The 144179-nt window shown below is 46.4% G+C and overlaps 8 protein-coding genes and 3 pseudogenes across 8 annotated transcripts; 4 read left to right on the top strand and 7 right to left on the bottom strand.

Moving 5' to 3' along the window:
- Window positions 1-53574: 53574 nt before the first annotated feature.
- On the bottom strand, window positions 53575-54991 carry LOC125554815 (aspartic proteinase CDR1-like). Its single transcript, XM_087516626.1, has one exon. It carries the CDS (start codon window positions 54989-54991, stop codon window positions 53624-53626), a length of 1368 nt encoding a protein of 455 aa, XP_087372752.1. The 3' UTR covers window positions 53575-53623.
- Window positions 54992-62948: 7957 nt separating this feature from the next.
- On the top strand, window positions 62949-64544 carry LOC125547943 (uncharacterized). Its single transcript, XM_048711673.2, has 2 exons — window positions 62949-64007; window positions 64115-64544. Exons 1-2 carry the CDS (start codon window positions 62949-62951, stop codon window positions 64193-64195), a joined length of 1140 nt encoding a protein of 379 aa, XP_048567630.2. The 3' UTR covers window positions 64196-64544.
- A 478-nt stretch (window positions 64545-65022) lies between these two features.
- LOC125552174 (alpha/beta-Hydrolases superfamily protein) lies at window positions 65023-68322 on the bottom strand. Its single transcript, XM_048715655.2, has 5 exons — window positions 68113-68322; window positions 67538-67680; window positions 67240-67369; window positions 65896-66087; window positions 65023-65463 (listed from the first exon to the last, which is right to left on the bottom strand). Exons 1-5 carry the CDS (start codon window positions 68260-68262, stop codon window positions 65251-65253), a joined length of 828 nt encoding a protein of 275 aa, XP_048571612.2. The 5' UTR covers window positions 68263-68322; the 3' UTR covers window positions 65023-65250.
- Window positions 68323-70143: 1821 nt separating this feature from the next.
- LOC147978551 (L-type lectin-domain containing receptor kinase S.4 pseudogene) lies at window positions 70144-70632 on the bottom strand (annotated as a pseudogene).
- Window positions 70633-80042: 9410 nt separating this feature from the next.
- Window positions 80043-80670, bottom strand: LOC147978550 (uncharacterized; annotated as a pseudogene).
- A 1266-nt stretch (window positions 80671-81936) lies between these two features.
- LOC147978549 (uncharacterized) lies at window positions 81937-83500 on the bottom strand. Its single transcript, XM_087516625.1, has 3 exons — window positions 83279-83500; window positions 83020-83166; window positions 81937-82360 (listed from the first exon to the last, which is right to left on the bottom strand). The coding sequence occupies exons 1-3, from the start codon at window positions 83360-83362 to the stop codon at window positions 82076-82078; spliced, it is 516 nt and encodes a 171-aa protein (XP_087372751.1). The 5' UTR covers window positions 83363-83500; the 3' UTR covers window positions 81937-82075.
- A 265-nt stretch (window positions 83501-83765) lies between these two features.
- On the bottom strand, window positions 83766-85215 carry LOC125553777 (lecithin-cholesterol acyltransferase-like 1). Its single transcript, XM_048717484.2, has 2 exons — window positions 84831-85215; window positions 83766-84750 (listed from the first exon to the last, which is right to left on the bottom strand). The coding sequence occupies exons 1-2, from the start codon at window positions 85202-85204 to the stop codon at window positions 83874-83876; spliced, it is 1251 nt and encodes a 416-aa protein (XP_048573441.2). The 5' UTR covers window positions 85205-85215; the 3' UTR covers window positions 83766-83873.
- Window positions 85216-125667: 40452 nt separating this feature from the next.
- On the bottom strand, window positions 125668-127255 carry LOC125553476 (lecithin-cholesterol acyltransferase-like 1). Its single transcript, XM_048717253.2, has 2 exons — window positions 126724-127255; window positions 125668-126640 (listed from the first exon to the last, which is right to left on the bottom strand). The coding sequence occupies exons 1-2, from the start codon at window positions 127089-127091 to the stop codon at window positions 125764-125766; spliced, it is 1245 nt and encodes a 414-aa protein (XP_048573210.2). The 5' UTR covers window positions 127092-127255; the 3' UTR covers window positions 125668-125763.
- A 4233-nt stretch (window positions 127256-131488) lies between these two features.
- LOC147978548 (pentatricopeptide repeat-containing protein At2g33680-like) lies at window positions 131489-133729 on the top strand (annotated as a pseudogene).
- Window positions 133730-136777: 3048 nt separating this feature from the next.
- On the top strand, window positions 136778-139468 carry LOC125542862 (putative staphylococcal-like nuclease CAN1). The gene is made up of 5 exons (XM_048706088.2): window positions 136778-137271; window positions 137836-138327; window positions 138434-138593; window positions 138862-138930; window positions 139080-139468. Exons 1-5 carry the CDS (start codon window positions 136814-136816, stop codon window positions 139179-139181), a joined length of 1281 nt encoding a protein of 426 aa, XP_048562045.1. The 5' UTR covers window positions 136778-136813; the 3' UTR covers window positions 139182-139468.
- Window positions 139469-141527: 2059 nt separating this feature from the next.
- LOC147978547 (uncharacterized) lies at window positions 141528-142382 on the top strand. The gene has a single exon (XM_087546369.1). It carries the CDS (start codon window positions 141528-141530, stop codon window positions 142170-142172), a length of 645 nt encoding a protein of 214 aa, XP_087402495.1. The 3' UTR covers window positions 142173-142382.
- Window positions 142383-144179: the final 1797 nt, after the last annotated feature.

Here is a 144179-nt window from a genome sequence, read left to right as displayed (position 1 = left end):
TCTTTGGGTGTTAGTCACATGGGGATGTGACCTTGAGTGTTAATCACATATCGATGTGAACTGGATTATTGACTCTAGTGCAAGTGGGAGACTGTTGGAAATATGCCCTAGAGGCAATAATAAATTGGTTATTATTATATTTCCTTGTTCATGATAATCGGTTATTATCCATGCTAGAATTGTATTGATAGGAAACTCAGATACATGTGTTGATACATAGACAACACCATGTCCCTAGTAAGCCTCTAGTTGACTAGCTCATTGATCAATAGATGGTTACGGTTTCCTGACCATGGACATTGGATGTCATTGATAACGGGATCATATCCTTAGGAGAATGATGTGATGGACAAGACCCAATCCTAAGCCTAGCACAAGATCATGTAGTTCGTATGCTAAAGCTTTTCTAATGTCAAGTATCATTTCCTTAGACCATGAGATTGTGCAACTCCCGGATACCGTAGGAGTGCTTTGGGTGTGCCAAACGTCACAACATAACTGGATGGCTATAAAGGTACACTACAGGTATCTCCAAAAGTGTCTGTTGGGTTGGCACGAATCGAGACTGGGATTTGTCACTCCGTGTAAACGGAGAGGTATCTCTGGGCCCACTCGGTAGGGCATCATCATAATGTGCACAATGTGATCAAGGAGTTGATCACGGGATGATGTGTTACGGAACGAGTAAAAGAGACTTGCCGGTAACGAGATTGAACCAGGTATCGAGATACCGACGATCGAATCTCGGGCAAGTATCGTACCACTAGACAAAGGGAATTGTATACGGGATTGATTAAGTCCTTGACATCGTGGTTCATCCGATGAGATCATCGTGGAGCATGTGGGAGCCAACATGGGTATCCAGATCCCGCTGTTGGTTATTGACCGGAGAGTTGTCTCGGCCATGTCTGCATGACTCCCGAACCCGTAGGGTCTACACACTTAAGGTTTGATGACGCTAGGGTTATAGGGAAAGTATGTACGTGGTTACCGAATGTTGTTCGGAGTCCCGGATGAGATCCCGGACGTCACGAGGAGTTCCGGAATGGTCCGGAGGTAAAGATTTATATATGGGAAGTCATCATACGGTCACCGGAATAATTCGGGGGTTACCGGTATTGTACCGGGACCACCGGATGGGTTCCGGGGGTCCATTGGGAGGGTCCACCTGCCCCGGAGGGCCCTATGGGCTGTATGTGGAAAGGGACCAGCCCCTTAGTGGGCTGGGCGCCTCCCCCCTAGGGCCCATGCGCCTAGGGTTTGGGGGAACCCTAAAGGGGGGCGCCCCCCTTGCCTTGGGGGGCAAGGCAACCCCCCTTGGCCGCCGCCCCTCCTCAGATTGGATCTGAGGGGGCCGGGCCCCCTTTCCCTTGCCCCTATATATATATGTGGGGGGTGGGAGGGCAGCCGCACCCAAGTCATGGCGCAGCCCTCCCCTCTCCCAAGTTCTCCTCTTCTCCCGCGGTGCTTGGCGAAGCCCTGCAGGATTGCCACGCTCCTCCTTCACCACCATGCCGTCGTGCTGCTGCTGGATGGAGTCTTCCCCAACCTCTCCTTCTCCCCTTTGCTGGATCAAGGCGTAGGAGACGTCACCGGGCTATACGTGTGTTGAACACGGAGGTGCCGTCCGTTCGCCACTAGGATCATCGGTGATTTGGATCACGACGAGTACGACTCCATCAACCCCGTTCACTTGAATGCTTCCGCTTAGCGATCTACAAGGGTATGTAGATGCACTCTCCTTCCCCTCGTTGCTAGATTACTCCATAGATTGATCTTGGTGATGCGTAGAAAATTTTGAATTTCTGCTACGTTCCCCAACAAAGAGCCTAAGCTTGGGGATGCCCATGGCACCCCCAAGATAATCTAAGGACACCTAAAAGACAAAGCTTGGGGATGCCCCGGAAGGCATCCCCTCTTTCGTCTACTTCTATCGGTAACTTTACTTGAAGCTATATTTTTATTCGCCACATGATATGTGTTTTGCTTGGAGCGTCTTGTATGATTTGAGTCTTTACCTTTTAGTTTACCACAATCATCCTTACTGTACACACCTTTTGAGAGAACCATACATGATTTGGAATTTGTTAGAAGACTCTATGTGCTTCGCTTATATCTTTTGAGTTATATAGTTTTGCTCTAGTACTTCACTTATATCTTTTAGAGCACGGTGGTGGATTTGTTTTATAGAAACTATTGATCTCTCATGCTTCACTTAGATTATTTTGAGAGTCTTAAATAGCATGGTAATTTACTTAAAATCCTAATATGCTAGGTATTTAAGATTAGTAAAATTTTCTTATGAGTGTTTTGAATACTAAGAGAAGTTTGATGCTTGATGATTGTTTTGAGATATGGAGGTAATAATATCAAAGATATGGAGGTAATAACACCGGGAGTAGGACTCCCCCCTCTTGCCTTGTTGGAGAAGGAAAGGGGAAGGGGGAAAGAGGAAAGGGGGGCGCCGCCCCCCCCTTCCTTGTCCTATTTGGACTAGGGGGGAGGGGGCGCGCGGCCTGCCCTGGCCGGCCCTCCTCTTCTCCCTTAGGGCCCATGTAGGCCCATTAACCCCCGGGGGGGGGGGGGGTTCTAGTAACCCCCCGGTACTCTGGTAAAATCCCGATTTCACCCGGAACGTTTCCGATATCCAAATATAGGATTCCAATATATCAATATTTATGTATCGACCATTTCTAGACTCCTCGTCATGTCCGTGATCACATCGGGGACTCCGAACAACCTTCGGTACATCAAAACACAAAAACCCTAATTACGATTGTCACCGAACTTTAAGCGTGCGGACCCTACGGGTTCGAGAACTATGTAGACATGACCGAGACACGTCTCCGGTCAATAACCAATAGCGGAACCTGGATGCTCATATTGGTTCCTACATATTCTACGAAGATCTTTATCGGTCAAACCGCATAACAACATACGTTGTTCCCTTTGTCATCGGTATGTTACTTGCCGAGATTCGATCGTTGGTATTCCAATACCTAGTTCAATCTCGTTACCGGCAAGTCTCTCTACTCGTTCTGTAATACATCATTCCTCAACTAACTCATTAGTTGCAATGCTTGCAAGGCTTAAGTGATGTGCATTACCGAGAGGGCCCAGAGATACCTCTCCGACAATCGGAGTGACAAATCCTAATCTCGAAATACGCCAACCCAACAAGTACCTTTGGAGACACCTGTAGAGCACCTTTATAATCACCCAGTTACGTTGTGACGTTTGGTAGCACACAAAGTGTTCCTCCGGTAAACGGGAGTTGCATAATCTCATAGTCATAGGAACATGTATAAGTTATGAAGAAAGCAATAGCAACAAACTAAACGATCAAGTGCTAAGCTCACGGAATGGGTCAAGTCAATCACATCATTCTCCTAATGATGTGATCCCATTAATCAAATGACAACTCATGTCTATGGCTAGGAAACATAACCATCTTTGATGAACGAGCTAGTCAAGTAGAGACATACTAGTGACACTCTGTTTGTCTATGTATTCACACATGTATTATGTTTCCGGTTAATACAATTCTAGCATGAATAATAAACATTTATCATGATATAAGGAAATAAATAATAACTTTATTATTGCCTCTAGGGCATATTTCCTTCAGTCTCCCACTTGCACTAGAGTCAATAATCTAGATTACACAGTAATGATTCTAACTCCCATGGAGCCTTGGTGCTGATCATGTTTTGCTCGTGGAAGAGGCTTAGTCAGCAGGTCTGCAACATTCAGATCCGTATGTATCTTGCAAATTTCTATGTCTCCCACTTGGACTAAATCCCGAATGGAATTGAAGCTCTCTTGATGTGCTTGGTTCTCTTGTGAAATCTAGATTCCTTCGCCAATGCAATTGCACCAGTATTGTCACAAAAGATTTTCATTGGACCCGATGCACTAGGTATGACACCTAGATCGGATATGAACTCCTTCATCCAGACTCCTTCATTTGCTGCTTCCGAAGCAGCTATGTACTCCGCTTCACATGTAGATCCCGCCACGACACTTTGTTTAGAACTGCACCAACTGACAGCTCCACCGTTCAATATAAACACGTATCCGGTTTGCGATTTAGAATCGTCCGGATCAGTGTCAAAGCTTGCATCTACGTAACCATTTACGATGAGCTCTTTGTCACCTCCATATACGAGAAACATATCCTTAGTCCTTTTCAGGTACTTCAGGAGTTCTTGATCGCTGTCCAGTGATCCACTCCTGGATTACTTTGGTACCTCCCTGCTAGACTTATAGCAAGGCACACATCAGGTCTGGTACACAGCATTGCATACATGATAGAGCCTATGGCTGAAGCATAGGGAACATCTTTCATTTTCTCTCTATCTTCTACGGTGGTCGGACATTGAGTCTTACTCAACTTCACACCTTGTAACATAGGCAAGAACCCTTTCTTTGCTTGATCCATTTTGAACTTCTTCAAAACTTTGTCAAGGTATGTGCTTTGTGAAAGTCCAATTAAGCGTCTTGATCTATCTCTATAGATCTTAATGCCCAATATGTAAGCAGCTTCACCAAGGTCTTTCATTGAAAAACTCTTATTCAAGTATCCCTTTATGCTATCCAGAAATTCTATATCATTTCCAATCAGTAATATGTCATCCACATATAATATCAGAAATGCTACAGAGCCCCCACTCACTTTCTTGTAAATACAGGCTTCTCCAAAAGTCTGTACAAAACCAAATGCTTTGATCACACTATCAAAGCGTTTATTCCAACTCCGAGAGGCTTGCACCAGTCCATAAATGGATCGCTGGAGCTTTCACACTTTGTTAGCTCCCTTTGGATCGACAAAACCTTCCGGTTGCATCATATACAACTCTTCTTCCAGAAATCCATTCAGGAATGCAGTTTTGACATCCATCTGCCAAATTTTATAATCATAAAATGCGACAATTGCTAACATAATTCGGACAGACTTAAGAATCGCTACGGGTGAGAAGGTCTCATCGTAGTCAATCCCTTGAACTTGTCGAAAACCTTTCGCAACAAGTCGAGCTTTGTAGACAATAACATTATCGTCAGCGTCAGTCTTCTTCTTGAAGATCCATTTATTCTCAATTGCTTGCCGATCAACGGGCAAGTCAACCAAAGTCCACACTTTGTTCTCATACATGGATCCCATCTCAGATTTCATGGCTTCTAGCCATTTTGCGGAATCTGGGCTCACCATCGCTTCTTCATAGTTCGTAGGTTCATCATGATCTAGTAGCATGACTTCCAGAACAGGATTACCGTACCACTCTGGTGTGGATCTTACTCTGGTTGATCTACGAGGTTCGGTAGTAACCTGATCTGAAGTTTCATGATCATTATCATTAGCTTCCTCACTAATTGGTATAGGTGTCACAGAAACCGGTTTCTGTGATGTACTACTTTCCAATAAAGGAGCAGGTACAATTACCTCATCAAGTTCTACTTTCCTCCCACTCACTTCTTTCGAGAGAAACTCCTTCTCTAGAAAGGATCCATTCTTAGCAACGAATGTCTTGCCTTCGGATCTGTGATAGAAGGTGTACCCAACAGTCTCCTTTGGGTATCCTATGAAGACACATTTCTTCAATTTGGGTTCGAGCTTATCAGGTTGAAGCTTTTTCACATAAGCATCGCAGCCCCAAACTTTCAGAAACGACAACTTTGGTTTCTTGCCAAACCACAGTTCATAAGGCGTCGTCTCAACAGATTTCGATGGTGCCCTATTTAACGTGAATGCAGCCGTCTCTAAAGCATAACCCCAAAACGATAGCGGTAAATTAGTAAGAGACATCATAGATCGCACCATATCTAATAAAGTATGATTACGACGTTCGGACACACCATTACGCTGTGGTGTTCCGGGTGGCGTGAGTTGCGAAACTATTCCGCATTGTTTCAAATGTAGACCAAACTTGTAACTCAAATATTCTCCTCCACGATCAGATCATAGAAACTTTATTTTCTTGTTACGATGATTTTCAACTTCACTCTGAAATTCTTTGAACTTTTCAAATGTTTTAGACTTATGTTTCATTAAGTAGATATACCCATATCTGCTTAAATCATCTGTGAAGGTGAGAAAATAATGATATCCGCCACGAGCCTCAACATTCATCGGACCACATACATCTGTATGTATGATTTCCAACAAATCTGTTGCTCTCTCCATAGTACCGGAGAACGGCATTTTAGTCATCTTGCCCATGAGGCACGGTTCGCAAGTACCAAGTGATTCATAATCAAGTGATTCCAAAAGTCCATCAGTATGGAGTTTCTTCATGCGCTTTATTCTGATATGACCTAAACGGCAGTGCCACAAATAAGTTGCACTATCATTATCAACTCTGCATCTTTTGGCTTCAACATTATGAATATGTGTATCACTACTATCGAGATTCATCAAAAATAGACCACTCTTCAAGGGTGCATGACCATAAAAGATATTACTCATATAAATAGAACAACCATCATTCTCTGATTTAAATGAATATCCGTCTCGCATCAAACAAGATCCAGATATAATGTTCATGCTCAACGCTAGCACCAAATAACAATTATTTAGGTCTAATACTAATCCCGAAGGTAGATGTAGAGGTGGCGTGCCGACTGCGATCACATCGACTTTGGAACCATTTCCCACGCGCATCGTCACCTCGTCCTTCGCCAGTGTTCGCTTAATCCGTAGTCCCTGTTTCGAGTTGCAAATATTAGCAACAGAACCAGTATCAAATACCCAGGTGCTACTGCGAGCTCTAGTAAGGTACACATCAATAACATGTATATCACATATACCTTTGTTCACCTTGCCATCCTTCTTATCCGCCAAATACTTGGGGCAGTTCCGCTTCTAGTGTCCAGTCTGCTTGCAGTAGAAGCACTCAGTTTCATGCTTAGGTCCAGATTTGGGTTTCTTCTCCTGAGCAGCAACTTGCTTGCTATTCTTCTTGAAGTTCCCCTTCTTCTTCCCTTTGCCCTTTTTCTTGAAACTGGCGGTCTTGTTGACCATCAACACTTGATGTTCCTTCTTGATTTCTATCTCCGCAGCCTTTAGCATTGCGAAGAGCTCGGGAATTGTCTTATCCATCCCTTGCATGTTATAGTTCATCACGAAGCTCTTGTAGCTTGGTGGCAGTGATTGAAGAACTCTGTCAATGACACTATCAACAGGAAGATTAACTCCCAGTTGAGTCAAGTGATTATGATACCCAGACATTTTGAGTATATGTTCACTGACAGAACTATTCTCCTCCATCTTGCAGCTATAGAACTTATTGGAGACTTCATATCTCTCAATCCGGGCATTTGCTTGAAATATTAACTTCAACTCCTGGAACATCTCATATGCTCTATGACGTTCAAAACGTCATTGAAGTCCCGATTCTAAGCCGTAAAGCATGGCACACTAAACTATCGAGTAGTCATCAGCTTTGCTCTGCCAGACGTTCATAACATCTGGTGTTGCTTCAGCAGCAGGCCTGGCACCCAGTGGTGCTTCCAGGACGTAATTCTTCTGTGCAGCAATGAGGATAATCCTCAAGTTACGGACCGAGTCCGTGTAATTGCTACCATCATCTTTCAACTTTTCTTTCTCAAGGAACGCATTAAAATTCAACGGAACAACAGCACGGGCCATCTATCTACAATCAAACATAGACAAGCAAGATACTATCAGGTACTAAGTTCATGATAAATTTAAGTTCAATTAATCATATTACTTAAGAACTCCCACTTAGAAAGACATCCCTCTAATCTTCTAAGTGATCACGTGATCCAAATCAACTAAACCATAACCGATCATCACGTGAAATGGAGTAGCTTTCAATGGTGAACATCAATATGTTGATCATATCTACTATATGATTCACGCTCGACCTTTCGGTCTCAGTGTTCCGAGGCCATATCTGCGTATGCTAGGCTCGTCAAGTTTAACCTGAGTATTCTGTGTGTGCAAAACTGGCTTGCACCCGTTGTAGATGGACGTAGAGCTTATCACACCCGATCATCACGTGGTGTCTGGGCACGATGAACTTTGGCAACGGTGCATACTCGGAGAGAACACTTTTATCTTGAAATTTAGTGAGAGATCATCTTATAGTGCTACCGTCAATCAAAGCAAGATAAGATGCATAAAAGATAAACATCACATGCAATCAATATAAGTGATATGATATGGCCATCATCATCTTGTACTTGTGATCTCCATCTCCGAAGTACCGTCATGATCACCATCATCACTAGTGCGACACCTTGATCTCTATCGTAGCATCGTTGTTGTCTCGCCAATCTTTATGCTTCCACGACTATCGCTACCGCTTAGTGATAAAGTAAAGCATTACAGCGCGATTGCATTGCATACAATAAAGCGACAACCATATGGCTCCTGCCAGTTGCCGATAACTCGATTACAAAACATGATCATCTCATACAATAAAATTTAGCATCATGTCTTGACCATATCACATCACAACATGCCCTGCAAAAACAAGTTAGACGTCCTGTACTTTGTTGCAAGTTTTACATGGCTGCTACGGGATTAGCAAGAACCATTCTTACCTACGCATCAAAACCACAACGATAGTTTGTCAAGTTGGTGTTGTTTTAACCTTCGCAAGGACCGGGCGTAGCCACACTCGATTCAACTAAAAGTTGGAGAAACTGACACCCGCCAGCCACCTGTGTGCAAAGCACGTCGGTAGAACCAGTCTCGCGTAAGCGTACGCGTAATGTCGGTCCGGGCCACTTCATCCAACAATACCGCTGAACCAACGTATGACATGTTGGTAAGCAGTATGACTTATATCGCCCACAACTCACTTGTGTTCTACTCGTGCATATAACATCAACGCATAAAACCTGGCTCAGATGCCACTGTTAGGGAACGTAGTAATTTCAAAAAAATTCCTACGCACACGCTAGATCATGGTGATGCATTGCAACGAGAGGGGAGAGTGTTGTCTACGTACCCTTGTAGACCGGCAACGGAAGCATTGACACGACGTAGAGGAAGTAGTCGTACGTCTTCCCGATCCGACCGATCCAAGTACCGAACGTACGACACCTCCGAGTTCTGCACACGTTCAACTCGATGACGTCCCTCGAGCTCCGATCCAGCCGAGTGTTGAGGGAGAGTTTTGTCAGCACGACGGCGTGATGATGGTGATGATGTTCTACCGACGCAGGGCTTCGCCTAAGCATCGCTACGGTATGACCGAGGTGGAATATGGTGGAAGGGGGCACCGCACACGGCTAAGGAACGATCACGAAGATCAACTTGTGTTTCATGGGGTGCCCCCTGCCCCCGTATATAAAGGAGGGAGGGGGGAGGTGCGGCCGGCCCCTAGGGGTGCGCCTGGAGGAGTCCTACTCCCACCGGGAGTAGGACTCCCCCCTCTTGCCTTGTTGGAGAAGGAAAGGGGAAGGGGGAAAGAGGAAAGGGGGCGCCGCCCCCCCTTCCTTGTCCTATTCGGACTAGGGGGGAGGGGGCGCGTGGCCTGCCCTGGCCGGCCCTCCTCTTCTCCCTTAGGGCCCATGTAGGCCCATTAACCCCCAGGGGGGGGGGGGTTCCGGTAACCCCACGGTACTCCGGTAAAATCCTGATTTCACCCGGAACGTTTCCGATATCCAAATATAGGCTTCCAATATATCAATCTTTATGTCTCGACCATTTCGAGAATCCTCGTCATGTCCGTGATCACATCCGGGACTCCGAACAACCTTCGGTACATCAAAACACAAAAACCCTAATTACGATCGTCACCGAACTTTAAGCGTGCGGACCCTACGGGTTCGAGAACTATGTAGACATGACCGAGACACGTCTCCGGTCAATAACCAATAGCGGAACCTGGATGCTCATATTGGTTCCTACATATTCTACGAAGATCTTTATCGGTCAAACCGCATAACAACATACGTTGTTCCCTTTGTCATCCGTATGTTACTTGCCCGAGATTCGATCGTCGGTATTCCAATACCTAGTTCAATCTCGTTACGAGCAAGTCTCTTTACTCGTTACGTAATACATCATTCCGCAACTAAGTCATTAGTTGCAATGCTTGCAAGGCTTAAGTGATGTGCATTACCGAGAGGGCCCAGAGATACCTCTTCGACAATCGGAGTGACAAATCCTAATCTCGAAATACGCCAACCCAACAAGTACCTTCGGAGACACCTGTAGAGCACCTTTATAATCACCTAGTTACGTTGTGACGTTTGGTAGCACACAAAGTGTTCCTCCGGTAAACGGGAGTTGCATAATCTCATAGTCATAGGAACATGTATAAGTTCTGAAGAAAGCAATAGCAACAAACTAAACGATCAAGTGCTAAGCTAACGGAATGGGTCAAGTCAATCACATCATTCTCCTAATGATGTGATCCCGTTAATCAAATGACAATTCATGTCTATGGCTAGGAAACATAACCATCTTTGATGAACGAGCTAGTCAAGTAGAGGCATACTAGTGACACTCTGTTTGTCTATGTATTCACACATGTATTATGTTTCCGGTTAATACAATTCTAGCATGAATAATAAACATTTATCATGATATAAGGAAATAAATAATAACTTCATTATTGCCTCTAGGGCATATTTCCTTCAGTCATCGGGGTTGTGCATGATGAGAGCATTCTTGTGTGACGAAAATGGAGCATGACTAAACTATATGATTTTGTAGGGATGAACTTTCTTTGGCCCCCTGTTGCTCCACCCACGTACTCCTTCCTCGTATATATACCTACGTACCCCCAAACGATCAGATACGGAGCCAAAACCCTAATTCCACCGCCGCAACTTTCTGTATCCATGAGATCCCATCTTGGGGCCTGTTCCGGAGCTCCGCCGGAGGGGGCATCGATCACGGAGGGCTTCTACATCAACACCATAGCCCCTCCGATGAAGTGCCAGTAGTTCACCTCAGACCTATGGGTCCATAGTTAGTAGCTAGATGGCTTCTTCTCTCTTTTTGGATCTCAATACAATGTTCTCCCCCCCTCTTGTGGAGATCTATTCGATGTAATCTTCTTTTTGCGGTGTGTTTGTTGAGACCGATGAATTGTGGGTTTATGATCAAGTCTATCCATGAACAATGTTTGAATCTTCTCTGAATTCTTGTATGTATGATTGGTTATCTTTGCAAGTCTCTTCGAATTATCAGTTTGGTTTGGCCTACTAGATGGATCTTTCTTGCAATGGAGAAGTGCTTAGCTTTGGGTTCAATCTTGTGGTGTCCTTTCCCAGTGACAGTAGGGGCAGCAAGGCACGTATTGTATTGTTGCCATCGAGGATAACAAGATGGGGTTTTCATCATATTTCATGAGTTTATCCCTCTACATCATGTCATCTTGCTTAAGGCGTTACTCTATTTTCATTAACTTAATACTCTAGATGCATGCTAGATAGCGGTCGATGAGTGGAGTAATAGTAGTAGATGTAGGCAGGAGTCAGTCTACTTGTCTCGGACGTGATGCCTATATACATGATCATACCTAGATATTCTCATAACTATGCTCAATTCTGTCAATTGCTCAACAGTAATTTGTTCACCCATCGTAGAATACTTATGCTCTCGAGAGAAGCCACTAGTGAAACCTATGGCCCCCGGGTCTATCTTCATCATATTAATCTCCCAATACTTAGTTATTTCCTTTGCTTTTTTACTTTGCTTTTATTTTACTTTGCATCTTTATCACAAAAATACCGAAAATATTATCTTATCATATCTATCAGATCTCACTCTCGTAAGTGGTCGTGTAGGGATTGACAACCCCTTATCGCGTCGGTTGCGAGGATTTATTTGTTTTGTGCAGGTGCGAGGGACTCGCACGTAGCCTCCTACTGGATTGATACCTTAGTTCTCAAAAACTGAGGGAAATACTTACGCTACTTTGCTGCATCATCCCTTCCTCTTCGGGGAAAACCAACACAGTGCTCAAGAGGTAGCAAGGTGCACCGACGAGAGTGCACATCTATGAAGGGGGCACATGGATTGCCTTTTGTTCCTCATACCTAAGGTTCACGATTTCGTCAGTTTAGGCACCGACCCTGTGGGAAAACATTGTGTCGTCGCATGGACCCTCACGCCTCCTCCTCCTAACAGGACACGACAATGACGACTGCCTTCTTAGACTCTATGGTTTTGATGACCACTGATCGCGAGACGGATGACGTGCCCGCCTTGAGCCCCAACAGCTTGCGCCTCCCTCGGGCGACGACGACGAAGAATGGGGACATGGAGGCGATTTGGGTGGAGATAGATGAACGATGAGGACAGGGGGCTAGGGATTTTGGGGAAAAAATATTCACATCATCATGTATCGCACAAAGTTTTTGCAAGAAAATAATGCGGGCAAGTGGCCCATGCGTCCTCGATTCATTCTTGAAAATGACAAAGTTAATTTTAAGGACATGTCTAATGACCGCAGATGAATTTCACTCTACCACTGGCGTGCTAGACACATACATGGTCGTTCGCAGCAGCAAACTGCATGTTGGCTTCGAAAGTTCACTGATGAGATAGTTAGCATAGTCAATTCTGAATGTAATCATCTTGCTTGATTAATGAAAGTTCCTTTCCTGCAAAAAGAAAACAACATGCCACGTAGGCAGAATATGGGGCCAGAGCGTATGAGGTGATCGTCGACGTTCATTGATGTGACTTTTGTGACCGTATATCGGGTATTTGTAAGCCTAGTTACCAATGTGAAATTTGAGAACCATTCTAATGACCGCGTATGAATTCATCTTCATCATCCTCGTTCATCTATCAGATGGAGTTCAGCTCACACCGACCGACCTGCTTTCTACGTTTGGCATGCGGGGCCTGAGTAGTTGGCGGCCCTGTCGGGCCGCGCGCAGCAAGGGAGAGGGGGGCGATCTGGGCGTGGCCGACCAGCATTTCCCGACGAAGCGTGGCAAATTTTCGTGTTTTGATCCTTCTCTGAAACCTATTCAAAATTTGATCCTAGTTTGAAAAAATTCGAGATCTGACCCTTTTGCTATCGCCAGAGTCCATGGCGGTAGGGTCTAACAGGCTACCTCCAGGGACTTTGCCGGTAGGAAACATCGCTACCGCCAACCGGGCTGGCGGTAGCCTGCACAACCCTACCGCCAAGATACTTGGCGGTAGGCACGAGCACGCACTATGTTCAATACTTAGGAGGTTTTTGGCTGTAGAGCATGCAACCTTACCGCCAGGGACCTTGGCGGCAGGCTGTTATACCCTACCGCCATGGTCCCTGGCGGTAGCAAAAGGGTCAGATCTCGAAAAAATTTCAAACTAGGGTCAAATCTCGAATAGGTTTCAGAAAAGGGTCAAAACACGAAATTTAGCCACAAAGCGTGGGCACCATGAAGGGCCGCGCTGAACCGATGGAGCGTGGGAGGCGACGTGGCTGCGGGGACACCACCGTACGTTGGGCCTGTAAAGGTAACAATGCGATGAACAGTAATGATCGCTGTTGATTGATATCGATGATGTACATATTTATATCTTTAGAAGTGACACGTCGCACAGGCGCGTCGTTATACAAGAGATGGGATCGACGGGCGTGTCCGTTACAATAGGACGTGACCCATCGGGAGAGAAAACCGCATGTCGGTTTGCTAACAAAGATTTCCATTAATTAAACTAATTAATTAATCCTAACACTCTCCCTAATCTCTGCTTCAATTATTCTTGTAAACATCATCATCAACATCTTGGTCATCATCGTCATGATCAGTCTCCTCCAAAAACCCTGTAGGAAAAATATGAAGAGGTATATACAATATGCCATCAAAAACTCCTTTCAAAAACCCAATGGGAAAATAAGAAGAAACTGACATATCACAATGCCTGCATTACTATTGCCTCATTAAAAAACCTTCCATAAAAAACCATTTAGGAAAAACTTATAAAGGAAAAGAGGGCAATATCAAAGATCCGAGGATCACAAACAGATTATCATTCAGAGAGACACTCCCCCTGAACTTTGCAAGCCCCGAAGTCGTTTCATACCAATTCCATTGATGTAGTTCTCAAATAAAGAACTTGGTAATGACTTTGTAAACAAATCGGCAAGATTGTCACATGACTTCGTTTGCAAAATATTTATCTCCCCAGTTTCCTGTAACTCATGGAGATAAAATAATTTAGGTGGATATTATTTTTTATATAACCTGTCTGCATCTGTGTAATACATGCAACATTATCTTCATAGATAATAGTGGGTGATTCCAATGATCCAATCCCACTTGAACTTTCAATAAAGTTAATCATTCTGCGAAGCCATGCACATTCACATGATGCTTCAAACAAAGCAATAATTTCAGAATAATTCATGGACGTAGCCACCAAAGTTTGTTTTGTCGACTTCCAAGAAAAGGTCGTACCTCTACTCAAGAAGACAAAACCAGTCTGTGATCTGGCATTATGGGGATCATATAGGTATCCAGCATCACAATATCCCACCATGGTCTTATCTTGATTTTTCCGATAATAAACCATGATCTTTGGTGCCCTGAAGATATCTGAAAATGTTCTTCACACCAACCCAATGCCTCTTTGTTGGTGATGCACTGAATCTAGCCAATAAATTTACTGCAAATGATATATCGGGCCTGGTGCAGTTTGCTAGATACATTAGTGCTTCAATAGCACTGAGGTAAGCAAACTTAGGTCCTAATACCTCTTCATCATCACCCTTAGGTATAAATGGGTCTTTATATCTATCAAGAGATCTAACAACCATTGGTGTTTCCGATGGATATGCTTTATCCATATTAAATTTCGCAAGAATATTTTGGATATAAGCAGACTGATGAACAAGTATTCCTGAAGGAAGATGTTCAAGTTGTAAGCCCAAACATAATTTAGTCTTACCCAGATCTTTCAAATCAAACTTCGTCTTAAGATGATTACTTGCCTCATGTATTTCATGTGTAGTCCCAATGATATTCAGATCATCCACATACACAAAAATAATGCAAAATCCATTCTTAGATTTCTTAATAAACACACATGGGCAATCATTGTTGTTTGAGTAACCATTCCGAAGAAGGAATATACTCAGTCGGTTATAGCACATTCTTCCCGACTGCTTCAAGCCATACAATGACTTCTAAAGCTTTACGCGATACATGTTGCGATTAGCCTTTGGATTCGGAAGCTTCATTCCCTCGGGAACTTTCATATAAATATCCGAATCCAGTGACCCATATAAATATGCAGTCACAACATCCATTAGTTGGATAGACAAATTCATTTTCACTATCAGTGATATTAAATATCAGAACGTTGTTCCACTCATAACAGGAGAATATGTTTCATCATAATCGATGCCGGGTCTCTGCGTGAACCCCTGTGCTACAAGCCTCGCCTTATATCTCACCACCTCGTTGTTCTCATTCCTCTTACGAACGAAAACCCATTTTTCTCCCACGGGGAACACATGCCGAGGAGTGGGTATTACTACAATAAATACCTCTCTTTTTATGAGCGAGCGCAATTCATCCTCAATTGCTGCCTTCCATTTGGACCAGTCGGAGCGCTTCATGCACTCTGCCATGGACTTAGGTTCTCGATCCAAATCAAGGCCTTCTGCAATTCTAGAGGCGAAATAAATGTCGACAACTGTAGTCTTTCTATTGTATGATTCTCCTGAATCAATATAATTAATGGATATCTCATCAATACCTTTTGATCCTTCGTGATTTCCCTCAACAATTGGATCAAGGTATTCCGATGTCCCAACACCAAAATTGTGTGCACACTCATGCTGGGTTCTGGATGTCCAACATCCTTCAGGTGTCCTTCAACCCTAGGTTGAATATCAACATTTTGTTGACCTGCATTTACTATTTCACTGCACCACAATACTACATTCCCTACAGTCAGGTTGGTCGGGAATACAAGTTCCACCGATAGACAGTCGGTCAGGAAAGACTATTGCCGACCGATAGCGTCTGTTGGGGAAAGTCCAGACGGGAAAGCCCTTTCCCGACCGACATAGTTTTCCCGACCGACTGCTTGTCGGCTTCCTCATTCCCCTTTGACGCTTCTGCAAAGCCTTGTCCTTTATGTCCAGATTCCTCCCCCTCTTGGGTGGTTGAGTAGATCTATGGGTCACATCTACTCTCTCTGGTACATTCATAGCGGGAACATTTGATTTTGTGACACCTTTATAATTGATACGTCTCCGTCGTATCTACTTTTCCAAACACTTTTGCCCTTGTTTTGGACTCTAACTTGTATGATTTGAATGGAACTAACCTGGACTGACGCTGTTTTCAGCAGAATTGCCATGGTGTTGTTTTATGTGCAGAAAACAAATATTCTCGGAATGACCTGAAACTCCACGGAACATCTTAGAAAAAACAATAAAAAATCCTCACCAAAGATGAAGACCATGGGGCCCACACCCTTCTCACGAGGGTGGGGGGCGCGCCCCCTACCTCGTGGGCCCCCTGGAAACCCTCCGACGCCAACTCCAACTCTATATATTTGCTTTCGGAGAGAAAAAAATCAGAGAGAAGAAATCATCGCGTTTTACGATACGAAGCCGCCGCCAAGCCCTAAAACCTCTCGGGAGGGCTGATCTGGAGTCCGTTCGGGGCTCCGGAGAGGGGGATTCGTCGCCGTCGTCATCATCAACCATCCTCCATCACCAATTTCATGATGCTCACTGCCGTGCGTGAGTAATTCCATCGTAGGCTTGCTGGACGGTGATGGGTTGGATGAGATTTATCATGTAATCGAGTTAGTTTTGTTAGGGTTTGATCCCTAGTATCCATTATGTTCTGAGATTGATGTTGCTATGACTTTGCTATGCTTAATGCTTGTCACTAGGGCCCGAGTGCCATGATTTCAGATCTGAACCTATTATGTTTTCATGAATATATGTGAGTTCTTGATCCTATCTTGCAAGTCTATGGTCACCTACTATGTGTTATGATCCGGCAACCCCGAAGTGACAATAATCGGGACCACTCCCGGTGATGACCATAGTTTGAGGAGTTCATGTATTCACTATGTGCTAATGCTTTGTTCCGGTTCTCTATTAAAAGGAGGCCTTAATATCCCTTAGTTTCCAATAGGACCCCGCTGCCACGGGAGGGTAGGACAAAAGATGTCATGCAATTTCTTTTCCATAAGCACGTATGACTATATACGGAATACATGCCTACATTACATTGATGAATTGGAGCTAGTTCTGTGTCACCCTATGTTATGACTGTTACATGATGAACCGCATCCGGCATAATTATCCATCACTGATCTGGTGCCTACGAGTTTTCCATATACTGGTTTACGCTTATTTACTTTCCCGCTGCTACTGTTACAATCACTACAAAATACCAAAAACACTACTTTTGCTGTCTTTACTTTTGTTGCCGCTACCACCACTATCATATTACTTTGATACTAAACACTTTGCTGCAGATACTAAGTTTCCAGGTGTGGTTGAATTGACAACTCAGCTGCTAATACTTGAGAATATTCTTTGGCTCCCCTTGTGTCGAATCAATAAATTTGGGTTGAATACTCTACCCTCGAAAGCTGTTGCGATCCCCTATACTTGTGGGTTATCAATAATCAGTAAATGCATCTGGCAGATTATTTGCAATATATTGCAAATTTATAATCTCCCGAATCTCCATTTCAGACTCATTCGTACGTGGATCTAAGGATTGGATGCCTTTCACATCCCAATCTATTTCTCGGCATTCTTTGTGGTTATTCTCTCCCCTTAATGCCAGAAAATTGTCCTCATCAAGAAGGCAATCAGCGTACCGGGCTGTAAACAAATCCCCTGTCAGGGGTTCCAGGTACTTAATGATTGACGGAGAATTGTACCCCACATAGATCCCCATTCGTCTATGAGGGCCCATTGATGTACGCTACGGTGGTGAGATCGGTACATATACCGCGCAACCGAATTGCCGCAGATGGGAAATACTTGGCTGGTTTCCACGTACTAACTGCAACGGGGAGACCGTATGATATGCAATTGGTCGAATTTGTATCAATTCTGCAGCATGTTGATACGTCCATTTTGCATCATGCTTTTATATCGATATTTATTACATTATGGGCTGTTATTACATATTATGTCACAATACTTATGCCTATTCTCTCTTATTTTACAAGGTTTACATGAAGAGGGGGAATGCCGGCAGCTGGAATTCTGGGCTGGAAAAGGAGCAAATATTAGAGACCTATTCTGCACATCTCCAAAAGTCCTGAAACTTCACGGGAGCATGTTTTAGAATATATAAAAAATATTGAGCGCAAGAAGTACCAGAGGGGGGCCACCCACCAGCCACGAGGGTGGGGGGGGCGCGCCCTACCCCCTAGGCACGCCCCCTGCCTCGTGGGCCCCTTAGTGGCCCTCCGATGCCCATCTTCTTCTATATGAGGTCTTTCATCCGAGAAAAAAATCACAAGCAAGCTCACGGGACGAAACTCCGCTGCCACGAGGCGGAACCTTGGCGGAACCAATCTAGGGCTCCGGTAGAGCTGTTCTGCCGGGGAAACTTCCCTCCGAGAGGGGGAAATCATCGCCATCGTCATCACCAACAATCCTCTCATCGGAAGGGGGTCAATCTCCATCAACATCTTCACCAGCACCATCTCATCTCGAACCCTAGTTCATCTCTTGTATCCAATCTTTGTATCCAAACCTTAGATTGGTACCTGTGGGTTGCTAGTAGTGTTGATTACTCCTTGTAGTTGATGCTAGTTGGTTTATAGGGTGGAAGATCATATGTTCAGATCCATTATGCATATTAATACCCCTCTGATTATGAACATGAATATGCTTTGTGAGTAGTCACGTTTGTTCCTGAGGACATGGGAGAAGTCTTGCTATTAGTAGTCATGTGAATTTGGTATTCATTCGATATTTTGATGAGATGTATGTTGTCATCCCTCTAGTGGTGTCATGTGAACGTCGACTACATGACACTTCACCATTGTTTGGGCCTATAGGGAGGCAGTGGGAAGTAATAAGTAGATGATGGGTTGCTAGAGTGATAGAAGCTTAAACCCTAGTTTATGTGTTGCTTCATAAGGGGCTGATTTAGATCCATATGTTTCATGCTATGGTTAGGTTTACCTTAATACTTCTGTTGTAGTTGCGGATGCTCGCAATGGGGGTTAATCATAAGTGGGATGCTTGTCCAAGTAAGGATAGCACTGTTGGAAATATGCCCTAGAGGCAATAATAAAATGATTATTATTATATTTCCTTGTTCATGATAATTGTCTATTGTTCATGCTATAATTGTGTTATCCGGAAATCATAATGCATGTGTGAATACATAGACCATAACATGTCCCTAGTAAGCCTCTAGTTAACTAGCTCGTTGATCAATAGATAGTCACGGTTTCCTGACTATGGACATTGGATGTCATTGATAATGGGATCACATCATTAGGAGAATGATGTGATGGACAAGACCCAATCCTAAGCATAGCACAACATCGTGTAGTTCGTTTGCTAGAGCTTTTCCAGTGTCAAGTATCATTTCCTTAGACCATGAGATCGTGTAACTCCCGGATGCCATAGGAGTGCTTTGGGTGTACCAAACGTCACAACGTAACTGGGTGACTATAAAGGTATACTACAGGTATCCCCGAAAGTATCAGTTGGGTTGACACGGATCGAGACTGGAATTTGTCACTCCGTATGATGGAGAGGTATCTCTGGGCCCACTCGGTAATGCATCATCATAATGAGCTCAATGTGACCAAGTGTTTGGTCACGGGATCATGCATTATGGTACGAGTAAAGTGACTTGCCGGTAACGAGATTGAACGAGGTATTGGGATATCGACGATCGAATCTCGGGCAAGTAACGTACCGATTGACAAAGGGAATTGTATACGGGATTGATTAAATCCTCAACATCGTGGTTCATCCGATGAGATCATCGTGGAACATGTGGGATCCAACATGGGTATCCAGATCCCGCTGTTGGTTATTGACCAGAGAGTCGTCTCGGTCATGTCTACGTGTCTCCCGAACCCGTAGGGTCTACACACTTAAGGTTCGGTGATGCTAGGGTTGTAGAGATATTAGTATGCGGTAACCCGAAAGTTGTTCGGAGTCCCGGATGAGATCCCGGACATCACGAGGAGTTCCGGAATGGTCCGGAGGTGAAGATTTATATATAGGAAGTCCATTTTCGGCCATCGGGAAAGTTTTGGGGGTAATCGGTATTGTACCGGGACCACTGGAAGGGTCCCAGGGGTCCACCGGGTGGGGCCACCTATCCCGGAGGGCCCGATGGGCTGAAGTGGGAGGGGATCCAGCCCCTGGTGGGCTGGTGCGCCCCCCATGGCCCTCCCCCTGCACCTAAGGATGGAAATCCTAGGGGTGGGGGCGCCCCACTTGGCTTGGGGGGCAAGTCCCCCCCTTGGCCGCCCCCCTTGGAGATTCCATCTCCTAGGGCCGCCCCCCTAGGGGCCATATATATAGTGGGGGAGGGAGGGCAGCCGCACCAAGTCTCTGGCGCCTCCCTCTCCCCACGTAACACCTCTCTCTCTCTCGTTGGAGCTTGGCGAAGCTCTGCCGAGATCACCGTTGCTTCCACCACCACGCCGTCGTGCTGCTGGATCTCCATCAACCTCTCCTTCCCCTTGTTGGATCAAGAAGGAAGATACGTCTTCCCAACCGTACGTGTGTTGAACGCGGAGGTGCCGTCCGTTCGGCGCTAGGTCATCTGTGATTTGGATCACGACGAGTACGACTCCATCAACCCCGTTCTCTTGAACACTTCCGCTCGCGATCTACAAGGGCATGTAGATGCACTCCCCTCCCCCTCATTGCTAGATGACTCCATAGATTGATCTTTGTGATGCGTAGAAAAATTTAAAATTCTGCTACGTTCCCCAACAGTGGCATCATGAGCTAGGTCTATGCGTAGTTTCTATGCACGAGTAGAATACAAGTTGTTGTGGGCGTTGATTTTGTCAATTTACTTGCCGTTAATAGTCTTATCTTGATTCGGCGGCATCATGGGATGAAGCGGACCGGACCGACCTTACACGTACGCTTATGTGAGACTGGTTCCACCGACTGACATGCACTAGTTGCATAAGGTGGCTAGCGGTTGTCTGTCTCTCCCACTTTAGTCGGACCGGATTCGATGAAAAGGGTCCTTATGAAGGGTAAATAGAAATTGGCATATCACATTGTGGTTTTGGCGTAGATAAGAAACGTTCTTGCTAGAAACCTATAGCAGCCACGTAAAAACTTGCAACAACAATTAGAAGACGTCTAACTTGTTTTTGCAGCATGTGCCATGTGATGTGATATGGACAAAAGGATGTGATGAATGATATATGTGATGTATGAGATCGATCATGTTCTTGTAATAGGAATCACGACTTGCATGTCGATGAGTATGACAACCAGCAGGAGCCATAGGAGTTGTCTTAATTTATTTATGACCTGCGTGTCAACATAAACGTCATGTAATTACTTTACTTTATTGCTAAACCGTTAGCCATAGTAGTAGAAGTAATAGATGACAAGATAACTTCGTGAAGACACGATGATGGAGATCATGATGATGGAGATCATGGTGTCATGCCGGTGACGATGATGATCATGGCGCCCCGAAGATGGAGATCAAAAGGAGCAAATGATATTGGCCATATCATGTCACTATTTGATTGCATGTGATGTTTATCATGTTTTTGCTTCTTATTTGCTTAGAACGACGGTAGTAAATAAGATGATCCCTCACAATAATTTCAAGAAAGTGTTCCCCCTAACTGTGCACCGTTGCTAAGGTCTGTTGTTCCGAAGCACCACGTGATGATCGGGTGTGATAGGCTCTAACGTTCGCATACAACGGGTGTAAGCCAGATTTACACACGCAATACACTTAGGTTGACTTGACGAGCCTAGCATGTACAGACATGGCCTCAGAACACGGAAGACCGAAAGGTCGAACATGAGTCGTATAGAAGATACGATCAACATGAAGATGTTCACCGATGATGACTAGTCCGTCTAACGTGATGATCGGACACGACCTAGTTGAATCTGATCATGTATCACTTAGATGACTAGAGGGATGTCTATCTGAGTGGGAGTTCATTAAATAATTTGATTAGATGAACTTAATTATCATGAACTTAGTCTAAAATCTTTGCAATATGTCTTGTAGATCAAATGGCCCACACTAATGTTGCCCTCAACTTCAACGCGTTCCTAGAGAAAACCAAGCTGAAAGACGATGGCAGCAACTACACGGACTGGGTCCGTAACCTGAGGATTATCCTCATAGCTGCCAGGAAAGCATATGTCCTTGATGCACCGCTAGGTGAAGCACCTGTTTTCCCTGCAGAACAAGACGTTATGAACGCTTGGCAGACATGTAGTGATGATTACTCCCTGGTTCAGTGCGGCATGCTTTACAGCTTAGAACCGGGGCTCCAAAAGCGTTTTGAGCAACACGGATGTTGGATTTCGGGTTCCGGCAGACCCTTGAGGTTCGAACACTGGGGTGCGCGCAGAGATTTCGCCTCCTACCTACCTGCACCCCTCCGCATTGCTAAGATCTAAGCTATGGAAAGAACAACACAAGAGACATAGGGTTTATACTAGTTCGGGCCACTGTTGTGGTGTCATACCCTACTCCAGTGTGTGGTGTGGTGGATTGCCTCTTGGGCTGATGATGATGAACAATACAAGGAAGAACAGCCTCGCGAGGGTCTGTTCTTGGCTGGGGCGATGAACTGCTGGGAGGGGTTCAGTCACCCTTCTCTCTCTCTCTCCCTCTTCCTGGTTATTGATCTCGATCTCCCTAAAAACTCTCTCTCTCTCTACTTCTCTCTCCCAACCCTGTGGGTGGCTGGTCCTATTTATATAGGCCCTGGTCCTCTTCCCGAATATCGAGCAGGAAGGGAGCCAACAATGGCGGGCTAATTTGAAGGGGGACAGCTAGTACCAGCTATCCTGACAAAAGTAGTCTTCGCCTGCACAAAGCTCTGGTGGTGACGCCGTCTTGGGCTCCACGATGACCTCCGTCTTGCAGTCCTCCTGGTCTTGGTCTTGTTGCACCGAAATGCAACCTTTGCCTGATGCCTCGGTACTCCGCGGCTACGCTTGCCCCCTTTGCACCGAAGAGGAAAGGAGGACACTGCGCGGGCTGGCACCTGCCTGGCACCCTTGGTCGTCATGGCTTGCGTCACGGGCACCTCGTGAGGTACCCCGCCTTGATCTCTCCGCCTCCTCGCGAGCCAGCCTGATGAGGCCGTGCCTGAGGAAGCTCCGCGTCGTCCGCCCCACGAGGCTTGGCCCCTCGCAAGGGTCTTGGGTCTGTTTTGGTGAAGATGGGCCATGCTGGGGCCCCCTTTGAGCCACGCCGCAGGTCGCAGGCAGGCAAGTCTGGGGACCCCCGTTCCCAGAACGCCGACAGTAGCCCCCGGGCCCAAGGCGCGCCCGGACTTGGCCGTGCAGGGAGGCGGAAGGGCAAGAGCGAAGCGCCGCGGGCCCTAACAGCCTGCGGCCTTGGGCGCCGCGTGGCGGTTGATTCGACGCGAGCGCCTCCACTTCCCCATGGCGCCTCGGCAAGTTCACGGATTGGACGAGTCCCTGCATGCAAAGCGGGTCATGATTACCTGCGATCGTGGAGGTCGGTGGTTGGCCTTCACCGGCCATAAGTACGGAACGACGCGCGCCCTTCCAGTCCATCCCTCCTTGCTTCTCCTTCTTCCCGGTCCTTGCTCCGTATTGCTGCGATGGCTTCGATCCGCCGGTTCTCGACGCCAGAAAAGGGAAAGGCTCCCTGAGAGGAACCAGACCTGCTCCCGCCGAAGAAACGGCTCGTCCTCCATGGCTCGGACTAGGGGGTCCATCAGATGGTGTCGAGGCCTTGGTGCGAGCGGGCACCGCCGGGGTTCCCGCTTCCCTTGTACGCCCACATCGAGGGCCCTGAAGGAACTGATGCTGATCGCCACGGACGGCGCCGCCGTCGGTGCCGACGGGTCATGAAGGTGTGGGTCGTCCTCCCTGGGGTCCACACCGAGGGCTCCTCCCGAGAGTTCGTGCTCCATGTTGCCATGCCTCCTCAGTCTTGGATTCGCCTTCCTCCCTTCTTCGCCTCCATCATCCCGCAGGAAGAACTCCTGGAGCTTTGGCTACAGCACGTCGGCTGCTGCACCCTCGCGACCGAGGCAGAGGTCGCGGTCGTTGCCCCGGGCGAGGTCTTTTCATGACTCGGGCTGGGGCGAAATCGCCCGGGTTTGCAGGACAAGAGGCGCCTTCGCGATCCACTTGGAGTACGATGGTGCTTCGGTGGTGTTCTTCAAGGTCTTCGATGCGAACGGGCGCCGGCTGGAGTGCTGCCCCAGGGAAGGTGGCCAGGACCCTGCTGCAGCGAGGACTGGTGCCGCCAACCGCTCCCTTGGCGGCTCCTCAGGCGGTGGAGGCGTCGGAGGTTCCAGCGACTCCGGCGAGCTCTTCGCGACTCCGGAGATGAGCGACGACAGCAATGAGCCCCCGAGCCGGCGCCGCTCCTGGAGCAGGGCGGGCTCGTCAGGCCGCCGCCGACTCTGATCTGGATGGGGTTGGCGTCGGTGCTTGACGGCCCACTGTTGATGATGGCGTCTTTTGCAGGGGCGCGCGTAGTTAGTGTCCCTTTAGGATCTGTTTCCCTGCGAGGAATCAAAGACGCGTCCCGTGGGGGCTTGTAAGGTGCCTGTGATCCTGTTTTGTTAATATAAGCCTTGCCGTAGAATTGTGCGAGTTGCTCATTCCGTCTTAGCTCAGTCCTCCCTTTCGAACCTCACGAGGGCTTGGTGCTCTGCACTGACAGGTCCCAGTCCCAAGGCGGCTTCAGCCGTCGCTGGTATGCCAGGTCGCGATGCCGTGGTCAAGGCCAGGAGGTGAGCGACCCGGAGTCCGGTAAGAGCCCCTAAGTCGCGATGCTCGGGAGGTCCCCTTTGGCGCTCAAGCAGCTGTCGTTCGGTGAGAAAGGAGAGCGGCGTCGCTAACACGGGATTGCATTAGGTGCAGGGATGGTGCCACGGTAGCTGGCGCTTCCGGGTGGTGACTTATCTTGAGAATCAGAGCCGCTCTCTGGTGTGTCGCCGGGTCCGTGCATCGGCAGGCACGAGGTTGCTCGGCGAGGTCCTCGTGTGTCCCTCCCCTCTCGCCATTGCTCCCCTTTCTGCTCTACGTCCTCGGGTCCCGGCCCTCGAGCGAGTCTCAGCCGTCGCTGGTATGCCAGGTCGCGATGCCGTGGACAAGGCCAGAGGGTGAGGGCTGGAGAGCCAGTAGGAGCCCTGAGTCGCGATGCTCAGGCACCCTCCCTTTAACGTGCAAGCGGTTCGCGCGGATGAGAGTGGAGGAGACACCGCAAGGGCCTTGCCTGACGCAGCTCCTTTAAGAGATCCTGTAGACCCATCAGAGAAAGAACAAGGGGTTGCCATGACAATTGACAGTCAGCCGTTGGTTGCTTCCGAGGGGTAATGAGGCACTGAAGGCTTGACGAGGTGGCGCCATGCGGGGCTGTCACGGCCAAAGCTCAGCCATCCAGGTTTGTCGGCGTTGCAGGGACGGACCCATGCGCAAGCGTCGTGCCGTTTGGGAGCAGTTCCGTCAGTTGAGCGGGAAACTTGGTCAAGCACATTAGCCGCGAAGGAGTGGATTCATTCAAATAGATGCTGGGAAGGCGGACATCACTGGGTCAGGCCCGAGCGACTTGGGGATCGTGCAGCCCGAGGGGCGCCCCCAACAAGGTAAGCTAACAACATGAAATAAAAGAGATACACGCCGCAGGGACGGACCCACGCGGCCTGGGAATAATGCAGCCCTGGGGGGCGCTCCCAGCTGGAAGTGAAACTTGAAAGATGTCACCTGATGACGTTGATGATGAAGGGGTGTTGGTGTAGCAGACTCGGTGGGCTGCGGAAGCCGATCCTCACGAGCCCCCAGGCCCAGGGGCATCGGGAGGCTCCGGAGGCGCTAGCGGCTCCTCGCGGACCATCTCCACCTCCACCAGGGATGCGGAACGCCTGGCCTCTTGTGCCTCCGTGGCGCCCCTCATGAGGCGTTGGTACGTGGCAGCCGCGTTCGGCAAGTCGTAAGGCATGCGAACGTAGCTGTGGGGTGGACCTCCGCAGCGCCCCACTCGCGAGGGCCAGAGGCGCTCCAGAGAGGTGACTCGGTTGAGCCCCGGTATGTCGACGTAGACGCGCAGCCCACCATCCTCGCTTGGATGGGGAGCCGCTGCTGGTAGGCGGCGGCCGCCTTTCATGACTCTTGACTCCTGTAGCTCATGAATGGCCTTGCTGACGAACTCCTGAGGGTCTGGCTTTCCTTGCCTTGCTCCTTCTTGAGGGAAACGTGCTTCGAAACACGCCTCCATGTGGTGCCCAAGCGCCTCCCTCGTGACCCTAGCTAGGTCGGTGGCCCTCCAGGGGAGAGCCCCCGAGCCCTGCCTGAGGAGGGCGCCGGGCGCGCTTTCCTATGCGATGGAAGGAGGTTCCCCCTGGGCAGGCACGGGCCCAGAGGGGCCGGGCAGGACGATGTCTTCTTCTTCTTGGGGGCGGTCTCGGGAAGCCTCATGCTTCCGCGATCCGGGTCTTCCAGTGACGCGGCCTGAAAGGCTCGTTCCAGGGAACACACCGCGTCCTTCTCTTCACAGGGCATCGTAATGACTCCGCCGCTTCCTGGCATCTTGAGGACGTTGTAGCCGTGGTGAGTTACGGCCATGAACTTGGCCAGCGCTGGGTACCCAAGGATGGCGTTGTACGGCAGGCGAATGTGAGCGACGTCAAAGTCGATGAGCTCGGTGCGGTAGTTGTCGCGCGCCCCGAAGGTGACAGGGAGGCAGACCTGCCCAATTGGGACCGTGGAGCCGTCGGTGATTCCGGAGAAAGGCTTGGTTGGCTGAAGTTGGCTGTAGGGCACTTGGATATTGTTGAATGTTTCCACGGACAGGACGTTGAGCCCTGCCCCGCCATCGATGAGGGTCCTGGTGACCACCACATTGCTGATGATTGGGGAACAAAGCATCGGGAGGACTCCGGCTGTAGCCGCGCACTTGAGCTGATCTGCTGAGCTGAACGTGATGGCGCACGCCGACCACCCGAGAGGGCGCGCAGCTTCGAGCCTGGGGAGGACTGCATTCACTTCGCGGGCGAACTGCTTGAAGATGCGTTGAGAGGCTGGGGCTTGAGCCCCGCCCAGGATGCAGGCGATCGCACGCGGCTCCTGGAAGCCCCCAGCCCCCTCGTCCTGGTGGCGGTCCTCGTTTCTCCTTGGCTGTGGCGGTAGCGGAGGGAGGCCTGCGTTGCCTTGCGGGCAATCCTCGCGAGGCTGATCCCTCCAGTCTCCCTCGCGAGGCAGGTCTTGCCAGCGATCCTCGCGAGGTTGATCGCGCCACCCTTGGCGCGGGCCACGGTCTTCCCAGCGTCCTGCATTCCTTCCTCCTCCTCGACCGTAGCCCCGGTCACTGCGGTCGGGGCGACGGCCGATCCTTCCTTCTCGCACGGCTCGGAGCTCTTGACATTCGTTGGTGTTGTGGGTGTGGAGGTCGTGGTACACACAGTACCGACTGCCCTTGGAGGGTTCGGGCTGATCTCTGCCCCGCTTGGTGTCTGGTTCTGTCGCGAGCACGGCAGCCCCCTTGCGCTTCACATCCTTGGCCTTGGGCTTCTTCTCTTCTGGGTCTGCGGCAGGCAGCTCGAGGAGGGAGAGACGCCCTTCCTCAGCCCTGGCGCACTTGGTTGCCAAGTTGAATAGCTCCAAGGAAGTGCACAGGTCTTCATGCATCGCCAGCTCCTCCTTCATCTTGACATCGCGCACGCCGTCGGAGAAGGCCGAGATGATGGCCTCCTTAGTCACCTTGGGAATCTTGAGGTGTGCGTTGTTGAAGCGCTGGATATACTTCTGCAGGGTCTCCCCGGGTTGTTGCTTGATGCGGCGCATGTCGCTCACGGCGGGTGGCCGGTCGCGAGTACCTTGGAAGTTGGTGATGAAGCGGGTGCGCATCTCGTCCCAGGAGGAGATCGTGCCTGGGGCCAGGTTCAGGAGCCACGTGCGGGCCCCGTCCTTGAGCGCCATGGGAAACCAGTTCGCCATGACCTTCTCGTCTTTGTTGGCAGCTTCGATGCCCAGCTCGTAGAGCTGGAGGAACTCCGCAGGGTCGGCGTGCCGTCGTAACGAGGAAGCAGGTCTGGCTTAAACTTGCCGGGCCACGCGACGCTGCGTAGCTCGGTGGTGAAGGCGCGGCAGCCTGCTGTGGCCATAGGAGGCCTTGGGTGACGGAGAGCTTGGTCTTGCATGTCCCCACCCGCTGCAGCTGGGAGCAGCGCGGGGTCTTGATGTGCGGGAGCAGGAGCATGGTCGTGACGTGCTGGAGCAGGGAGCGCCCGGGCAGCTTCTTGCGGGCGAGAGACTTCTTGGCAGCTCTGCTCTTGCCGCGCTGGCACCTGACGGCGCGGGTTCTGCCCAGGGACCATGCGCCTTGGAGCCATGGCACCTTCCTAAGGAGGAGGCGTCCGGGGCGCCGCCGAAGCTTCGTCGCCCGCGCGAGGTGGGGTGCGGTGCAGCGGAGCGGACGGCGCAGGAGAGCCCCCTGCGGCGTGGACGACCTCGGCGACGCGGTCGAGCCATTATTCGTAGACGTCGTCGATGGGACGGTAGCGCAGGAGCTCGTTTGCCGCGATGAGCGCAGCTCGAGCCTCCATGGGCGCACGGAGCACGTGGGACGAAGAACCAGCTGGGGTGAGCGAGGGAGTTGCGGTGCGGCCGTCTTGCCGCACGAACGGATGCTGAGGCGATGCTTGCTGCTCGTCCCCCGCCGGGCCGGTGGCGGCGTTGATGGCAGGTGACGGGGAACGGCGAGGACGCCCGCCGACAGGGGCCGTTTGGGCGACGCGGGAAGCGAGGGCGGCCTGGCACTCGGCGCGGGCCCGACGAGCGTCAGACATGGGCACGATGGTTGAAGGAGAACGGGGTGGTGGAAGACGAATTCCGGCACACCCCTACCTGGCGCGCCAAATGTCGGATTTCGGGTTCCGGCGGACTCTTGAGGTTCGAACACTGGGGTGCGCGCGGAGATTTCGCCTCCTACCTACCTGCACCCCTTCGCCTTGCTAAGATCTAAGCTATGGAAAGAACAACACAAGAGACACAGGGTTTATACTGGTTCGGGCCACCGTTGTGGTGTAATACCCTACTCCAGTGTGTAGTGTGGTGGATTGCCTCTTGGGCTGGTGATGATGAACAATACAAGGAAGAACAACCTCGCGAGGGTCTGTTCTTGGCTGGGGCGATGAACTGCTGGGAGGGGTTCAGTCACCCTTCTCTCTCTCTCCCTCTTCCTGGTTATTGATCTCGATCTCCCTAAAAACTCTCTCTCTCTCTACTTCTCTCTCCCAACCCTGTGGGTGGCTGGTCCTATTTATATAGGCCCTGGTCCTCTTCCCGAATATCGAGCAGGAAGGGAGCCAACAATGGCGGGCTAATTTGAAGGGGGACAGCTAGTACCAGCTATCCTGACAAAAGTAGTCTTCGCCTGCACAAAGCTCTGGTGGTGACGCCGTCTTGGGCTCCACGATGACCTCCGTCTTGCAGTCCTCCTGGTCTTGGTCTTGTTGCACCGAAATGGCAACCTTTGCCTGATGCCTCGGTACTCCGCGGCTGCGCTTGCCCCCTTTGCACCGAAGAGGAAAGGAGGACACTGCGCGGGCTGGCACCCGCCTGGCACCCATGGTCGTCATGGCTTGCGTCACGGGCACCTCGTGAGGTACCCCGCCTTGATCTCTCCGCCTCCTCGCGAGCCAGCCTGATGAGGCCGTGCCTGAGGAAGCTCCGCGTCGTCCGCCCCGTGAGGCTTGGCCCCTCGCGAGGGTCTTGGGTCTGTGTTGGTGAAGATGGGCCGTGCTGGGCCCCCCTTTGAGCCACGCCGCAGGCCGCAGGCAGGCAAGTCTGGGGACCCACGTTCCTAGAACGCCGACAACGGAGCATATGAGATGTTCCAAGAGCTGAAAATGGTTTTCCAAGCTCACGCCCGGGTCGAGAGATATGAAGTCTCCGACAAGTTCTACAGTTGTAAGATGGAGGAGAACAGTTCTGTCAGCGAGCACATACTCAAAATGTCTGGGCTGCATAACCGCTTGTCTCAGCTAGGAGTTAATCTCCCGGATGATGCGGTCGTTGACAGAATCCTTCAGTCGCTCCCACCTAGCTACAAGAGCTTTGTGATGAACTTCAATATGCAGGGATGGAAAAGACCATTCCCAAGGTATATTTAATGCTGAAATCAGTGGAGGTGGAAATCAAAAAGGAACATCAAGTGTTGATGGTGAATAAAACCACTAAGTTCAAGAAAGGCAAGGGTAAAAAGAACTTCAAGAAGGACGGCAAGGGAGTTGCCGCGCCCGGTAAGCAAGCTGCCGGGAAGAAGTCAAAGAATGGACCCAAGCCTGAGACTGAGTGCTTTTATTGCAAGGGAAACGGTCACTGGAAGCGGAATTGCCCCAAGTACTTAGCGGAAAAGAAGGCCGGCAATACCAAAGGTATATGTGATATACATGTTATTGATGTGTACCTTACCAGCGCTCGTAGTAGCTCCTGGGTATTTGATACCAGTGCAGTTGCTCATATTTGTAACTCAAAATAGGAACTGCAGAATAAACGAAGCCTGGCGAAGGACGAGGTGACGATGCGCGTTGGGAATGGTTCCAAGGTCGATGTGATCGTCGTCGGCACGCTACCTCTGCATTTACCTACGGGATTAGTTTTAAACCTCAATAATTGTTATTTAGTACTAGCTTTGAGCATGAACATTGTATCTGGATCTCGTTTAATGCGAGATGGCTACTCATTTAAATCTGAGAATAATGGTTGTTCTATTTATATGAGAGACATGTTTTATGGTCATGCCCCGCTGGTCAATGGTTTATTCTTATTTAATCTCGAACGTGATGTTACACACATTCATAGTGTGAATGCCAAAAGATGCAAGGTTGATAATGATAGTCCCACATACTTGTGGCACTGCCGCCTTGGTCATATTGGTGTCAAACGCATGAAGAAACTCCATGCAGATGGACTTTTGGAGTCTCTTGATTATGAATCATTTGACACGTGCGAACCATGCCTCATGGGTAAAATGACCAAGACTCCATTCTCTGGAACAATGGAGCGAGCAAACAACTTATTGGAAATCATACATACTGATGTGTGCGGTCCAATGAGCATTGAGGCTCGCGGTGGCTATCGTTATGTCCACACCCTCACTAATGACTTAAGTAGATATCGGTATGTCTACTTAATGAAACACAAGTCTGAGACCTTTGAAAAGTTCAAGGAATTTCAGAGTGAGGTTGAGAATCAACGTGAGAGGAAAATCAAGTTCTTACGATCAGATCATGGGGGAGAATATTTGAGTCACGAATTTGGCACGCACTTAAGAAAATGTGGAATAGTTTCACAACTCACGCCGCCTGGAACACCACAGCGTAATGGTGTGTCCGAGCGTCGTAATCGCACCCTATTGGATATGGTACGATCTATGATGTCTCTTACCGATCTACCACTATCATTTTGGGGTTATGCTACAGAGACTGCCGCATTCACTTTAAATAGGGCTCCGTCGAAATCCGTTGAGATGACACCGTATGAATTGTGGTTTGTCAAGAAACCTAACCTGTCGTTTCTGAAAGTTTGGGGATGCGATGCTTATGTCAAGAAACTTCAACCTGAAAAGCTCGAACCCAAATCGGAAAAATGCGTCTTCATAGGATACCCTAAAGAAACTATTGGGTATACCTTCTATCTTAGATCTGAAGGCAAGACATTTGTTGCCAAGAATGGATCCTTTCTAGAGAAAGAGTTTCTCTCGAAAGAAGTAAGTGGGAGGAAAGTAGAACTTGATGAAGTATAGCCTCTTGAACCGGAGAGTGGCGTAGCTCAAGAAATTGTTCCTGAGGTGTCTGCACCGACTAGGGAGGAAGTTAATGATGATGATCATGAAACTTCAGATCAAGTTGCTACTGAACTTCGAAGGTCCACAAGGACGCGTTCCGCACCAGAGTGGTACGGCAACCCTGTCCTGGAAATCATGTTGTTGGACAATAGTGAACCTTCGAACTATGAAGAAGCGATGGCGGGCCCAGATTCCGACAAATGGCTGGAAGCCATGAAATCCGAGATAGGATCCATGTATGAAAACGAAGTATGGACTTTGACTGACTTGCCCGTTGATCGACGAGCCATAGAAAATAAATGGATCTTTAAGAAGAAGACAAATGCGGATGGTAATGTGACCATCTACAAAGGTCGGCTTGTCGCTAAGGGTTATCGACAAGTTCAAGGGGTTGACTATGATGAGACTTTCTCACCCGTAGCGAAGCTGAAGTCCGTCCGAATCATGTTAGCAATTTCCGCATTCTATGATTATGAGATATGGCAAATGGACGTCAAAACGGCATTCCTTAATGGTTTCCTTAAGGAAGAATTGTATATGATGCAGCCGGAAGGTTTTGTCGATCCTAAGAATGCTGACAAGGTGTGCAAGCTCCAACGCTCAATCTATGGGCTGGTGCAAGCATCTCGGAGTTGGAACATTCGTCTTGATGAGATGATCAAAGCGTTTGGGTTTACGCAGACTTATGGAGAAGCCTGCGTTTACAAGAAAGTGAGTGGGAGCTCCGTAGCATTTCTCATATTGTATGTGGATGACATACTATTGATAGGAAATGATATAGAATTCCTGGAAAGCATAAAGGCCTACTTGAACAAGTGTTTTTCAATGAAGGACCTTGGAGAAGCTGCTTATATATTAGGCATCAAGATCTATAGAGATAAATTGAGACGCCTCATTGGTCTTTCACAAAGTACATACCTTGACAAGATATTGAAGAAGTTCAATATAGATCAGTCCGAGAAGGGGTTCTTGCCTGTATTGCAAGGTATGAGATTGAGCACAGCTCAATGCCCGACCACGGCAGAAGATAGAGAAAAGATGAGTGTCGTCCCCTATGCCTCGGCCATAGGGTCTATCATGTATGCCATGCTGTGTACCAGACCTGATGTAAACCTTGCCGTAAGTTTGGTAGGAAGGTACCAAAGTAATCCCGGCATGGAACACTGGACAATAGTCAAGAATATCCTGAAGTACTTGAAAAGGAGTAAGGATATGTTTCTCGTGTATGGAGGTGACGAAGAGCTCGTCGTAAAGGGTTACGTCGATGCTAGCTTCGACACAGATCTGGATGAATCTAAGTCACAAACCGGATACGTGTATATTTTGAATGGTGGGGCAATCAGCTGGTGCAGTTGCAAGCAAAGCGTCGTGGCGGGATCTACATGTGAAGCGGAGTAAATGGCAGCCTCGGAGGCAGCACAAGAAGCAATCTGGGTGAAGGTGTTCATTACCGACCTAGGAGTTATTCCCAATGCGTCGGGCCCGATGACTCTCTTCTGTGACAACACTAGAGCTATTGCCCTTGCCAAGGAGCCCAGGTTTCACAGGAAGACCAGGCATATCAAGCGTCACTTCAACTCCATTCATGAAAATGTTCAAAAAGGAGATATAGATATTTGCAATGTGCATACGGACCTGAATGTCGCAGATCCGTTGACTAAACCTCTTCCTCGATCAAAACATGATCAACACCAAAACTCTATGGGTGTTCAATTCATCACAATGTAACTAGATTATTGACTCTAGTGCAAGTGGGAGACTGTTGGAAATATGCCCTAGAGGCAATAATAAAATGATTATTATTATATTTCCTTGTTCATGATAATTGTCTATTGTTCATGCTATAATTGTGTTATCCGAAAATCATAATGCATGTGTGAATACATAGACCATAACATGTCCCTAGTAAGCCTCTAGTTAACTAGCTCGTTTATCAATAGATAGTCACGGTTTCCTGACTGTGGACATTGGATGTCATTGATAACGGTATCACATCAGTAGGAGAATGATGTGATGGACAAGACCCAATCCTAAGCATAGCACAAGATCGTGTAGTTCGTTTGCTAGAGCTTTTCCAGTGTCAAGTATCATTTCCTTAGACCATGAGATCGTGTAACTCTCGGATGCCGTAGGAGTGCTTTGGGTGTACCAAACGTCACAACGTAACTCGGTGACTATAAAGGTATACTACAGGTATCCCCGAAAGTATCTGTTGGCTTGACACGGATCGAGACTGGAATTTGTCACTCCGTATGATGGAGAGGTATCTCTGGGCCCACTCGGTAATGCATCATCATAATGAGCTCAATGTGACCAAGTGTTTGGTCACGGGATCATGCATTACGGTACGAGTAAAGTGACTTGCCGGTAACGAGATTGAACGAGGTATTGGGATACCGACGATCGAATCTCGGGCAAGTAACGTACCGATTGACAAAGGGAATTGTATACGGGATTGATTGAATCCTCGACATCGTGGTTCATCCGATGAGATCATCGTGGAACATGTGGGAGCCAATATGGGTATCCAGATCCTGCTGTTGGTTATTGACCGGAGAGTCGTCTCGGTCATGTCTACGTGTCTCTCGTGTTGAGGAACGTTGCAGAAAACAAAAATTTTCCTACGGTTTCACCAAGATCCATCTATGAGTTCATCTAGCAACGAGTAATCGGATGCATCTACATACCTTTGTAGATCACGAGCGGAAGCGTTCAAAGAACGGGGATGAGGTAGTCGAACACGACGTGATCCAAATCACCGGAGATCCTAGCACCGAACGGACGGCACCTCCGCGTTCAACACACGTACGGTCAGCGTAACGTCTCCTTCTTCTTGATCCAGCAAGAGGGAAGGAGAGGTTGAGGAAGATGGCTCCAGCAGCAGCACGACGGCGTGGTGGTGGTGGAGCTGCAGTACTCCGGCAGGGCTTCGCCAAGCGCTATGGAGGAGGAGGAGGTGTTGGAGAGGGAGAAGGAGGCAACCAAAGGCGTGGATGAAAAGCCCTCCTTCCCCCACTATATATAGGAGGGCCAAGGGGGAGGCGCCGGCCCTAGGAGATCCAATCTCCTAGGGGGGCGGCGGCCAAGGGAGGTTTCCCTCCCCCCCAAGGCACCTAGGAGGTGCCTTCCACTAGTGGGACTCTTCCCTTTTGTGAACCCTAGGCGCATGGGCCTCTAGGGGCTGGTGCCCTTGGGACATGACCGAGACGACTCTCCGGTCAATAACCAACAGCGGGATTTGGATACCCATGTTGGCTCCCACATACTCCACGATGATCTCATCGGATGAACCACGATGTCGAGGATTCAAGCAACCCCGTATACAATTCCCTTTGTCAATCGATATGTTACTTGCCCGAGATTCGATCGTCGGTATCCCAATACCTCGTTCAATCTCGTTACCGGCAAGTCACTTTACTCGTACCGTAATGCATGATCCTGTGACCAAACACTTGGTCACTTTGAGCTCATAATGATGATGCATTACCGAGTGGGCCCAGTGATACCTCTCCGTCATACGGAGTGACAAATCCCAGTCTTGATCCGTGTCAACCCAACAGACACTTTCAGAGATACCCGTAGTATACCTTTATAGTCACCCAGTTACGTTGTGACGTTTGGTATACCCAAAGCACTCCTACGGTATCCGGGAGTTACACGATCTCATGGTCTAAGGAAAAGATACTTTGACATTGGAAAAACTCTAGCAAACGAACTATACGATCTTTAAGCTATGTTTAGGATTGGGTCTTGTCCATCACATCATTCTCCTAATGATGTGATCTCGTTATCAATGACATCCAATGTCCATAGTCAGGAAACCATGACTATCTGTTGATCAACGAGCTAGTCAACTAGAGGCTTACTAGGGACATGTTGGTGTCTGTTATTCACACATGTATTAAGATTTCCGGATAACACAATTATAGCATGAATAAAGACAATTATCATGAACAAGGAAATATAATAATAATGCTTTTATTATTTCCTCTAGGGCATATTTCCAACAGTCTCCCACTTGCACTAGAGTCAATAATCTAGTTACATTGTGATGAATCGAACACCCATGGAATTCTGGTGTTGATCATGTTTTGCCCTAGGGAGAGGTTTAGTCAATGGATCTGCTACATTCAGGTCCGTATGCACTTTACAAATATCTATGTCTCCATCTTGAACATTTTCACGAATGGAGTTGAAGCGACGCTTGATGTGCCTTGTCTTCTTGTGAAACCTGGGCTCCTTGGCAAGTGCAATAGCTCCAGTGTTGTCACAGAAGAGTTTGATTGGCCCCGACGCATTGGGTATGACTCCTAGGTCGGTGATGAACTCCTTCACCCATATTGCTTCATGTGCTGCCTCCGAGGCTGCCATGTACTCCGCTTCACATGTAGATCCCGCCACGACGCTCTGCTTGCAACTGCACCAGCTTACTACCCCACCATTCAAAATATACACGTATCCGGTCTGTGACTTAGAGTCATCCAGATCTGTGTCGAAGCTAGCGTCGACGTAACCCTTTACGACGAGTTCTTCGTCACCTCCATAAACGAGAAACATTTCCTTAGTCCTCTTCAGGTACTTCAGGATATTCTTGACCGTTGTCCAGTGTTCCCTGCCGGGATTAATTTGGTACCTTCCTACCAAACTTACGGCAAGGTTTACATCAGGTCTGGTACACAGCATGGCATACATAATAGAACCTATGGCTGAGGCATAGGGGATGACACTCATCTCTTCTATATCTTCTGCCGTGGTCGGACATTGAGCTGAGCTCAATTTCACACCTTGTAATACAGGCAAGAACCCCTTCTTAGACTGATCCATATTGAACTTCTTCAATATCTTATCAAGGTATGTGCTTTGTGAAAGACCTATGAGGCGTCTTGATCTATCTCTGTAGATCTTGATGCCTAATATATAAGCAGCTTCTCCAAGGTCCTTCATTGAAAAACTCTTATTCAAGTAGGCCTTTATGCTGTCCAAGAGTTCTATATCATTTCCCATCAAAAGTATGTCATCTACATATAATGTGAGAAATGCTACAGAGCTCCCACTCACTTTCTTGTAAACGCAAGCTTCTCCATAAGTCTGCGTAAACCCAAACGCTTTGATCATCTCATCAAAGCGAATGTTCCAACTCCGAGATGCTTGCACCAGCCCATAAATCGAGCGTTGGAGCTTGCACACCTTGTCAGCATCCTTAGGATCGACAAAACCTTCCGGCTGCATCATATACAATTCTTCCTTAAGGAAACCATTAAGGAATGCCGTTTTGACGTCCATTTGCCATATCTCATAATCGTAGAATGCGGCAATTGCTAACATGATTTGGACGGACTTTAGCTTCGCTACCGGTGAGAAAGTCTCATCGTAGTCAACCCCTTGAACTTGTCGATAACCCTTAGCGACAAGCCGAGATTTATAGATGGTCACATTACCATCCACGTCTGTCTTCTTCTTAAAGATCCATTTATTTTCTATGGCTCGCCGTTCAATGGGCAAGTCAGTCAAAGTCCATACTTCGTTTTCATACATGGATCCTATCTCGGATTTCATGGCTTCTAGCCATTTGTCGGAATCCGGGCCCGCCATCGCTTCTTCATAGTTTGAAGGTTCACCGTTGTCTAACAACATGACTTCCAAGACAGGGTTGCCGTACCACTCTGGTGCGGAACGTGTCCTTGTGGACCTTCGAATTTCAGTAGGAGCTTGATCAGAAGTATCTTGATCATTATCATTAACTTCCTCTCTAGTCGGTGCAGGCACCTCAGGAACATTTTCTTGAGTTGCGCCATCTTCCAGTTCAATAGGTAATACTTCATCAAGTTCTACTTTCCTCCCACTTACTTCTTTCGAGAGAAACTCCTTCTCTAGAAAGGATCCATTCTTGGCAACAAAGATCTTGCCTTCGGATCTGAGGTACAAGGTATACCCAACAGTTTCTTTAGGGTATCCTATGAAGACGCATTTTTCCGACTTGGGTTCGAGCTTTTCAGGTTGAAGTTTCTTGACATAAGCATCGCATCCCCAAACTTTTAGAAACGACAACTTAGGTTTCTTACCAAACCATAATTCAAACGGTGTCGTCTCAACGGATTTCGACGGAGCCCTATTTAAAGTGAATGCGGCAGTCTCTAAAGCATAGCCCCAAAAAGATAGCGGTAAATCGGTAAGAGACATCATAGATCGTACCATATCTAATAGAGTGCGATTACGACGTTCCGACACACCATTACGCTGAGGTGTTCCAGGCGGCGTGAGTTGTGAAACTATTCCACATTTTCTTAAGTGTGTGCCAAATTCGTGACTCAAGTATTCTCCTCCAAGATCTGATCGTAGAAACTTGATTTTCCTGTCACGTTGATTCTCAACCTCACTATGAAATTCCTTGAACTTTTCAAAGGTTTCAGACTTGTGTTTCATTAAGTAGACATACCCATATCTACTCAAGTCATCAGTGAGGGTGAGAACATAACGATAGCCACCGCGAGCCTCAACACTCATTGGACCACACACATCAGTATGTATGATTTCCAATAAGTTGGTTGCTCGCTCCATTGTTCCTGTGAACGGAGTCTTGGTCATTTTACCCATGAGGCATGGTTCGCACGTGTCAAATGATTCGTAATCAAGAGACTCTAAAAGTCCATCTGCATGGAGCTTCTTCATGCGTTTGAAACCTATGTGACCAAGGCGGCAGTGCCACAAGTACGTGGGACTATCATTATCAACCTTACATCTTTTGGTACTCACACTATGAATATGTGTAGCATTACGCTCGAGATTCATTAAGAATAAACCATTCACCATCGGAGCATGACCATAAAACATATCTCTCATATAAATAGAACAACCATTATTCTCGGATTTAAATGAGTAGCCATCTCGAATTAAACGAGATCCCGATACAATGTTCATGCTCAAAGCTGGCACTAAATAACAATTATTAAGGTTTAATACTAATCCCGAAGGTAAATGTAGAGGTAGCGTGCCGACGGCGATCACATTGACCTTGGAACCATTCCCGACGCGCATCGTCACCTCGTCCTTTGCCAGTCTCTGCTTATTCCGCAGCCCCTGCTTTGAGTTACAAATGTGAGCAACTGCACCGGTATCAAATACCCAGGAGCTACTACGGGTACTAGTAAGGTACACATCAATTACATGTATATCATATATACCTTTCGTTTTGCCGGCCTTCTTGTCTGCTAAGTATTTGGGGCAGTTCCGCTTCCAGTGACCACTTCCCTTGCAATAAAAGCACTCAATCGCGGGCTTGGGTCCATTCTTTGGCTTCTTCCCAGCAGCTTGCTTGCCGGGCGCGGCAACTCCTTTGCCGTCCTTCTTGAAGTTCTTTTTACCCTTGCCCTTCTTGAACTTAGTGGTTTTATTCACCATCAACACTTGATGTTCCTTCTTGACTTCTACCTCTGCTGATTTCAGCATTGAAAATACCTCAGGAATGGTCTTTTCCATCCCCTGCATATTGAAGTTCATCACAAAGCTCTTGTAGCTTGGTGGAAGCGACTGGAGGATTCTGTCAATGACCGCATCATCCGGGAGATTAACTCCCAGCTGAGTCAAGCGGTTATGTAACCCAGACATAGTGAGTATGTGCTCACTGACAGAACTATTTTCCTCCATCTTACAGCTGAAGAATTTGTCGGAGACTTCATATCTCTCGACCCGGGCATGAGCTTGGAAAACCATTTTCAGCTCTTCGAACATCTCATAAGCTCCATGTCTCTCAAAACGCTTTTGGAGCCCCGGCTCTAGGCTGTAAAGCATGCCGCACTGAACGAGGGAGTAGTCATCGGCACGTGTCTGCCAAGCATTCATAACGTCTTGGTTCTGTGGGACGGGTGCGTCACCTAGCGGTGCTTGTAGGACATATTCTTTCTTGGCAGCTATGAGGATGATCCTCAGGTTCCGGACCCAGTCCGTATAGTTGCTGCCATCGTCTTTCAGCTTGGTTTTCTCTAGGAACGCGTTGAAGTTGAGGACTACGTTGGCCATTTGATCTATAAGACATATTGCAAAGATTTTTAGACTAAGTTCATGATAATTGAGTTCATCTAATCAAATTATTCAATGAACTCCCACTTAGATAGACATCCCTCTGCTAGTCATCTAAGTATAACATGATCCGAGTCGACTAGGCCGTGTCCGATCATCACGTGAGACGGACTAGTCAACGTCGGTGAACATCTTCATGTTGATCGTATCTTCTATACGACTCATGCTCGACCTTTCGGTCTTCTGTGTTCCGAGGCCATGTCTATACACATGCTAGGCTCGTCAAGTCAACCTAAGTGTTTGCATGTGTAAATCTATCTTACACCCGTTGTATGTGAACGTTTGAATCAAACACCCGATCATCACGTGGTGCATTGAAACAACGAACTGTCGCAACGGTGCACAGTTAGGGGGAACACTTTCTTGAAATTATTATGAGGGATCATCTTATTTACTACCGTCGTTCTAAGTAAACGAGATGTTAAACATGATAAACATCACATGCAATCAAATAATAATAGTGACATGATATGGCCAATATCACATAGCTCCTTTGATCTCCATCTTGGGGCTCCATGATCATCTTGTCACCGGCATGACACCATGATCTCCATCATCATGATCTCCATCATTGTGTCTCCATGAAGTTGCTCGCCAACTATTACTTCTACTACTATGGCTAACGCGTTTAGCAATAAAGTAAAGTAATTTACATGGCGTTTCTCAATGACACGCAGGTCATATAAAAAATAAAGACAACTCCTATGGCTCCTGCCGGTTGTCATACTCATCGACATGCAAGTCGTGATTCCTATTACAATAGCATGAACATCTCATACATCACATATAGATCATTCATCATTCATCACAACTTTGGCCATATCATATCACAAAGCACTTGCTGCAAAAACAAGTTAGACGTCCTCTAATTGTTGTTGCAAGTTTTACGTGGCTGAAGTAGGGTTCTAGCAAGAACGTTTTCTTACCTACGTGAAAGCCACAATGTGATTTGACAACTTCTATTTACCCTTCATAAGGACCCTTTTCATCGAATCCGCTCCAGCTAAAGTGGGAGAGACAGACACCCGCCAGCCACCTTTATGCAACTTGTGCATGTTAGTCGGTGGAACCGGTCTCATGTAAGCGTACGTGTAAGGTTGGTCCGGGCCGCTTCATCCCACAATACCGTTGAAGCAAGATAAGACTAGTAACGGCAAGAAAGTTGACAACATCTACGCCCACAACAAATTGTGTTCTACTCGCGCAAGAAGAACTACACATAGACCTAGCTCATGATGCCACTGTTGGGGAACGTTGCAGAAAACAAAAAATTTCCTATGGTTTCACCAAGATCCATCTATGAGTTCATCTAGCAACGAGTAATCGGATGCATCTACATACCTTTGTAGATCACGAGCGGAAGCGTTCAAAGAACGGGGATGAGGTAGTCGAACACGACGTGATCCAAATCACCGGAGATCCTAGCACCGAACGGACGGCACCTCCGCGTTCAACACACGTACGGTCAGCGTAACGTCTCCTTATTCTTGATCCAGCAAGAGGGAAGGAGTGGTTGAGGAAGATGGCTCCAGCAGCAGCACGACGGCGTGGTGGTGGTGGAGCTGCAGTACTCCGGCAGGGCTTCGCCAAGCGCTATGGAGGAGGAGGAGGTGTTGGAGAGGGAGAAGGAGGCAACCAAAGGCGTGGATGAAAAGCCCTCCTTCCCCCACTATATATAGGAGGGCCAAGGGGGGGCGCCGGCCCTAGGAGATCCAATCTCCTAGGGGGGCGGCGGCCAAGGGAGGTTTCCCTCCCCCCCAAGGCACCTAGGAGGTGCCTTCCACTAGTGGGACTCTTCCCTTTTGTGAACCCTAGGCGCATGGGCCTCTTGGGGATGGTGCCCTTGGCCCATGTAGGCCAAGGCGCACCCCCTACAGCCCATGTGGCCCCCCGGGGCAGGTGGACCCACCCGGTGGACCCCCGGGACCCTTCCGGTGGTCCCGGTACAATACCGATAACCCCGAAACCTGTCCCGATAGCCGAAATAGCACTTCCTATATATAATTCTTTACCTCCGGACCATTCCGGAACTCCTCGTGACGTCCGGGATCTCATCCGGGACTCCGAACAACATTCGGGTTATTGCATATACATATCCCTACAACCCTAGCGTCACCGAACCTTAAGTGTGTAGACCCTACGGGTTCGGGAGATATGTAGACATGACCGAGACGACTCTCCGGTCAATAACCAACAGCGGGATCTGGATACCCATGTTGGCTCCCACATACTCCACGATGATCTCATCGGATGAACCACGATGTCGAGGATTCAAGCAACCCCGTATACAATTCCCTTTGTCAATCGATATGTTACTTGCCCGAGATTCGATCGTCGGTATCCCAATACCTCGTTCAATCTCGTTACCGGCAAGTCACTTTACTCGTACCGTAATGCATGATCCCGTGACCAAACACTTGGTCACTTTGAGCTCATAATGATGATGCATTACCGAGTGGGCCCAGTGATACCTCTCCGTCATACGAAGTGACAAATCCCAGTCTTGATCCGTGTCAACCCAACAGACACTTTCGGAGATACCCGTAGTATACCTTTATAGTCACCCAGTTACGTTGTGACGTTTGGTATACCCAAAGCACTCCTATGGTATCCGGGAGTTACACGATCTCATGGTCTAAGGAAAAGATACTTTGACATTGGAAAAACTCTAGCAAACGAACTATACGATCTTTAAGCTATGTTTAGGATTGGGTCTTGTCCATCACATCATTCTCCTAATGATGTGATCTCGTTATCAATGACATCCAATGTCCATAGTCAGGAAACCATGACTATCTGTTGATCAACGAGCTAGTCAACTAGAGGCTTACTAGGGACATGTTGGTGTCTGTTATTCACACATGTATTACGATTTCCGGATAACACATTTATAGCATGAATAAAGACAATTATCATGAACAAGGAAATATAATAATAATGCTTTTATTATTGCCTCTAGGGCATATTTCCAACATCTTGAACCCGTAGGGTCTACGCACTTAAGATTCAGTGACGCTAGGGTTGTAGAGATATTAGTATGCGGTAACCCGAAAGTTGTTCGGAGTCCCAGATGAGATCCCGGATGTCACGAGGAGTTCCGGAATGGTCCGGAGGTGAAGATTTATATATAGGAAGTCCAGTTTCGGCCATCGGGAAAGTTTCGGGGGTAATCGGTATTGTACCGGGACCACCGGAAGGGTCCCGGGGGTCCACCGGGTGGGGCCACCTATCCCGGAGGGCCCCATGGGCTTAAGTGGGAGGGGAACCAGCCCCTGGTGGGCTGGTGCGCCCCCATGGTCCTCCCCCTGCGCCTAGGGTTGGAAACCCTAGGGGTGGGGGCGCCCCACTTGGCTTGGGGGGCAAGTCCCCCCCCCCTTGGCCGCGCCCCCCCCTTGGAGATCCCATCTGCTAGGGCCGGCGCCCCCCTAGGGGCCATATATATAGTGGGGCGGGAGGGAGGGCAGACGCACCAAGTCTCTGGCGCCTCCCTCTCCCCATGTAACACCTCTCTCTCTCTCTCTCTCTCGCTGGAGCTTGGCGAAGCCCTGCCGAGATCACCGTTGCTTCCACCACCACGTCGTCGTGCTGCTGGATCTCCATCAACATCTCCTTCCCCTTGCTGGATCAAGAAGGAGGAGACGTCTTCCCAACCGTACGTGTGTTGAACGCGGAGGTGCCGTCCGCTCGGCGCTAGGTCATCGGTGATTTGGATCACGACGAGTACGACTCCATCAACCCCGTTCTCTTGAACGCTTCCGCTCGCGATCTACAAGGGTATGTAGATGCACTCGCCTCTTCCTCGTTGCTAGATGACTCCATAGATTGATCTTGGTGATGCGTAGAAAATTTTAAAATTCTTCTACGTTCCCCAACAAGCACCCAAGCACCGGTCCACCCACATATCAAATTATCAAAGTACCCAACGCGAATCATATGAACGTGATGAAAACTAGCTTGACGATAATTCCCATGTGTCCTCGGGAGCGCTTTCCTTCATATAAGAGTTTGTCCAGGCTTGTCCTTTGATACAAAAAGGATTGGGCCATCTTTCTGCACCTTATTTACTTTTATTACTTGTTGCTCGTTACAAATTACCTTATCACAAAACTATATGTTACCGATAATTTCAGTGCTTGCAGAGAATACCTTACTGAAAACTGCTTATCATTTTCTTCTGCTCCTCGTTGGGTTCGACACTCTTACTTATCGAAAAGGCTACGATAGATCCCCTACACTTGTGGGTCATCAAGAATCTTTTCTGGCGTCGTTGCCGGGGAGTGAAGCGCCTTTGGTAGGGAAAAATTTATATAATGTGCTGAAATTTACTATCACTTGTTACTATGGAACATAATCCTTTGAGGGGCTTGTTCGGGGTATCTTCACCCAGACCAGTAGAGCCAAGAGTTGCTCCTCAATCTACTGAACCTACTAAAAATGTTTACTTTGAAATTCCTTCGGGTATGATAGAGAAACTGCTAGCTAATCCTTTTGCAGGAGATGGAGCATTGCATCCCGATTTACACTTAACCTATGTGGATGAAGTTTGTGGATTATTTAAGCTTGCAGGTATGCCCGATGATGTTATCAAGAAGAAGGTCTTACCTTTATCTTTGAAGGGAGATGCATTGACATGGTATAGGCTATGTGATGATATGGGATCATCGGACTATAAGCGATTGAAATTGGAATTTCACCAAAAGTTTTATCCTATGCATATTGTTCATCGTGATCGTAATTATATATATATTTTTTGTCCTCGCGAAGGAGAAAGCATCGCTCAAGCATGGGGGAGGCTTAAGTCAATGTTATATTCATGCCCCAATCATGAGCTCTCAAGAGAAATGATTATTCAAAATTTTATGATCGGCTTTCTCTTAGTAATTGCTCCATGCTCGATACTTCTTGTACTGGATCTTTTATGATGAAGACTATTGATTTCAAATGGGATTTATTGGAAATAATTAAACACAACTCTGAAGATTGGGATCTCGATGAAGGTAAGGAGTCAGGTATAACAGCGAAGTTTGATTGTGTTAAATCTTTTATGGATATCGATGCTTTCCATGAATTTAGCACTAAATATGGACTTGACTCTGAGATAGTAGCTTCTTTCTGTGAATCATTTGCTACTCATGTTGATCTCCCTAAGGAGAAGTGGTTTAAATATAATCCTCCTATTGAAGTAAAAGTAGTTACACCTATTAAAGTTGAAGAAAAGACTATCACTTATAATGATCCTGTTGTTCCTACTGCTTATGTTGAGAAACCACCTTTCCCTGTTAGAATAAAGGATCATGCTAAAGTTTCAACTATAGTCAACAAAAATAATATTAGGACACACAAACCCCCTGAGAAAGTTAAAGTTGAACCTAATATTGCTATGGTTAAAGATCTCTTGGCCGATAATATTGATGGGCATGTTATTTACTTCTGTGATGAGACTGCTAGAATTGTTAGACCTGATACTAAAAATAAACATAGACCTGTTGTAGGCATGTCTGTTATTTCTGTTAAAATAGGAGATCGTTGCTATCATGGCTTATGTGATATGGGTGCTAGTGCAAGTGCAATACATCATTCCTTATACAAAGAAATTATGCATGATATTGCACCTGCTGAGATAGAAGATATCGATGTTACCATTAAGCTTGCCAATAGAGATACTATTTCACCCATTGGGATTGTTAGATATGTTGAAGTCTTGTGTGGGAAGGTTAAATACCCTGCTGATTTTCTTGTTCTTGGTTCCCCACAAGATAGCTTTTGACCCATTATATTTGGTAGACCCTTCTTGAATACTGTTAATGCTAAGATAGACTGTAATAAGGATATTGTTTCTGTTGGTTTAGGGGATATGTCTCATGAGTTTAATTTTTCTAAATTTAGTAGACAACCCCATGATGAGGAATTGCCTAGTAAAGATGAAATAATTGGTCTTGCTTCTATTGTTGTGCCCCCTACCGATCGTTTAGAACAATATTTGCTAGACCATGAAAATGATATGTTTATGAACGAAAGAAGGGAAATAGATGAAGTATTCTTTAAACAGGGACCTATTCTGAAACACAACTTGCCTGTTGAAATCGTAGGGGATCCCCCTCCACCCAAGGGTGATCCCGTGTTTGAGCTTAAACCATTGCCTGATACTCTTAAATATGCTTATCTTGATGAAAAGAAGATATATTCTATTATCATTAGTGCTAACCTTTCAGAGAAGGAGGAAGAGAAATTATTGAAAACTCTGAAGAAGTACCATGCTGCTATTGGATATACTCTTGATGATCTTAAGGGCATTAGTCCCACTCTATGTCAACACAAAATAAATTTGGAGAAAGATGCCAAACCAGTTATTGATCACCAACGACGGCTGAATCCTAAGATGAAAGAAGTGGTAAGAAAGGAAATATTAAAGCTCCTTGAGGCAGGTATAATTTATCCCGTTGCTGATAGTCAGTGGGTAAATCCTGTCCATTGTGTCCCTAAGAAGGGAGGTATTACTGTTGTTCCTAATGATAAAGATGAATTGATCCCGTAAAGAATTATTATAGGTTATAGGATGGTAATTGATTTTCGCAAATTAAATAAAGCTACTAAAAAAGATCATTACCCTTTGCCTTTTCTTGATCAAATGCTAGAAAGATTATCCAAACATACACATTTTTGCTTTCTAGATGGTTACTCTGGCTTCTCTCAAATACTTGTGTCAGCTGATGATCAAGCAAAGACCACTTTTACTTGCCCTTTCAGTACTTTTGCTTATAGACATATGCCTTTTGGTTTATGTAATGCACCTGCTACCTTTCAAAGATGCATGATGGCTATATTCTCTGACTTCTGTAAAAAGATTTGTGAGGTTTTCATGGACAATTTCTCCATTTATGGATCCTCTTTTGATGATTGCTTGAGCAACCTTGATCGAGTTTTGCAGAGATGTGAAGAAACTAACCTTGTCTTGAATTGGGAGAAGTGCCACTTTATGGTTAATGAAGGTATTGTCTTGGGGCATAAAATTTCTGAAAGAGGTATTGAAGTTGATAAAGCTAAAGTTGATGCTATTGAAAAGATGCCGTGTCCTAAGGACATCAAAGGTATAAAAAGTTTCCTTGGTCATGCCGGTTTTTATAGGAGGTTCATTAAGGACTTCTCAAAAATTTCTCGGCCTCTGACTAACCTATTGCAAAAAGATATTCCTTTTGTCTTTTATGATGATTGTGTATAAGCATTTAAAATACTTAAGAAAGCCTTGATTTCTGCGCCTATTGTTCAGCCACCTGACTGGAATTTACCCTTTGAAATTATGTGTGATGCTAGTGATTATGCTGTAGGGGCTGTTCTAGGACAAAGAGTTGATAAAAAATTAAATGTTATTCAATATACTAGTAAAACTCTAGACAATGCCCAAAGAAATTATGCTACTACTGAAAAAGAATTCTTAGCAGTTGTATTTGCATGTGATAAGTTCAGACCTTATATTGTTGATTCTAAAGTAACTATTCACACTGATCATGCTGCTATTAAATATCTTATGGAAAAGAAATATGCTAAACCTAGACTTATTAGATGGGTTCTCCTACTACAAGAATTTGATTTGCATATTATTGATAGAAAGGGAGCTGAGAACCCCATTGCAGACAACGTGTCTTGGTTAGAAAATGTTCTTGATGATCCACTACCTATTGATGATAGCTTTCCTGATGAACAATTAAATGTCATAAATGCTTCTCGTACTGCTCCATGGTATGCTGATTATGCTAATTACATTGTTGCTAAATTTATACCACCTAGTTTCACATACCAGCAAAAGAAAAAAAATTCTATGATTTGAGACATTACTTCTGGGATGACCCACATCTTTATAAAGAAGGAGTAGATGGTATTATTAGACGTTGTGTACCCGAGCATGAACAGGAACAGATCCTACGCAAGTGTCACTCTGAGGCTTATGGAGGACACCACGATGGAGATAGAACTGCACACAAGGTATTGCAATCCGGTTTTTATTGGCCTACTCTCTTCAAGGATGCCTGTAAGTTTTTCTTATCTTGTGATGAATGTCAAAGAATTGGTAATATTAGTAGACGCCAAGAAATGCCTATGAATTATTCACTTGTTATTGAACCATTTGATGTTTGGGGCTTCGATTATATGGGACCGTTTCCTTCCTCTAATGGGTATACACATATTTTAGTTGCTGTTGATTATGTTACTAAGTGGGTAGAAGCTATTTCAACTAGTAGTGCTGATCATAACACCGCTATTAAGATGCTTAAAGAAGTTATTTTTCCGAGGTTTGGAGTCCCTACATATTTAATGTCTGATGGTGGTTCACATTTCATTCATGGTGCCTTTCATAAAATGCTTGCTAAGTATGATGGTAATTATAGAATTGCATCTCCTTATCACCCGTAGTCTAGAGGTCAAGTAGAATTGAGTAACAGAGAGCTAAAATTAATTTTGCAAAAGACTGTTAATAGATCTAGAAAGAATTGGTCCAAGAAACTTGATGATGCATTATGGGCATATAGAACTGCATATAAAAATCCTATGGGTATGTCTCCGTATAAAATGGTTTATGGTAAAGCATGTCACTTACCTCTTGTATTAGACATAAGGCATATTGCGCTATTAAAGAGCTCAACTATGACTTTAAACTTGCTGGTGAGAAGAGGCTTTTTGACATTATCTCACTTGATGAATGGAGAACCCAGGCTTATGAAAATGCCAAGCTGTTTAAAGAAAAAGTTAAAAGATGGCATGAGAAAAGGATACAAAAGTGTGAGTTTAATATAAGTGATTATGTGTTGCTATAGAACTCCTGTTTAAGATTTTTTTTGCGGTCAAACTTCTCTCTAAATGGGAAGGTCCTTACATTATCGATGAGGTCTATCGTTCCGGTGCCATAAAAATCAACAACTTCGAAGGCACAAATCCGAAGGTGGTGAACGGTCAAAGAATCAAATATTATATCTCAGGTAATCTCATAAATGTTGAAACTAATATTATTGAAACCGTAACCCCGGAGGAATACATAAGGGACACTTTCCAGAATGTTTCAGACTCCGAAAAGGAATAGGTACGTGGTACGGTAAGTAAATCGACTCCAAAACAGTTCTAATGGCAATTTTTCTCCGTTTTGGAATATTTAAGAAAATAAATAAGAAGCAGACCGGAAAGGACACGAGGCTTCCACGAGGGTGGAGGGCGCGCCCCCCCTGCCTCGTGGGCACCTCATACGCTCTCCGGACTCCGTTTTCTTGCACGATACTTCTTTTGGTCGGTAAAAATTCATTATATAATCTCCCGAAGGATTTGACCACCGTATCACGCAAATATTTCCTGTTCTTGTTTTGAGCTGTTTTTGCTGCAGATTCGAAGCAAGATGTCTTCTCAAGAGCCAAGCGGGGAGAGTCGGGTGTCTCATCCGACACCGGGACCAAGAGCAAATAGTGATGCTGACCACTTTGGGCCATCAACGGAAGAAGAGATGGATGCCGACTTGAAAATGATAGATGTCATGGAAGAGGATCAAGAAGTTACTTCTCGTTTCCGATCTGGATTCACGATGGGGGAACTATAGAGCTCAGCCATCCCAAACTCGGTCGTCCCTTCCAATGTTAGATTTATTTCTTATGAAAATATAAAGAAGAGTGTTACTTGTTCTCCCGCAGCTATGCAACATCCATGGGTGAAAGGAGCTTTAGCCGTCACTGGCAAGCCCCGAAAAGAAATAATGGGCCTCAAGCAGCAAGTCAATAAGCTTGAAGAAGAGAATCGTATCTTGAGGGGCATCATCCTCAAGAATATCACATCACCACCCCCGAAGAAGGAGACATAAACACATGGGTATGGGCACTCCACTTGGCAACTGCCAAGCTTGGGGGAGTGCCCCGGTATCGTATCACCATCACACCTTTTATCTTTACCTTTTTCTTAGTTCGATCTTTTTGATAATATCTTGATCTAGTAGAATAAAGTTTTAGTATGATCTAGTTGTGAGTTTTGCTTTATGATCCTTCTATGTAATCGAGCCATGAGCTATATATAATAAAGATTAGTGTTGAGTCAAGGGCTTGATTATCTTGCTATGATCTTAAGGGAATAAAATAAAAGAGAAAGAATAAAAAGAAATAAAGAGATCATATGGATCTTATGGAGAGTAATGAGCTCACATATATAGAGTATGATGAATAAAAGTTGTTGAGAGTTGACAAACATAGTTTTGATCATCGTTGCAATTAATAGGAAGTAATAAAGAAAGAGAGATTCACATATAAATATACTATCTTGGACATCTTTTATGATTGTGAGCACTCATTAAAGTATGACATGCTAAATAGTTGACGTTGGACAAGGAAGACAACGTAATGGGTTATGTTTTTTACATCTGAGATAAATTATATTGTCATGGATCATCCAACATGTCGAGTTTGTATTTCTCTCTCATGCTAGCCAATTTCTTTGCACCAGGCAGAGATACTACTTGTGCTTCCAAATATCCCTAAACCCAGTTTTGCCATGAGAGTTCACCATATCTACCTATGGATTGAGTAAGATCCTTCAAGTAAGTTGTCATCGGTGCAAGCAATAAAAATTGCTCTCTAAATATGTATGACTTATTAGTGTGAAAAAAATAAGCTTTATACAATCTTGTGATGTGGAAAAAATAAAAGCGACATACTGCATAATAAAGGTCCACGTCACAAGTGACAATATAAAGTGACGTTCAACGCCATCACACATCATTAACAGATTTGCTTGAAAGTGAACTACTCACATATTGGTCGTCGCATATGAGAGTTACTCGGATTCAACATTCTCGCTCTTTCTTGGCTAATGTATGAAATTTGAAGGAATTTCACTGTCGCTCTGTATCACTAAGTCAAACTCACAACTGTGTCACCCTTTTTCTAGATACTTCCTCACATGTCCCACAACTACAACACTTCGCCTTCTTATGTATTTTTCATTCGCATTTTACCATGTTCATTGAACGCCACCGAATATACGACTTTGTAATCTTCAAGCGTTTGACATTTTAGACTTTTCACCACTTTCTCAGACTCTCCACACTGATTCCTAATAGGAATCCCCTACGGACGACACATTAGCTGGTTGGCCCATTTGGCGCGGTAGTCGCTGCTGCTCGTAATGATTGATGTACATTTGATTGGCTGATTTTCTTCATTTTTCATTTTCTTGTTGTATTTTTGTTGGGTTTATTTGTTTTCCATGGGTTTTTTTTTGTATTTTTGTATTTTTAATTTATTCTCCTCTATTTTTCTCTGTTTTCCTTTCTTTCTTCATTACATTTTGTTTTCTTTTTTGTTTCTTTCTGGTTTTTATCCTTTTTAACTCATGTCTACTTTTTTTATGTATACAATGTACATTTTTAGGGCACACGTGAATAAATGGTGGACATTTCTCTAAAATACATGTTTTGAACACTTTTCCAAAAACAGAGTAACATTTTCCAAATACAAGTTGTACATTTTTAATGGCACTAGTTTTCTTAACTGCACGAACATATTTTTACATTGTATAGATATTTTAAAAAAATTACGGACATTTTTTGGAACCACCTGAATATTTCTTCAAAATGTCACATACATTTTTCTAATCGAAATAAACATTTGTTTAACCTATGGGGAAATATTTTTATATTCTATAAACATTTTAGAAATGTCATGAACATTGTTGAATCACCGGAATTTTTCTTTATAATGTCACTTATATTTTTTTAATGGTATGGAATGTTTTCACATTAGGCAAACATTTTCTTTTTTACGATGTATACAACTTTTTTGAATGTACAAACCTTTTTTTTGAATTACGCAAACGTTTTTTGTACATTGTACGAATATTGTTTTAAATGGCACGTGCACTTTTATTATACAGATGAATTTTTTAATGTCACAGGCATTTTTCTTATGCATGATTAACATTTTTCTATACACATTTAACACTTTTATTTTGATGTAAAATCGTTTTTATAATATAAATAAATAGTATAAATTAAATGAAAAAAGGAGAAACAAAAATGTGAAGAAAAAAGGGGAAAGGATGAATGATATCAGTGTGAAATATTTTTTCCCTGTAGATTAAAGAAATGTAATTGGGCCGGCCAAGCAGCAGCTCAGACGATGCCTCAGGAACCGCTGCGGGCGACACATAGCCGTGCCCAAGGCCTGCAAGGGTTCGCGGTCGGCCTGAAATTGTTAGTGCTGGGGGTTGATCACATCGACCGAAATCGTTCGTTGAAATCACTAATTAAAGAGTACTTGTTGCAAAGAGCACTCTATTATTCCATGTCGTGACAAGTGGCGTGCATGTAGCACGCCATTTGTCGTAACCAGGAAATTTTCCTTTTTTCGTAGATCCGTTTATTCAAAACATTTTATCTTTTCAACCGTGCGTCCAAATCTCGAACCGTTTTCATCGTTGGATTCTCCGCGTCGAGATCTTCAAAACTAGATCCCATGTTGATAGGTTTTGACGAATTTTTTTTCACGAAAAAACCGGATGAAAAAAACCAGGCGAAAAAACCGCACCGGAAGCATGGTTTTTTTCCCTTTCCGAAAGAGGCACGTCCGTGCATCTCGCGAAATCACAACCGTGCCTCTCGTGGAAGCAAAATCGTGACTCTCGTGGAAGGAAAAAAAAACAGAAAACGCGTTTTTTTTTCGTTTCCGAGAGGCACGCCGTGACTCTCGCGAAAACACAACCATGCCTCTCGCAAAAGCAAAACCGTGACTTTCACGAAAGAAAAAAAAACAAAAAACGCGTATTTTTCCCTTTCCGACAAGCACGGCCATTACTTTCGCGAAACCACAACCATGCCTCTCGCGGAAGCAAAACCGTGACTCTCCCGAAAGAACAAAAAACAAAAAACGCGTTTTGTTTTTCCTTTTCCGAGAGGCACGGCCGTGACTCTCGCGAAAGTACAACCGTGCCTCTCACGGAAGCAAAACCGTGACTCTCGTGAAAGAAAAAAAAACAGAAAACGCGTTTTTTTCGTTTCCGAAAGGCACGGCCGTGACTCTTGCTAAAGCACAACCGTGCCTCTCGCGGAAGAAAAACCGTGACTTTCGTGAAAGGAAAAAAAAGAAAACACATTTTTTCGCGCAAAAAAAAATTTCAATTTTTTTTGGTCAAAAAGCTAAGAAGGACCGGGGGGAAACCAAAACGTCAAAAAAAACCAAAAAAACCGTTTAAAAAGCCGAAAACACGTGCGGAAAAATAATAAAAAAAAATCCGAAGAGAGCATCCAGAGCGCGACACGCGGCAAATGGTTGAGAGCGCGCTAAGTGGCGCTGATCGTTGCGAGGCTCCCGAAAGCACTCGTTAACTAGTTGCTCCCATCGTTCGTTCGTTCCGACCTTCAAGTGGAGTGATATGTTCGACGTTGGATCGCTCCAAATCTGACGTTCGATCAGTATTGGGGTGAAATGGGATCCAAATCCGAATCAACTCGAGACGTGGAGATGAAATTATACGTTCGATCAGTATTCAACGCTGAAATCGCTGTGGTTTTATGTTTCTTTTCTTTAACACACTAGACGTAGCGATTATTACATGGTGATCATGATCAGTTAGCTAGCTACAAAGAGACTGCGGCGGGAGGAGCGGAGTAGGAGCTGGCGCAGTCGGCAGCGGCGAAGGTGATGGCGCGCTTGTCCAGGTCGAAGCCGACGTGGAAGCCCTGCTGCGCGATGCTCCCGATCGTCGCCACCGCCGGCCCATCATCCGTCACCGCCGACATCGCCAGGCACACGGTCCCCTTCCGCGCCTCCACGAACGCGTTCCGCGCCGGCAGGGTGATCGCGGCGCCGCCGCCAAACCCCAGTGTCACCTCCGGGAGAAGCTTCGCCCAGGCCTCGGGCGACTCACCGGCCACGTCGTAGCACAGATCCACCAGCTTCTCCGGCGACTGCTTCCGCGGGAGCTTGATGCTCCGGGCGACCTCCGCCACAACCTGCTCCAGCAGCCCCTTGTCGAGGTACGTCAGCACCGTGCCGGAGTCGACGATGACGGGGGACCGCCTCGGCGGCACGACGGTCGAGTTCCCGACCTTGACGGACGCGAGCAGGATCGTGTAGAAGGCGTCCACCGCGGACGGGACCAGCGGCGTGGTCACCGCGCCCGGCTCCGTCACGGCGGCGCGGGCGCCGAAACTGAGGATGGAGGACGCGTCGACGAAGAAGGGCGCGAGGCAGTACGAGAACCTCCGCCCGAGCGACGTCGCGGCGCCGATCTGGTTCACCAGGGAGCCGCTCCCGGCGCCGAGGCCCACGTTGCCGGTCAGGCGGAACGCCTTGCCGGTCACGCTCGTGGCGCAGCCGAAGCTGACTCCGGGCACCTGCAGCTGCGGGCGTTCCCGGCATCCCACGCAGCCGCCGGGAGCGTCGTCGAAGGTGAATGTCTCGGTGGAGAGGATGCCGGCCGTCGTGGACCCGTCCGAGTACGTGGAGCGGTACCGGCAGAAGGAGTCGGCGCCGCAGGAGGTGCCGTAGATCGCGCGGCACGAGTCGGACCGGCAGCCCACGAGGCCGTAGGACGACGAGGAGGACGGGTCGAAGACGGCGCTCAGCGGCGCAGGGCCGGCGGTCCCGTTGCTGCATTTGAACCACACCACGTCGCTGCCGGTGTCGACCAGGGCGAGCATCCGGGTGCGCGGCGTGCCCACGTTGACGTACATCAGGTACTCGAACGGAGCGGACACCACCTCGGACACGGCGCCGCCAGGAGAGCCGCCGCCTGCGTACGAGCGCGAGCGCGCCCTGGAGCGCCGCACGGCGGCGAGCACGCGGTCGTACGAGGTCAGCGACGGGTCGTGGAACGGCGACTTGGGAGAGTCCCGGTGGATGAACTCCACGCTAAACCCGCCGCCGTCGCCGACGTACGCCGTGCACCCGCACAGCTGCGCTGTCAGGACGACGACAGCGAGCAAAAGAGCGCGACCCGCCATCGCGCCAAACTCTTCGTATCACTGCTGGCTAGCTCGGCTGATCGCTTGCTAATGGCGTCTTCTGCCGGTGCGTATTAATAGGGGGAGTAGGGAGGCGAATGCGGTATGCAAGGATTTGGCATGAATTGCCGATTTCCCGCAATATGCATGCGTAATGGCGAATTGGAGAGAGATTACTGGTTTTGAAGTCGGCAATTAAGTTCATTGCTAGTAAAAGATGATTAGTAGTTAGTGGTTGCTCCAATTTAGCACGAGCGGCAAGACAGGCAGCTGATTGATTTTTTTTCTTCGCCAAAAATATGTCATGACATTAGAATCTCTCGCAACGGTATAAAAATAATAATCCCGTTTTAGTATTTTCTTTTGCTCACCCACTTTTCTTTAGAAAGCCCCACTTTCTCTATTCGCAAAAAAGCCCCACTTTCTCTTCTAAGAGCATGTCTAGCAGATTATGTAAAACCTCGCTGGCCCTTATAATTCTGACCACTTTACAAGATCCGGTAAAAAAATTACTCGAGCAGATCCAGTAAAAAAGCCCGGCCCGTAAAAAAATATACTGGCGGCCCGTAAAATCCCAACTCCACCACTATATTTACGGGATAGAGGCCAATTTAGGGTTCCTATCCGGCATTTTCCCCACCCGCCTCCGTCGCAAATCCATCCACTCTGGCGGCAAACCCCCTACTTCGGTGATCGTTTCTCACGCACACACACGCAGCCATGGCGCTCGATGCATGCCAGAGAGCGCGACGCCCTCTCCCACAGCGGCGACCGGAAGGCGTGGAGCAAGTTCGACGAGATCGGGGAGGCGTTTTGGCCCATCACCAAGGGTCTCCGCGAGGCGGAGATCGAGCTCCATGAGACGAAAGAGGCGGTCATGGCCGGAGAAGACGGTGCCGCCACGTGGCTTGAGGCGGCCGAGGAGGGGCATGAGCTCGCTTACGTGCTCTACCGGTCGATGATCGAGCTCTACCTCAAGCCCTAGACTAAGATTAGGTTATCTAGATCGTCCTGCACCTGGGTGGGGTTCATCATCATCATCTTGTTACTTGATCTCAACATCCTGCTGTAACTTCAAGTTTCACCTGATCTTGTCACTTGATTTCATCCTGATAGATGATGTGGATCATTAGGCTAGATTAGATTGGTGGTCCTGCCTTCTCCTTTTGGCTCGAGGAGCTCCCGGTGTCGGCCATGGTGACGGTGGCCGGTGATGGCAGAGAGTAGCGGTGGTAATAGTAGATCGTGGGTGAAGTGGTGGGAGTACGACGTTGCGACGAACCTCGTGATGCGAACCGCCGGCCCACACCTCTTTATATAGTGCAGGTGACAGGGGCCCGTCACCATAGTGGGTTGAGCGCCCCCGATCAGGGCGCAGATCTAAGGGCCCGGTGGGCCGTTGGGCCCACACGGTGGAGATCATCCTAACATTCGCCCCCTTGATCTCTACTTTTACTTTTGACCTTATACTTTTACTTTACTCGTTTCATAACAGATCAATACATAGAATATGTTTCATCGTCACAGCTCAATTGCCGATAGAATCAGACAGCCACAATGTACCTCTCTGTTTTGAAACAAATTCTTTAACCTTGGGCCCTTTTATTGTCCGGAAATGTTAGACTATACCATAAAAACCATGTCGACTGTGTGTTCTTCGAACACACTGGGCGGTAAGCCTTTAATAAGCAGACCTGCAAACACTTGTCTGTTGCTTTTATGCTTCAAGCATTTCTACATAATTTCAGACTTTCTCCTTTACAACGCATGACACTGTGTCAGTGTGTTTGGCATCAACACTTGACTCGTTATCATAGGAGCGAAAAACTTAAAATGGTTATCGCTGTTGTCAACCATTATCAACTCCGGGTACAGGTCTCCTTAACCATTTTACATGTCCCTCGGCCTCATATCAAGCTAAAATATCTTTGCATCACATTGATGATAATTGTTTCATTCTTTGGAGCTTTTCCACACAAAAACCTCCAAGTATGAAAGTTAGCGACAATTGTGGATTTCGCTATACATTTCACAAGTCATGTCTTTGTACTCACAATCTTTTGAGAGCACTTATTTCTTTCAGCATGAGGCCGATATCTTTGACTCCATTCCAGTGATCTATATATGGACTGGACATTGCCAAAAACAACCCGGATATGTGAACTGTGTCAGGGCAATATATTGAGCTTCCAACAGCTGAAGCATATGGTACCATATCTGTTTCAATCTTTTCTCGTCAACTTTTGGAACACCATAGTTTCCACTTCCATTACCCTTGACTATAAGAACAGGCGTAGGTTTTCTCGCATGCATACTTTAGATACCTTTCTTAGCATGTCCATTCGACATCCCTAATACCCCTTTTACTCTTTTCTTCGTGAATCTCGATACTTATAACGAGAGACACTCTACCGAGAACATTCTTTTGAACTTTGAGGACATGAACTTCTTTTCTCCTCCTGCAGTAGGTTGACATCACCACTAGCAAGTAGGATGTCATCCACATGCACAGGATTAGGAAATGAATTTCCCATTCTATAACTTTGCAGGAATACAATTGTCCTCTCATTTTCTTTAACCCAAAACAACATTTGATTGCTTTAGTCCATAAAAGACTTCTTCAGGCAGTATCCCCTGTGTTCTTTACTTTCATCTGATGTAACTCAGATCATAATATCTTTCATCTGATGTAACTCAGATCATGATGTGCTACCAACATTCATTGTAATCTATTTAGTGCAAAACGCGCAAAAACCTTTCGATTTAAGTCGTGTTTTACACCTTTACACATTTCCTTTGGAGTCACATTGTCCTTGTAGACTCTTTACAGCCTACTGTTTTGGCTCCATTGGAAATTACTCATCAGTCCCAAACATCGTCGGGATTCACCAGTTTCATTTCATCTCACATAGTCTCTTATCATTTAGATAAGCAGACACTTCTCAAAGCTCGAATGAGCGCTTTAAATGAGGTGGGATCAACCTCCATTTGAATTTCACTAACATAGACTTTATAGTAATCAGAAGTATCTGATTTTCTCATTCCTTGAGACCATCAGTGTCTCACGTACTAGCACTTCTTTAATATAGGGATGTTGTTGCTCTGTCATTGCAACAGGCAAACTAATTTTATAGTCTTTCATTTCCGAGAGGCAATAGATTTTACAAGGACCTGTATCACAAGATCCATGTTTACTCATTCATCCTTTATAGAGCTAACAACATGCTCCCCCAGATTACTCCATCTTCACTAAAAATGGCGTATCTTTAAACTTTATAATTTGGGTTTATTCTGTTAAAACTTTCTTCTTTATGGCACTTTAAGCACCGTCTTAGTATTCCTTACTCTGCTTTCGGAACTATAAAAGATCCAGAAATACAACTATTTATTTCTCCCCCTCGAAATGTGGCAAGAACTTTTCTGTCACAATTTTGAAAACCCATTCATAACTCTTCTGAATTGAGAAAACTTTGATTATCTACTTCATTTATCTGATTACTTCATACGTAATGAAGTTATCTGTTAACTGGTATGGGAGTACTTTTTCCTCATTCCATTTCAGAAACTCAACAGAGTTCTTTATCATTAGTTCTTTTGCAAGTCACACTTGCATATCATTCTTATCTTTAGTTTCGTCTGTAACTTTTATTCTTTTCGGATTTATTGAGTGCTTAATGATCGTTAGACATAAGATGTATGGTTGATACTAGGAAAGCATAATAGCTACTCTATACTTTTCTCCCAGAGTGGGACACATTAAAAGCACATGAGTCATCATGTCTTTCTCCTGTCATATAGGATAAGTCTGAGAAAATTTCTGCCGCCATACGGGTTACACAGGGATTTTCCAAAAAATTTCTGCCATGCGGGTTTCATCATAATCATCTTTCCCGCCATGCGGGTAATTCCCTGTAAGGAACATAAATGCCAGAATTGGCTCTTTTGACTGCATATACAATCATCAAACTTATAAATAAATCCGAATGCTCTTTGACACACATGCTTGATCCGACGTTGGTCAAATTAAACACGCATGTTGCTTGTTTTATCTCAAATCATGTTGACTGATAAATCTTCTTTATATAGAATACATGAAAGACATTCGTCAACCAAGACTCTCAATGATCTATCTGTTTTCTTCTCTTGGATTAATATCCAAGAATTCTTTTCTTTTGAAGCCATTCTTTAGGGAGAACATACTCCCTCATGTCAAGACCTTTCTTTCATCTTTCGGGTCACAAGTACCCAGCCATTCGCTTTCACGAATGAAAGCATGGGAAAATTTTAGTCTGAGAAAACTTAGCCAATAATCAACAATAATGAGCATAAAAATAACCCTACGTTGGTCTGGTTAAAAAATATGCACATTAAACTTTTGCAAAACTTCCTTTTTATACTCTAAATCACAGTTGTGGTAGAATTAAAATAAAACTTATTCTTCTACATAACTCATAAACAATGTGATGATAGTATTTCTATTAAACAACTTTGCTAAGAAATAATTATCATCATCAACTTTATTGCAACGGAAACAAGAAATATATATTTATCTAGTTCAAGAGCATTTCTTCATCTTTAACTCTTCTCTGAAAAATGATCACTTTGATACAAAATTTATCAGAGATTTAAGCTTTGAACATTAGACTCATAGAATTATAGTACTGTTATCATCAACGTTGGTCAGAAAATAACAATGCCATATTTTAACTTTAAAAGAAATATCTTTCTTTTATCATATCGGAAACTATCAGCATCTTATTTCACCCACAGGGGAAAACATTGATAAGAACAGTTCTTCCAATTAAATTTTTCCGTTGGTTCCAATTTAATTGGAGGATAAAATTTTCTTCTTCGCAGCGGAAACTTTAAATATTCTATGCAGAAACAATTCTCCACTCTTTTACTCTCGAAGCAATTTTAACCGGTTGGTTCAAAAAAGCATTAGAGAAGCAACAATTTAATCTTTTACTTTAGTTCTATTCACTTTTAAAGGAGCAATTTTATTTTTATTTGCAGCGGAAAAGCATGAATAGAAAACTCATGAACTTTATATTCTTTACAGAAACATTTCTTTGACCAAATAAAAAATGCATGAACTTTATTATTTTCTTTGTAAAATTCATGAACATTTCTTTTTCTGAAAATTTCCTATTTTTTTATTTTCAGAAACTCATTCTGTTTACTTTTCTATTTTCTAAACAAATATTTTCGTTGGAAAAAATTTGCATAGAAAAACTGTTTGAAATCTGCCCAAAAACTGGACAAAAAACATCAAAATTGTGCTCTGTGTGTGGGCCGTTTCTTTCACGCCGGCGGTCCACAGCCCGCTCAGCGCGTCGCTTTGCGGCCTACTGCTCTTGGCCCACGGCTAGCTGGCGAGCGTCGCTTGTTCCCCGCGGTGAGAAACCGGCCCACGGCCTGCTCGCCTGCTCCCTTTCCGGCCTAGGGGCCTAGCAGCGAGCTAGGGTTTGCTGCCTGACCGTCGGATTCCATCCGACGGTCCAGCGCGCAGATCGGCTGAACAAAATGCCCGATCCAGCGCCGCTCGAGAGAACCCTATCCATTTCCTCTTCTCTCGCCTCTGTGCGCCTCTCTCCCGTACGCCGAGCCACCGCGCCGCATCGGACATCGGCGACGGCGACGAGTTCCACCGCTGCGCGCTGGCCTCTTTCCCTTCCTTTCCTCCCTCCATTTCTCCCTTCCGCAACGAACCTCGTGTGGCAGAGAGAGAGAGGGACGCGATTGCGCCCTCCTCTGCTCCCCTTTGCGCTCGACGGCGCCCTTCTCTGGTGGAGTAGCGGCGAGGCACGGTTGCGCCGGTCGCCGGCGTCGGCAGCAAACCACCGCGCCACGCGAGCGACCTCCCCTTTCCTTTTCTTCCTTCTTTTTCTGTGGCAAAGAGAACGAGAGAAGGAGAGTGTCGCGGCGCCGCTGCGCCCCCTCTGCCCCCCTTCCCATCTGCGTCGTTGCCATCCCCTTCGCCGGTTGCGTGTTCGCCTCGCGGTGAGCGCGCCGCCGTCGAACGGTTTGGCCGCGGTGCCCCCTTTTCCTTTTTTTATTCTTCTTCTTTTGACGCCTCGGCTTACCGATGCGCGTCCGGATTGAGAGGAACGGCGCGTCCTTGTGGCGGCGCTCTTTGTCGGCGAGCTCAAGGCCCTGCCCGGTGAGTTTCTTTGCCCTGTCTAGAGTTCTTGGGGGGAAAGGAGGATCTTTCTTTCTCTGTATATGCTTTGTACCGAAGATCTTAGCCTAACATGCTCTGAAACCATTGATAGATGTTGTGGATCATTAGGCTAGATTAGATCGGTGGTCCTACCTTCTCCTTTTGGCTCGAGGAGCTCCCGGTGCCGGCCATGGTGACGGTGGCCGGTGATGGCAGAGAGTTGATCGTGGGTGAAGTGGTGGGAGTACGGCGTTGCGACGAACCTCGTGATGCGAGCCGCCGGCCCCCACCTCTTTATATAGTGCAGGTGACAGGGGCCCGTCACCCATAATGGGTTGAGCGCCCCCGATCAGGGCGCGGATCTAAGGGCCCGGTGGGCCGTTGGGCCCACACGGTGAAGATCATCCTAACACATCCTGCTTCGATAGTAAATAAAATTATTTTGGCCTAACCCATGCTGCAACGACTATTCCTTCAAATTTTGAATAGTGATTGAGTCTTCAAGGCATGGCTGGGTTGCAGGTTGATAGAAAGATTCTTTATGCACAATGATTCTAACCATCCTACCTCAAAAAAATAAAAATGATTCAAACCATCCACAACTTCCCCTCAATATAAACATTTAATTAGACATGAGAACAATGAACTATCAAATAAGTAACTGAATATTTTTTAGGTTTCAACATTAACAGATATTCTAAAACATTCACCGACATAGTTCATGATTCATTTCAACACATAATAAACACCTACCCTTGAGGCATATCGAAAGATGGCCTAACAGGTAACTAACTGAAAATTTTATACAGAGAGTCCATGACATGTAAGACGAGGAGTCGACGGCGACAGAGAATACAAATACCTTCGTCGTGCGCGCAGTTATCTGGTCGAGTGATCGCTCCTTGTTTTGTCACACTCATCTGCCAACACAAATCGTTTGGCTCTCCGGCAGGGTGATCACGGCGCCGCCGCCAAACCCCAGCGTCACCTATGGGAAAAGATTCGCCCATGCCATGGTCTCGCCGGCCACGTCGTAGCACAGATCCACCAGCTTCTCCGGCGACTGCTTCCGCGGGAGCTTGATGCTCCGGGCGACCTCCGCCACGACCTGGTCCAGCAGCCCCTTGTCGAGGTACATCAGCACCGGGCCGGAGTCGCCGATGACAGGGGACCACTTCGGTGGCACGACGGTCGAGTTCCCGATCTTGACTGACGCGAGCAGGATCGTGTAGAAAGCGTCCGGCGCGGAGGGGATCAGCGGCGTGGTCACCACGCCCGGCTCCGTCACGGCGTCATTTAAAAAAAATACTCGCTAGTTTCATAATATAGTGCATATAGATTTTTAAAAAGTCAAACATCATAAACTTTGATCGAATTTATGGAAAAAACATTCATCTAGAACGCCAAACTTATATCATTAGAACTTTCATACATACTTTATATGTTTGATATTATAGCTATAAATAGTATTTTGGAATGGAGGGAGTATCTCTAAAAACTTATATCATCATAAACTATATTTTAGAATGGAGGGAGTGTCTTTAAAAACTTGGTCAAATTTCATAGTACTCCCTCCATTTTAAAATATAGTGCGCTCGCGCTTCCTGAGGTCGAACTTTGATCATAAATTTAACGAATGAGACCGACTACGGCGGGAGAAAAAGTTACATAATTAAAAACTTCTTTCGAATACGAATTCACTGATATAATTTTTGCTCTCGCCGCAATCGATCTTGATAGTTAAATTTACGGTCAAAGTTGAAGCACGAGGATACAACACTATATTGTTGTGGAATGGAGGGAGTAGTGCCTATCGACTCGACTGCCATGAGAGCGCAGTCATGCCGTCGGTCAATTGCTCGGTGTTTTGTCTCCGCGGTCACACTCACCTGCCAACACAGATCGTTTCGCTCTGCGCACACGCCATGCCCATGCGCGCGCTCTCTCTTCCTCTCCCGTCCCGTCACCTCAATCCAATCCGCGGGCCGGCTCTTGCTATTCTTCTTCCCCTTTCAAATACTCTACTCCACAGCACACGCTCGGTGTCAAGCACTCAAGCCTATTCATTTCTCCTCGGTCCTCGCCACCACACAAGTGAGTGAGGGAAGAGCTAGATACCACCGTCGCCGCCCGCCCAGCACCAGGATGGCGACCACCACGACCACCGCGCTGAGCATGAAGCTCCTGGTGGACACCCAGGCCCGGCGCGTGCTGTTCGCGGAGGCGAGCAAGGACGTGGTGGACTTCCTCTTCTCCCTCCTCGCGCTGCCCGTCGGCACCGCCGTCAAGCTGCTCGGGAAGGAGGCCATGGTCGGCTGCGTCGGCAGCCTCTACGGCAGCGTGGAGAAGCTCGACGGCACCTACGTCCAGCCCGGCGCCGCCAAGGACGCGCTGCTCCACCCCGCCGTCCTCTCGCCGTCGGCCAGCAGCAAAAGCTCCCTCCTGGGCATGCCGCCGCCGCCGTGCCCACAGGCGAAGGCGTTCTACAGATGCAGCAGGCAGTGCAACTGCTACAGCGACGGATATGACGGCAGCAGCAGCCAGCAGGCTAGATGCAACAGCTGCCGGACTTACATGACGGAGAGTTACGGCACCTACTGTCCATCGTGTAAGAACCAGATGACCACGGCCTTCACGGTCGTGCCGTCGGCCGCGTCCGGAGGCGAGGTGGCGCAGGCGGCGGGCGGCGTCAGCGGGAAGGGGTTCGTGCAGGGCATCGTGACGTACACGGTGATGGACGACCTCACGGTGACGCCCATGTCCTCCATCTCCAGCATCACCCTGCTCAACACCTTCGCCGTCAGGGACCTCAGCGCGCTCCAGGAGAAGACCGTGCAGCTCCGCTATGACCAGGTGATTATGAATCTCATCAGCAGTATCATACTCCATTCGATATGTCTTCGTTAACCATGTGCATCAATCAATCAATCGTCACGTTGCATTTCCTCTAAATTTTGCAGGGTCTGGAGATCCTCAAGGCGTCGCTGCAGTCCAAGACCGTGCTCACCGACGTTTTCCTGAAGCCCCCCAGCAGCGCTTGAAACGCACGGTCCTGCGCCTGACATGCTCATCGACATGGGAAAGTAGCTCGATGTGTCTAGCTAAATTAGGTTGATCTTTTGTGCGGCCATCAGAACTATCTAACGGTGGCATCTTTTGGTAATGTCAAGTGTCCGATGGTACTATGGTAGTAGTTAGATGCTCGTAGTCCAGCTTAAGTTATCAGTTGCTCCAGGTTGTACTAGTACTTATGTGTTGATGCTTGATGTATGCGTTTGCATCGCAGGTAGGGGTATCATCTTCTGTTGGTTCTCAAAATGTTTTTTCATGCGTATCTCGTATGTGTCGACCTGTGTAGCAAGCATGGTTCATTTCCTCTTGTGCGCCCACTGGGAGGCCTAAAATCATCCATGGCAGGTGCGTGGGAATGTGAAGGTCGTGTAAGCGTTGCTTATTCTTGCAGCTTGGTTCACCATACAAACATGTCATACGCCAGGGTAATTTCGGCAATGCCCATCCTAGCATAGCTCACCTTGTCAACACAACAAGGCCACAATAGGCGACCGCGAAATTACTAGTGTGGTGATATTTACCATAAGACGTGCAAATGCTTTTGCCGACACCCGCGTGGATTAGCCTTTCTTGCTGAACTGACAAAAAAATTTGTCCTATGGAAATTTACAGAGCGAAATAAATTGAACAAAGTTAGCGATAGTAACATTAAGGTCCATCAACGAAATCAGCAACTTGCTGAAGCGTGAACGGTACCCATGCACTTACCCCTGCCTCAAAATTAAAAATCCATGCAATCACCCATCGGCCAGAAAACACCCGGCTGAAGCTTATTAAAACACAAAACAAACTCATATGACATGCTCGCAAAGTCGCAAGTGTAAGTGCTTCATTTCCACTCCAATCAAGTACCTCAAGATATTCTGGCAAAACAATGACGAGTTGGAATATAGTACTACTAACACAAACACACTGCGTGTCTAGATTGGGCACTGGCTACATATTGCGCCCAAACATTTTATTCTTCCGAGCCGACACACGCCCATACATCATTCAGAGACCATATGGAAGATATGGTAATGGCTCATGCAGATCCCAGGAAACGACCCATCCAAGTAGAGAAGCGGGACCATGCCAGGTCAATGGCTCCCTGATTCTCATCAGTCAAACCCATGCCCTTCCTCCTCTTGACGGCCTCAGGCGATGCGTTCATGAAGGCATGGGAGCATCCAGGGTATATGTGGACTTCATGTGCCACTCCAGAAGCCTTGAGCTTCTCCTCCAACGACTTGGCCGCCTGAAACATCACACACATAGCAATGTCATGTATTTCTACTTCAAAATTAAGTACTATAATTATCCAATGATAATAAGTACTATATGCACATAAAGGTTAAATCAGCTGCTACAAACCCATTAGCCGGTCTGTCACATGTCACATATCAATAGATAGTGAGACAGCAGGACCATAGGTAGGTTAATTTATGCATCTTTCGAATTATAGTTACACCGATGTGTATGAAACACAATGGATAAAATAACTACCAAAAAGTAAACTGATTCGCCATTTGCCACATGGAAGGAATTAAGAGCCTGTTTTCCAGTTTATGATTTCGTACAGAAAACAAATAGACCTGGATACTGTTTCACAACAACGAGACCGAAAAAGCAACATGAACCTATGGAAAGTAGCAATGAACAGAAACGGAAAGGTAAAGAAAGGCCTTACGGTAACATCTGCAAACCCAACAAAACTGTCAAGCTCCCCAAAATGAGCCTGGATTGGAGCCTGGGCCTTGGAAGCATCAGCAAGCTCCGAAGATGGCGTCCCGTAGAAAGCAACAACAGCATCAACCTCTGGGACCAAAACTCCACTTGCAATTGCCAAAGCACCTCCCATGCAATAACCAGTAACACCAACCTAACACAATAGAAGAAGAAAAAGGTAGGCAAATCATTACAATGTGTACTGTTTTCAACAGAACATAAAAATGACATATATATGTTGCTATTTGTCCATAACAAATTAACGACAGAATATATATGGTACACAAGCATATTTATTGTCCTACATTCGTACTAGTTACTTGGTCAGAGTTTATTGGCACACATGGAATAAATTTATAAACTAGACAGTCCAACTCTTCATAAGGTACACATTAGCACAAATTAAATGGTCGAAGAAATCTATAATCCACACCAAAGAGACATTCAGCCTATGAAACATTTGACTAATGTGTAATACCACGATTTTGCCATTTTAGTCAACACGGCAAATACAACTAGGTTTAAAAAATAAAATCTTACTATTACCTCCATTTGATTTGTCATGTTAGAACTGATCAGATGAATGTATAATTGTATACGCAAATAAAAATTTATACAAGATGTCAAGTGTGACAGAAATGCCCCAAGGTTCTAAGTTCTAACCGACTAATTGATTCTTTGATGCTTCCCGAAAATTCAAAGCTTACGACTGCCTCCATCCGATTGTCATGTTAGAACTGATCAGATCAAAGTACACGCTAATAAAAATTTATATAATTTCTCAAGTGTGAAAGTAGTGCCCCAAGGTTCTTCTCACCGATAATTGATTTTATGATGCTTCTTCGATGAAAATTGCCACTCATACACTCACATCTGACATAATCTGATTTTTTAACAGAAAATTACATCTTAGATAGCTAATAGGCATGTCTAACAAATTTAGTTAACTACCAAAATCATGCAACAAGACTTGTGCAACCAACAAACAAAATGTATACTCACATGTCACATGTCAGATATTGCTGCATGGAGGTAGCACAACAAATATACCGAAAGGATAAAGACAGCAGCACTTGCATTTTCACTGATCTTGTGTTACTGATCAATTGATTTAACACACTGGAGTTTACTACTGCAAGAGGCTCAATCAACATATTCGGATCAGATGGCAAATAGGCAGAAGACATCACACTTTCTACCTACTAATCATAATGATTATCATGTTACCCACAATAGCACAATTTGAGTAAGAACATCATACAGAGAAAATCTTGAAATTTAAACAAAGTTAGATAAAAAAGAGTACCTTGGGTGATCCATTTTCCTTCAGCCATTTAACTGAAGCCTGAATATCCTTGATTGCACCCTGCCAGTCTAGTCCTTCCATCAGATGTTGTGCTTCAGCTACCTCCAAAGCAACCTTCCCACGGTACAAACTGAAAATAAATAAATAAATAAATATGTAAACACAAAAAGCAGTTGACTGAGCAATAATATTCTGAGGAAGTAGTGAGTAGTGACACTCTATGAAGCATCCGTTTCATAATACTTTATCTTGAACAAAAGAAATGGTGCAAAGCAAGGAGCGCATTATATCATCATACTCTGGAATAAGTGCTCTGTATCCATCGCCGATCTGGGAAATATGGATGGCATGATTCTTGACCTCATAGTCAACACCCCACCACTCTTGCAACACTACAACTCCAGGAGCGTTTTCTTTGCCAACAACATAGGCATCAAACGTCTGAAGAAACACAACATAACATCAGTTTATCAGTAAGATGTACCAAGATACAGAGCAAAAGCACCGACATTATGGGCATGCTTGATTTTCTACAGAAAAATTGGCTAGCCCGTGTGTTTGGCATGCCATTAAGTGGCAACTTTGTGAGAGGTGAAATTGGAGCGCACTGCATCCAGAAAATCTGTCTGGTTACGCAGAGGGTTAATTAGTGGCATAAATCTGGGTATCTACTCCAAGACAAGATGTTCCGTATGGTACTTACATTACATTTCCCGACATCTATGAGACTCTGAGTGGCCTAATAAATTACAATCCACCGAGAAGGTGCAAATAAGATGAAAACCGCTACTCGCCTAGAAGGGATAAGGCATCCTCGAACCCTCGATGCGCGCCCTCGCGCAACAACAGAGAGAAGGGAGGTGGGGGTCTCACCGTGTCCTCGCGCTGGATCTGGATCTTCTGGAACTGGCTGGCGGCATCGGAGGCCATGGCGGCTCGGGGCTGGAAGCGGGACGAGTGCAGGGGCGAGCGGCGGAGGGGGAGCAGGGAGGCGCTTCGGAGCAGTAGTCGCGCTGTGGCCATCGGCGCTCCGCTTTACCCTGCGTTTTCTAGAGTCTGCTGGTCCGTCGCCACCACTGCGGTACTGGATGACGACATAGTGGGCTTGGTCCGACCAGATGATGAGGCCGATACGCTTATTTCCCAGGCCCAGTGAGGCGAGCAGAGCTAAAAAAAAAGGTAAATATTAAGAGTTGTTGCCCCTAAAAAAACATGTTAAGGCCTCCTTTAGTAGGAATTTCATAGAAATTGTAGAGGATAGGATTTTTATAGAATTTTTTTTTCTTTAGAGCTCTTTGGTTCATAGGAATGGATTCCTATTCCTATATAGGATTGGTTTCTATCCTCCGCATTTCATAGGAAAATAAAAAAGAGCCTAGACTCAATGAAAAAATTCCTTTGGTGTCAATCAAATGACATCTTGTTTCCTATTCCTACTCATAGGATTTGAGATACATGTCATTTCATTTTCTACAAGATTCCTATTTTTATGATAATCCTATCCTATGAACCAAAAGAGGCCTAAGTATTACGAGTTCACACACAAGCAAAAGCACAAGAATTGAATTTTAGGTCGTTCTTTGGGTGACCAGCCCGCACTATTTTTTTAGTTGTAAACTTGTAATCTAGCTCGTTTTATTGACCAATAAACTTGGACACAATAGAAACAGCTCCGAGCATTCGATTTTTTTTCGAGCATGCGAATTCGAGGCTTGTCCTTCTTGGTTGAAACGAACTTCAGTGAAGTCCATCTTTCGTTGATTGATCTCTGAGGGAATGGTGCAATGGTGGGAGCGGCTAACATTGTTTCATGGCATTGACAACCTCCGAGCATGTTTCAGTTGTAATCTAGCTTGTTTTATTGAGCAATAAACTTGGACACAATAGAAATGTCTGGAGAGTTCAGGACCCATAACTGGCATCCTAACTTTAAATAAAAATAGCTCCGAGCATGCGAATTCGAGGCCTGTCCTTCGTGGTTGAAACGAACCTCAGTGAAGTCCATCTTTCGTTGATTGATCTCTGAGAGAATAGTGCAATAGTGGGAGCGGCTACCATTGTTCATGGCACTGACTACTTCAACAGTCAGACGCAATAAAACAGCTACGCACTTGAAGATCAACTGCAAGAGCGAGATTTGTTGCAAAAGCGAGCTCTATGAACATTTTTTTTTTCAAATTCATGAACATTTTTGAAACCCAGAAACATGTTTCAAATTTATTATATTTTTTGAAATTTTGGAACATTATTTTGAAATCCCGAACGTCTCAATCGGATCGGGAATCGTTAACATTTGTTCTTAAGTTTTTTTTGGGACAATTTTTTTTGAAGTTAAGAATCAAAAACAAAACAAACAAAAAACAGGGGCGCCCCGCTCCGCACATGGCCCAGCTCAAAGCTCGAGCTGGGCACGTTTGCTCGCTGAGCGCCGAGTATTTAACAAAAAACTACCACATTTCATGGAACCGTATCTACAAACTATCACTTTACAAATTTGTGCCGAAAACTATCATTTTTTGTCTAATTATTGACTAAAACCTACCATGTCGGGAAAGTGCCCGATTCGCCTCTTCTAAACACCTTTCTAACAGGATGGGCCCACCTGTCAGCACTAATCTTCTTCCTCCTCTCTCTCTGGCATTTCGTCAAACACTTCATGTGCACTCCGCCGCTCTGCTCCGCCCTCCCTCCTAGCCGAGCCGTCTGCTCGCCTTGGCCATGGCGGCCGTCGTCATGCCAAGGCCTCACCACCCGCCGCTCGGCCCTGCCGCCTGATGCCGTGGTCTCGGACCCAAGGCACTAGGTTCACGCCGGTGATGGGGTTGATGGGCCGGCGCCCGCTCGCCACCTCGAGAAGCAGGCCGCCGAAACCGAACGCGTCGCTGGCCGTGGTGGCCTTGCCAGTCACAGGTGAGCTCCAGCGCCATGTAGCCCAACGCCCCGACGACGCGGGTCGTGGCAGGTTTCCGCGCCGTGCTCGTAGAGGCGCGCGAGGCCGAAGTCGCCGAGCCGCGCGCTCATGTCCGCGCCCAGCAGCACGTTGCTGGCCTTGACGTCACGGTGCACCACCACCTGCTCCCACCCCTCGTGCAGGTACACCAGCCCGGACGCGACGCCCTTGAGGATCCTCACACGCTGCTCCCACGTGAGCAACGCCGGCGACGGGGACACGCCGACGCTAGTGCCCGCACCGGCACGGGCACTGCCGAACAGGTGCGCGTTGAGGCTGCCGTTGGGCATGAAGTCGTAGACCAGAAGCAGGTCTTGCCCGCACTTGCACCACCCGCGCGGCTTGACTAGGTTCCGGTGCCGCATGCGCCCGAGGCTCGCCACCTTGGCGACGAACTCGCGCATCCCCTGCGACCAGTTGCTTGAGATCCTCTTGATGGCCATCGTGTCGCCAGAGCGCCCGAGCGGGGGTGGCGAGGCCTTGGCACGACGGCGGCCGCCATGGCCAAGGCGAGCAGGCGGCTCGGCTAGGAGGGAGGGCGGTGCAGGTGGCGGGGCAGAGCGGCGGAGTGCACACGAAGTGTTTGAGGAAATGCCAGAGAGAGGAGGAAGAAGATTAATGCCGACATATGGGCCCATCCTGTTAGAAAGGCGTTTAGAAGAGGCAAATTGGGCACTTTCCCGACATGGTAGTTTTTAGTCAAAGATTAGACAAAAAATGATAATTTTTGGCATAAATTTGTAAAGAGGTAGTTTGTAGACACGGTTCCACGAAATGTGATAGTTTTTTGTTAAATACTCGTGAGCGCCGCATGCTGCGAGGTCCCAGCCTCACGTATTGATTGGGTTTTGCCGTTCGGGTTCGTTCTCCTTTTCCTCCCATCCCGCAGTCCCGCTCGGTGGAGGAGCAGCCGCCGCCGCCATCCACCAGATGGCAGATGCCGCCCTTCTTCTTCCTGCTCGAGCTGGCCGCCCTCTCCCCCCCACTCCTCCAGGATCAAGTTGACCAGACGCCGCCACCTTCCCGAGCAGCCGCCAAAATTCCTTTGTGTTTGGTTAATGACTTGTAATACAAAGCCAACGTTTAGTTTCTACTGATTCATGTGTTTAGTTAACGATTTGTGGAAATGGGGATGGTTCCTTATTTATCGGGGTACAAAATGAGAAGCCTGGCTTAGAATGTTGATTCTCATGTTATTCAAAAATGTTGGATCTTCCACCGAATTTTATAGCGTCAGCTTTGTGTGAAGTAAACATTGAGTAAAAACAACTAGAATAATTGAATGGATCTCCTGAATATAGGGGAGATGTGGCAAAAAATAATTTATGATCATTGGTTCTGAATATTGTATTTTCTTGACTGCTAAGCTTATGGTTCATTACCAGCGTGTCAAATATGACGTTGAGAGGCAACTTCTTTTCTGCCATTGAAACAACAACATGGCTGCTGTGTTGATATTAGAGTATGTCAATCTTTTTGTCTCTCAGATTCTGAATGCATTACTCCAATTCATAATAAGATCCAAAATAGCTCCCCGAGAATAATGTCAATTTAGGCAAGATATTTATGCAATTGAAAACTACTCCCTCCGTTCACAAAAATAAGATCTTAATTTTTCTGAATCAGATGTATACAGACACATTTGAATGTGTTTGTTCACTCATTTTGGTCCGTATGCAGTCCATATTAAAACATCCAACATCTTATATTTTTGAACGGAGGGTGTATTAGTTTGGACCTAGAGGAATCCTTCGACTTTCTCAAGGATGTCCGAATGCAATTGGGTCCATTTGACTTTTGGTTATGTTATGTTTCTGTTAGTAATTTAAGTATATTTCGTACCACGGGTATCTGCATTTTAGTTAGTGCTGAAATTACTTGTAAAAGCCAGCACTAAATTTAGATGCAAAACATTTTTTTTTTCCGATAGTGCTGCTACGGATTCATGTTTGTGAATAACAGTTATTGTAAAAGAACAGTTATTGTAAAAGAAACTAACTATGTCCTACTAAGTTTTGATGACCATTTGGCTTTGCTTGTGGACATCCCTATTCTTTTGGTCTGGGCATATCCTCTCCCCAAAATCATGGAAGCTAGAAACACGAAATGCCATACACATACACATTCTCTTATTTCGGGCTCCCTTTGTTTTAGGTGGACAAATTGGCGGCGGAAGACGACCTGGTTCCTTCTTTGATCAAGAAAGTGGAGTCGTTGAGCGAATCCTGCATGGCGGCCCAAAAGGAGCTGAAGGATGTTCGGGTTCAACTCAAAGATGCCAAGCTCCGTGTTCGAAGGACAAAGCGCAAGTTGAAACTGTGCAAGGAAAGGGTGTCTTCCAGCGAGAAGAAGGTTACTAAGCTGCGGGCGGAGCGCTCTGCCACGGGTAAATCTTTGTATGCACTGGGTGAGTCGGTCGAGAGAGTGCTGCACATTCTTAATACTCTTAGGGCATATCTAGAAGAACCCCTATCCTAAAACTGCCAAATCGTCGCTGGGTGTAGGTTGATCGGCTTGAAGGGTTGAAGTACGTGACAGCAATAGCTTTTTTGCTCGTAGATGAACTCAGTTGCTTTTACAACTTCGTCAGCGAAGGTTATCCGAAGCTTGCCCTCTTGCCTATGCGTGCAGCAACACTATTAGTTAATCGCTGTGATTGAAGAACAGAAAGGCATATTCCGCTGTTTTTTTATCAGGCAATAGAACTTACAATGCATGGCATTTGCTTGCCCCAAACCCAAATGGAAGCCCTAATTCTGATGTAAATACTCTGTAAGTTCCACTAATTGGAATTACCATCTTCCACGGGATTAGAGGTGTTGTGTCCTGGTTAATTAGCTACTCTGCAAGTTCCAATCGCTGCAACTAACACTAAGTACAAGAAAGCCAGGGCTGAGGCCGGCTACTAGTTTAATCATGAGCTAGCTACCAGTTGGCAGTGAAAAATATTAGCTACTGATTGAAATTCTGGGTTTGTACTAAGTTAAACTTGTTTAAGTTTGACCAGGTCTATTGAAAATATATTAACTTCGACCAAGTCTATAGAAAATATATTTACGACTAGAACATCAAATTAGTCGCATGAAATTCTTTATGAACTATATTTCCTACTATCTGCATTTACCCCTCCTACGACTTTGCATGTGGCGCCCTCCATGAGGGCAAGTCCTGTAGGTGACCCAATTATGTCCCACATCGTTATTCTATGGGGGAAATGCAAAAAAACACGTTTCCAGCAGTGCCTCGGTCATCCTCCCCATTATCTCCGCGCCCCGGTTTCTCTCCCCCAACTCCCCCATCTATCATGAACCGGAGGGCACCCCGATCCATCCATGAGCAGCGCGTTGATGCCAACCTCCGCCCAGAAAAGTTCCTTCCCGCTGGCATGCTCTGTGTCGCCTAGAGATGAGCTAATTACACGATAGTACCATATTTGGGGCGGTGGTGATGAATTGGTACCACTTTTGAAAATTTTTACGTGTCAGTACCACGTTTGGGGCGAACCGTTGCAAATCACTCTAAACTTCGTATTTCTACGTATTGACGCTGGAACTGACCGCCTGGGCCCGCGCGTCAGCTGCCACGCTGGCGAAACGGCCCCCGACCGCTCGCTCGATACGTGCGGTCTGGCTCGAACCGGACCAGCCCGTGCTCTGTCTCTCCCTCTCCTTTCTTCTCTTCCTCTGTTCGTCGACGAACCCTAGCTCCGTCCTGCGGCTGTACGGCGATGGCGGCGGCGACCCCGGGCGGTGTTGGAGGCGGCGCAAACATTCCCCTCTTCGGCAGCGGCGCAGCAGGAGGAATCGAGGGGAGATTTCCAATCGAGGGCGGTGACGGCTACTCGAGCTCTGAGTATTCCAGCGACGACGACGAGTTCATGGAGCCCGCACTGTCCATGGATCAGCGGGTACGACTGTCACACCAATGGGTGGTGAACCCTAGCAGTAGCCACGAGCTGACCCACGGGCTCGGCGGCGTCCTGTAAGTTTCTGTTTCTGTCTTTGTCTTTTTCTTGTTCTCATTTATTTGCTAATTAGGGTTATAGTGTACTGATTCAGCAAAGTGCATGTGAATTGTAGTTTATATGAAGACATATGGAATTTTAGGATCATTTTGACAATAATGATCTGTTAGAGAGGAAGTTAATCTGTTCAGATGTGACATATCTGAATATGATTGCATTGATGGAAACACAAGGCTATAGTATTGATAAATTTTTTTTGCGGGTGATATAGTATTGATAATTCACTGTTGTTTTACATGGAGACCCCAGGAGAGCAGGGTTTGGAATTGGTTGATAGTAATGTTAAACTACAGTTGATCAAGAGGCAGAATGAGGAGAGTTTGGTTCTTAACTTGCTATTTAGGGCTTGTCCACCAGTTGTCAGTGTACCACAAAAGGGTTTTGTAGAGAAGCAAAAATTAGCTGCAATTGTTTATTCTGAGCCTATGGTTTATGATCTGGCTGATCCTCCTGTGTATGCTGTTGATCAGCAATGTGTAGCTTATGAAGGTCAGAGTAGTTGCTCTATTGTAGTTGTAGGCCCTGCTGTTTTAACACAAGAGAGCAGGAGTGTTTTAAATCCAAAGTTAAAAGAAGTTGTGGAAGAAGAACAAGATGGCTATGATGGCAGTTATGCATCTTCATCTGAAGGGCAATATGACAATGACACTAAGCCTTATTATATTGGGGATTTAAGGCCTAACTATAATGAGGAAATGAATGATGCTGAAGACATGGAGATGGAAGAGGGAAACAGACAGAGAGAGGAAGAAGTACAAGAACAACATGAGGAAGAAACAGAGGATGAAGAATCAGAAGAAGAAACAGAGGAGGAAGAACAAGTGCATTATGAGGGTGACACAAATGTAGATGAATTATTTGATTTGGAGGATGATGACCCTGTTGTTCCAGAAGAGGAAGAAAAAATATCCGTGCCACCAAAGAAGAAGCAGAAGCTGCAAGTAAGGAGGGGACCAACTACAAGGTCACATTCCAATGTTTTAGAAGAAGTGCAACCTGATTGGAAACCATCATTAGATGAAGAAGATAATAGTTTACTGAAGGACAGTGAAGATGATGGGTTTTAGCCACTAGCATTTGTGCTACCTGAAAGAAGGAAGAGCAGGGCAAAGAAGAGGCCACCTAGAGTATGGTACAATGAGGATTTGGAGCAACCACACCAACAACTAAAACTGCAAATGTGTTTCAAAGATCAACATCAATTCAGAGATGCTTTGTTGAGCTTGCACATCACTCAGTGCAGAGACTTCAAGTATCACAGGAACTCAGATAAGAGGATCATTGTGCATTGCAAGAATTCACAATGCAAGTTCTGCATTGTGGCAGCTGTTATAAAAGGGGAAAACACATTTGCAATTAAGAAGATGAGATTACAACACACTTGCCCTAGTTCTACTGAAACAACCAGGGTAAGTGCCAAGTGGCTTGCAAAGTAATATGAGCCATTATTCATATCTGATGTCACTACTAGCATACATACACTTATTGATGCCTGCATGGAAAAGTATGGTGTGGATGTGCCCAAGGCTATGGCATATAGGGCAAAAAACCTAGCTGTTGAGGCTGTGTTGGGAGATCATAAGAAGCAATACCCAAGGCTGAGAGACTATGCTCAGACAGTCATGGATACAAACCCTGGGAGTAGAGTTGTAGTCAGCACTGTAACTCCAAGAGCCACTGAAAAAATCCCACATCCAGGACCCAGATTCCATGCCATGTTTTACTGCATCAATGGAGCAAGGGAGAGATTTCTACAGGGGTGTAGACCATTCATTGGTTAGTTTATTTTAGCTTGTACACTACTTGGATGTTGTTAGTTTCAATAGCTTGCACATATAAATGCATTTAACATGTTATGTTTACTTCCTGTTTTAGTAATTGATGGATGTTTTATCAAGCTAACCACTGGTGCACAAATCCTTGCTGCCACTGGTAGAGATGGCAATAACAACATATACCCACTGGCATTTGGCATTGTTGGACAAGAGGACAAAGCAAACTGGTGCTGGTTTCTACGCCAACTGAAAATTTGTCTTGGAGGAGAAGTTGGACAGTATGGTCCATATACTATAATGTCAGACATACAGAAGGTATGTCTATCCACCTTGCATTGCCTGCTAAATATGTGTTTACATGTGTATTAGACAGTAGCTTAGTTGTTTAAATTGTGTGCACCAGGGGCTACTGTTTGCAGTTGATAGAGTTTTTCCTAACAGTCATCAAAGATTCTGCTTAAGACACATATATGCAAACTTCCAAAATGCTGGCTTTAGGGGGGAAGACCTTAAGAAGTGCATGGATAATGCCAGTTATGCATATAATAAACACAAATTTAATATAGCAATGGATGATCTCAAAGCTGAGAGTGAGGAAGCTTGGAAGTGGCTTAGTGCAATACCCAAGAAAACCTGGGCTAGGCATGCATTTGACACAAATTCCAAGACTGACTTGGTTGTCAACAATTTGTCTGAGGTGTTTAACAAGTACGTCCTAGATCATAGGAAAAAACCAATAAGAACTATGTGTGATGGCATAAAGGATAAGCAGATGGTTAGGTGACACATGAATAGAGAGAGTGGAAAGGAAGCTAGATGGGAGATCACACCACATTACAGTGAGAAGTTGGAGATTGAGAAGGAAAGGGCCAGGTACTGCAAACCCATTCAAGCAAGTGTTAACTTGTGGCAAGTAACTAGTGGGGAGCAAACACATGCTGTCAATTTGGAACTTGAAACCTGTGGTTGCAGAAAGTGGGACCTCAGTGGAGTCCCATGTAACCATGCCATCTCAACAATTAACAAGGCAAAAAGGTTTCCAGAGGACTTTGTAAGCAAATTTTCCAAGAAACCATATTACTTAGCTGCATATGAACCAATGATATATCCTGTACCTGGTGAGCATGACTAGACAAAGACCCCAGGTCCAGACATAGAACCACCAACATTTAAAGTCAAGAAAGGGAGAAAGAAAGAGAAGAGGATAAAGGGAAAATGTGAAGTTCCAAAGCCAAAGTCCACCTCCAGAATGGGGACAATAATTTGTAGCAATTGTGGATTACAAGGGCATAAATACACAAGCTGCCTTAAACAGTTGAAACCTGAGTTGGCCTTAAGAAAGAACAAACATGTGGTAAGCCCCTTTGAACTAGTTCTTCACTTTGACGTTTCTATAAATTACCTTTGTCCCTTGTACATTTCTTACTTGTAGTATTATTAAGTGTGTTTCCTTTGAATTATTTTCCAAGCCTGCTGCAAGGAATTCATAAGGAAGAGGTGTTGCTCCTACAGCTCCTGTAGCAAAACCTAGAGCTACTTCAGCAACACCTAGTGCTCCTCCTCCAACAACTAGAGCTCCTGCACCAACAACTAGAGATCCTGCACCAACACCAAGAGCTGGAAGAACTGGAAGTGCTACTGGTAGAGGTGGTGGAAGTGGTGCTGGTAGAGGTGCTGGAAGAAGGGCTGGTGGTGGAAGAGGATCTGGAAGAGCATCTTTTAGTGCTCAATCTTTTGCTGGGAGAGGTGCTCATTCTTCAAGGCCTTTCTCTGCCCCAAGGCAGTATGGTGCCTCAACTTCTAGTGCTCCTCCTCCACCAATTGATGGCACACACACTGGATGGATGGCCTGGTTCAATGCTAGTAGAGGTGGCAGAAGGTGATGCAAACTTCTGCTGATGCTACAATGTGCACCTACTACAATGTGGAATGTTATCTTCTGGTTTGATGTCACTCCAGTAATTACTGCTGATGCTTTATTTTGGTTTCATGCCACTGCAGAAACTTGTGCTGATGATACATTGTGCTTTATTTTGCTTTGATGATACAGCAGCAACTTGTATTCATGGTACAATGTGTATTATTTAGAGTTTGATGCCACTACAATGTGTTTTCTTTTGGGTTTGATGCCACTAAAGCAACTTGTGCTGATGCTAATGGATATCTTGATGGTTCTGTTGGGGATAACTTGATGGTTCATGGATTGATGCCACTTTGGTGGATAACTTGATGTTGAGCCTGCGGTGCCTCGGGGTCGACGGAGCCACCTAAAACTAACCTTTAGGGTTTACGGTGCCTCGGTGTCGATGGAACCACAAAAACCTAAGCATTAGGGTTTACGGTGCCTCGGGGTCGACGGAACCACCTAAACCTAACCTTTAGTGTTCACGGTGCCTCGGTGTCGACGGAGCCACCAAAACCTAACCATTAGGGTTTACGGTGCCTCGGTGTCGACGGAGCCACCTAAAACTAAGCATTAGGGTTTACGATGCCTCGGTGTCGACGGAGCCACCTAAACCTAACCATTAGGGTTTACGGTGCCTCGGTATCGACGGAGCCAACAAAACCTAACCATTAGGGTTTACGGTGCCTCGGTGTCGACGGAGCCACCTAAAACTAAGCATTAGGGTTTACGGTGCCTCGGTGTCGACGGAGCCACCAAAACCTAACCATTAGGGTTTACGGTGCCTCGGTGTCGACGGAGCCACCTAAACCTAACCATTAGGGTTTACAATGCCTCGGTGTTGACGGAGCCACCAAAACCTAACCATTAGGGTTTATGGTGCCTCGGTATCGACGGAGCCACCTAAACCTATCCATTAGGGTTTACGGTGCCTCGGTGTCGACGGAGCCACCTAAAACTAAGCATTAGGGTTTACGGTGCCTCGGTGTCGATGGAGCCACCAAAACCTAACCATTAGGGTTTATGGTGCCTCGGTATCGACGGAGCCACCTAAACCTATCCATTAGGGTTTACGGTTCCTCGGTGTCGACGGAGCCACCTAAAACTAAGCATTAGGGTTTACGGTGCCTCGGTGTCGACGGAGCCACCAAAACCTAACCTTTAGGGTTTACGGTGCCTCGGTGTCAACGGAACCACCTAAAACTAAGCATTAGGGTTTACGGTGCCTCGGTGTCGACGGAGCCACCTAAAACTAAGCATTAGGGTTTACGGTGCCTCAGTGTCGACGGAGCCACCAAAACCTAACCTTTAGGGTTTACGGTGCCTCGGTGTCGACGGAACCACCTAAAACTAAGCATTAGGGTTTACGGTGCCTCAGTGTCGATGGAGCCACCTAAACCTAACCATTAGGGTTTACGGTGCATCGGTTTCGACGGAGCCACCTAAAACTAACCATTAGGGTTTACGGTGCCTCGGTGTCGACGGAGCCACCTAAACCTAACATTTAGGGTTTACGGTGCCTCGATGTCGACGGAGCCACCTAAACCTAACATTTTGGGTTTACGGTGCCTCGGTGTCGACGGAGCCACCTAAACCTAACCATTAGGGTTTACGGTGCCTCAGTGTCGACGGAGCCACCTAAAACTAACCATTAGGGTTTACGATGCCTCGGTGTCGATGGAGCCAACTAAAACTAACCATTAGGGTTTACGGTGCCTCGGTGTCGACGGAGCCACCTAAACCTAACCTTTAGGGTTTACGGTGCCTCGGTGTCTTCCAATGCTAACATAATCATCTAATATAAAACCTAGTGCATTAGAAATCATAATATGAAGTCTAGCAAACATAACATAGAATATCTGATCCATCTTCCAATGCATGATATATCATCATTTCAAGTTTAGCAAACATAACACACAATAGTTACTGGAGTTCAACATATTATAGGGTACACAACCATTGTTCACAATACATAGTGGAGTTTAGATGCATAGTTCATCCTTTTCTCACAAAAGGATGAAACTCATATTTACTACATACATACACAACCATAGTTCATCTTAGACAAGTTCACATTTAGTAGAGCCATACACTACACAACCATCATGCCCAAAAGGTCAGCATTGCCCACTAGTCTCATATTCATTTTCTTCACTTCTCTAAGATGGCCTAGATCCCCTTGATCTTCTCCTTCAGCTTCTCCTCTGCCTTCATCAGCTCAGCAAACTGAAGCTCTAGCTGCCCCATCTCTTCACCATGCTTTTTCCTTTCCCTTAAGCAAATCAGCAACCTGAAACTTCAACTCTAGCTTATCTTGGGTGAGCTTCTCCTCAGACTTTCTGAGCTCTGCATTCTTCAACTCCAAGTTCATCTTAGCATCAATAAGCAATTGCTTGTCTATAATATGCTTCAACTTCAGGTTATGGATGACTGTAGCTTGAGCTCTTGTCAGGTTCAGTAGCACTTCATAATTCTGCTTAAGCTTCTCAGACTCTGCATCTTTCTTTGCCATCTGTGCATTCCTATCAGCCACCAGTTCACTTCTACATTCATGCTGATATGTAATGGCAGACTGCAGATGTCTGAAATCCACCACTCTGTCCTCCTGGAAGGTCATAAGCTCATGAACATCTTGGACTAGCTTGTCATAGTTGGCCTCCAGCTTGTTCTTCTCTTCTATCAGATGGTGGATAGTGAAAGAACTTTCAAGATTATCATTCACCCTAGCACTCTTGCTATCTTCAACCATTGCCCACAACTTCAACAATGCATTTTGCATTTTTGGGGGCCACTGCTAATCAACCCATTCAACAAACACACAATTCTGCCCTTCCTGCAAAAACAGCAAAAAGATAAAAATTAAATAAGTTAGTTCATACCACAGGTAAATAACTAGTGCAAAGCAATAGCATTGTTTTTCCTTTTATACATTGGTAATAATAGCACCATTAAGCTACACTGGTAATTTAGATGTACCTACCCACTAAATAACAGCATGACAAATTAAAGCACCACTCACCTACAGATTTGAACTAAAGTTTGCTAATCAGCTACAAAACAAGAGCAATCTCAAACTTCAAACTTGGTGAACTACCAAAGCATATGGAGTACATACTATCCATTCAACTAAATATTTGTAGCATTGACATACATAACAACAGGTGCATCCCAACATAAAAAATAACAATTCACTCAATATTTAGTTCCAAACAGGAGCACAAATGTAACAGCAACATAATTAACAGTGCACTGTAATTGAACTACATAAAAATCCCACTAAAGCAACATAAAACCTATAGAAGTCCCAAACTGAATATTTAACATGATAGCAACAACAATGCCACTGCAAAATAGTGTTAACCACTGTCATTAAACTACACAAGCTACTGTTGTTGCAAAAGTTAATATGCCCTAATAATCAGGTATTGTAGTCATGTTCAATATGCCACTATCAACCTAAATAGAATATCCCACTATCAGCCAAAATTCATACCGGCTCTGCACATGCTAAGAACCTTCTCCCAGTGTCTGTTCCTTCAAATGCGACAAACCTCTCAGATGGCTTGCCGTGCTTCTCACATGGCGACATCGTGTCCATCTCAAGCCCCTGGTAATCTGGATCTTCAACGCTGAAAGGGACCTGCCGAACCTCATAGAAACAAAATGCCAAAATCAAAACCCAGCGAAATCAACCAAATCAAAAAGCCCCAAATCTGAAACCCTAACCCTAAACCTAGATCAAAGAAAATCACCTGGTTAAGCCCGTCCATGGATGAGGTCGAGTGCATGTACGGCAGGCTGGACGTGTCGTCACTGCTTTCGTCTTTGAAAACCATGGCGGGTGGCGGTGGTCCGGTCCGGCAACGCTGCGGGCGGCAGAGGAGCGAGGAGGGGGGCACGAGCGAGGAGGAAGAGAAGAAAGGAGAGGGAGAGACAGAGCACGGGCCGGTCCGGTTCGAGCCGGACCGCACGTATCGAGCGAGCGGTCGGGGGCCGTTTCGCCAGCGTGGCAGCTGACGCGCGGGCCCGGGCAGTCAGTTCCAGCGCCAATACGTAGAAATACGAAGTTTAGAGTGATTTGCAACGGTTCGCCCCAAACGTGGTACTGACATGTAAATTTTTTCAAAAGTTGTACCAATTCGTCACCACCGCCCTAAATGTGGTACTATCGTGTAATTAACTCCCTAGAGATTCATAAACATGGCAGACTGCAGATGTCCGAAATCCACCACCCTGTCCTCCTGGAAGGTCATAAGCTCATGAACATCTTGGACTAGCTTGTCATAGTTGGCCTCCAGCTTGTTCTTCTCTTCTGTCAGATGGTGGATAGTGAAAGAACTTTCAAGATTATCATTCACCCTAGCACTCTTGCTATCTTCAAGCATTGCCCACAACTTCAACAATGCATTTTGCATTGTTGGGGGCCACTGTTGATCAACCCATTTAACAAACCCACAATTCTGCCCTTCCTGCAAAAACAACAAAAAGATAAAAATTAAACAAGTTAGTTCATACCACAGGTAAATAACTAGTGCAAAGCAATAGCACTGTTTTTCCTTTTATACATGGGTAATAATAGCACCACTAAGCTACACTAGTAATTTAGATGTACCTACCCACTAAATAACAGCATGACAAATTAAAGCACCACTCACCTACAGATTTGAACTAGAGTTTGCTAATCAGCTACAAAACAAGAGCAATCTCAAACTTCAAACTTGGTGAACTACCAAAGCATATGGAGTACATACTATCCATTCAACTAAATATTTGTAGCATTGACATACATAACAACAGGTGCATCCCAACATAAAAAATAACAATTCACTCAATATTTAATTCCAAACAGGAGCAAAAATGTAACAGCAACATAATTAACAGTGCACTGTAATTGAACTACATAAAAATCCCACTAAAGCAACATAAAACCTATAGAAGTCCCAAACTGAATATTTAACATGATAGCAACAACAATGTCACTGCAAATAGTGTTAATCACTGTCATTAAACTACACAAGCTACTGTTGTTGCAAAAGTTAATATGCCCTAATAATCAGGTATTGTAGTCATGTTCAATATGCCACTATCAACCTAAATAGAATATCCCACTATCAGCCAAAATTCATACCGGCTCTGCACATGCTAAGAACCTTCTCCCAGTGTCTGTTCCTTCAAATGCGACAAACCTCTCAGATGGCTTGCCGTGCTTCTCACATGGCGACATCGTGTCCATCTCAAGCCCCTGGTAATCTGGATATTCAACGCTGAAAGGGACCTGCCGAACCTCATAGAAACAAAATGCCCAAATCAAAACCCAGCGAAATCAACCAAATCAAAAAGCCCCAAATCTGAAACCCTAACCCTAAACCTAGCTCAAAGAAAATCACCTGGTTAAGCCCGTCCATGGATGAGGTTGAGTGCATGTACGACAGGCTGGACGTGTCGTCACTGCTTTCGTCTTCGAAAACCATGGCGGGTGGCGGTGGTTCGGTCCGGCAACGCTGCGGGCGGCAGAGGAGCGAGGAGGGGGGCACGAGCGAGGAGGAAGAGAAGAAAGGAGAGGGAGAGACAGAGCACGGGCCGGTCCGGTTCGAGCCGGACCGCACGTATCGAGCGAGCGGTCGGGGGCCGTTTCGCTAGCATGGCAGCTGACGCGCGGGCCTGGGCGGTCAGTTCCAGTGTCAATACGTAGAAATACGAAGTTTAGAGTGATTTGCAACGGTTCGCCCCAAACGTGGTACTGACATGTAAATTTTTTCAAAAGTTGTACCAATTCGTCACCACCGCCCTAAATGTGGTACTATCGTGTAATTAACTTCCTAGAGATTCATCCATGTATGCTATTAGAACCTCTCACTACTTTTCCATGTATGCTATTAGAACCTCTCACAACTTTCATTCCGATCACATGTGGTGTTGGTCTAACTTCATCGTAATCTGTTGCAGTCTTCCATGAAAGGCTCAAATTTCGGGATCAATTAACTAATCAGCCCGTTGAATCTCTCGGATTATGATCTCGAGCGCTCGATCATCCACCAGAAGGGCATTATGGGACATGTTGGACACCTTAACCATCCTAAAATCCTCACCACCATGGCTCCACGACGTCTCCACCGCCACGGCGCTCACCAGGTTCACCACCCCGTCGCCGTCCCCGGCGACCACAAACGGCGTCACGTCGAAGTCATCCCCGGGGAACACTATCCTTTCCGGCGTCCCCACCCCGACCCCGACGACAGAGGTCACCGGCACCCCAGGATGCGGCAGCTCCCTGCCGAACAGCGGCAGCACGCGGGACTCGTACGGCCCGACGGCCTCGCCGAACCCAATGGCGACAAGGTAGTCCGCCATGTCGCCGGCCGAGTAGTTCCTGCTCTTGGTGGTCACCAATGGCGTCGCGGCCCCGAAGGCAGCCGGGCTGGGCAGTCTCCACAGGCTGCTCTGCTGGCTCCTGCCCTGCCGCAGCAGCGCGCGCGGGTCTATGAACGGCAGGCCCAGGTTGTTCCCGGAGACCAGCGTCTGCATTCCCCTGACGAGGCCGCCCCACGGGGCGGCGATGGGAACGAAGCGCCCCACGAACCGTCGGCGCCAGGCCAGCGGCTGGCGGACGAGGAACTGGTGCGCCAGCAGGCCGCCGAAACTGTGGGTGACGATCACCACCGGCCTGCCGCCATTGAGCCCGCTCGCCCTCTCGACTAGGCTCTTGAGCGCCCAGAAGAAGGCGTCGCCGACCCTGGACGGGCGCCCCACCGGTGCGGCGGCGTACCGGAAGTCGTAGGGCGCGCCGAACATGGTCTCGCCGTCGCGGTACCCCGTCTTTTCCAACCGCTCGACGAACGTGCTCATGTAGGAGAAATTCCTAGGAAAATCGAGAAGTTCCAGCCGATTTTGATTCAGAGTTGGGAACACGACACGATTGAGCAATCCATAGCTACTTACTTGCGGTCAGGATCGGGGTAGCGGAAGGCTTGGGTGGAGCCGAAGAAGGGGACGCGCGTCTCCACGCCGGCGACGTTGGAGTAGTCGTCAGCGGCGGGGTCGTACACGGAGCGCATCTGCTCCGCGAAGCACGGCACGTTGGCGGGGTCCTGGAGGGCGGAGTAGTTGAGGTAGAGGCGGAACCACCCCTCCCCCTTGCGCGCCCCGCAGCACGGCGACGACGGCCGGTAGAGCTCGGTGAGCCGCGCGTCCAGCTCGTTGGTGGCGTAGCCCGGCACCAGGACCACGGGGTGCAAGCGCGGCGCCGCTTGCACCGCTGCTAGTGCCACTGCCAGTAGTAACTGGGCAAGAAGCAACGGGATCGCCATGACCATGAATGGGCTGATGGAATGGTGAAAACTGAGTACTCCTTTTACCCAATTCCAGCACATTTTATACGCGAAGCTTCCCATGTCGCTCGCTCGTATCCATCAGTTTTTTTTTTTGAGACAATCGTATCCATCAGTTATTAAAGAATCAATTACACTGGTGGTGCTATAGCTTAGCATAAATGGTCACTTTGGTGCTAGAAGTTGTGGTGTACATTGAAGTTGTGCAAAAACTTGACATTAACGTGCAAATACGGTGCTTATCTTGTTTATGTACGGAGTAGGTGCTGACTAGGCGCATGGAGCCCACTATCAGCCACTCGACCAAAGAGATGGGGCATGTGACCTGATTTTTTCAAAAACACCCTCGAAATATTTTTTCAAAAAAAATCCCTGTTGACTGGGAAGATTTTGTCATCGCCTCTATGAGAAGTGGGTCCCGCATGTCACCTGAGACAGAGAACTGAATGACAGATGTGGCCCTGTGGGGATCGAACACACAACATCATCAAGGCAAACGAGCACACAAACCACTGCACCCATTAAGTTTTCTTCGGCCAGTACAGGAAAAAATGTAATATGTATTTTTAATCACAGCGCGGGCGGATGTTAAATGGGCTGCAGATCTTGCGGCTTCTTCTGCACCTGTTAGTTTTTATGTTTTTCCTGTAGAAAGTATCAAAATTATAAGTGTTTTGAAAAATCTAAATTATAATCTCAGTAATAAACATAACAAACAAATTTTTGTGTTTATAAATATTGTACATGCAAACAGAATAAATTATTTTATAAATTTGTTCACATATTATTTAAAAAATATGAATTATAACAGTATTTACATAATTTAGAATTAGAAAAAATTAAATTACAATTCATAAAATTATTTTAGGTATACAGCATTTCAATAATTATATGCACGTTTTTATAGTTCAATGTTTTGATAAGTAAAAGTAATCATAATTTATAATTTAAACTGGTCATATGAATATTCATTTTCTATAATTTAAATATAAGCCGTGACTGTATAATATTTAAAATATTTTAATTTTATGAAATGTCCGTATTAACTAAATAATTTTTATATCATGCACAGATGTATATTTAAATGCTATTATATTTACTAATAATCATTTTCATGTATAATATTTGTATCACACAAATATTTGAACATATTTCTATTAATTATGTTTTACAAATAGATTTTAAAAAGGAACAGGTGTACAATGGGCCGCACTATCTGCAGCCCATAAAAGCTCCTCATGCTTCCAGTTTAGTACATATAGCTTTCTTATCCGAATTAAACAATATAGATCTTGTTGGCGTACTGGTTATCCGTGTTGTGGCTTGTTGTCGAACATGGCTTCGAGTCCAGGAGGACTCAGTTTTGATTTAATTTTCACTCTTGTCTGATAGGTGGGACCCGCTCCTCATAGTGCTGAAAAAATGCCACTCTCCCACGTCAACAGGGGCTTTTTGTGAGTATATATATATATATATTTCGAGAATGTTTTTGAAAAAAATCAGGTCACATGCCCCATCTCTCTGGTCGAGTGGCTGACAGCGGGCTCCATACGCCTAGTCAGCATATACTCCGTACATAAACGAGATAAGCACCGTATTTGCACGTTAATGCCAAGTTTTTGCACCACTTCAATATACACCATAATTTTTAGCACCAAAATGACCGTTTACGGCAAGTTATAGCACCACCAGTGTAATTGACTCGTTATTAAATGTGGATGATTGATGAGTGCGGTGTTTCTACTCCCGAGCTCATCTACATCTACCCTGACGAAAAGAATCAAAACAAATACTCTACAAAAATGACATCAAGTTTACGTGAGGTGCGCTTTAAGTTTCAACTAATTTGGACATCTGAGCAACCCTCACGCATAAGTTGAAATTTAAAGCGAACCTCACGCATAAAATTATCTATCGCACAAAAAAATTAAGTATATATATATATATATATTTCGAGAATGTTTTTGAAAAAAATCAGGTCACATGCCCCATCTCTCTGGTCGAGTGGCTGACAGCGGGCTCCATACGCCTAGTCAGCATATACTCCGTACATAAACGAGATAAGCACCGTATTTGCACGTTAATGCCAAGTTTTTGCACCACTTCAATATACACCATAATTTTTAGCACCAAAGTGACCGTTTACGGCAAGTTATAGCACCACCAGTGTAATTGACTCGTTATTAAATGTGGATGATTGATGAGTGCGGTGTTTCTACTCCCGAGCTCATCTACATCTACCCTGACGAAAAGAATCAAAACAAATACTCTACAAAAATGACATCAAGTTTACGTGAGGTGCGCTTTAAGTTTCAACTAATTTGGACATCTGAGCAACCCTCACGCATAAGTTGAAATTTAAAGCGAACCTCACGCATAAAATTATCTATCGCACAAAAAAATTATTTTTTTAGTATTTGTTTTGAATTTTTTTCTACGCGGGTGCAGATGAGCCTGGACATCTAATTATATTTTCGGATGATCGAGTACAATACTAGTTGTTGACATTCTGCTTGTGTGGAGGCCCAAGGGGCACTGGATGTGGACCGGCAACTTCAACGGTTCAACCTACTGGTTGTTGAGCAAAATCCCCTTGCATACACATTTAACTAAAAAATTATCATGGCATAGATCAAAGTCTTTGTTTTTTGTGAATCAGCATAGATCAAAGTCAACCATATTCTCTGTCCAATTTGGTTATTACTTGGAATGGGAGCACCAATTCGGGGCCAAGATGGACAGGGTTCGGGTGAACTGAATTGAGTGTGGGATTAATCCAATGCTCATGCTATGAACAGTAAATTTGGAAAAATATAAAAAAATATTTTTTTTGATTTTTTTTGAGGTAAACTTTGAAGAATGTTTGGAGTGCATGCAAAAATTCATCATGAAATCACATCGGCGCAAGGCGTGGTTAAAAAAATGAAATCAATACTCTGAAAATGTTACTTTCAAATGCATCATGGAGCTCTTAATTTGTTTTTTTTTTGCACGACTTGCTCCAATGGTATTTCATGATGAAAATTTGCATGCAATTCATACATTTCTTAAAGTTTGCCACAAAAAATATTCAGATTTTTTTGATTTTTTCTATTTTTTTGAATTTACTGTTGAGAAAAAGGGTTTCCCCGCTTTACATTGTAAAGCAACGTCCAACCGATACAACCAGCTTGCTGGGGCCGCAGCACAAACAAGCCCAAAAGAAAATGTACATGTTTTGAACTGTTGTTAGCACTGAGGCCCTGCTCCTCCTGCCGCCGCCGGCAACCCGCGCTCTCCCCCGCCACCGCCGGCCACCGGTCGCGCCTCCCCGGCCCGCCTATCTCCCCCTCCCCTGCGCTCCCGTCGCCCCTCGAGGCGGCGGAGCGCCCCATCTGCTCCTCCCGTCTCGACCCGCCCTCCTCCTCCTCCTTCCCCCTTCGCCGCTGCCGGTAGCGGCCTCCGGCATGCCCGGGTGGCGCCGGCGACGGCGAGCGTCCCTTCCCCGCGCGCCCGGAGGGGGAATCAGGGCTCCCTCCTGCCCGACAGTGGTGCTCTTTGGCTGACGGCGGTGGGGCTCGACGGCGGAGTCCGGCGGGCCTCGGGTGCCCTCATCGTGGCGGCGTGGTCGTTGGCTGCGGGGAGAAGTTGTGGGCTGCTGGTCGGCGGCGCCCGCTCAGCCCAGATCTGGGCCCTTTCGGGCCCCATCTGGGCTGGGGCGGGCTTGCGGGTCCAGGCGCGTTGGCGTGGCTCCCTGGTGGTGTGGAGAGTCGGCGGTGGCTGTGATGGTGATGGCTCCGGTGGCCGGCGTGGCTGCAGGGACTGTCTGGACCCGTTTGGGTCCGGCCGGGCCGGCGTGGCCTGGCAAGTCCCTGTCGCTACGTCCGTGGTGGCACAGGCTGGTGGGCGGCATGTTGGGCGGTGCGTTTCCGTTTGTCTGAGGTGGCGGTGGTGGTTTCGGGGCGGGAGAAATCTCTGGCGGCTCGTTCGCCACCGGTGCGACTACGCCCGTGCACTACTAGGGAAAATCTTATACACAGAATCTTAGCAGCAGCGCGGTCTAAAAATAGACGCTACTGCTAATTAGCAGCAACGAGCTTTAGAAAAGAGCGCTGCTAATGACTGAGTAGTAGTAGCGCTCTAGGTGAAAAGAGCGCTACTACTATAATTGCCACGGTGTTGCCTCCAGGCTAGATATAGTAGTAGCGCCCTTCCAGTGGACGCGCTACTGCTAAAGAACTTAGTAGCAGCGGTTTTGCTCAAAACTCGCTGCTGGTAAGTATGACCGCAACTAATTAAGTTTAGTCCCATACTGCTAAACGAACAAGGTGTTTACCACCTTAAATATGTTGCTTCTCAACCTATCTCGAGCACTTGGTCTTCACTGAACTATATGTGTATGATTTGTGGTTGCAATATGAATTATCGCCTGTACCTATACAGGTACAGTGAGGATTCATGTTGACTATTTAGATTATACACAAAAAGATCAATGATGACCAATGTATATTTTTGATGTTTTTACTAAACAAAAGAAATAACTGCTTCCATTAGCAGTAGCGGTTTTTCCCAAAACGCGCTGTAGATAAGTTAGCTATAGCGCGTTTTCTGTACGTGCGCTACTGCTAGTTCGAGTTAATCACCCCCCGCATCAAAATTTCGCTAAGTCCTCCTTTCCCCCCACCGGCCTGTTCCCCTACTACCTGTCGCCGCCGCCCGAGCCCGAGCGCGCCTGCGCCCTCACCGCCGCCGCCGCCGCCCGCCCTCAACCTCACCGCCACCGCTCTCGACCACACTGTCGCCGCCCTCGACCTCACCGCCGCCGCCCTCGACCGAGCCCGCCGAGCCCGCCGCCCAGGACCGCCGCCCTCCCGATCCCGAGCCCGCCCTCGCCGCCCCTCCGTCGCCGAGCACCTCCCCGCCACCGTCTCTCCCTCTGTAAGCCCCCCACCCCTCCCCAACCCCCTCTCTCTTTGCTTAGTTAGTAGATGATTTTAGTAGTAGTAGATGTTAATTTAGGGTTCATAGATAATGATTTTTAGAAGTAGTGGATATTAATTACTAGTAGTGATGGTAAACTAGTTGTATAATTAGCAGTAGTACATGTTAATTAGTAGTAGATGTAGTAGTTAGATGTTAATTAGTAGTAGTAGATGTGCTAGTTTCTTTCTATTTATAGTAAGTTTATATTTAGTAAGAACTAGTTGAATTAATAGAAATAATTTAGTTTTAGTTGAACTAGTTAAGTTTTAGTTGAACTAGTATAGTAAGTAAATTAATAACTAGTTGAACTACTTCATTTTTAGAAAGAACTAGTTTTTTCTTTTTATACTAAGTTTATATTTAGTAAGAACTAGTTGAATTAATAGAACTAGTTGAATTAATAGAACTAGTTGAACATGCCATATTTGGTGTTATTTTTTAGTTTAAGCAATTATTTCATGTTTTGGTTACACCTCCGAGTGGCCTACGTTTTGCCGGAGTGTTGATTAATTTCCGTTCCGGCAAATTTCAGGCGCTCGATATGTCCTTTTTTAGCAAAGGTCATGCCGGATTTTTCCGTGAATTCTGGCATGACTTGTGCTAGAATATGTGGGAAATATCGAGTGGCCTGGATTTTCTTTGAAAAATAATGATCTAATTTAGGTTTTTTAGTACATATATTTAATTGTACAAGTTTAATCTTTGAATTATGAACGTAGGAAATGTCGTACTCGGACGACGACAGTCTCCCGGGGGAGTGCAATTGGTGCCACGATGATCGAGGTATGTGCGACAGGTTCGTTGAGCTGGATGAATATCGGCGCTTCAGCATTAAGCTCGAGGAGACCTTCGATGTTGAAACGGTACGCAACAACGATAAGTGTTTTTTTTTCATAATTAAGCATGACTTCAACTATTTCAACGTCTAATTTTCATCTTTTACAATTCGACTAGATTATCCCATGCCATGCAAGACGCTATGTCTTGGAGAGGATGGGTTTTGAAGACCATGAAAATTTTCAAACAAAGAAAATACGCTATGTTTTGAGGACCCATCATGATATCGATTTTGAAGTAAATCTGTATAATTCTCAGAGCGTAACCCATTTTGGTTGTCAAAATTGGGAAGCACTTTGCAAAATGTATGGTTTTTATGAGGGTATGATTGTCACCATGGATCTTGGTCATCCTGACATCGAGGAAGACAATATGGACATTTGGGTCCTTGTTGATACGCTTCCGATTCTACCGCAATGTGAGTTTCTCAAACATAGTTATTAACTAATTTATATTGTTTATTTCAAAATAGTTGACAGCTTACTTCCATTGACAGCTTATTTTGAATCTTCAAAGAATGTGCAGAAGATGGTAGACAAAACCCACTACACTGATGGCTCCGAATTAACTTATAAGGAGAAAAATTATCTGATTGCTTATTGTACTTTTTTTGAGAATTACAATACCTATTATCGAACTCCTCCAAATTATGGTGAATACGTGCCACTAGTGCACGTGTTGAACCACGATAACTTCTATGGAGATACCCTGGTAAGATATTTTACTATTATGACATCCGTGCATTTTTTGCATACTTCTAAAACTAGTACATCATTGCTAACTACGAAGTTATTACTATGTTTTTCAGCAGAAAATCTCGATGGATTGTGTGCCTCATCTGATGTATTACAATGGTCGCCTTGAAGTTCTGAACCTACAGCCAGGTCATCCTACGGATCTCACCTGTGCATATCGAATTTCTGAAACCGGTGAACACATGCTAATCAAAGAGTGGAAAAAAATGTTTGGACATTCGTAAGGAGGTTCTTGGAAGCAACATTAAGCGAAAGGCAAGAATTGGAGACAGGATAATCTGCATTCTCCATAATGGAGAGCAAGGGGCTATCTTGTTTTTTGCTATTTTACCTTAGAGAATATAGTAGGTCCTAAGAGAATGTAGTAGGTCCTATGAGGTACAATATGTTTATAATGTGATACAATGTGTTAGAGTTGAAGATGTCAGGAGTACTTGTGATTACGACTAGTGACCGATGATATGATGATGATGATAAGTTGTTAATGATATGATGATGATATTTATTATATCATTGGGTGAAAGAACCGCGGATTAGTTTCAAGTGGATGTCCGTCCACTTGAAACTAGTTCACACGGTTCTTTCACCCCGTGATGTAATAACTCATTATGATATAAAAACAATTTGTAAATTCCTGTTGTATGAAAATTTGTGTAAAGGTGTACGAATACAACATGAAATAAAAAAGAAATAAAATACGAAATAATAGTAGCAGCGCGGGCAGAGAGAAGCGCTACTACTAATTACCAGCAGCGCTCCTCCTGGAACTCGCTGCTACTAAGTCGATTTAGCCGTAGCGTGGGTGGAGGCACGCTACTGCTATTCGTTAGTTGTAGCGCCTTATCAGTAGCGCACCACCCCGCGCTACTGATAGGTCTAAAACCCGCGCTGCTGCTAGCCTTTTCCCTAGTAGTGGTGGGCGTTACCGGACCCTCCTGAGGGGCGTCGGTGATACCCCTTCCCCATTGCCATCTGTGTACCGGGGGAAACCCTAGGACTTGTCCGGGCAACAGCGGCGTCCTCGTCTTCCTGAAGATGTTTGGTATGCGAGGCTTCGGAGTGCTTGGCGGGCGGTGGTACTTCTCCGAAGGGTGTAGCGGGTGTCGGCCATCTTTGCTTAGTTGAACTGCCGGTGTTGGCATTTGTTTCTTTCTTCCTTCTTATTTTTTCTTTTTTGAATTTACTGTTTATAGCAGTAGAATTTGAGCTCGGGATTAGAGGGATAATTTTGATGCATTGTTTGCTTTGTGGAGGATGTGCATCCCAAAGAAGAATGGGGGAATGTGTTGGAAATATGCCCTAGAGGCAATAATAAAATGGTTATTATTATATTTCTTTGTTCATGATAATTGTCTATTGTTCATGCTATAATTGTGTTATCCGGAAATCGTAATACATGTGTGAATACATAGACCACAACACGTCCCTAGTGAGTCTCTAATTGACTAGCTCGTTGATCAAAAGATAGTCATGGTTTCCTGACTATGGACATTGGATGTCATTGATAACGGGATCACATCATTAGGAGAATGATGTGATGGACAAGACCCAATCCTAAGCATAGCTCAAAGATCGTGTAGTTCGTTTGCTGTAGCTTTTCTGAATGTCAAGTATCATATCCTTAGACCATGAGATTGTGCAACTCCCGGATACCGTAGGAGTGCCTTGGGTGTGCCAAACGTCACAATGTAACTGGGTGCCTATAAAGGTACATTACAGGTATCTCCGAAAGTGACTGTTGGGTTGGCACGAATCGAGACCGGGATTTGTCACTCCGTATGACGGAGAGGTATCTCTGGGCCCACTCGGTAATGCATCATCATAATGAGCTCAATGTGATCAAGTGGTTGATCACGTGATCATGCATTACGGTACGAGTAAAGTGACTTGCGGTAACGAGACTGAACAAGGTATTGGGATACCGACGATCGAGTCTCGGGCAAGTAACGTACCGTTTGACAAAGGGAATTGTATACGGATTGATTGAATCCTCGACATCGTGGTTCATCCGATGAGATCATCGTGGAGCATGTGGGAGACAACATGGGTATCCAGATCCCGCTGTTGGTTATTGACCGGAGAGGCTTCTCGGTCATGTCTGCATGTCTCCCGAACCCGTAGGGTCTACACACTTAAGGTTCGGTGACGCTAGGGTTGTAGAGATATTAGCACACGGTAACCCGAAAGTTGTTCGGAGTCCCGGAGGAGATCCCGGACATCACGAGGAGTTCCGGAATGGTCCGGAGGTAAAGATTTATATATAGGAAGTCCAGTTCATCCATCGGGAAGGTTTCGGGGGTCACCGGTATTGTACCAGGATCACCGGAAGGGTCCCGGGGGTCCACCGGGTGGGGCCACCTATCCCGGAGGGCCCCATGGGCTGAAGTGGGAGGGGAACCAGCCCCTAGTGGGCTGGTGCGCCCTCCCTTGGGCCTCCCCCCTGCACTTCGGGTTAGAAACCCTAGGGGTGGGGGGCGCCACCCTTGCCTTGGGGGGCAAGGCACCCCCCTTGGCCGCCGCCCCCCTAGGAGATTGGATCTCCTAGGGCTGGCGCCCAACCTAGGCACCCTATATATAGTGGAGGGGAGGGAGGGCTGCGCACCCAAGCCCCTGGCCTCTCCCTCTTCCTCCCGTGACACTCCTCCGTCTCCCAGCGCTTGGCGAAGCCCTGCCGAGATTACCGTTGCTTCCACCACCACGCCGTCGTGCTGCTGGATCTGCATCAACCTCTCCTTCCCCCTTGCAGGATCAAGTTAGAGGAGACGTCTTCCCAACCGTACGTGTGTTGAACGCGGAGGTGCCGTCCGTTCGGCACTAGGTCATCGGTGATTTGAATCACGTCGAGTACGACTCCATCAACCCCGTTCTCTTGAACGCTTCCACGCGCGATCTACAAGGGTATGTAGATGCACTCCTCTCTCCCTCGTTGCTAGATGACTCCATAGATTGATCTTGGTGATGCGTAGAAAATTTTAAAATTCTGCTATGTTCCCCAACAGTGGCATCATGAGCTAGGTCTATGCGTAGTTACTATGCACGAGTAGAACACAAAGCAGTTGTGGGCGTCGATATTGTCAATTTGCTTGTTGTTACTAGTCTTATCTTGATTCGGCGGCATCGTGGGATGAAGCGGCCCGGACCGACCTTACACGTACGCTTACGTGAGACTGGTTCGACCGACTGACATGCACTAGTTGCATAAGGTGGCTAGCGGGTGTCTGTCTCTCCCACTTTAGTCGGATCGGATTCGATGAACAGGGTCCTTATGAAGGGTAAATAGAAATTGGCAATTCACATTGTGGTTTTGGCGTAGGTAAGAAACGTTCTTGCTAGAAACCTATAGCAGCCACGTAAAAACTTGCAACAACAATTAGAGGACGTCTAACTTGTTTTTGCAGCAAGTGTTTTGTGATGTGATATGGCCAAAGGATGTGATGGATGATATATGTGATGTATGAGATGATCATGTTCTTGTAATAGGAATCACGACTTGCATGTCGATGAGTATGACAACCGACAGGAGCCATAGGAGTTGTCTTTATTTATTTATGACCTGCATGTCAACATAAACGTCATGTAATTACTTTACTTTATTGCTAAAGCATTATCCATAGTAGTATAAGTGATAGATGACATGACAACTTCAAGAAGACACGATGATGGAGATCATGGTGTCATGCCGGTGACAACGATGATCATGGAGCCCCGAAGATGGAGATCAAAAGGAGCAAATGATATTGGCCATATCATGGCACTATTTGATTGCATGTGATGTTTATCATGTTTTACGTCTTATTTGCTTAGAACGGCGGTAGCTTAAATAAGATGATCCCTCGTAATAATTTCAAGAAAGTGTTCCCCCTAACCGTGCACCGTTGCGAAGGTTCGTTGTTTCGAAGCACCACGTGATGATCGGGTGTGATAGATTCTAACGTTCGAATACAACGGGTGTAAGCCAGATTTACACACGCAATACACTTAGGTTGACTTGACGAGCCTAGCATGTACAGACATGACCTCGGAACACAGAAGACCGAAAGGTTGAGCATGAGTCGTATAGAAGATACGATCAACATGAAGATGTTCACCGATGTTGACTAGTCCATCTCACGTGATGATCGGACACGGCCTAGTTAACTCGGATCATGTTATACTTAGATGACTGGAGGGATGTCTATCTGAGTGGGAGTTCATTGAATAATTTGATTAGATGAACTTAATTATCATGAACTTAGTCTAAAATCTTTACAATATGTCTTGTAGATCAAATGGCCCACGTTGTCCTCAACTTCAACACGTTCCTAGAGAAAACCAAGCTAAAAGACGATGGCAGCAACTATACGGACTGGGTCCGGAACCTGAGGATCATCCTCATAGCTGCCAAGAAAGGTTATGTCCTAGAAGCACCGCTAGGTGACGCACCCGTCCCATAGAACCAAGACGTTATGAACGCTTGGCAGACACATGTTGATGATTACTCCCTCGTTCAGTGCGGCATGCTTTACAGCTTAGAACCGGGGCTCCAAAAGCGTTTTGAGAGACACGGAGCATATGAGATGTTCGAAGAGCTGAAAATGGTTTTCCAAGCTCATGCCCGGGTCGAGAGATATGAAGTCTCCGACAAGTTCTTCAGCTGTAAGATGGAGGAAAATAGTTCTGTCAGTGAGCACATACTCAAAATGTCTGGGTTGCATAACCGCTTGACTCAGCTGGGAGTTAATCTCCCGGATGACGCGGTCATTGACATAATCCTTCAGTCACTTCCACCGAGCTACAAGAGCTTTGCGATGAACTTCATGAAGGAAATATGCCCTAGAGGCAATAATAAAGTTATTATTTATTTCCTTATATCATGATAAATGTTTATTATTCATGCTAGAATTGTATTAACCGGAAACATAATACATGTGTGAATACATAGACAAAAAGAGTGTCACTAGTATGCCTCTACTTGACTAGCTCGTTAATCAAAGATGGTTATGTTTCCTAACCATGAACAAAGAGTTGTTATTTGATTAACGAGGTCACATCATTAGTTGAATGATCTGATTGACATGACCCATTCCATTAGCTTAGCACCCGATCATTTAGTATGTTGCTATTGCTTTCTTCATGACTTATACATGTTCCTATAACTATGAGATTATGCAACTCCCGTTTACCGGAGGAACACTTTGGGTACTACCAAACGTCACAACGTAACTGGGTGATTATAAAGGAGTACTACAGGTGTCTCCAAAGGTACATGTTGGGTTGGCGTATTTCGAGATTAGGTTTTGTCACTCCGATTGTCGGAGAGCTATCTCTGGGGCCCTCTCGGTAATACACATCACATAAGCCTTGCAAGCATTGTAACTAAGATGTTAGTTGTGAGATGATGTATTACGGAACGAGTAAAGAGACTTGCCGGTAACGAGATTGAACTAGGTATTGGATACCGACGATCGAATCTCGGGCAAGTAACATACCGATGACAAAGGGAACAACGTATGTTGTTATGCGGTCTGACCGATAAAGATCTTCGTAGAATATGTAGGAGCCAATATGGGCACCCAGGTCCCGCTATTGGTTATTGACCGGAGACGTGTCTCGGTCATGTCTACATTGTTCTCGAACCCGTAGGGTCTGCACGCTTAAGGTTACGATGACAGTTATATTATGAGTTTATGCATTTTGATGTACCGAAGGTTGTTCGGAGTCCCGGATGTGATCACGGACATGACGAGGAGTCTCGAAATGGTCGAGACGTAAAGATTGATATATTGGAAGCCTATGTTTGGATATCGGAAGTGTTCCGGGTGAAATCGGGATTTTACCGGAGTACCGGGAAGGTTACCGGAACCCCCCGGGAGCTAAATGGGCCATAATGGGCCTTAGTGGAAAAGAGAAGAGGCAGCCCTACATGGGCTGTGCGCCACCCCCTTCCCCTAGTCCTATTAGGACTAGGAGAGGTGGCCGACCCCCCCTCTCTCTCTTTTCCCCCTCCGCGAATCCTATTCCAACTAGGATTGGGGGGGGGGGGAATCCTACTCCCAGAGGGAGTAGGACTCTCCTGGCGCGCCTCCTATGGCCGGCCAGCCTCCCCCCTCTAGTCCTTTATATACTGAGGTAGAGGCACCCGAGAACACACAAGTTGATCCACGTGATCTATTCCTTAGCCGTGTGCGGTGCCCCCAGCCACCATAGTCCTCGATAATACTGTAGCGGAGTTTAGGCGAAGTCCTGCTGCTGTAGTACATCAAGATCGTCACCACGCCGTCGTGCTGACGGAACTCTTCCCCGACACTTTGCTGGATCAGAGTCCGGGGATCGTCATCGAGCTGAACGTGTGCTCGAACTCGGAGGTGCCGTAGTTTCGGTGCTTGATCGGTTGGATCGTGAAGACGTATGACTACTTCCTCTACGTTGCGTCATCGCTTCCGCAGTCGGTCTGCGTGGGTACGTAGACAACACTCTCCCCTCTCGTTGCTATGCATCACATGATCTTGCGTGTGCGTAGGAAATTTTTTGAAATTACTACGAAACCCAACAGTGGCATCAGAGCCTAGGTTATTTATGTTGATGCTATATGCACGAGTAGAACATAAGTGAGTTGTGGGCGATATAAGTCATACTGCCTACCAGCATGTCATACTTTGGTTCGGCGGTATTGTTGGACGAGACGACCCGGACCAACCTTACGCGTACGCTTACGCGAGACCGGTTCCCCCGACGTGCTTTGCACACAGGTGGCTTGCGGGCGACTGTCTCTCCAACTTTAGTTGAACCAAGTATGGCTACGCCCGGTCCTTGCGAAGGTTAAAACGGATTCTATTTGACAAACTATCGTTGTGGTTTTGATGCGTAGGTGAGATTGGTTCTTACTTAAGCCCGTAGCAGCCACGTAAAACTTGCAACAACAAAGTAGAGGACGTCTAACTTGTTTTTGCAGGGCATGTTGTGATGTGATATGGTCAAGGCATGATGCTGAATTTTATTGTATGAGATGATCATGTTTTGTAACCGAGTTATCGGCAACTGGCAGGAGCCATATGGTTGTCGCTTTATTGTATGCAATGAAATCGCGATGTAATGCTTTACTTTATTACTAAGCGGTAGTGATAGTCGTGGAAGCATAAATATTGGTGAGATGACAACGATGCTACGATGGAGATCAAGGTGTCGCGCCGGTGACGATGGTGATCATAACGGTGCTTCGGAGATGGAGATCACAAGCACAAGATGATGATGGCCATATCATATCACTTATATTGATTGCATGTGATGTTTATCCTTTTATGCATCTTATCTTGCTTTGATTAACGGTAGCATTATAAGATGATCTCTCACTAAATTATCAAGATGTGTTCTCCCTGAGTATGCACCGTTGCCAAAGTTCGTCGTGCCCAGACACCACGTGATGATCGGGTGTGATAAGCTCTACGTCCATCTACAACGGGTGCAAGCCAGTTTTGCACACGCAGAATACTCAGGTTAAACTTGACGAGCCCAACATATGCAGATATGGCCTCGAAACACGGAGACCGAAAGGTCGAGCGTGAATCATATAGTAGATATGATCAACATAACGATGTTCACCATTGAAAACTACTCCATCTCACGTGATGATCGGTTATGGTTTAGTTGATTTGGATCACGTAATCACTTAGAAGATTAGAGGGATGTCTATCTAACTGGGAGTTCTTAAGTAATTTGATTAATTGGACTTAAACTTATCATGAACTTAGTACCTGATAGTATCTTGCTTGTTGATGTTGATTGTAGATAGATGGCTCGTGCTGTTGTTCCGTTGAATTTTAATGCGTTCCTTGAGAAAGCAAAGTTGAAAGATGATGGTAGCAATTACACGGACTGGGTCCGTAACTTGAGGATTATCCTCATTGCTGCACAAAAGAATTACGTCCTGGAAGCACCGCTGGGTGCCAGGCCTGCTGCTGGAGCAACACCAGATGTTATGAACGTCTGGCAGAGCAAAGCTGATGACTACTCGATAGTTCAGTGTGCCATGCTTTACGGCTTAGAATCAGGACTTCAACGACGTTTTGAACGTCATGGAGCATATGAGATGTTCCAGGAGTTGAAGTTAATATTTCAAGCAAATGCCCGAATTGAGAGATATGAAGTCTCCAATAAGTTCTATAGCTGCAAGATGGAGGAGAACAGTTCTGTCAGTGAGCATATACTCAAAATGTCTGGGTATAATAATCACTTAATTCAGATGGGAGTTAATCTTCCAGATGATTGCGTCATTGACAGAATTCTCCAATCACTGCCACCAAGCTACAAGAGCTTCGTGATGAACTATAATATGCAAGGGATGAACAAGACTATTCCCGAGCTCTTCGCGATGCTGAAAGCTGCGGAGGTAGAAATCAAGAAGGAGCATCAAGTGTTGATGGTTAACAAAACCACTAGTTTCAAGAAAAAGGGCAAAGGGAAGAAGAAGGGGAACTTCAAGAAGAACGGCAAACAAGTTGCTGCTCAGGAGAAGAAACCCAAGTCTGGACCTAAGCCTGAAACTGAGTGCTTCTACTGCAAGCAGACTGGTCACTGGAAGCGGAACTGCCCCAAGTATTTGGCGGATAAGAAGGATGGTAAGGTGATCAAAGGTATATGTGATATACATGTTATTGATGTGTACCTTACTAGAGCTCGCAGTAGCACCTGGGTATTTGATACTGGTTCTATTGCTAATATTTGCAAATCGAAACAGGGACTACGGAATAAGCGGGCACTGGCAAAGGACGAGGTGACGATGCGCGTGGGAAACGGTTCCAAAGTCGATGTGATCGCGGTCGGCACGCTACCTCTACATCTACCTTCGGGATTAATATTAGACCTAAATAATTGTTATTTGGTGCCAGCGTTGAGCATGAACATTATATCTGGATCTTGTTTAATGCGAGACGGTTATTCATTTAAATCAGAGAATAATGGTTGTTCTATTTATATGAGTAATATCTTTTATGGTCATGCACCTTTGAAGAGTGGTCTATTTTTGATGAATCTCGACAGTAGTGATACACATATTCATAATGTTAAAGCCAAAAGATGCAGAGTTGATAATGAAAGTGCAACTTATTTGTGGCATTGTCGTTTAGGTCATATCGGTGTAAAGCGCATGAAGAAACTACATACTGATGGACTTTTGGAACCACTTGATTATGAATCACTTGGTACTTGCGAACCGTGCCTCATGGGCAAGATGACCAAAACACCGTTCTCCGGTACTATGGAGAGAGCAACAGATTTGTTGGAAATCATACATACCGATGTATGTGGTCCGATGAATATTGAGGCTCGTGGCGGATATCGTTATTTTCTCACCTTCACAGATGACTTAAGCAGATATGGATATATCTACTTAATGAAACATAAGTTTGAAACATTTGAAAAGTTCAAAGAATTTTAGAGTGAAGTGGAAAATCATCGTAACAAGAAAATAAAGTTTCTACGATCTGATCGTGGAGGAGAATATTTGAGTTACGAGTTTGGTGTACATTTGAAAAATTATGGAATAGTTTCGCAACTCACGCCACCCGGAACACCACAGCGTAATGGTGTGTCCGAACGTCGTAATCGTACTTTACTAGATATGGTGCGATCTATGATGTCTCTTACTGATTTACCGCTATCGTTTTGGGGTTATGCTTTAGAGACGGCCGCATTCACATTAAATAGGGCACCATCAAAATCCGTTGAGACGACGCCTTATGAACTATGGTTTGGCAAGAAACCAAAGTTGTCGTTTCTTAAAGTTTGGGTCTGCGATGCTTATGTGAAAAAGCTTCAACCTGATAAGCTCGAACCCAAATCGGAGAAATGTGTCTTCATAGGATACCCAAAGGAGATTGTTGGGTACACCTTCTATCACAGATCCGAAGGCAAGACATTCGTTGCTAAGAATGGATCCTTTCTAGAGAAGGAGTTTCTCTCGAAAGAAGTGAGTGGGAGGAAAGTAGAACTTGACGAGGTAACTGTACCTGCTCCCTTATTGGAAAATAGTACATCACAGAAAACTGTTTCTGCGACATCTATACCAATTAGTGAGGAAGCTAATGATGTTGATCATGAAACTTCAGGTCAAGATACTACTGAACCTCGTAGATCGACCAGAGCGAGATCCGCACCAGAGTGGTACGGTAATCCTGTTCTGGAAGTCATGCTACTAGATCATGATGAACGTACGAACTATGAAGAAGCGATGGTGAGCCCAGATTCCGCAAAGTGGCTTGAAGCCATGAAATCTGAGATGGGATCCATGTATGAGAACAAAGTATGGACTTTGGTTGACTTGCCCGATGATTGGCAAGCGATTGAGAATAAATGGATCTTCAAGAAGAAGACTGACGCTGATGGTAATGTTACTGTCTACAAGGCTCGACTTGTCGCAAAAGGTTTCGACAAGTTCAAGGGGTTGACTACGATGAGACCTTCTCACCCGTAGCGATGCTTAAGTCTGTCCGAATCATGTTAGCAATTGCCGCATTTTATGATTATGAAATTTGGCAGATGGATGTCAAAAATGCATTCCTGAATGGATTTCTGGAAGAAGAGTTGTATATGATGCAACCGGAAGGTTTTGTCGATCCAAAGGGAGCTAACAAAGTGTGCAAGCTCCAGCGATCCATTTATGGACTGGTGCAAGCCTCTCGGAGTTGGAATAAACGCTTTGATAGTGTGATCAAAGCATTTGGTTTTATACAGACTTTCGGAGAAGCCTGTATTTACAAGAAAGTGAGTGGGAGGTCTGTAGCATTTCTGATATTATATGTGGATGACATATTACTGATTGGAAATGATATAGAATTTTTGGATAGCATAAAGGGATACTTGAATAAGAGTTTTTCAATGAAAGACCTCGGTGAAGCTGCTTACATATTAGGCATTAAGATCTATAGAGATAGATCAAGACGCTTAATTGGACTTTCACAAAGCACATACCTTGACAAGATTTTGAAGAAGTTCAAAATGGATCAAGCAAAGAAAGGGTTCTTGCCTGTGTTACAAGGTGTGAAGTTGAGTCAGACTCAATGCCCGACCACTGCAGAAGATAGAGAGAAAATGAAAGATGTTCCCTATGCTTCAGCCATAGGCTCTATCATGTATGCAATGCTGTGTACCAGACCTGATGTGTGCCTTGCTATAAGTTTAGCAGGGAGGTACCAAAGTAATCCAGGAGTGGATCACTGGACAGCGGTCAAGAACATCCTGAAATACCTGAAAAGGACTAAGGATATGTTTCTCGTATATGGAGGTGACAAAGAGCTCAGCGTAAAAGGTTACGTTGATGCAAGCTTTGACACTGATCCGGACGATTCTAAATCGCAAACCGGATACGTGTTTACATTAAACGGTGGAGCTGTCAGTTGGTGCAGTTCTAAACAAAGCGTCGTAGCGGGATCTACATGTGAAGCGGAATACATAGCTGCTTCGGAAGCAGCAAATGAAGGAGTGTAGATGAAGGAGTTCATATCCGATCTAGGTGTCATACCTAGTGCATCGGGACCCATGAAAATCTTTTGTGACAATATTGGTGCAATTGCCTTGGCAAAGGAATCCAGATTTCACAAAAGGACCAAGCACATCAAGAGACGCTTCAATTCCATCCGGGATCTAGTCCAGGTGGGAGACATAGAGATTTGCAAGATACATACGGATCTGAATGTTGCAGACCCGTTGACTAAGCCTCTTCCACGAGCAAAACATGATCAGCACCAAAGCTCCATGGGTGTTAGAATCATTACAGTGTAATCTAGATTATTGACTCTAGGGCAAGTGGGAGACTGAAGGAAATATGCCCTAGAGGCAATAATAAAGTAATTATTTATTTCCTTATATCATGATAAATGTTTATTATTCATGCTAGAATTGTATTAACCGGAAACATAATACATGTGTGAATACATAGACAAAAAGAGTGTCACTAGTATGCCTCTACTTGACTAGCTCGTTAATCAAAGATGGTTATGTTTCCTAACCATGAACAAAGAGTTGTTATTTGATTAACGAGGTCACATCATTAGTTGAATGATCTGATTGACATGACCCATTCCATTAGCTTAGCACCCGATCGTTTAGTATGTTGCTATTGCTTTCTTCATGACTTATACATGTTCCTATAACTATGAGATTATGCAACTCCCGTTTACCGGAGGAACACTTTGGGTACTACCAAACGTCACAACGTAACTGGGTGATTATAAAGGAGTACTACAGGTGTCTCCAAAGGTACATGTTGGGTTGGCGTATTTCGAGATTAGGTTTTGTCACTCCGATTGTCGGAGAGGTATCTCTGGGGCCCTCTCGGTAATACACATCACATAAGCCTTGCAAGCATTGTAACTAAGATGTTAGTTGTGAGATGATGTATTACGGAACGAGTAAAGAGACTTGCCGGTAACGAGATTGAACTAGGTATTGGATACCGACGATCGAATCTCGGGCAAGTAACATACCGATGACAAAGGGAACAACGTATGTTGTTATGCGGTCTGACCGATAAAGATCTTTGTAGAATATGTAGGAGCCAATATGGGCATCCAGGTCCCGCTATTGGTTATTGACCGGAGACGTGTCTCGGTCATGTCTACATTGTTCTCGAACCCGTAGGGTCTGCACGCTTAAGGTTACGATGACAGTTATATTATGAGTTTATGCATTTTGATGTACCGAAGGTTGTTCGGAGTCCCAGATGTGATCACGGACATGACGAGAAGTCTCGAAATGGTCGAGACGTAAAGATTGATATATTGGAAGCCTATGTTTGGATATCGGAAGTGTTCCGGGTGAAATCGGGATTTTACCGGAGTACCGGGAAGGTTACCGGAACCCCCCGGGAGCTAAATGGGCCATAATGGGCCTTAGTGGAAAAGTGTAACGCCCTCGATGCGGCTATATCTCCCACGTGTCGAGGCACGACTTAGAGGCATAACCGCATTGAAAGCAATGTCGCAAGTCGGGAAATCATTACACATCCCATGTACATAAATAATATAAAGGGGAGAAACGTAGTTGGCTTACACTCGCCACGTCACATCAAAGTACATAAATAACATCCATCATACAAATCACTCATGGCCCGACTACGGTGCCAAAATAGAAAAGACCCCCAACATGCGACAAGGCCCTGAATCGATAACCCCAACTAGGCACCACTACTGATCATCCGGAAAAGACACGTAGTATCGCTGAGAGTCCTCGTCGAACTCCCACTTGAGCTCGTAATCGTCAACCGGAGCAGAAACACCTGGACCTGCATCTGGAGTTGTAGTATCTGTGAGCCACAGGGACTCAGCAATCTCACACCCACGCGATCAAGACTATTTAAGCTTATAGGACAGGTACGGCAATATAAGTGGAGCTGCAGCAAGCGACTAGCATATATGGTGGCTAACTTATACGCAAATGAGAGCGAGAAGAGAAGGCGAAGCACGAGCGAGAAGCTAAAGGAACATCCTGCGCAAGCATAACTCCAACACCGTGTCCACTTCCCGGACTCCGCCGAGAAGGGGCCATCACGGTAACACACACGATTGATTCATTTTAATTAAGTTTAGTTAAAGTTATCTACAACCCGACATTAACAAATTCCCATCTGCCCATAACCGCGGGCACGGCTTTCGAAAGATCAATCCCTGCAGGGGAGTCCCAACTTAGCCCATAACAAGCTCTCACGGTCAACGAAGGAATAGACCTCCACCCAAGACACACCGATCAGACTCGGTATCTCGGTACAACAAGATGATTCGACAGGTTAAAACAAGTCCAGCAACACCGCCCGAATGTGCCGACAAATCCCGATAGGAGCTGCACATATCTCTTTCTCAGGGCACACTCAGATGAGCAATCCGTACAACTAAAACCAGCCCTTGAGTTTCCCCGAGGTGGCGCTGCACAGGGCTCTAGTTCGGACCAACACTCAGAGGAGCACTGGCCCGTGGGGGGGCTAAAATAAAGATGACCCTCGGGCTCCGGAAACCCAAGGGAAAAGGGGGGTAGGCGGCAAATGATAAAACCAATGTTGGGCATTGCTGGAAAAGCTTTAATCAAGGCGAACTATCAAGGGGTTCCCATTATAGCCCAACCGCGTAAGGGACGCAACAATCCGGGAACATAACACCGATATGACGGAAAACTAGGGCGGCAAGAGTGGAACAAAACACTAGGCGAGAGGCCGAGCCTTCCACCCTTTACCAATTATATAGATACATTAAGATAACATAGCAATATAATGATATCCCAACAAGTAAATAAATGTTCCAACAAGGAACGGCTCCAATCTTCACCTGCAACTAACAACGCTATAAGAAGGGCTGAGCAAAGCGGTAACATAGCCAATCAACGGTTTGCTAGGACAATGGTAGGTTAGAGGTTCAATCATGCAATTGGGAGGCTGACAAGCAAGTGGTAGGCATCGTAGCAGTGGCAAAGCAAAAGAGCGAGCAAACTAGCATAGCAAAGATAGTAGTGATTTCGAGGGTATGATCATCTTGCCTGCAAAGCTGTCAGTGTTGACTGGATCCTCAAAAGCACACTCAACGGGCTCCTCGTTAGCGAACTCGTCTCCCGGCTCTACCCAACAACGCAAACAAGCAACAAGAACACAATCAACCACGTGCAAGGGCAACAATAATATGCAAAGACGGTATGCTATGCGGGATGCGATGCGGGATGCAAAATGCAAGACGTTACAGAAAATGCATGAACTTGGCCTCAACCTGGAAAACCAAGTGTGCCACTGGATGAAAGAAATCACCTGAAAACGATATAAAGATCATAGGAATCGGAGCTATGGTTTGGAAATGGCAAGCGTTTTAAGATATGACACCGGTCTGCGATTTACAGCAAGTAGGCATCTAAATGCAACGAAAAGAACATGCTACAGCCACCAAACATGAAAACAAAATACGTGGAAGTGATGTACACAATATGGTTAACAAAACACTAGCACTGAGCCATAGGCAAATTCATCCATTAAGAGGTTCAAACAAGCATGGCAAAAACGCAAACGCAAAACAGATTCCAGACTTAGTGAAATTAACACTAGCCTGAAATTTCAGATCACGAAGCCCTCTTCGGAGCAGCAAAACAACATGAAACGAAACCTGAACATGACAACTAAGAACATGGCATGGAGCTACTCAACAAGCTTAACAAAACACCCAAAGTGACCTGGGGCCAAAAGGGTTCACAAAATACTCTACCGAGCTCACAAACATAGCTCGAACGCAATCAGTTTTCAGACTTAGTGAAAACTGAGACATGCAGACATTTAACTCACGAAGGCATGTAAACGAGCTCGATGCACTCACTACGGTGCAAGTCATGGCAAAGCAAGCATATATCCAGAAAGAAGGCACAATATGCTAGCTACACATGGCAAGAACAAAGGCATAGCATGCATGGAACACTAACGGTAGCATCGGCAAAATCGCAAACAAGTTGACGATCTGCCCAGATTAACAACGAAGCAAAAGTTGAGCTCGATTGAGTCAACCTAGAGCACTCCACATATGCAAACAAAGACATGGATGGATAGAGAATAACATAAATATCAAAACTCCCTTACTGATCATCCTCAAAAGAGGCATGGATCACTAGGAAACAAGCTGGACATATAGCATCATGAACTAAAATATCCCAGACTTAGTGAAAATCACTAAGTCCCTGAAATCAGCAATCTCAGGTACCTCTCTTCGCAAGCTTGCACAAGACAACACACACATCCTAAAAATGCATGGGTGGCACCTCTGGAAAGAAGATAAAATGCTTAACAATTCATCCCAAAGGGGCACAGGCATATCATGCACGAATTAAACATGGCAAAAATGACAAAAAGTGTATGATGAACTAACGGATCTGCAATTTAACTCACGAAGCCTCCTACTAACAGCATTTTGGGAATCAAGATGACCTCAAATGCAAATGATGCAATGGAATGAAATGATGTACATGTCGAGGCGAAGATTTTGATATATCGTATGCCCAAAACGGAGCTACGGTTGCGGAGATACAAGCAGTCAAAGAATGCATAAAAATCTAGGAGTTAGGGTTTCGGGGGAGAGGGGGTCAACCCAGATCCAGATCCAGCGCACGGAAACCGAGGCACCGCCCGAGTTACTGTAGCAGCCGGAGGAGCTCGCCGGAGCCGGAGCTTGGGGAGGAGGCCGGCGAGGCGGGGCGAGGCCGGCGCGGCGGCGGTCGGCGGCGTCCCGCGGCGGCGCGACGAGGAGGCGGCGGGGCCGGCGGTGCGGGGGCGAGGAGAGGCGGCGGCGGCTGGCGCCGATGCGGGCGGAGGCGGGGCGGCGCCGGCGACGAGGGCGGCGGGCGGCGGCGGCCTCGGGCGAAGGAGGAGGCGGGCGGCGGCGATGCGGCCTCGGGCTCCGCGCCGGGGCTGTCGGTGGCGGCGGCGGAGGTGCCACGTGGCGGGCGCGGGTAGGCTGGCGGCGGCGGGCGGACATTGTCCGGTCGGATCCGGACACGTCCGTCGGTGGGGGGGGGGGGGGGGTTTGATCTATTTTTTTTTGGAGGAGGACGGGGAGGAAGACGAGATCCGAAAAAGGGGGGCCTTTAAATAGGCATAAGTGGAGCTATGAGTGTCCAAATGAGGTGCGGTTTTCGCCCACGCGATCGTGATCGAACGATCTAGGACATGGAGAAGAGTTTGGTGGGTTTTGGGCCAAATTTGGGGGGTGTTGGTCTGCAACACACACGAGGCCTTTTCGGTCCCTCGGTTAACCGTTGGAGTATCAAACGAAGTCCAAATGATACGAAACTTGACAGGCGGTCTACCGGTAGTAAACCAAGGCCGCATGACAAGTTTCGGTCCAATCCAGAAATGTTTGAACCCCACACATGAAAGAAAGCTAGAAATGGCCACCGGAGGAGAACGAAGCGCCGGAATGCAAAACGGACAACGGGGAAAATGCTCGGATGCATGAGATGAACATGTATGCAAATGCAATGCACGAGATGACATGATATGAGATGCACGAAAACGAAAACAACACACGGAGACAAAGACCCGAACCCGAGAAATAAATATAAGTTAGCGCCGGAAACGGCAAGAGTTGGATACAAATATGGAAAGTGTATCTGGGGCGTTACAACACTCCACCACTACGAAAAGATCTCGTCCCGAGATCTAGGACTGAAAGAACTCTGGGTACTCAGAACGGAGGTGATCCTCGCGTTCCCAGGTAGCTTCACGATCGGAATGGTGTGACCACCTTACTTTGAGAAATTTAATTGACTTGTTGCGAGTCTTGCATTCAGTCTCTTCAAGAATAGCAATTGGGTGCTCACGATAAGAGAGATCTTCTTGGAGCTCAATGTCCTCGAAGTTGATGGTGCGGTCAGGAGTCTTGAAGCACTTTCGAAGCTGAGAGACATGGAACACATCATGAACATTTGCAAAGTTTGAAGGAAGCTCAAGTTGATAGGCGAGGTCGCCTCTCTTGCTGACAATCTTGAAAGGTCCCACGTATCTAGGGGCAAGCTTCCCTTTGATACCGAAGCGACGAGTACCTTTCATAGGAGAGACACGGAGGTAAACATGATCTCCGATCTCGAAAGCCAGATCACGATGCTTACTGTCATAGTAGCTCTTCTGGCGGGATTGGGCTGCTTTGAGGTTATCACGAATGACCTTGCACATTTCTTCTGCCTCTGTGATCAGGTCATTACCCAGCAGCTGACGTTCACCGGTTTCAGACCAGTTGAGAGGGGTACGGCACTTCCTGCCATATAGAATTTCAAAGGGGGCCTTGCCCGAACTTGCTTGAAAGCTGTTGTTATAGGAGAATTCAGCATAAGGAAGACAATCCTCCCACTTCATGCCGAAGGAGATCACACAAGCCCTGAGCATATCTTCAAGAATCTGGTTGACACGCTCGACTTGACCGCTTGTTTGAGGATGGAAAGCAGTGCTGAAGCGGATGTTGGTGCCCATGGCCTTCTGAAAAGAATCCCAAAACTTGGAGGTAAAGATGCTGCCACGGTCTGAAGATATCACTTGAGGAATACCATGCAGAGAGACAATGCGAGAGGTATAGAGTTCCGCCAATTGAGCTGAAGTGATCGACTCTTTGATAGGCAGAAAGTGAGCCACTTTGGTGAGCTTGTCGATGACGACGAATATAGCATCATTGCCACGCTTGGACTTTGGAAACCCAGTCACGAAGTCCATTTCAATGTGGTCAAACTTCCATTCTGGAATGGCAAGAGGTTGCAGGAGACCTGCTGGCCTTTGGTGTTCTGCCTTCACTCTTCTGCAGACATCACACTCGTTCACGAATTGAGCGATCTCGCGCTTCATTCGAGTCCACCAATAAGCTTGCTTGAGATCCTGATACATCTTCGTACTACCAGGGTGGATGGAGAGGAGAGAGTTGTGAGCCTCGTTCATGATCACTTTACGAAGTTCACCTTTGGGCACAACAATTCGATCCTCGAAGAAGAGAGTGTCCTTGTCATCAAGGCGGTAACACTTGTACTTGGACTGACTCTTGGCAATCCCAATCTTCACCTTTTTCACCATAGCATCAAGAAGCTGGGCTTGGCGAATCTGGTCTTCTAAGGTAGGAGAAACTTGAAGGTTGGCGAGGAAACCTTGAGGAACAATTTGCAGATTAAGTTTGCGGAAAGCTTCACAAAGCTCGGGTTGATAGGGCTTGAGAATCAGACTGTTGCAATATGCTTTTCTGCTCAAAGCGTCAGCAATCACATTAGCCTTGCCTGGAGTATACTCAATACTCGGATTATACTCTTGAATCATTTCGACCCATCGAGTCTGCCTGAGGTTGAGATTAGGCTGGGTGAAGATGTACTTGAGACTCTTGTGATCAGTGAAAATGTCCACTTTCCTTCCCAATAGAAGATGTCTCCAAGTCAACAAAGCGTGCACAACTGCCGCCAACTCGAGATCATGAGTGGGGTAGTTCTTCTCATTAGGCTTCAACTGGCGAGAGGTATAAGCAACAACTTTCTTCTCTTGCATCAGTACAGCACCGAGACCTTGGAGAGAGGCATCACAAAAGACCTTGTACGGTTTGGATTCATCAGGCGGAGTCAGAACTGGAGCAGTGATCAACTTCTCTTTCAAAGTGTTGAAAGCAATATCACACTCCGGAGACCAAACGTACTTGACGTGCTTCTGAAGAAGATTTGAGAGAGGCTTGGCGATCTTAGAAAAGTTTTCAACGAATCTTCTGCAATAGCTTGCGAGACCGAGGAAACTGCGGAGTTGCTTCACGTTCTGAGGAGGTTCCCAATTCACAATTGCAGACACCTTCTCAGGATTCACGGAAATGCCCTTGGCAGAGATGATATGACCAAGATAAAGAACCTCATCGAGCCAAAATTCACACTTGGAGAACTTGGCGTAGAACTGATGTTCCCTGAGCTTGTCAAGAACCAAACGCAAGTGCTTGGCATGATCTTCCTTGTTCTTCGAGAAAACCAGAATGTCGTCGAGATAGACCAAAACGAAGTCATTGGTGTAGGCGTTGAAGATGAAGTTCATCATGCGAGAGAACGTCGGAGGAGCGTTGGCGAGGCCAAAAGACATGACGGTGTATTCATATGAACCAAAGCTTGTTCTGAACGCCGTCTTGGGAATATCTTGTTCACGAATACGAATCTGATGATAACCCATACGGAGATCAAGCTTGGAGAATACTTGGGCACCTTTGAGTTGTTCGAACAGCTCATTGATGTTGGGAAGTGGGTATTTGTTCTTGATGGTCTTCTTGTTCACTGGACGGTAATCAACACAAAGTCGACTCGATCCATCCTTCTTCTTCACAAAAAGAACACCACAACCCCACGGAGAAGTACTAGGCCGGATGAGACCCAATCTTTCTTGCTCATCGAGTTGTTTCTTCAACTCCTTCAACTCTTCGGGGCCGAGCTTGTAGGGACGTTTGCACACAGGTTCCGTACCGGGCTCAAGTTCAATAACAAATTCAACCGGCCGGTTTGGAGGCATCCCTGGGAGTTCTTCTGGAAAAACGTCTTGATACTCACAAACAACCGGAATCTGCGAAATAGCATCCAATTCACCCTTCTCATTGAGAGAAAACAACCGGATGGTATTATCCCGAGCAGCAAAGACAATTACATCCTCAGACGAATGAGTCAGTTGAATCTGCCTGGCTGCACAATCAAGCTGAGCTTTGTGTTTAGATAGCCAGTCCATCCCAAGAATAAGATCAATGTCAGAATTACCAAGAACCACCGGAGAAGAGAGAAACTTGCAGTCGCCCAAAGTGATAGTAACATCTGGAACACACACTCGAGATGTCAAGAGGCTGGCCGGAGAGTCAATAGACAACGGTCTCGGCAACATTTGAGTAACAAAATCATGCTTGGAAGCAAAAGGTCTCGAGATGAAACAATGCGATGCACCAGTGTCAAAAAGAACTTTTGCAGGAATATCATTAACAGGAAGGTTACCCATGATGACATCTGAAGAATCCTCAGCCTGAGCTGCATTCACCATATTGACCTTGGCATGCTTGGGATTGTGCTTGACCATAGCTGTACTTGCCGATCTGACAGGAGGAGGAGGAGGAAGACGCCTCTGGTTGGTACACTTGTTGGCATAGTGACCCTTCTGTTGGCACTTGTTGCACGTGACCTCAGAAAGCGGACGGTGATACGGAGCACTCGATCTTGGAGCTTGAGACGAAGTCTTGTTCTGAAAGCCTGGGTTGGGTGGGTGGGAGAAACCACTGCCACCTTTTCTCTTCTGCTGATACGGCTGACGGAACAGAGGAGGAGGAAGCCAATACTTCTGCTGCTTGGCCACTTGAGTAGAGGAAGACGGAGTAACATCTCTGGCACGCTTCCTGGAAGCATCACACCTCAACTGAGCAGCCTCTTGCTTCAGTGCCATGTTGTAGAACTCATCGTATCTCAACGGCTCAAAGAGGACAAGAGCGAGCTGAATTTCCTCACGAAGACCACCCATGAACTGATAGATCATGCTCTTCTCATCAGGAACATCCTGCTTGGCAAAACGGGCGAGCTTCTGGAACAACTTGTTGTAGTCATAGACAGACAAAGAGCCTTGCTTCAGATTGCGGAATTCTTCACGCTTACTTTCAACCACACTTTGAGGAATGTGATGAGCGCGGAAATCTTGACGGAAATCATCCCAAGTGATCAAACGTCCACCTCTGGAATCCTTGTACTGCTGGAACCACTCTGCAGCCTGATCTTTGAGTTGGAAGGAAGCGAATTTCACAAAGTCCTCAGGCCTGACGTTGCTGCACTCGAAATGCTTACACAGATCCACAAGCCAATCGTCAGCATCGGTTGCCTCAACACAATTACTGAAAGTCTTTGGCCCGTTAGCAAGGAACTGGTTGAGTGTAGCAAAGTGACCCTGGTTGCTGCCTTGATTCCCTTGACTGCCTTGATTGCGCTCTTGGAGAATTTGCATGATCAGCTGAGTGTTTGCATTGGTTGCGGCCATCACAGCTTGCCATGCCTCTGGAGGAGGTGGAGGCGGTGGTGGATCAGGATTCGGAGTCGTGCGCGTTGGAGGAGCCATCCTGAAGAGGTTGACCACCATTAGCACATTGACAGATAAATATTGAAGCTGAATCCAATGGAATGAAAAATTGCAACATATAGTCTTCACATCCGAACAAAATGAACGAATGCATTTCTCTTGAAGTGGTCACATATTCCTAAATTGCGAAGCCACGAAGAATCAGGTAGAAGGGGTACATCAACGGGGGATGGAATCAACATATGACGTCGAAGCAAAACGAATGCCACAACTCGAAATAAAACCAAGGGTTGGCTTGCGGAATAAGCCGGAACAAATACATGATAGAAATTTCGTCCGAAGTTTTCGTGGTGGGACCTACACGGGCTCGATCGTACAGCACCATCATGTACAAGGCAGTGCACATGACATACGAAGCGCCCCCGAGTCAGCATAGCCAAGGACTCTTTAAGACACAACGAGATCACTGTAAAATCGACCGTGAATAGGCGAACCACTAGACGTCGAACCCCAATTTCATATCATACATCTGTCGGAAAGATATCCTAAGGCTACTTGAATTCCCACCTATGAAATTCCCGAAATTTTCCCGGTTATGCAATCAGGTGTTGGGGATACAGGGGAGCATAATATCTCACTCAAGCTAGCAATCCTACATCCAGCTGTATCCATCCTTCAACACATAACCAAGAAACCTTCGGAAACCATCTATCTCAACCTTCGAAAAGCATCCGTTATACAAGTTATGGCGATACTCCCGAACTCCCGCCCCAGTACTGGGTGGCGTCGAGGTTATCTCACCAACAAACTGCATAAAGGAGATTTTCGATGTCGCGCACAAATCTCAAGTATACCAGAATTGCAATGATAAAATTGTGACGACAACACCTCGGAGCTCAACTCCCCGGGACACTGCCACAACCCCTAAAGACAGGAGGCACCAAGAACAATGTTCTCGTCACAAAACCATCGGAACAAAACCAAGATACTCGCGTGATCCTAAATTTTTTTTTTGTGAAATTTGAGAAGAGAAGAGTCAAAACTCTACGTCAGGATGCCTTACCAGAGCGATGAGGAGACTGGGAAGTAAAAAGAATTCCTAAGCTCTCCGATATATAATTCCTAAGGACTCAAAACATTTTTCTAGACACAACTCGGCTGCTAAAAAACGATCAAGCAATGGGGCTCCTAAGGTCGGGGAAGGCTCTGATACCAACTTGTAACGCCCTCGATGCGGCTATATCTCCCACGTGTCGAGGCACGACTTAGAGGCATAACTGCATTGAAGGCAATGTCGCAAGTCGGGAAATCATTACACATCCCATGTACATAAATAATATAAAGGGGAGAAACGTAGTTGGCTTACACTCGCCACGTCACATCAAAGTACATAAATAACATCCATCATACAAATCACTCATGGCCCGACTACGGTGCCAAAATAGAAAAGACGCCCAACATGCGACAAGGCCCTGAATCGATAACCCCAACTAGGCACCACTACTGATCATCCGGAAAAGACACGTAGTATCGCTAAGAGTCCTCGTCGAACTCCCACTTGAGCTCGTAATCGTCAACCGGAGCAGAAACACCTGGACCTGCATCTGGAGTTGTAGTATCTGTGAGCCACAGGGACTCAGCAATCTCACACCCACGCGATCAAGACTATTTAAGCTTATAGGACAGGTACGGCAATATAAGTGGAGCTGCAGCAAGCGACTAGCATATATGGTGGCTAACTTATACACAAATGAGAGCGAGAAGAGAAGGCGAAGCACGAGCGAGAAGCTAAAGGAACATCCTGCGCAAGCATAACTCCAACACCGTGTCCACTTCCCGGACTCCGCCGAGAAGGGGCCATCACGGTAACACACACGATTGATTCATTTTAATTAAGTTTAGTTAAAGTTATCTACAACCCGACATTAACAAATTCCCATCTGCCCATAACCGCGGGCACGGCTTTCGAAAGATCAATCCCTGCAGGGGAGTCCCAACTTAGCCCATAACAAGCTCTCACGGTCAACGAAGGAATAGACCTCCACCCAAGACACACCGATCAGACTCGGTATCTCGGTACAACAAGATGATTCGACAGGTTAAAACAAGTCCAGCAACACCGCCCGAATGTGCCGACAAATCCCGATAGGAGCTGCACATATCTCTTTCTCAGGGCACACTCAGATGAGCAATCCGTACAACTAAAACCAGCCCTTGAGTTTCCCCGAGGTGGCGCTGCACAGGGCTCTAGTTCGGACCAACACTCTGAGGAGCACTGGCCCGTGGGGGGCTAAAATAAAGATGACCCTCGGGCTCCGGAAACCCAAGGGAAAAGGGGGGTAGGCGGCAAATGATAAAACCAATGTTGGGCATTGCTGGAAAAGCTTTAATCAAGGCGAACTATCAAGGGGTTCCCATTATAGCCCAACCGCGTAAGGGACGCAACAATCCGGGAACATAACACCGATATGACGGAAAACTAGGGCGGCAAGAGTGGAACAAAACACTAGGCGAGAGGCCGAGCCTTCCACCCTTTACCAATTATATAGATACATTAAGATAACATAGCAATATAATGATATCCCAACAAGTAAATAAATGTTCCAACAAGGAACGGCTCCAATCTTCACCTGCAACTAACAACGCTATAAGAAGGGCTGAGCAAAGCGGTAACATAGCCAATCAACGGTTTGCTAGGACAATGGTAGGTTAGAGGTTCAATCATGCAATTGGGAGGCTGACAAGCAAGTGGTAGGCATCGTAGCAGTGGCAAAGCAAAAGAGCGAGCAAACTAGCATAGCAAAGATAGTAGTGATTTCGAGGGTATGATCATCTTGCCTGCAAAGCTGTCAGTGTTGACTGGATCCTCAAAAGCACACTCAACGGGCTCCTCGTTAGCGAACTCGTCTCCCGGCTCTACCCAACAACGCAAACAAGCAACAAGAACACAATCAACCACGTGCAAGGGCAACAATAATATGCAAAGACGGTATGCTATGCGGGATGCGATGCGGGATGCAAAATGCAAGACGTTACAGAAAATGCACGAACTTGGCCTCAACTTGGAAAACCAAGTGTGCCACCGGATGAAAGAAATCACCTGAAAACGATATAAAAGATCATAGGAATCGGAGCTATGGTTTGGAAATGGCAAGCGTTTTAAGATATGACACTGGTCTGCGATTTACAGCAAGTAGGCATCTAAATGCAACGAAAAGAACATGCTACAGCCACCAAACATGAAAACAAAATACGTGGAAGTGATGTACACAATATGGTTAACAAAACACTAGCACTGAGCCATAGGAAAATTCATCCATTAAGAGGTTCAAACAAGCATGGCAAAAACGCAAACGCAAAACAGATTCCAGACTTAGTGAAATTAACACTAGCCTGAAATTTCAGATCACGAAGCCCTCTTCGGAGCAGCAAAACAACATGAAACGAAACCTGAACATGACAAGTAAGAACATGGCATGGAGCTACTCAACAAGCTTAACAAAACACCCAAAGTGACCTGGGGCCAAAAGGGTTCACAAAATACTCTACCGAGCTCACAAACATAGCTCGAACGCAATCAGTTTTCAGACTTAGTGAAAACTGAGACATGCAGACATTTAACTCACGAAGGCATGTAAACGAGCTCGATGCACTCACTACGGTGCAAGTCATGGCAAAGCAAGCATATATCCAGAAAGAAGGCACAATATGCTAGCTACACATGGCAAGAACAAAGGCATAGCATGCATGGAACACTAACGGTAGCATCGGCAAAATCGCAAACAAGTTGACGATCTGCCCAGATTAACAACGAAGCAAAAGTTGAGCTCGATTGAGTCAACCTAGAGCACTCCACATATGCAAACAAAGACATGGATGGATAGAGAATAACATAAATATCAAAACTCCCTTACTGATCATCCTCAAAAGAGGCATGGATCACTAGGAAACAAGCTGGACATATAGCATCATGAACTAAAATATCCCAGACTTAGTGAAAATCACTAAGTCCCTGAAATCAGCAATCTCAGGTACCTCTCTTCGCAAGCTTGCACAAGACAACACACACATCCTAAAAATGCATGGGTGGCACCTCTGGAAAGAAGATAAAATGCTTAACAATTCATCCCAAAGGGGCACAGGCATATCATGCACGAATTAAACATGGCAAAAATGACAAAAGTGTATGATGAACTAACGGATCTGCAATTTAACTCACGAAGCCTCCTACTAACAGCATTTTGGGAATCAAGATGACCTCAAATGCAAATGATGCAATGGAATGAAATGATGTACATGTCGAGGCGAAGATTTTGATATATCGTATGCCCAAAACGGAGCTACGGTTGCGGAGATACAAGCAGTCAAAGAATGCATAAAAATCTGGGAGTTAGGGTTTCGGGGGAGAGGGGGTCAACCCAGATCCAGATCCAGCGCACGGAAACCGAGGCACCGCCCGAGTTACTGTAGCAGCCGGAGGAGCTCGCCGGAGCCGGAGCTTGGGGAGGAGGCCGGCGAGGCGGGGCGAGGCCGGCGCGGCGGCGGTCGGCGGCGTCGGCGGCGGCGGCGTCCCGCGGCGGCGCGGCGAGGAGGCGGCGGGGCCGGCGGTGCGGGGGCGAGGAGAGGCGGCGGCGGCCGGCGCCGATGCGGGCGGCGGCGGGGCGGCGCCGGCGACGAGGGCGGCGGGCGGCGGCGGCCTCGGGCGAAGGAGGAGGCGGGCGGCGCCGATGCGGCCTCGGGCTCCGCGCTGGGGCTGTCGGTGGCGGCGGCGGAGGTGCCACGTGGCGGGCGCGGGTAGGCTGGCGGCGGCGGGCGGACGTTGTCCGGTCGGATCCGGACACGTCCGTCGGTGGGGGGGGGGGTTTGATCTGTTTTTTTTTTGGAGGAGGACGGGGAGGAAGACGAGATCCGAAAAAGGGGGGCCTTTAAATAGGCATAAGTGGAGCTAGGAGAGTCCAAATGAGGTGCGGTTTTCGCCCACGCGATCGTGATCGAACGATCTAGGACATGGAGAAGAGTTTGGTGGGTTTTGGGCCAAATTTGGGGGGTGTTGGGCTGCAACACACACGAGGCCTTTTCGGTCCCTCGGTTAACCGTTGGAGTATCAAACGAAGTCCAAATGATACGAAACTTGACAGGCGGTCTACCGGTAGTAAACCAAGGCCGCATGACAAGTTTCAGTCCAATCCGGAAATGTTTGAACCCCACACATGAAATAAAACTAGAAATGGCCACCGGAGGAGAACGAAGCGCCGGAATGCAAAACGGACAATGGGGAAAATGCTCGGATGCATGAGATGAACATGTATGCAAATGCAATGCACGAGATGACATGATATGAGATGCACGAAAACGAAAACAACACACGGAGACAAAGACCCGAACCCGAGAAATAAATATAAGTTAGCGCCGGAAACGGCAAGAGTTGGATACAAATATGGAAAGTGTATCTGGGGCGTTAGAAAAAGAGAAGAGGCAGCCCTACACGGGCTGTGCGCCACCCCCTTCCCCTAGTCCTATTAGGACTAGGAGAGGTGGCCGACCCCCTCTCTCTCTTTTCCCCCTCCGCGAATCCTATTCCAACTAGGATTGGGGGGGGGAATCCTACTCCCAGAGGGAGTAGGACTCTCCTGGCACGCCTCCTATGGCCGGCCAGCCTCCCCCCTCTAGTCCTTTATATATTGAGGTAGAGGCACCCTATAACACACAAGTTGATCCACGTGATCTATTCCTTAGCCGTGTGCAGTGCCCCCAGCCACCATAGTCCTCGATAATACTGTAGCGGAGTTTAGGCGAAGTCCTGCTGCTGTAGTACATCAAGATCGTCACCACGCCGTTGTGCTGACGGAACTCTTCCCCGACACTTTGCTGGATCAGAGTCCGGGGATCGTCATCGAGCTGAACGTGTGCTCGAACTCGGAGGTGCCGTAGTTTCGGTGCTTGATCGGTTGGATCGTGAAGACGTACGACTACTTCCTCTACGTTGCGTCATCGCTTCCGCAGTCGGTCTGCGTGGGTACGTAGACAACACTCTCCCCTCTCGTTGCTATGCATCACATGATCTTGCGTGTGTGTAGGAATTTTTTTGAAATTACTACGAAACCCAACACTTCAATATGCAGGGGATGGAAAAGACCATTCCTGAGGTATATTCAATGCTGAAATCAGCAGAGGTAGAAGTCAAAAAGGAACATCAAGTGTTGATGGTGAATAAAACCACTAAGTTCAAGAAGGGTAAGGGTAAAAAGAACTTCGAGAAGGACGGCAAGGGAGTTGCCGTGCCTGGTAAGCATGCTGCCGGGAAGAAGCCAAAGAATGGACCCAAACCCGAGACTGAGTGCTTTTATTGCAAGGGAAGTGGTCACTGGAAGCGGAACTGCCCCAAATACTTAGCGGATAAGAAGGCCGGCAACACTAAAGGTATATGTGATATACATGTAATTGATGTGTACCTTACCAGTACTCGTAGTAGCTCTTGGGTATTTGATACCGGTGCGGTTGCTCACATTTGTAACTCAAAACAGGAGCTGCGAAATAAGCGGATACTGGCGAAGGACGAGGTGACGATGCGCGTCAGAAATGGTTCCAAGGTCGATGTGATTGCCGTCGGCACGCTACCTCTACATTTACCTACGGGATTAGTTTTAAACCTCAATAATTGTTATTTAGTGCCAGCTTTGAGCATGAACATTGTATCAGGATCTTGTTTAATTCGAGATGGCTACTCATTTAAATCCGAGAATAATGGTTGTTCTATTTATATGAGAGATATGTTTTATGGTCATGCTCCAATGGTGAATGGTTTATCCTTAATGAATCTCGAGCGTAATGCTACACATATTCATAGTGTGAATACCAAAAGATGTAAGGTTGATAATGATAGTCCCACATACTTGTGGCACTGCCGCCTTGGTCACATAGGTGTCAAACGCATGAAGAAGCTCCATGCAGATGGACTTTTAGAGTCTCTTGATTACGAATCATTTGACACGTGCGAACCATGCCTCATGGGTAAAATGACCAAGTCCGTTCTCAGGAACAATGGAGCGAGCAACCAACTTATTGGAAATCATACATACTGATGTGTGTGGTCCAATGAGTGTTGAGGCTCGCGGTGGCTATCGTTATGTTCTCACCCTTACTGATGACTTGAGTAGATATGGGTATGTCTACTTAATGAAACACAATTCTGAGACCTTTGAAAAGTTCAAGGAATTTCAGAGTGAGGTTGAGAATCAACGTGACAGGAAAATCAAGTTCTTGCGATCAGATCGTGGGGAGAATACTTGAGTCACGAATTTGGCACACACTTAAGAAAATGTGGAATAGTTTCACAACTCACGCCGCCTGGAACACCTCAGCGTAATGGTGTGTCCGAACTTCGTAATCGCACTCTATTAGATATGGTGCGATCTATGATGTCTCTTACCGATCTACCGCTGTCATTTTGGGGCTATGCTTTAGAGACTGCCGCATTCACTTTAAATAGGGCTCCGTCAAAATCCGTTGAGACAACACCGTATGAATTATGGTTTGGGAAGAAACCTAAGCTATCGTTTCTAAAAGTTTGGGGATGCGATGCTTATGTCAAGAAACTTCAACCTGAAAAGCTCGAACCCAAGTCGGAAAAATGCGTCTTCATAGGATACCCTAAAGAAACTGTTGGGTATACCTTCTACCTTAGATCCGAAGGCAAGATCTTTGTTGCCAAGAATGGGTCCTTTCTAGAGAAAGGGTTTCTCTCGAAAGAAATAAGCGGGAGGAAAGTAGAACTTGATGAAGTATTACCTCTTGAACCGGTAAGTGGCGCAGCTCAAGAAAATGTTCCTGAGGTGCCTGCACCGACTAGAGAGGAAGTTGATGATGATGATCATGAAACTTCAGATCAAGTTGCTACTGAACTTCGTAGGTCCACGAGGACACGTTCCGCACCAGAATGGTACGGCAACCCTGTCCTGGAAATCTTGTTGTTAGACAACTGTGAACCTTCGAACTATGAAGAAGCGATGGCGGGCCTGGATTCCGACAAATGGCTGGAAGCCATGAAATCCGAGATAGGATCCATGTATGAAAACGAAGTATGGACTTTGACTGACTTGCCCGATGATCGGCGAGCCATAGAAAACAAATGGATCTTTAAGAAGAAGACAGACACGGATGGTAACATAACCATCTATAAAGCTCGGCTTGTCGCTAAGGGTTATCGACAAGTTCAAGGGGTTGACTACGATGAGACTTTCTCACCCGTAGCGAAGCTGAAGTCCGTCCGAATCATGTTAGCAATTGCCGCATTCTATGATTATGAAATATGGCAAATGGACGTCAAAACGGCATTCCTCAATGGTTTCCTTAAGGAAGAATTGTATATGATGCAGCCGGAAGGTTTTGTCGATCCTAAGAATGATGACAAGGTGTGCAAGCTCCAACGCTCGATTTATGGGCTGGTGCAAGCATCTCGGAGTTGGAACATTCGTTTTGATGAGATGATCAAAGCGTTTGGGTTTATGCAGACTTATGGAGAAGCCTGCATTTACAAGAAAGTGAGTGGGAGCTCTGTAGCATTTCTCATATTGTATGTGGATGACATACTGTTGATGGGAAATGATATAGAATTCTTGGAAAGCATAAAGGCCTACTTGAACAAGTGTTTTTCAATGAAGGACCTTGGAGAAGCTGCTTATATATTATGCATCAAGATCTATAGAGATAGATCGAGACGCCTCATTGGTCTTTGATAGAGTACGTACCTTGACAGGATATTGAAGAAGTTCAAAATGGATCAGTCAAAGAAGGGGTTCTTGCCTGTATTGCAAGGTACGAGATTGAGCACGGCTCAATGCCCGACCACGGCAGAAGATAGAGAAAATATGAGTGTCGTCCCCTATGCCTCGGCCATAGGGTCTATCATGTATGTTATGCTGTGTACCAGACCTAATGTAAACCTTGCCGTAAGTTTGGTAGGAAGGTACCAAAGTAATCCCGGCATGGAACATTGGACAGCGGTCAAGAATATCCTGAAGTACCTCAAAAGGACCAAGGAAATGTTTCTCGTTTATGGAGGTGACGAAGAGCTCGTCGTAAAGGGTTACGTCGATGCTAGCTTCGACACAGATCTAGATGACTCTAAGTCACAAACCGGATACGTGTATATTTTGAATGGTGGGGCAGTAAGCTGGTGCCGTTGCAAGCAAAGCGTTGTGGCGGGATCTACATGTGAAGCGGAGTACATGGCAGCCTCGGAGGCACCACAAGAAGCAGTCTGGGTGAAGGAGTTCATTACCGACCTAGGAGTCATACCCAATGCGTCGGGCCCGATGACTCTCTTCTGTGACAACACTGGAGCTATTGCCCTTACCAAGGAGCCCAGGTTTCATAGGAAGACCAGGCATATCAAGCGTCGCTTTAACTCCATTCGTGAAAGTGTTCAAAATGGAGACACAGAGATTTGTAAAGTACATACGGACCTGAATGTAGCAGATCCGTTGACTAAACCTCTCCCTAGAGCAAAACATGATCAACACCAGAACTGCATGGGTGTTCGATTCATCACAATGTAACTAGAATATTGACTCTAGTGCAAGTGGGAGACTGTTGGAAATATGCCCTAGAGGCAATAATAAAATGGTTATTATTATATTTCTTTGTTCATGATAATTGTCTATTGTTCATGCTATAATTGTGTTATCCGGAAATCGTAATACATGTGTGAATACATAGACCACAACACGTCCCTAGTGAGTCTCTAGTTGACTAGCTCGTTGATCAAAAGATAGTCATGGTTTCCTGACTATGGACATTGGATTTCATTGATAACGGGATCACATCATTAGGAGAATGATGTGATGGACAAGACCCAATCCTAAGCATAGCTCAAAGATCGTGTAGTTCGTTTGCTGTAGCTTTTCCGAATGTCAAGTATCATATCCTTAGACCATGAGATTGTGCAACTCCCGGATACCGTAGGAGTGCCTTGGGTGTGCCAAACGTCACAACGTAACTGGGTGACTATAAAGGTACATTACAGGTATCTCCGAAAGTGTCTGTTGGGTTGGCACGAATCGAGACTGGGATTTTCACTCCGTATGACGGAGAGGTATCTCTAGGCCCACTCGGTAATGCATCATCATAATGAGCTCAATGTGATCAAGTGGTTGATCACGGGATCATGCATTACGGTACGAGTAAAGTGACTTGCCGGTAACGAGACTGAACAAGGTATTGGGATACCGACGATCGAGTCTCGGGAAAGTAACGTACCGATTGACAAAGGGAATTGTATACGGATTGATTGAATCCTCGACATCGTGGTTCATCCGATGAGATCATCGTGGAGCATGTGGGAGCCAACATGGGTATCTAGATCCCGCTGTTGGTTATTGACCGGAGAGACTTCTCGGTCATGTCTGCATGTCTCCCGAACCCGTAGGGTCTACACACTTAAGGTTCGGTAACGCTAGGGTTGTAGAGATATTAGCACACGATAACCCGAAAGTTGTTCGGAGTCCCGGATGAGATCCCGGACGTCACGAGGAGTTCCGGAATGGTCCGGAGGTAAAGATTTATATATAGGAAGTCCAGTTTCGGCCATCGAGAAGGTTTCGGGGGTCACCGGTATTGTACCGGGACCACCGGAAGGGTACCGGGGGTCCACCGGGTGGGGCCACCTATCCCGAAGGGCCCCATGGGCTGAAGTGGGAGGGGAACCAGCCCCTAGTGGGCTGGTGCGCCCCCCCCTTGGGCCTCCCCCTGCGTTTAGGGTTAGAAACCCTAGGGGTGGGGGGCGCCACCCTTGCCTTGGGGGGCAAGGCACCCCCCTTGGCCGCCGCCCCCCTAGGAGATTGGATCTCCTAGGGCCGGCGCCCCCTAGGCACCCTATATATAGTGGAGGGGAGGGAGGGCTGCGCACCCAAGCCCCTGGCCTCTCCCTCTCCCTCCCGTGACACTCCTCCGTCTCCCAGCGCTTGGCGAAGCCCTGCCGAGATTACCGTTGCTTCCACCACCACGCCGTCGTGCTGCTGGATCTGCATCAACCTCTCCTTCCCCCTTGCAGGATCAAGTTGGAGGAGACGTCTTCCCAACCGTACGTGTGTTGAACGCGGAGGTGCCGTCCGTTCGGCACTAGGTCATCGGTGATTTGAATCACGTCGAGTACGACTCCATCAACCCCGTTCTCTTGAACGCTTCCGCGCGCGATCTACAAGGGTATGTAGATGCACTCCTCTCTCCCTCGTTGCTAGATGACTCCATAGATTGATCTTGATGATGCGTAGAAAATTTTAAAATTCTGCTACGTTCCCAACAGAATGGATTTCCATAACCTACATGCAATCATATCAGCAATGCTTGCAAAACAGGTATGGATGCTCTTAGCCCATCCCGAAAACTTTGTGTGCCGGTGTTTTGAAGGGGAAGTATTATTTAGATAGTGGGTCTTTCACGTGACAAAGCATTAGTACTCTCAAGAGAGGTCTTATTTGAAGAGTTGAGATAGACACGAATATTAAAGATTGAGGATCATTGGATTCCGGGTAGCCCGACCATGAAAATTCCAACAAATAGCGGTGGTATCTTGCTTCGGGCAGTAGATGAATTAATATGTCCCGTCATTGGAAATTGGACGATCTTCTTCTGAAAGATAACTTCAACCTACTGGATGTTGAGTGTATTCTAAGAATCCCCTTGAGTATACATTTAACTAAAAAAAATATCATGACATAGATCAAAGTCAACCATATTCTCTGTCTAATCTAGAATGATGCGTGATGCATGTATGATTAGTGCACAATTATAAACAAGTGTGTCATAAGTTACGATCCACCTTAAAAACATAAAGTTGTTGCACGTCTTAAAAACATGCAGTTGCGAACCTGCCTTTATAGAATCACAACATAATTTGATCTACGACTAATGGCGTGAAAGAAGCCTAGTTGAGACCCACCTTGTCCCATGAAAATAGAAAAAAATAGCAAAAAAATGAAGAACAACAACAACAAAAAAGAAAAAAAATCAAGAATGAGAAAAGGATAAAAATATAATAATAAAACTGATTGTATGTGGACTTTTAAAGCATGAAGCTTGAAAGAGTGTACCAATGTCCAAATTAAACAGTACAAAAAGTATCACGTTCACAATGTGAAGTAGCATCCTGTAGAAGAAAAATAGAAAACAGTAGCTGTTTTTTTTTACAAACTCCGAAACTTTTTATTGAACCGTCAGAATATTTACATGAATGAAAGAAAGACCATCAGGCTGGTCAAATCAAACATGACGACCCAGGGATAAAGCAGCTGGTAGCATCGAACCAACGAGCAAAAGCTCGCGAAAAAGGCCCATTAACAAGACCGCTGCACGGTGAACGATTGAACAAGGACACAACAACACACGAATGTCAGAATGCTTTTGATCCAACGGCTGTCCAGGTGAATGAGACCATAACTACAACTGAGCTGAGTTGTAGCAAAACCGATTACCTAATCAGCCCGTTGAATCTCTCGCATGATGATCTCAAGCGCTCGATCATCCACCACAAGGGCATTATGAGACATGTTGAGCACCTTGACCATCCTAAAATGCCCACCACGGCGGCTCCACGGCGTCTCCACCGCCATGGCGCTCGCCAGGTTCACCACCCCGTCGCCGTCTCCGGCGACCACAGACGGCGTCGCGTCGAAGTCATCCCCGGGATACACTATCCTTTCAGTTGTCCCCACCCCGACCCCGATGACGGAGGTCACCGGCACCCCGGGATGCGGCAGCTCCCCGCCAAACAGCGGCAGCACGCGGGACTTGTACGGCCTGACGGCCTCGCCAAACCCGATGGCGACGAGGTAGTCCGCCACGTCGCCGGCCGAGTAGTTCCTGCTCTTCGTGGTAGCCAACGGCGTCGCGGTGCCGAAGGCGGCCGGGCTGGGCAGTATCCATAGGCTGCTCTGCAGGCTCCTGCCTTGCCGCAGCAGCGCGCGCGGCTCGACGAACGGCAGGCCCATGTTGTTCCCGGAGACGAGCGTCAGCATCCCCAGGACGATGCCGCCCCACGGGGCGGCGATGGGCACGAACCGCCGCACGAACCGCTGGCGCCAGGCCAGCGGCTGGCGGACGAGGAACTGGTGCGCCAGCGGGCCGCCGGCGCTGTAGGTGGCGATCACCACCGGCATGCCGCCGTTAAGCCCGCTCGCCCTCTCGACGAGGCCCTTGAGCGCCCGGAAGAAGGCGTCGCCCACCCTGGACGGGTGCCCCACCGGCGCGACGGCGTACCGGAAGTCGTAGGGCGCGCCGAACATGGTCTCGCCGTCGCGGTACCCCATCTTCTCCAACCGCTCGATAAACGTGCTCATGTAGGAGAAATTCCTTGAAAAATCGAGAAATTTCAGCCGATTTTGATTCATAATTATGGGCACGACACGATTGAGCAATCGATAGCTAGTACTTACTTGCGGTCAGGATCGGGGTAGCGGAAGGCTTGGGTGGAGCCGAAGAAGGGGACGCGCGTCTCCACGCCGGGGACGTTGGAGTAGTCGTCGGCGGCGGGGTCGTACACAGAGCTCATCTGCTCCGCGAAGCACGGCACGTTGCCGGGGTCCTGGAGGGCGGAATAGTTGAGGTAGAGGCGGAACCACCCCTCCTCCTTGCGCGCCCCGCAGCCCGGCGACGACGGCCGGTAGAGCTTGGTGAGCCGCGCGTCCAGCTCGTTGGTGGCGTAGCCCGGCACCAGGACGACGGGGTGCAAGCGCGGCGCCGCTTGCACCGCTGCTAGTGCCACTGCCAGTAGTAACTGCGCAAGAAGCAACGGGATCGCCATGGATGGGCCGATGGAATGATCAAAGTTAATTCAGAGTCGTACTCCTTTTGTCCAATCTGCAGATGGTGGTAGGCGAGATGGGTGTTGATTGGGGGCTTGCGACCAATTCACATTTTATACACGAAGCATCCCATGTCGCTCCTATCCACAATGCGCATCAGTTGGTCCATGTGGATTAAAGTACAGTAGTAGTTCTTGACATTTTGCTTGTGAGACCCAAGGGGCACCGGATGTGAACGTCTGCTTAGGAAAATCACTAGTAATTCTTTGATTCTCCTCTAAACAAGGAAGACTAGGCATGGTACCAAGGTCCTTTGGACACGTCCATGTTTTTTATGTTTGAATAGAAGGCAGCGTTTGACACTTGAAATATTGACCACGCGGATGTCTGCACAGAATCATTTTCGAGGATTTCGTGAAGACTTCGTTATGAAGTGACGGAGGGATCGTACCATTTGAGCCTTTTCTTTTTTAACATGGATCAGTGGGTACTACCTCCGTCCTGATTTATTGGTCCATTTTATATTTTGTGTCAAAGTTTGACCACATATTTGACCGATAAAATATAAATCGTATCCCATAAAAATCATATTGATGGGTTTGTATTTGAAAGAAGTTTGCAATGATATTATTTTTGTGGTATATAACATATATTTTGCTAGTTAAATCTAACATCAAAGTCCGACACAAAATAAAAAAAGGACAAATAAACCTGAACTGAGATAGTACTTTCTTTTAAAAAAGGAGTATCCTAATTTTTTTTCGAGATCAAGAGTATGATACATGCGTGTGAATATTTGCAGGACGGGCTTTACGGAGCCTTTTAAAAAAACATCGAAAATTATATTTAATAGTTATAAAAAAATAAAAAATAAATCCATAGAAACTTATACTTCCTCAGTTCCTAAATATTTGTCTTTTTAGAAACGGAGGGAGTATGTGCTCCGCACGAACATGTGAAAAATTGGATGAGGAAGTGTGTGTGTGTGCGCGCGTGCGCGCGTGTGTCTTCCTGAAAAAATAAATTCCTTTAGAAAATTATATTTGAAACCGCTTGGCCTCCATTGGCTGTTTCGGTCTTCTTACTACCATAGTTTGCAACACACGTAGCACACATTAGAAGACACTAGAGGGAATAACCGTTCCAACACAACAAAAAGCAGCCTCTAACGTGGAAATCCATAACTGGACACGAGCTCATATCATGCTGGGTGAACAATAAATTTGAAATATATATAAAAAACTGATTTTTTTTTACATCAAACATTAACTAGTTTTCTATGTGCGTGCAAACATTCATAACAATATGACATTGGGGGAGCTCGGGGTCGAAAAGATAAAATTAGTGCTAAAAAAAAGTTGAACCTTCCTCAAAAATTGGATTTCCCCCCCTAGAGATCCTCTGATGTCATATCCCCAGGACGATGCCGCCCCACTGGGCGGCCGTGGGCACGAACCACTGGCGCCAGGCCGAAGCTGTGGGTGGCGAGCACCACCGGCCTGCCGCCGTTAAGCCCGCTCACCCTCTCGACGAGGCCCTTGAGCGCCTGGAAGAAGGTGTTGTCGACCTTGTACGAGCGCCCCACCAGCGTGACGACGTACTGGAAGTCGTAGGGCGCGTCGAACATGGTCTCGCCATCGCGGTACCCCCATCCTTTCTAGCCTCTCCACCAACGTGCTCATGTAGGAGAAGTTCCTGAGCATTTTTTTGATTTGATATCACCAGCTCATGAGGAAAACTGAGAAATTTCAGCCGAGTTTATTCAGAAATAATTGATTGCTACTTACTTGCGATCTGGATCAGGATAGCGGAAGGCTTGGGTGGAGCCGAAGAAGGGGGCACACGGCGGTGGGGTCATACACGGAGCTCATTTGTTCCACGAAGCACGACACGTTGCCAGGGTCCTGGAGGGCAGAGTAGTTGATGTAGAGGCGAAGCACGACACGTTGCTAGTGTCCTGGAGGGCAGAGTAGTTGAGGTAACAGGATAACTTGGAGTTGTATCTCGACCTCTTACAACTAAAACCGGATACTTATTAAAACACACGCAGATAACAGAAAAATACATCCGGTGATCGCTTTCTCTCAGGGGGACGAGGAGAGGATCACCGAGCGGTATTATTGATGTACATATGTACAAGATGATACCATATAATACTCCGCTCTTCTACTGCTACAAAATGATGGCTGCAAGAAGATGTAGTCTTCGATAGGATAAATTTCTCCCCCTTGTTCTGGCATTTCTACAGTATAGTCCACATATACTACCTCTTTCCTTTGATACCGATGCATATCTATTGTGTAGATCTAATGTAAGTCTTACGAGTATTTCGGATGAGTACCCATGGTTGCTTTCCCATTTCGATTCCTTTACAATACTGGGCTGGCCCATTTCTAACGTTTCTTCACGCTTGCTCGCTCGTTGTTTGGTGTGCTCGCTACTACGGTTTTGTTTGTTTCATTTTTTCATTTTTTTGTTCTTCCTTTCAGTTTTCTTTCTTTTCCCCTTGTTTTCTTTGGTTTTTCCTGTTTTCTTCGTTTTTCATCAGTGTTCTCTGTCTCTTTCTCAATTTTCACTATTTTTTCTTTTCTTTCCCATTTTCTTTGTGTTTCTTAGATTTTCTTTGTTTTGTTGGGTTTTTTCTTTTTCTATTACTTTGCTTTTCTTCGTTTCTTTCTTGTTTTTTTGTTTTTCTTTGTGTTTTTTTGGTTTTCATTGTTTTCATTCTTTTGCATTCATTTTCTTTGGTTTTTATTTTTCCTTTTTTCCTTTTGGTTTTGTGTTGGTTTTTTCTTTCCCTTTTCATATAGAAAAGGAACATTATTTTATAGAGGATCAACATTTTCTGAACACATGAAACATTTTTCATATACATCTGAACATTTTTTGTGTACACGTTGAACATTTTCTAAATATCTTATTAACATTTTCCCAAACATATGTGTTGATGTGTATTTTATCGTTCATACACATTACACATTTTGGTATACATATAAACATTTTTTATATCCCTTTAACATTTTTCATATATAACATTTTTTCAAAAATATATTTTGAGGTAAACATTTTATCATACACGTTGTACATTTTTCTTATACATCAAGAAATTTTTAATATACATGTTTAACATTCAAATGCATGATCAACGTTTTTTGAATTTTTTTTATGTCTACTTGTTTTTCATACACCTTGTACATTTTTTCATGCACTAGGAACATTTTTTATACTCCCTCTGTTCCTAAATATAAGTCTTTGGAGAGATTTCACTATGGACCACATACGGAGCAAAAAAGTGAATCTACACTATAAAATGCATCTATATACATCCGTATGTGGTTCATAATGGAATCTCTACAAAGATTTACATTTAGAAACGGAGGGAGTACATGTTTAACATTTTTAAATACATGTTTTCAATGTCTATTTTTTCATACATGTTGTACCTTCTTTGTATACATCTGGAACATTTATTTATGCACATTTACAAAAATCATGATTAACATTTCAAATGTATGTGTTTGAACTTTTATTTGTGGGTATGTGTTTGGTTTTTTAATATCTCTACATTTTTTGAATTGACGCTACAAATTTTTAACATTGCGTTAACATTTTCAAGAAAATTTCAATATGTTTAAGTTTTGGAATGCTTGTATTTAAAATATTTTTTGAAATATAAACAAATTTAAATGGAAAAAGAAGAACGAAGGAACGGAAATTGGAAGAAGCGATCGACTCGCTTCTGGGCTTGCCCATTATATGCATCCTTGATGCGACTGCCTTCCAGCTCGCACTAAGAGCATTTCTAGCAGAGCGGAAGTGTAAAATAACCACCATTTTACAGGACTGCACGATAAAACGTACTCCCTCCATTCGGAATTACTTGTCGCAGAAATGTCTAGATACATCCATTTCTGCGACAAGTAATTCCGAACGGAGGGAGTACAAACTAGGTCTCGTAAAATGGTCCGTCCTCTAGCCACCATAATTTCAGTTTTCTCTCCTCATTTTATAGTTTCCTCTATCCATTGGATGACTTGGTGGGAGAAAATTTCGGCCCCAACCGCTCTCCTCGTAGCCGGCGTCACCGGCTATACGGGATCTATTTTGTCGACACACACGTTAACCTATAAAAACATTGTAAATACATGTTAAGAGTATTCCGTAAAACTTTTATTTTTGCAGGGAATTTGTGAGAGCTTTATTTAACGAAAGCATTCGTCGAGCAGTCCGTCAACAGACTACTGATCAGGAAGCTTGGAGTAAAGTCTAACCAGCTATCAGTCACTGTAAGCGTCAACCCACGCTTATCACAGGCTCACTATTTTATAAGACGAACTTTTACGGGATGTGCCACAAATTCTAAGCGACGCATAGGCTCACTTGTATATTCCTGGTCAAGCACAGATGCAGCGACAAGCTTTCTGTGCTCCCTATCCCCCAAACTTTCTGTGATCTTGACACTGCTATGAGCCAATCCTTTGCGTGGCGCGAGGGACGCTACTACGTTTGTAAGAGCGACGGCGGCGCATGGCGTCGCGAACGCTCGCTAGAGCCGCTCGGGGGCTTCCACCCTCCATCTCCTCCGGCCTTGAAGGGCCTCGTGCTCAACGATGCCGGCAAATCCGGTCAAGCAGAGAGGGCCCTCGACTTGTTCGACGCAATGCCTAGCAAGAACCAGGTGGCCTGGAACGCCGCGCTCGTCGACGCCGGCCGTACTTCTTCAGTGAGATAGATGCCCAAGAAGAACGCGGCCTCATACACCACCATGATCGGGGGCCTGTCCCATGCCAGGGCAATCACCACGGCGCGTGTCTCTTCGACCAGCTACCACTGGATGGGCATAGTGTGTTCACCTGGACGGCCATGCTGTCGTGCCATGTCCACAATGGTGAGCCCGATAGAGCTGTTGAGCTTTTTGCAGTCCTCTACGGTGAGCTCTTTGCGCGCAAGGTTCTGCCCAACGCCCACTTCTTCAGCTCGTTGCTCAACGCCTGTGTTGCCCTCGGGTCGCTGTCCATGGCGGCACAGCTCCATTCGCTCATCGTCAAGCTCTTGGACCAAGGGAGCAAAGATTGCATCTTTGCTTGGAATGCGTTGATCGATGGATGTGCATGCAAAACTGGGTGCACTGTCTGACGCCGAGAAGGTCTTCCATGGGATGCGGTACAAGGACATCTCTTCATGGAACACCATGATGAGTGGATACTCATGGCATAAGCTCGACAGCAAGGCTCTTGAGCTCTCCACATCTATGAGTAACAAGGATTCATTCTCATGGAACATCATAATGTCCTGCTTGTTGGAGAACCGCCGTGGAGAAGACGCACTCCGCATCTCCGTCCATTTGGTGGGACTGGAAGGCAATGTCAAGCCATGCGTTTCCACATACACAACTGTTCTGCAGGTCTGCTCGGTGCTGGCGTTGCTTGTTTTGGGGAGGCAAGTCCATGCACGCACGGTGAAGAACAGTCTTTGTCGCAGCAGCAGTGCCTTCCTCTGCAATTCTCTGATCAGCATGTACAGTAGCTGTGGCATGACTTGGGATCTGCAGCAGGTGTTTGATGAAACAAGAGTAAGAGACACCGTATCATGGAACTCAGTGATACAGGGACTTGGCCAGAATGGTCTCAAGCAAGCAAGCACTGGTGGTCGCAGAGCGTGCACTCGAAGGAGAAAGTTCCAGAGAAAAACATATTTTTTGTTGGAGAGTGGCCACTGGAACCCTGGCGACAAAAGAAGAGTAAATGGAACCAGACTTTGGAGATTGATAGTGTTTGCAATGTGTGTGGATGCGATGAAGAGGATGAATTTCATGCCATGATAGCTTGCACAAAATGTATAGCCTTAAGACATGATATCAGAAGTTCATGGTTGCTGCTGAGGGAAGGCAAATTTCGAAACATGGGGGTGGGTTGGCTTCAGAACTTATTGGATCCATGTAACTCTGTAACTCGGACGCGGATCCTTTCATCGCTGCTTTGGTGATGCTGGTTCTTAAGAGATGATTGTGTTCATAATCCTAGCAAAGAAACAATCAAGAGACCTGTGGCCTTTCTCACGCAGTTTGAGCTTGAGTTACATAACGGTGGCCCTGACAGAACAATTGGGAAGATTGTTGTTGCACCGACTCCATCAGAGCCTGTATTGTCTGGGTTGCAGCGAGTGGAAGCTTGCCTGATGGAACTGAGATAAATCATTGGGTTGTGCCTCCTATCAGTCTGGTAAAACTGAGCTCCGATGCATCATCCATGGCGGAGACGGGACAGAGCTGGGTGGGACCAGCTACGGGAGACCACAGGGGCCAACCCTTCTTTTCTCTCCGCCGAAGCCTAAATTCGTGCAATGATGTTCGGGAGGCTGAAGATGTTGCTGCTCTAACGGGGCTGAATACGCTGTCGACCATGTACAGGGGGGCCGTTATCCTGTAGATGGATTGTTCAGTACTGGCAAAGGATCTGGTTCTTGACGCACTGTCCAAGCCTGCCTGGTTAAACAATTATGAAGGTCTTCTCTTCATATCAAATTTCACCTTGCCAAGAAAGATCCGAACATGCTGCTCATGGGCGGCTCATGCCAGATTCCATGGCGATTAATCAATCGGGCTTGCCTATGTCTCAGTCGATACTATATTCGTGAGGTCTTATGTAAACATTCATGCAAAAGTAATATCTTCCTTTTCCTTTTTATATGTTATGTCACTTGCATGGGATTTTTCTTTTTTTGAGAAATCACTTGCACGAGACATGGTTAAGTCTTAGTCGATTGATATGTGGCCACACATTAATCGATTAATGGTTTTGAATGTTCCTCGAGGTCTTCGTGATGTTCTGATTTCTGACTGTAATTGGGCCTCAGAGTAATCTAAAGAAAATATTGCAAAGAACAATAAGTTCACGAAAAGCAACTGCATAATCCGTATGTTTATGTACCCGTCAAAAAACAAAAAGTCGTATGTGGTTTTTTGCGAGAAAACCTTTCGATCTATTTATAATATGCCATGGCAGTACAAAGAACACTAGAAATACAAAAATAACATCTAAGTTAATTTATAAACCACCTAGCAACGACTACAAACACTGGAGCGAGCTCAAAGCGCGTCACCATCATCGCCCTTCCTTCACCGAAGTTGGACAAAACTTATTGTAGTAGACAGTTGAGAGGGCGTTGTGTTAAGGTCATATGAGACCAGCGCACCAGAACATCAACTACCACCGATGACGAGAAGCGTAGAACGGAAAGATCCAATGTGTAGACACACGAACGAACAACTGGATCCACGGAGATCTATCGAAGGTCAATACCGACTGAATCCCATGAGATCTGTTGTAGAGACATCTCCACACGCCCTCTGACGATGCTAGACACACCGTCAAGACGGGAGCAAGGTGGGAGGACTTTATTCCATCTTCAGGGAGCCGCCGCCACGTCCTCCTCAACATGACACAAACTCTAATAGACCTAAAAATACCTAAAATGAAGCAGGAACCCTCCCGCCGGCAAGGTCGAGGTCCACAACACCTCCATGGCCCTAAAGCCACCGGAGAAGAGGCAGACTGGCAATGGTGCCGACAGGAGATTGAGGAATCCTAGTCGCGTGTGGACTCAAGGAGAAGAAGGGGTACGCATGCCAGCCAAAGGCATCAGTCGTATGTGTATGTCTGCATCTATTATCAGGTAAGTGTTAATTGTCTCACCAATTATCACTTGTAAAATTTTCATATCATATCTCTTAGACATGAACCTAGGAATAGGGCAGGTTCGTGTGGTTATTTCAGGGAGAAAAGTATGTTTTTGTCCCTCAAGTTAACAAAAAGTCAACATCTGGTCACTCGTTTTTTTGTCGACATTCAGTCCCTCATTTTTAAAAACATAGTAGTACTATAAATCAAGAAGGCGAGAGTACCGGTGGTGGCAACGACTGGACAGAGAGGGGAGGGGGGGGGGGCAATGAGTTGTGTCCGGGAAGAAGGCCAATTTTTTGAAGGACCGATGTCGGCGTCTTCGTGGCAATGCTTCAAGGAGGTTATAGGTAGCCTCGCCTCATTCTTTTTTTTTTTACATTCATCCCGCCTTTTCCCCTTCAATTCCATGAGTCCCCCTCAAAGCTTTTAAACCACTTAGATTTGGGGAAATTATGGGGAATGTGGGGGCTGGCCTTGGCAAACCTAGTTTGCCAAACGAGATTCGGGGATTTCTATGGTTTTTGTCCCCTCCTATAGGATAATCCTCTATAAACCTTCATGAATCTCTTCTACCAAACAAGGCCAAAAGAACCCGTTGTTTTATGGGTGAATTAAACATACTTGGTGCAGACAAACTTGTAGGCTTTTCTTTTTATCACGATTTGAATGGACATGTCATTGGAATACATTTTTTGGTTACTTCCTTGTAATAATAGAAGATAGACGTGTCACTAAAATTTCGTGTTTTTTCTTTCTATTTTGACGTTTTTATAGCCCTCGTATGTTTAGTAGAACCCTTCTTGGAATTGCCAACACCAGTGTGGCTATGGTTGCGCTCATGCCGGTACGACCTGGCTCTCCAACAGGTCGAATCCTATTCGCTGCCCACAAGCGGCAAATAGGCACCATGATGGCCACTGGCAAGCCGAGTTAGGCTGGCCCAATTTTGGGCCTTTTATCGCCTATTCCTGTTCGATGCAACTTTTCTGTTGTGTTTTTTCTTTTTCTTTTCCTAATGCAAACAATTTTTTAGCGTATGGTGAAAATACTTTTAATATATGATGAGTATTTGTAATACATAGTAAACATTTTCTTATTGTGCATTGAACATTTTTAATATACAACGATTTTTTTAATAATAGGGTGACCATTGATCGAAGATTTTTTAAATATATGATGAACCTTTTTTAATATACAATTTTTTTAACACACACCGAACAATTTTGTAAAATATATTATTATTTTTAATAGGTTTCTGAAGGCCTGTTTGGCATCACTCCGCTCCATACTCCCGCTCCTGGAGCTGGCGGAGTTGAAGTTAAAAATTATGGAGCGGGGGAACAGGTGCTCCGCAGATCCTCGAATTTTAGGGAGCAGCTGGATTGCCGAACATCTCTTAAATGTCTAGCGTTGACATCCTCCTCCGTCACTAGGTCCACATGGAAAGCAGCCCAAAATATCTTAGAGAGACAGGGAACCAATAACCACCAAGTGCACATGGTAAACAGCCCAAAAAGTGGCGACATGCCCCGTCCCTCGGTCCCACCCAACAGCCCAGCGGAGTGAAGGAAGTGAGTAAAGGCAGATCGGATGTGCAGGCAGGGAATACTGCACGAGAACTTGCGCTCAGTGCACGAGCGACGCTTCCCTGCCTCTCAATCAACTACTCCTACGTTTAATAAACAAAAGAAAAGAACGTATGCGCGCAGCAAGTGTTGAAAATCATCCCCAATAATTCGATCGTTCTCTCCATCCATCCGCTGCAGCTAGATGAGGTGAGGTGGCGCAAGGGCACCCACCCGAATTGGTATCGCCAACATCAGGCCTCCACCTGCGCATGCCACGTAGCGGCGGATACGCTGCCATTATCTGCAAATGGCAAAACTAATCTCAATCACCGAAAGCACCAACCAAAACCCTCAAAATCAGTCGGCAACAGCGACCCGCCGTGCCGACATGGATAAAGTCGCGACGACGCAACCACCTTCTCCAATTTTAGTATAAACCCAGCACGCACCCCCTGCGCAGGAGCAAATCCTATGCGCAGCTCCGCCGCAGCCAATCCCGCGCCCCACCTCCACTTGGCAGAGCTCAACAGCTTTCCCCCTCCTCGCTCCTGCCTTCCCTTCCTCGTGAGGCGGGCCGAAACGGCTCTGAGGCGACGCGCACACTGTCATTCATCCCGCAGATCCACGCAGAACCAACTCCATTCTTTACAGATCCCGGAGCGGATTTCGCACGGGAACCCACCGCCCACAAGCCGCCGCGTGATCCTGCTCCTGCTCCTCGTCGTCGTCCTAGGGGCCATGGGGAACAGCATATACAAGTTCCTGTGCGGGGTCTGCTCGGACCTCTCCGACGCCGCCTTCCAGCCGCACGGCGCGGACGCCTCCGTCGCCGCGCTCGGCCGCGACATCCTCGAGTTCCAGCGCACCAAGCAGGTCCCCGAGGGCCTCAGCCGCCACGTCGTCTCCTCCGCCGCCGCGCAGGCCAACTGGTACGTACTATAATTCCGCTTCCCCTTTGATTGATTTCCTTGCCGAGCTCCCTCCGGCAAATTCGTGCTCGGAGTACCAGTAGTTTAACTCGGAGCTGACGACGAGCCTGTCAAAGACCGATTCAGAGACGACGGCCTGGCTAGCTCACTGTCGAACGTGGATGCGAAGGCTAGCTTCGAGCGAGGTGTCCAATTCCGAAAGCGACCTGATCTGGAAGAGAAATTGAGTAAAAGAAATTAGGTAGCACTTGTTAAAAGGACAAAAGAAACTAGAATTTTGTTAAGGATTTTCATTTTTGTTTTACTTTCTTTTTACGGGTAAACCGGTAAAGGGAACGAGATAACTAATTAACTACCATACTCACTGGTAAACCATACAATTAAGAACTCGGTGCTATTACTGAGATGTTTCCTAGCAATTGCTAAGGCTTGCAGCAGGAGCTACTGAGATGTTTCCTGGAATTGATTGTGAACATTCGTAGAAGAAGCTTGTTCATAGTATCAGTGTAAAAAAATGCTGCCACGATGATCATTTCTTACAAAGTTGAAACCGCTGATGTGAAGGTACAAGAAGCTGCAAGTGGCATGGAAGAAGGCGAGGCCAGCCCCGACCACGCCGGAGGAGGCCGGCCGCCTCGTGGTGCTGACGCTGAAGAACCACCAGAAGGCGGACGTCGACGGCCTGCTCGCCTTCTACGGCCTCCCGCACCCGAACGAGGCGGGATCGGCGCCGCCGCCCGCCGCCGGTCACCACGCCCCTCCGGCCCAGCACAGCGCCCCCGCGCACAAGCCGCAGGGCGTCAAGTTCGAGCTGCACACGCTCCCGGTGGACGCCAAGGCGGTGGCGGACGGCGACACGGTGACGGTGTACGTGGACACGAATGACGCCCCCAGCGAGATCAAGAAGGCCGCGGCGGAGCGCACCAAGGCGCGCGCCGCCAGGAACTACCCCACGGCCGACGCGCTCCAGAAGACCATCGCCGCCGCGGGATACAGAATGGTTCCCAACGCCAAGGGCGTTGAGGTGCTCGCCAAGAAGTACAGGATCAGGCTAAGGTAACAACTATGTACACTTGTACAGTACTATAATTGATTCAGTGATCAAGATCGGCTAGCTTGTGTGAACAAGTTATGAAATGAGATGAAATGGGATGTGATGCAGTGGGATCGACGCGCCGGAGAGCGCGATGCCGTACGGGAAGGAGGCCACGGAGGCGCTGCTGAAGCTGGTGGAGGGCAAGTGCCTGACGGTGCACGTCTACAACACCGACCGCTACGGCCGGTCCGTCGGGGATCTCCACGTCGGCGGGGTCTTCGTGCAGGTGAGAACCCATACCTTCAGAGCAGTTCGCCTGTTGGAAACAACTTGAGAATAAGAACTGCAGCATCAATTTCTTGCCATCTACGGCATGTCAGCTTGCATTCTTGCAGTTGAAAACAGCAGTGTTACGCATGGTAGAAGCGAACTTGAACAAACTGTTGCTTCTGCATTCCGCAAGGAACGCGTTCAGAAACAGCTGCCTTTTCTGAAAGTCAACCGCTCTCCAAGAACTTCAGAAGATAACAAATCCCCTCTTGCTTTGTCCGCAGGAGCAAATGCTGAAGAAAGGCTTCGCGTGGCACTACACCGCCTACGACAAACGCCCGGAGCTTGCCAAGGTAAAATCATCACCAGTCCACATACAGATACACGCATTACCCACTGATCACCTGACAGTAAAAAGAACCATGGAGATATTCTGAAGTGATATGGAATCAAACCATGAAGTTGCTGACAGAAACTAATCCCCTCTTTGACCCACCTGCAGTGGCAGAGCCAGGCGCAGGCCGCGCGCAAGGGCCTGTGGGCGGCGTCCAAGCCGCAGGAGCCGTGGGAGTACAGGAAGGCCAAGCGCAACGGCAACGCGTGATCCATTTCATCTCGACGCATATGTTGTAACTGTTGTGTGTATGTGCTGTGACCATGGACAGCTGATTGATTGATTCGTGGCCTGCTGCACCGCAGATCCGTAGCCCAGAGCAGCGCTCGCGCCACTGTACTTTTTACAGGCTAGGTGTAGTGAAAACTGAAAAGTCTAGCTGAGCTAGCGCGGGGTCGTGAAGCAGAGGAGGCCGGGGCACATTGAGATTGGTTGGTGTCATTGTGTTGTTGTTGTACCTGGTGATTAATTTGTGTGATTGTGGTGTACATCTCTTACTTGGATTGGACTGTTGGTGTTGTTTTTGAACAGAAAAAGGCTGATTCATAGGCTGCTGTTGTCAGTTCAGTCGAACGCAGAATGCTAATAAACTTCTGTTTTTGCCACTAGTATTATACTCCCTCCGTTCCTAAATATAAGTAGATTTGAATATGGACTACATATGGATAAATATAGACACATTTTACAGGGTAGATTCACTCATTTTGCTCCGTATCTAGTCCATATTAGAATCTCTAAAAAGACTTAGGCCTCCTTTGGTTTTGGTTTGAAGGAATTTTGTAGGAATTTCATAGAATATGATTTCTATAAAAAAAAATTCCTTTAGAGCCTTTTACTTTGTAGGAATGGAATCTATTGCCATGAAGGAATTCTTCTTATCATTCACATTTCATAGGAAAATAAACATTAACCTAGACTCAATGGAAAAAAATTCTATGATATGAATCAAATAACATCTCCTTTCCCATTCCTACTCATAAGATTTGAGATACATGCCATCTCATTTTCTATGACTTTTCTATTCTCATAATTTTTCTACTCTATAAACCAAAGGAGGCCTTACATTTAGGGCCTGTTTGGTTTCAAATAAGTCACTAACTTATAAGTCAAAAAGTAAAAAAAGTGACTTATTTTGCCAAACAGACCCGACTTATAAGTCACCCCAACTTATAAGTCATAAGTTGCTCCACCCCAACTTAAAACTTATAAGTCACCCCCTTTTACGTGGGTCCCACCACCTTTACATAAAAAAACAAGATGGGAAGGTGTGATCAGGTGACTTATAAGTCAGATGACAACCAAACAGACGTGACTTATAAGTCACTGGTTTTAAGTCACCTAACTTATAAGTCAGGTGACTTATTGAAACCAAACAGGGCCTTAGGAACGGAGGAAGTAATAACTAATGAGCATCTGCAACCACGTTGGATTAATTTGGTGTCCTATATGTCCGTGGCATTCGAGCGTGTCCGTTTTGAGCCATTATTTATCTGTGCACTGCATACAACCATGTCCCCCAAATTGTCCGGACACATATATGTGATTAGTGGGATGAAGAGAGAAAGAGAAAAGAAAGAATAAAAAAAGAGAAAAGATGGTCAGAGGTGGGCCAAATCCGATGTAACGGACTGCCCTAACACTCTCATCTCCTCCCCACTTATGGGGGTTTAGGGGTTTGTGGATAGCCCAAACATATGAGAACGAGATAAAGATACTAGTTGGATGGCATTTTTTTCTTCTCTTCCATATTCGGATTGTCCACCCAAACATACGAGAACGGTTTAAGGGCTCAGGCAATGGATGCTCTAAGAGCATTACTAGTAGTACCCCTAAACCCTCAAACCCTCATAAATAACCGCTTTTTTGCGGGTTGCAACAAAAAAACGCAAAGACTAGAACCCCTAAACCCTCAAACCCTCAAAAAAGTAAGGGTCCAACCCTCAAACCCAATTTTGAACCGTAGAAGTGAGGGCTGGAGGGGGGCGCTCGACCCCAGCCCGCACTCCCTTCCCCCGTCGCGCGGGAGGGAAGTTTCCCTTCCCAACCTCCCGCCTCCCGGCCTCCCGCCCGCCGGCCGTCGCCCGCCGCCAATCCGGCCGGCCCCCCGCCTCCCCTCGACGCCGCCGCCGTCCCACCCGTGCGCCACGCTCCCCGCCGCCGGATCCGCCCTTCCCCGCCTCCCCTCGACGCCCCCCGCCTCCCGCCCCGCGCCCCGGCCCCCGGCCCCGACCTCCCGCGCCGCCGCCTCCCGCCTCGGCGTCCCGCCCCCCGGCCTCCTGCGCCGCCGCCCCCCGCCCCCGCCCGCCCGCATCAGCCTTCGGCCCCGCCCCCCGCCCCCCAGTCGCCTCCCGCCCCCAGCCGCCTCCTGCCCCCCAGAGGCCAGAGGCAGGCCGGCCTCCTCGAGCCGCCGCGCCAGACGCCCCCGCCTCCCCTCGACGCCGGCCGTCGCCCGCCCCCAACCCGCAGGTATGCTTCCTGTTCTTCCTTTTTGTTTTATTTTTTTCCTTTTTGATTCATTGTTGGCACTCACAATTTATTGTTTGTTGTATTGTGTAGATGGAGGTGAACAACAACGACATGGACTCGTTGTCCGATTCGTCGGGTTGGTCGTCATCCGACGATTCGGACATCGACGAGTTGTTGCAAGACGACGACGTCGAGATGATGAGCCTCCTCATCGACGTGCAATCCTTTGAAAACCGCGTGAGGCTGATGGATCAGAGGAGAGGGTCGAAGATGGGGCGAGTCACCATCTACCGGAACCGCGCTCTCGGACACGAGCATTTGATAGAAGACTACTTCGCAGAGGTACCTACATACCCTCCTCGTCTCTTCCGCAGAAGGTACCGAATGCGGCGTAGTTTGTTTGTGAAGATTGTCAACGATTGTGAGGCCGCCTCCTATTACTTTAAACGTCGTAGATCCGCCGCCGGTATCACGGGGTTTAGTGCATATCAAAAGATATCGGCGGCAATGCGGGTACTCGCTTATGGCATACCCGCGGATTATACCGACGAGTATCTTCGCATTGGGCAAGATACAACCATGGAGTCAGTCCGTAGGTTTGCCAAGTTGGTCATTCGGCTGTACGGTGAGCAGTATCTTCGGGCACCAAACGAGGAAGATACAAAGAGATTAATGGAAATGAATGAAAAAAGGGGATGGCCGGGGATGCTAGGTAGTCTTGACTGCATGCATTAGAGGTGGAAAAATTGCCCAAAGGCATGGCACAGAATGTATTGCGGTAAAAGTCGTGATGCTACCATTGTGCTTGAGGCCGTAGCATCTCAGGACACATGGATTTGGCATGCATTCTTTGAGTTGCCGGGAACACTCAATGATATCAATATCCTCAATAGATCTCCTTTGTTCAAAAGATTAATTTCTGGGGATGCTCCAGCTTGCAACTACAAAATCATGGACAATGAGTACTCAATGGGATAGTATCGCACCGATGGCATCTATCCCGAATGGGCAACTCTTGTGAAGTCCATCAAGGAGAAAAATGGGGTGCCCTTAACAAGAAAAGAGGCTCATTTCACCAAGGCACAATAGGCAGCCCGCAAGGATATTGAGAGAGCTTTCGGTGTTTTGCAAGCAAGGTTTGCCATAGTTCGTGGTCCAGCTCGGTTTTGGGACAAAAAAACCTTGATGAACATCATGAAATGTTGTGTGATTCTACACAACATGATCCTAGAGGATGAAAGAGGGTTAAACCTCCCTTGTTTCTATGACAATGTTGGTACCTGTGTGCAACCGGAAAGAAATCCTTCTCGCATACACGCTTTTCTTCAAGCACATCGTGAGATTGGGGATGCAACCACTCATGGTCGGCTCCGGGATGATCTAATAAAGCACCACTGGCAGTTGGATGGGTGGCGCATTGGCCCATGATGTATCTTTGTTTTACTTTTCTATGTCATATTTGATTCGAACAATTAGTGTAATTTGCTCAAACATTGTTGTAATAATTTGAATGATTATTGTTTTATTCGATGTTGTAATAATAACTAGAATGATTATTGTTTTATGTCAAATGTGATGGAATTTGTGATATGTCATATGATGAAATGTGATGAAATGTGTGATATATGAAATGACAGTTTTAAAGGTTGGGGTTGACGCAAAGACTAGAACCCTCAAATCCAACCCTTAAAGCAGTTTAAGGGTTGGGTTTAAGGATTCTAGTCTTCGCCTCTATTTTTCAACCCTTAAAAGTGTCAAAAAGTGGCATTTCTCAATCGTTAAAACGGCTACAAGGGTTTGAGAGTTTAGGGGTTCTACTAGTAATGCTCTAAAAGTATCAAAGTTCATCAGAACCATTGGCTCTAATAACATGTGGGGCCAGCCTATTAGCACATGTATTATTAATCGGAATACTTCATGCCTAAGGCACGACTGGGCGGGAACCTTTCCAATGCATAGCTCGGCTCAATTATATCCAGCACTTGTTAGAAGCCGAGGTGGTTTCGGTCTCCTCGGATTCGGGCTGACATCAAAACTTTGACTACAAAAGATGATTTCGTTGAACCATTTTTCAAGAGCGACAACCAATTTTCAAAACCGACGACCGAAGATGAATTGACCGCTCAGGTGAACAGAGGTGCATCCAAATTTGAAGACCGGTTCAGGTGTTATTGACCTGTCCCGGCTAGGAGGCCTTTGACCATGTCGTTTTCTGGCTTGGTGGCCTGAGCTGAGGACTCCCATAGTCGGTTCCAAAGTGGGCCACATCGCGTGGCTCATGATGCATAAACAGAAGGATCCAGAAAACTTGATGTATACTAAAGAAGCTAGATTCATAGAAGACTTAGTGCCCTTGTACATGCCGACTAGGATATTGTAACCCTAAACCCTCCGTATATCTATATAAACCGAGGGATTAGGTATGGGTGTTTACATGTATTCTTTAGTTACTCCAACGCAATAAACACAAGCAAAATGTAGGGTATTATCTCATCAAAGAGCCCAAACATTAGTAAAACCTGACGTACCTGTTACCGTTGTATCTAGACGCTTAGCTTAGGATCCCTACCTCGAGATCTGTCGGATTTAGCTCCGTCACATATGTCTCGGCATGGCCCAACACGCCTATAAAAAGGTCTGGCATGACATGACCCATATCGTACCTTCTATAAAAGGATTGTGTCGTGCGAGCCTGAAGTCCTCGACTCGGGGATCGGCCTAGCACGTGACTAAAAAGGCCGG

Source organism: Triticum urartu, chromosome 3A (assembly GCF_056163025.1).
Source record: "Triticum urartu cultivar PI428250 chromosome 3A, HENAU_Tu73, whole genome shotgun sequence".
Taxonomy (NCBI): domain Eukaryota; kingdom Viridiplantae; phylum Streptophyta; class Magnoliopsida; order Poales; family Poaceae; genus Triticum; species Triticum urartu.
This window is presented reverse-complemented; position numbering and strand designations above follow the sequence as displayed.

Excerpts from the sequence above, each read along its gene's own strand:
- LOC125554815 (XM_087516626.1), bottom strand. The coding sequence starts at position 54,991 with ATGGCGGGTCGCGCTCTTTTGCTCGCTGTCGTCGTCCTGACAGCGCAG.
- LOC125547943 (XM_048711673.2), top strand. The coding sequence starts at position 62,949 with ATGGAGGGAGTAGTGCCTATCGACTCGACTGCCATGAGAGCGCAGTCA. Across the intron at positions 64,008-64,114 it reads TGCAGCTCCGCTATGACCAG|GGTCTGGAGATCCTCAAGGC; the intron begins GTGATTATGAAT and ends TAAATTTTGCAG.
- LOC125552174 (XM_048715655.2), bottom strand. The coding sequence starts at position 68,262 with ATGGCCACAGCGCGACTACTGCTCCGAAGCGCCTCCCTGCTCCCCCTC. Across the intron at positions 67,681-68,112 it reads AGATCCAGCGCGAGGACACG|ACGTTTGATGCCTATGTTGT; the intron begins GTGAGACCCCCA and ends GTGTTTCTTCAG. Across the intron at positions 66,088-67,239 it reads AGGAAAATGGATCACCCAAG|GTTGGTGTTACTGGTTATTG; the intron begins GTACTCTTTTTT and ends CTATTGTGTTAG.
- LOC147978549 (XM_087516625.1), bottom strand. The coding sequence starts at position 83,362 with ATGGTTTTCGAAGACGAAAGCAGTGACGACACGTCCAGCCTGTCGTAC. Across the intron at positions 83,167-83,278 it reads CCATGGACGGGCTTAACCAG|GTCCCTTTCAGCGTTGAATA; the intron begins GTGATTTTCTTT and ends GAGGTTCGGCAG. Across the intron at positions 82,361-83,019 it reads TCTTAGCATGTGCAGAGCCG|GAAGGGCAGAATTGTGGGTT; the intron begins GTATGAATTTTG and ends TTGTTTTTGCAG.
- LOC125553777 (XM_048717484.2), bottom strand. The coding sequence starts at position 85,204 with ATGGTCATGGCGATCCCGTTGCTTCTTGCCCAGTTACTACTGGCAGTG. Across the intron at positions 84,751-84,830 it reads TACCCCGATCCTGACCGCAA|GAATTTCTCCTACATGAGCA; the intron begins GTAAGTAGCTAT and ends CGATTTTCCTAG.
- LOC125553476 (XM_048717253.2), bottom strand. The coding sequence starts at position 127,091 with ATGGCGATCCCGTTGCTTCTTGCGCAGTTACTACTGGCAGTGGCACTA. Across the intron at positions 126,641-126,723 it reads TACCCCGATCCTGACCGCAA|GAATTTCTCCTACATGAGCA; the intron begins GTAAGTACTAGC and ends CGATTTTTCAAG.
- LOC125542862 (XM_048706088.2), top strand. The coding sequence starts at position 136,814 with ATGCGCAGCTCCGCCGCAGCCAATCCCGCGCCCCACCTCCACTTGGCA. Across the intron at positions 138,328-138,433 it reads AAGTACAGGATCAGGCTAAG|TGGGATCGACGCGCCGGAGA; the intron begins GTAACAACTATG and ends GATGTGATGCAG. Across the intron at positions 138,931-139,079 it reads AACGCCCGGAGCTTGCCAAG|TGGCAGAGCCAGGCGCAGGC; the intron begins GTAAAATCATCA and ends ACCCACCTGCAG.
- LOC147978547 (XM_087546369.1), top strand. The coding sequence starts at position 141,528 with ATGGAGGTGAACAACAACGACATGGACTCGTTGTCCGATTCGTCGGGT.